The sequence below is a fragment of the Triticum aestivum genome, chromosome 7B (genome assembly GCF_018294505.1).
Source record: "Triticum aestivum cultivar Chinese Spring chromosome 7B, IWGSC CS RefSeq v2.1, whole genome shotgun sequence".
Classification (NCBI taxonomy): Eukaryota; Viridiplantae; Streptophyta; class Magnoliopsida; order Poales; family Poaceae; genus Triticum; species Triticum aestivum.
This window is the reverse complement of record NC_057813.1, coordinates 612,937,423-613,081,601: the sequence shown is the minus strand read 5'-3', so window position 1 is coordinate 613,081,601 and position 144,179 is coordinate 612,937,423. Positions and strand designations below refer to the sequence as shown.

The 144,179-nt window shown below is 45.2% G+C and overlaps 2 protein-coding genes and 2 long non-coding RNA genes across 7 annotated transcripts; 1 reads left to right on the top strand and 3 right to left on the bottom strand.

Annotated features, from left to right (window-relative positions):
* Nucleotides 1-53,660: 53,660 nt before the first annotated feature.
* Nucleotides 53,661-59,385, bottom strand: LOC123163151 (putative disease resistance RPP13-like protein 3). The gene is made up of 4 exons (XM_044580911.1): nucleotides 59,067-59,385; nucleotides 58,177-58,392; nucleotides 54,972-56,439; nucleotides 53,661-54,720 (listed from the first exon to the last, which is right to left on the bottom strand). The coding sequence occupies exons 1-4, from the start codon at nucleotides 59,330-59,332 to the stop codon at nucleotides 53,827-53,829; spliced, it is 2,844 nt and encodes a 947-aa protein (XP_044436846.1). The 5' UTR covers nucleotides 59,333-59,385; the 3' UTR covers nucleotides 53,661-53,826.
* Nucleotides 59,386-79,366: 19,981 nt separating this feature from the next.
* LOC123161331 (protein HEAT-STRESS-ASSOCIATED 32) lies at nucleotides 79,367-81,945 on the bottom strand. Its single transcript, XM_044579168.1, has 5 exons — nucleotides 81,695-81,945; nucleotides 80,664-80,855; nucleotides 80,364-80,574; nucleotides 79,893-80,116; nucleotides 79,367-79,782 (listed from the first exon to the last, which is right to left on the bottom strand). The coding sequence occupies exons 1-5, from the start codon at nucleotides 81,839-81,841 to the stop codon at nucleotides 79,672-79,674; spliced, it is 885 nt and encodes a 294-aa protein (XP_044435103.1). The 5' UTR covers nucleotides 81,842-81,945; the 3' UTR covers nucleotides 79,367-79,671.
* A 6,642-nt stretch (nucleotides 81,946-88,587) lies between these two features.
* LOC123161512 (uncharacterized) lies at nucleotides 88,588-90,862 on the bottom strand. The gene is made up of 3 exons (XR_006480733.1): nucleotides 89,817-90,862; nucleotides 89,598-89,732; nucleotides 88,588-89,489 (listed from the first exon to the last, which is right to left on the bottom strand). It is a non-coding gene; the product is annotated as an uncharacterized lncRNA (long non-coding RNA).
* A 1,023-nt stretch (nucleotides 90,863-91,885) lies between these two features.
* Nucleotides 91,886-95,222, top strand: LOC123159019 (uncharacterized). 4 transcript variants are annotated; one of them, XR_006479453.1, is made up of 5 exons: nucleotides 91,886-92,211; nucleotides 93,106-93,195; nucleotides 93,477-93,640; nucleotides 94,454-94,554; nucleotides 94,661-95,222. It is a non-coding gene; the product is annotated as an uncharacterized lncRNA (long non-coding RNA). The 4 variants fall into 4 exon arrangements; XR_006479452.1 differs by having other exon boundaries at nucleotides 92,493-93,195; XR_006479451.1 differs by lacking the exon at nucleotides 91,886-92,211 and having other exon boundaries at nucleotides 92,427-93,195; nucleotides 94,661-94,862; nucleotides 94,959-95,222.
* The last annotated feature ends 48,957 nt before the right edge of the window (nucleotides 95,223-144,179 follow it).

Genomic DNA, 144,179 nt, shown 5'->3' with positions numbered 1-144,179 from the left:
GAGAGAAGCCATTCCGAGTGGTGTGTTCTTGGAGCATATACACACTCCGTCAGTCAAAGAAGATCCTTTCACCGAAGAAGCTCCACAGCCCAAGAGTGCCACAGATCCGACTGAGGTTGAAGTCCCAGCAGTGGTCGACTTGGTCATGGAGATCTTGGTGGTCATTCCCGATTGGACAGTTCCATATATCGCGTATATCCTGAGAAAAGAGCTCCCGGAGGATGAGGAAGAGGCTCGACAGATCGTCCGCCGATCTAAGGCCTTTACCGTAATCAAAGGACAGTTATACAGAGAAAGCGCGACTGGAGTCGGTCAGAAGTGCATAACGCCGGAAGAAGGTCGAATCATCCTTAATGATATTCACTCGGGGACCTGTGGTCATCACGCGTCCTCTCGGACCATCGTGGCCAAAGCATACCGAGCCGGATTTTACTGGCCAAAGGCGAATGAGATGGCAAAGGAGATAGTGGATAAGTGCGAGGGATGTCAGTTTTACTCGAATATGTCGCACAAGCCTGCATCAGCCCTGAAGACCATTCCACTCGTCTGGCCTTTCGCAGTATGGGGGTTGGACATGGTCGGTCCTTTGAGAACAGGGCGAAGTGGCTTCACGCATGTACTGGTGGCAGTCGACAAGTTCACCAAGTGGATTGAGGCTAAACCAATCAAGAACCTTGACGCCGGTACTGCTGTTAGCTTCATCAGGGAACTAATATTCAGATATGGAGTCCCGCACAGCATCATTACGGATAATGGGTCGAACTTTGACTCGGAGGAATTCAGAGATTTCTGTAACTCTCAAGGCACACGGGTCGACTACGCTTCAGTCGCCCATCCGCAGTCGAATGGACAAGCAGAGCGAGCCAATGGCCTGATTCTCAAGGGATTGAAACCCCGACTGATGCGTGATCTCAAGCATGCAGCTGGAGCTTGGGTCGACGAACTTCCCTCAGTGCTTTGGGGACTGCGGACCACACCTAATCGGTCGACCGGAAGAACTCCATTCTTCTTGGTCTACGGAGCTGAAGCAGTCTTGCCGAGTGATCTTCTCCACAATGCTCCTCGAGTTGAAATCTACAACGAAGCAGAAGCTGAACAAGCGCGGCAGGACGCAGTCGACCTTTTAGAGGAAGAAAGGGAGATGGCTCTGATCCGGTCGACCATCTACCAACAAGATTTGCGTCGTTTCCACGCCAGAAATGTGAGAGGTCGAGCCTTCCAGGAAGGAGATTTGGTTCTCCGAGTGGATCAGCACAAACCACACAAGCTTGCTCCTTCTTGGGAAGGTCCCTTCATCGTCACCAAGGTTCTCCACAACGGGGCGTACCGTCTTTACAACGTCGAGCATAATATCGACGAGCCCCGAGCTTGGAACGCGGAACTACTCCGCCCATTTTACACTTAAGGTTTATCACTCGGATGAGTTGCAATAAAGTACTTCTGTAGTTCATGGACCTCAAAATAATAGTGTCATAGTTCCTCCATAATTTTTGTCACTTTTTATTTTGTCCAATAAAATTCCCCCTCAGTGGGTGACTTAGCCGCGAATCCGTTCCGCCTAAGTTTGTAAAAAATCCTACCGAGTGGTGAGCCAGACTCCCACTCGGAGGCTTAGCTGCGAATCCGTTTCGCCTAAGTTATCTAAAATCCTACCGAGTGGTAAGCCGGACTTCCACTCGGGGGCTTAGCTGCAGTCCAAGTACTCGCCTAAGTTATCAAAAATCCTACCGAGTGAAGAGCAAACCTCTCACTCGGGGCTTAGCTGCAGTCCAAGTACTCGCCTAAGTTATCAAAATCCTACCGAGTGAAGCCGGAACTCTCACTCGGGGGCTTAGCTGCAGTCCAAGTACTCGCCTAAGTTATCAAAAATCCTACCGAGTGAAGAGCAAACCTCTCACTCGGGGCTTAGCTGCAGTCCAAGTACTCGCCTAAGTTATCAAAAATCCTACCGAGTGAAGAGCAAACCTCTCACTCGGGGGCTTAGCTGCAGTCCAAGTACTCGCCTAAGTTATCGAAATCCTACCGAGTGAAGAGCAAACCTCTCACTCGGGGGCTTAGCTGCAGCCCAATGCTCGCCTAAGATATAAAAATCCTACCGAGTGGTAAGCCAGACTTCCACTCGGGAGGCTTAGCTGCAGTCCAAGTACTCGCCTAAGTTATCAAAATCCTACCGAGTGAAGAGCAAACTTCTCACTCGGGGGCTTAGCTGCAGCCCAGTGCTCGCCTAATATATAAAATCCTACCGAGTGAAGAGCAAACCTCTCACTCGGGGGCTTAGCTGGCAGCCCAGTGCTCGCCTAAGATATAAAAATCCTACCGAGTGGTAAGCCAGACTTCCACTCGGAGGCTTAGCTGCAGTCCAAGTACTCGCCTAAGTTATCGAAATCCTACCGAGTGAAGAGCAAACCTCTCACTCGGGGGCTTAGCTGCAGCCCAGTGCTCGCCTAAGATATAAAAATCCTACCGAGTGGTAAGCCGGACTTCCACTCGGAGGCTTAGCTGCAGTCCAAGTACTCGCCTAAGTTATCGAAATCCTACCGAGTGAAGAGCAAACTTCTCACTCGGGGGCTTAGCTGCAGCCCAGTGCTCGCCTAAGATATAAAAATCCTACCGAGTGGTAAGCCAGACTTCCACTCGGAGGCTTAGCTGCAGCTCAGTGCTCGCCTAAGATATAAAACCCTACCGAGTGAAGAGCAAACCTCTCACTCGGAGGCTTAGCTGCAGCCCAGTGCTCGCCTAAGTTATCAGAAATCCTACCGAGTGAAAAGTAAACCTCTCACTCGGGGGCTTAGCTGTAGCCCAGCGCTCACCCAAGTGGACTATGGAATAAGTCGATTGCAGTAAGTGCCCTGCTTTGAACCTGCAAAAGACATTTCGAGCCAAAAGCAATCACATTCAAACGACAAATTCAAGTTCGGATAGATACCTAAAGGGACCGAAAGTGCTCGGGCGCTAAGCCCGTTAAGGTTTATCGGTTACAACTCCACTCGGCATACCGAGGCAAATTTAAAGCGTCGAGCTTAGAAGAAGTTTTTTACCCCTCCTGCGGAGGGCTGGAAGGTGCAACAAACTCATCAAGATCAATTCCGTCTGCGATCCGAGTGGCAGCCGCAAGGAAAGTTTCCATAAAGGACCTGAAGTCGTGTTTCTTGGTGTTGGCCACCCGGAGGGCCGCCAGCTTCTCTTCTCGCGCATCTTTGCAGTGGACTCGGGCCAGACACAGAGCAACATCTGCACCGCACCGAGCCGAGGACTTCTTCCACTCCTGCACTCGACCAGGGATCGTGTTCAAGCGAGCCATCAGCGACTCAAGGTCATTCTGAAGTGTCTCCCCGGGCCAGAGCGTCGAGTCGATGCGAGATGTGGCGACCTTCAGCCTTGCAAGATAGTCCACGGCAGCTGCAACACGGGACTCCAGTCGGAAAACATTCATGGCAACTTCGTCGTTCACCGGAGAATTGACGGGGTCGAGGTTTGGTTCCAGCCGGCTAGTTTCTTCTTCAAAGTTTTGACAAAATTCTGCAAGGACGATCACCGAGTCAAGGTGATGGTCGAATGGAAAAACCACGATTGGAAATAATTGCCTAGCATAGAGGTTTACCTTCAAGCATAAGAAACAGCTTCTTGGCAAGACCACTCAGGAAGGCCTCCAGATCATTTTTCTTCCCAGTCAACTTACTGACTTGGTCGGTCAGGGCAGCTTTATCAGTTTTCAGTCGACTGACCTCCTTGTTGGCGATCCCAAGAGCAGCTTTCAGATTGGTATTGTCTTGTTCAAGCTTGGTGACTGAAGCTAACTTCTCGTCAGCAAGCTTGATCTTCTCAGCTAGTTCAAGGTCTTTCTTCTGTTGGGCCTCCCTTACCTTACCTGCAAGTTACAGCAAGATCAGATTTTGAAACAAACAAAGGGAAAAGCAGTCGTCAAGGTCTCACCAAACATACCTTCGGTCTCCTCCTTTGCCTTCGTCAGTTTCTCCTGAACCAGCTTCAAGTTCAGCTCGAGCTGAGTGTGCTTGTTTTCCAGCTCAGAGTAGCGAGCCACAAGATCACAGGAGTTCTGCGAAGAACCAATCGACTAAATGTCAAATATAATTCACTTCCGAGTGAAAAAGGAAAAATCACACGTTTCTAAGACTACAGCCGAATACAAGCATTCGACCGTAGTCTCGGGGACTACACCCAGTGGGTGCACTCAGCGTGCCCCCACTAATCCTATTGAAGATAGAGTCGACCAGTCGACCTCAAAAAAAAGAAGAGAGAGAATGTATTCTTTAAGACTGTAATCGACTGCAAGCAGTCGACCACAGTCTCGGGGACTACACCCAGTGGGTGCACTCAGCGTGCCCCCACCGGTTTGCGAAATCCATTCGACATAGTCGAATGACGAAAGACTGAAATTATAAAGCCTAAGGCCGACTGCCAGCAGTCGACCTTAGCCTTGGGGACTACACCCAGTGGGTGCACTCAGCGTGCCCCCACTAATCCTATTGAAGACAGAGTCGACCAGTCGACCCGTTTTGCGATATCCAGTCGCCATAGTCGAATGACGCAAAGACTGAAATTATAAAGCCTAAGGCCGACTGCCAGCAGTCGACCTTAGCCTTGGGGACTACACCCAGCGGGTGCACTCAGCGTGCCCCCGCTAACACGGAGTCTGAATCGACACACCCAGTGGGTGACTACTATAAATTCTAGAAAGAAAAGTTTTTGATAGCATATCCTAACAGAACAGGCGGTGGTCGACTGACCTGAACATTGCTTTGAAGGGCGGAACTGGCGTCGTAAGCTGCCTGGCTCGCATCCCGGATGGTCCTTAACTGCTCCATCATGATCCCTGCCTGGCGTATCGCCTCCTTCGCGGCGCCAGCTTGGTCCTCTGGGACGTGGTGCGTCGTGAAGAGGGAGGGCTGCTGAGCACTCGTCAGTGGATCTGCGAAGGACACAGTGTGTCGAGTGGTGTTCTCTTCCTCCGCAATCAGAGTCTCAGGCGCCGTCACATCCTGGGGCACCCTGCTGGCGGACGCTTTCCTACTCCTTCTGCGCTTCAGCGGTTCCTCATCCTCATCATCATCAGGGAGAGTGATAACAACATTGGGTGGAGCTACAGAGAAGAATCAGGATTAGAGATCATGAGTCAGTCGACTAAAAACGGCGTTAAGAATATAGTACCTGGTTTTGAGGTTGCTGCGTCCTCCATCTCATGGTCATCAGCCCGGGCTGAGGTCTCAGAAGTAGCAGCACTGCAACTCCAAAGAATCAGTCGACTAACTTCAGCGTCAACCAGAGACAAAGTTCACACAAAATAAGAAGACTTAAGCAGCATGATTACCCTGATATGGTGGGGATGGACACCTTCATCTTCGGCAGGAGCTTGGTCGGCTTCGACGGAGCCGCCCGGGGCTGCTTCGGCGCCTTTTCAGTCGGCGCCGGAGAGGTGGTCCGAGGGCGCTTGGTCGACTGTGCAACGGTCGCAACCCCCTTGCCACGTTCAGTCGAAGGGTCGTGGACAAGCTTCGACCGCCTTTCTGAGCGCGGTGGTACGACCTCCTCCTCCTCTTCTTCCTCGTCTTCAGCGTCATCTTCATCACCGTCATCGTCGTCATCGTCATCATCATCCTCAGCAACGTCCGAGTCCCATTCCTCCTCCTCCTGGCTCTCGCCCCCACTCGCCTCACCCTCCTCAGTCGGAGCCTGTGCTCCATTGGGCATCGAGTACAGCTCGGTGAGGGCCTGATAGACATCAAGACAAGGATCAATCGACCAATTGGCAGAATAAACAGAAATGAATATGACAAGAACACAGTGGAGAGCAGAGCAGGCATACCTTGTTTGGATCACTGTTGTGGTCGAGTGGAGGAATCCTTCTGGCTCCGCGTGGGTTATCCTTGTTTCCGGTAACGGCGGCCATCCATCTTTCCAGAGTGACATCGTCGACTGCTTCTGGATGGACTCGAGTCTCGTCTTCAGTCCCACAGTACAACCACATGCAGTGGCTCCGGAACTGAAGGGGCTGGATACGACGCCTAAGGAAAACCTCCAGGAGATCCATGCCCGTCACTCCCTCCCGAACCAACTGTACCACGCGCTCCATCAACATCTTCACGTCAGCTTTCTCCTCCGGAATCAACTTCAGAGAGGAGGGCTTGTTCACTCGGTCCATGGTAAACTGAGGGAGTCCACTCGACTGCCCCGGCGTCGACTGATCCTGGCAGTAGAACCAGGTCGACTGCCAGCCTCTGACTGACTCGGGAAAAGTCATGGCTGGGAAGGTGCTCTTATTCCTCACCTGGATCCCCAGGCCCCCACACATTTGGACGACTCGGGTTCTTTCGTCGCCTGGGCTCGCCTTCTTCACGGTCTGAGAGCGACACGTGAATATATGCTTGAACAAGCCCCAGTGCGGTCGACAGCCCAGAAAACCCTCACACATGGACACGAACGCGGCAAGATAGGTGATAGAATTTGGGGTAAAGTGGTGGAGCTGCGCTCCAAAGAAGTTCAAGAAACCACGGAAGAAAATACTCGGCGGCAAAGAAAATCCACGATCGACATGGGTGGCCAGGAGCACGCACTCACCCTCTTCGGGCTGGGGCTGCCACTCCTTCCCCGGAAGCCTCGCAGCTCCATGGGGGATCAGGCCCTCGTTGGCCATGTCGAGGAGATCTTTCTCCATGATGGTCGACTGGATCCAATCTCATTGGACCCAGCCCTTCGGCAAGCGGGATCTAGACGAAGACCCGCCGCGGCTGGTGGATCTCCCCTTCGCCTTCTCCGTCGCCGACGCCTTCTTCGCGCGTTCCAGCACCGTCGTCTTCTCCTTGGCCATGGTTGCCGGCGAGACGCGCGAGGAGAGGTTGGGCGGAGGCGAGAGCGAGCGCGTCGGGCGGAGAAGAAGGGAGCAGAGAAAGAGAATGCTGAGGCACTGTACAAAAAACCCTCGCCGGGCGCATTTATAAGGTCCCTTCCGAGTGGATGACAGGTGGGCCCGGTCGATCTAATCATATCCAGGAACAGTTATGCAGGCGGGATACGTGGCGAAGAAAGCGGCGCGGGGATCGAGGCGTCTATATCCCGTCCCATCCGAACGCCGCGGTCCGCTCCGTTTCGCGCGCTTCCCCAAATTTCGCATCCCGCGGAATCCGCGAACGGCAGACCGGTCTGTCAGACGCGGGATTTCCTGCGATCCGTCGCTCGGAAATCGTCAAAGCCCGAAAGATCACTCGACGAAAGAAGAGAATGGATCGAGTCGACTGAAGACAAGTTGGTCACTATCAACGAAGAGATTCTTTGGTCCAGAACAACGCACGACCAGTGTGCAAAAGTTAATCGGAAATAACATCAACTCCTTCCTCACTCGAAGCCTCAATCCATTCGGGGGCTAATGATGGGGTCATGTACCTAGGGTAGGGTCACAGACCTGATCTAAGTACCCTGCCCAAGGACACCCTTAGAAGAGGTCACCTTCCAGTCGACCAACGAGGGACTCACTCGACTGACTTGAAGGACTCGACCACGAAGACTCACTCGACCACCAAGAAGGTCAAGAGGCACTCTGCACTGCAACGGCCTGTAATTAAGTAGACTTTATGATAGTAAAGACACTTTATGTGGGGCGTTACCAGTAACGCCCCGGACTTAACTCACCTTAAACCCTCTCCTACGTGGGCTGGCTGGGGTCCTGGCGCACTCTATATAAGCCACCCCCCTCCACAGGTAGAGGGTTCGGCACCTTGTAACTCATATACACATAATCCACTCGACCGCCTGTGGGCTCCGAGACGTAGGGCTTTTACTTCCTCCGAGAAGGGCCTGAACTCGTACATCCCTTGTGTTTACAACCTCTCCATAGCTAGGACCTTGCCTCTCCATACCTACCCCCCACTCTACTGTCAGGCTTAGAACCACGACACGGGGCATGACCAGGCGAACCTCTCCTCCATCCAGGGGTCGCTCTCGCCGGCAGTTGCCGGACTTGTTGTCTTCGCGAAGACGTCTCATGAGGCCTGGACCATCCTTGAGCGAACCTTTGCAGCGCAGTCCCAGGCTCGTGTCTCTGCACTCCGTCGTCAGCTTGGAGAGTGTCAGAAGCTTGACTCCACTGCCACTGAGTTCTACAACAAGGTCAAGGGCCTCGCCGACACATTGGCCTCCATTGGACAGCCCCTCACCGACTCCGAGTTCAACTCGTTTATTGTCAATGGTCTTGATGAGGAGTATGATGCCTTAGTCGAGATCATCAACGAGCGGGGAAACTCGACACCCATGCTGGCACACGAGGTTTTCTCTCGGCTCCTTCTCACTGAGCAACGGGTCGAGACACGCCGCTCCAGGGGCACTGGCTCCCTCTCGGCCAACGCCGCCACCAAGGGTGGCCGCTCTTCTTCATCACCCCGGTCTCCCTTGGGGCTGCCACCGTCGCCCGCCTCGGCCCCCCACCTACTGCGACCTTACCGGGGGCTGGCGGTCCACGTGTGTGCCAGCTTTGTGGCCGCGATGGGCACTGGGCCTCCAAGTGTCATAAGCGCTTCCAGCGAAGCTTCCTTGGTCTTGGCAATGACGGCAAAGATACACGCAACAATGCCCGTCAGGTCGCCATGGCTGATCGTCCCGCACCGCAGAAGCAACAGGGACACACTCAGTCCTACTCCATCGATCCACACTGGTACATGGACTCTGGGGCGACAGAGCATCTGACCAGCGAGATGGGGAAGCTTCACACTCGTGAACCCTATCATGGCTCCGACAAGATCCACACCGCCAATGGAGCAGGTATGCACATCTCTCATATTGGTCAAGCATCTCTTCTCACTAGACATGCCAATAGGAGTCTTCAGCTTCGCAATATTCTTCGAGTTCCATCTGTGACCCGTAATCTTCTTTCAGTTCCTAAACTCACACGTGATAATAATGTGCTTTGTGAATTTCACCCTTTTGATCTTTTTATTAAGGATCGGGGCACGAGGGACATTCTTCTTAGTGGGCGGTTGTGCCAGGGCCTCTACCGTCTGGAGCATCCTGGCGTCGCCCGTGTTTTCAGTGGAGTTCGGGTCTCTCCGTCACAGTGGCATGCTCGTCTTGGTCACCCGGCCACACCTATTGTCCATCATATTTTGCGTCGTCATGAGCTTCCTAGTTTGTCTAGTAATAAAGATGTAGCAGTGTGTGATGCTTGTCAGCAAGGGAAGAGTCATCAACTTCCTTTTTCAGAGTCCAGTCGTGAGGTGAAACATCCTTTAGAACTTGTGTTTTCAGATGTATGGGGTCCTGCTCAGACTTCTGTCAGTGGTCATAATTACTATATCAGTTTCGTTGATGCTTATAGTCGCTTTACCTAGCTTTACCTTATTAAACGCAAATCTGATGTGTTTGATATTTTTGTTCAGTTTCAAAAACATGTTGAACGTCTTCTCAAGCACAAAATTGTTCATGTCCAGTCGGACTGGTGGGGCGAGTATCGCAACCTCAACTCCTTCTTTCAGTCGCTTGGGATAGCTCATCGTTTAGCATGTCCACATACACATCAGCAGAATGGTTCAGTCGAACGTAAGCATCGTCATATTGTTGAAGCTGGTCTTACTCTTTTGGACCATGCATCTGTTCCGTTTCGGTTTTGGAGTGATGCTTTCACCACTGCATGCTTTCTCATCAACCGTACTCCCACTCGTGTTTTAAACATGAAGACTCCCATTGAGGTTCTCCTTAATGAACAACCTGATTATACCTTTTTCAAGGTATTTGGGTGTGCTTGCTGGTCGCATCTTCGTCCATATAATAAGTGCAAGCTTGAGTTTCGTTCTAAGAAGTGTGTTTTTCTTGGATATAGCTCTCTTCATAAAGGTTACAAATGTCTTCATGTTCCCACTAATCGTGTCTATATATCTCGGGACGTCGTGTTTGATGAGCATGTTTTTCCCTTTGCCAAACTTCCTGTGTCCACTGTCGAACCACCATCTCTGCATTCATCCTCTGTTGCTTCTGACCAATTTGATGATGTTGCATACTCTCCTTTGCTGTTACCTAACCATGGTGCAGGAACCGGACGTGGGGCTCGTTTGGAGCTGTTGGAGGATTCACCATCATCATCGCCGCCTTCTGATGGGCACGTCGATCGCCCTATGTTGCATGGCATCGATTCGCGTGCCCATGCATGGTCACCCGAAGAGCCCGTCGCGCCGAGCATCTCCACGGCTCGGCCCTCTTCGCCAACGGCCGCCGAGTCTTCAGCGGCTCAGCCTGTCACGCCGTCTTCGCCCACGGCTCGACCCATCACGCCGCCTTCGCCTGCAGCTCGGGTCCGCGACGCCGTCCTCACGTCGCCTTCATCCGCGGATCGGCCCGCGACACCGGCCGCGCCACGGCCCACTATGTCGGGCTCGCCATCGGCCCGGTCTGTGACGCCGGCGTCGCCAGCTACTTCGTCTGCTCTGCCGGTTTCGCCGGTGGGCCGACCTTCTTCGCCGACCGAGCCCGAGGCTACTGTGTCTGGCTCCTCGTCACCGGCTGACTCGTCAACGTCGCCGTCCTCCAGCCCGTTGCAGGCTGCTCCGTCGACCTCGGTGGTTCCTGTGTCCCGACCACATACACGCAGTCGCAGTGGCATTTTCAAACCTAAGGAACGTAAGGATGGTACAGTTGCTTGGTTGGCTGCTTGTTTGGCTGCTGCTGTTGCAGATCCATCTTCTGAGCCTCGCTCATATCAGGCTGCCCTGCGCATTCCACATTGGCGAGAGGCTATGGAGCAGGAGTTTCATGCTCTCCTTCGTAACAAGACATGGACTCTCGTTCCTCCACCACCACGGGTAAATGTTATTGACTCAAAATGGGTATTCAAAGTGAAGAAGCATTCGGATGGATCTATTGAGCGTTACAAAGCGCGACTTGTTGCTCGCGGTTTTCGACAGCGCCATGGTCTTGACTATGAGGACACCTTCAGTCCTGTCGTCAAGCCTACCACTATTCGGCTTCTTCTCTCCATTGTTGTTTCTCGTGGTTGGTCACTTCGTCAACTTGATGTGCAGAATGCTTTTCTACATGGATTTTTGGAGGAAGAGGTTTATATGAAACAGCCACCTGGTTTCTCTGATCCTGATCGTCCTGACTATATCTGTCGTCTCTCCAAAGCACTATATGGTTTGAAGCAAGCTCCTCGTGCCTGGCATGCCCGCCTTGCCTCTGCCCTTCGTGCTCATGGGTTTGTGCCGTCCACTGCTGACACTTCATTATTTCTTCTACAGAAGCCAGAAGTCACTATGTATCTTTTGGTATATGTCGATGATATTATCCTTGTCATCTCTTCTCAGTATGCTGCTGATGCTCTTGTCTGCTCTCTTGGTGCTGATTTTGCGGTCAAAGATCTTGGGAAGCTTCACTACTTTCTTGGAGTTGAGGTCACTTCTCGTGCTACTGGTCTTGTCCTTACGCAGAAGAAGTACTCCTTGGAGTTGTTACAAAGAGCGGGCATGCTGAAGTGCAAACCGACCACCACACCCATGTCGTCTACCGACAAGATAACAGCTGTTGATGGTGAGCTTTTGTCTCCTGCGGATGCCACAGAGTACAGGAGCATTGTTGGCGGACTTCAGTACTTGACGATCACGAGACCAGATATCTCTTATGTTGTTAACAGGGTTTGTCAGTATCTTCAGGCTCCCAGAGATACTCATTGGGCTGCTGTTAAACGCATTCTTCGTTATGTTCAGTTCACCCTGACATTTGGTATGCATATTCGGCCGACTTCCTCTCGGGTCCTTTCGGCCTTCTCTGATGCAGATTGGACTGGTAGCCCAGATGACAGGCGATCCACGGGGGGTTATGCAGTATTCTTTGGCCCTAATTTGATCGTCTGGAGTGCTCGGAAACAGGCTACTGTGTCACGTAGCATTACTGAAGTTGAGTACAAGGCTGTGGCTAATGCTACTGCAGAGATTATTTGGGTGCAGTCTTTGCTTCAGGAGTTGGGTTTGTCTCAACCACAGCCTCCTATTCTTTGGTGTGATAACATCGGTGCTACATACCTTTCTGCAAATCCAGTATTTCATGCCCGAACGAAACACATTGAAGTTGACTATCACTTTGTACGGGAACGTGTATCACAGAAGCAACTCCAGATCAAGTTTATCTCATCTAAGGATCAACTTGCAGACATCTTCACTAAGCCTTTACCTCTGCCACAGTTTGAGGCTTGTAGGCGCAATCTTACCCTTCTCAGTTCTTTAGAAAGTGGCTAAGATTGAGGGAGGGTGTTAGACTATGTATAGCTTCTGTACTTATGTACGTATATTGTACGTATTGTAACACATCCATTATATATAATGAGATAAGCCACCCCTAGAGGGTTGTGCTGGTTCCCCCAAAACTTATTGTCTTACATGTACGTGCGTGAGTTGCCTCTCCGGCCGTGCCTCCGTGAGCCCTGCGAATGGCCTTGTGCCTCTGTATTTATAGGGAAGGGAGATAGGCAGAGCGCGAGCGTTTGTTCCGATATTCGTGGGAAGATAGAGATCAAATCCCGTCTACGAGCTCCGTTGGTGCTTATCTTCTCTCTTTCTTAGCGCGTACGCCTGCACAAGGAAAACAAAACCAAACTCGCACGTACCTGAGCTACACAGCTGACCGGTGGGCCTGGTTCATTCGATTGCCATCTTCATCTTATCTCCGGGGTTTGCTGGTTGAAACAACCTCAGGTATTCAAGTACGTATACACGTGCTCGCCGACTGGTATATCGGGTATTAAAGAAATACGCATACGGTATGTTATCTTGTGGGCGTGTCGTAGATGTGGACTCAGCCTTCTGATTGTAACCTGCATGTGTGTATAAGTCTATGCCACGGAGCATCAAGTGCAAGTATAAATTGGCTAGTCTGTGAGCAAACTCAAAATGCATGCATGCATGTACCATTGCATCATCGAGGATCGCCTAATGCGTGTGTGTACGTATACACCCAATATAAAACATAGATGTGTATAACTTGCAATTAAAAAATACATTTATACTTATATCTTCTGAAAATGGTAATCACAAAAATACGTCGAACAATGGCGGCGCCCCGGACCAGATCTGGTGCTGCACCTCCAGCCCGCGGATCCAGAACTCGATCGCCATGGCTGCGCCGCGGGCTAGGGTTTCGGGCGCTTGGGAAAGAAGGGAAAGGTGGGGGGCGCTGGCGTTGGTGGGGTGGAGGAGAGGGTGGGGGTCTCCGGCGGTCTCGGAGGAGGTGAGGGGCGCGCGCGGGCGGCAGAGGGGAGGGAAGAGAGGAAGGAGAAGAGAGCGAGGGGAGAAAGAAAGGAGGCGGGGGGGGGGGGGGATGGAAAATGTCCACGAGGACTAGGGTTTCGGCTTAGGTGGGCTTGGGGTGAGGACTGCCGTTGGATCCGCGAGCATCCGACGGTGTTCGATCCACGATCCGCGTGAAACACCCACAGACCAATCAAAATGCAGCACACGGGTACGATGTCATGACCATTTAAATTGGTCGTAGTTGACTAAAAAATTGGTCATGGTTGATTAAAAATTCATTTTCCTTTTTTCAAGTGCCGAAAATGATTTTTTTGTGAAGGACCTACAATATATTTGTTGCAAAGTTAGACCAAATCAATTTTATAAAATATTAGAACATACTTAATGTATAATTGATCAAATACTTGGGTGTCAAAAGTTTTGATTCACCTCTCATGAAAAGGATAAATTTCCACCGATCCAGCTGGAAACGGGTCAAATTTGAACTGCAGCAACCTTACAGTTTGTTATTTATTTTGTTTCAAAAATCATTTTTTGGTACATAAGTATCTATTTAATCAGAAAAATATCAAAAAAAAAATCAAAGATTCAACTACTAGCTAGGAACGGTCATTCCCGCCGTTTTGCCTGCATTTTGAAACGGGCATAAAATTTTCAAAAAAATCAAAAAATTGGAAAACCTTCGCATTGTGTCATTATATGTGACCAAGTTACCAGGAAAAGTAATAAACTTGTAATATGGCAATTATTTTAAAAAAGTGTTCTCAGAAATGAGCTATTATGTGTGAAGATTCATGGATTTCAAGTCAAATGATCAATCTTATGGCCACATTCATGGCATAGTTTGTTCAAATGATCTCATATTGTGCACAAGGGTGCATATTGGAATGGAAAACAATGTTGTCTAAGGAAGTTTTCATTTTCTTTGGACGAAAAAACCATTTTCCATTTTTTGAGTGCCCAAAAGGAGGTTTTTTTTGTGAAGGAACTCCCAAATATTTGTTGCAAAATTGGACCAAATAAATTTTATAAAATATTAGAACATATTTAATGCACAATTGACAAAATGGTTGGGTGTAAAAAATTTTGATCCACCTCTGGTGAAAAAGACAAATTTCAGCTGATTCAGTTGGAAGCGGGTCAAATTTGAACTGCAGCTGGCTCATAGTTTGCTATTTATTTTTTCCAAAAATCATTTCTTGGTACATAAGTATCAATTTAATCATAGAAACACCAAAAATTTCAAAGATTCAACCACTAGCTAGGAACGGTCAAGCCCGCCATTTTGACCGCATTTTGAAACGGGCATAAAAATTCAAAAAAATCAAAAAATTGGAAAACCTTTGCATTGTGTCATTATATGTGACCAAGTTTCCAGGAAAAATAACAAACTTGTAATACGGCAATTATTTTAAAAAAGTGTTCTCAAAAACGAGCTATCACGTGTGGAGATCAATGGCTTTCAAGCCAAATGATCAATCTTATGGCCACATTCATGGCATAGTTTGTTTGAATGATCTCATATTGTGCACAAGGGTGCATATTGGAATGGCAAACAATGTTGCCTAAGGAAGTTTTTATTTTCTTTGGATGAAAAAACCATTTTCCATTTTTTGAGTGCCCAAAAGGAGGTTTTTTTGTGAAGGACCTCCCAAATAATTGTTGCAAAATTGGACCAAATCAATTTTCTAAAATACTAGGACATATTTAATGCACAATTGACAAAATGGTTGGGTGTAAAAAGTTTTGATCGACCTCTCATGAAAAAGACAAATTTCTGCCGATTCAGCTGGAAGCGGGTCAAATTTGAACTGCAGCTGCCTCATAGTTTGCTATTTATTTTTTTCCAAAAATCATTTCTAGTTACATAAGTACATATTTAATCATAAATACATGGTTTGGTGGCGATACGTCGAGGTTTGGGCAGTGGCCAAGGGCCCCAACTCTAGAGCACGTGAACTCGCGTGCCTGGTGCGTGGTCACTGCGTGACCTTGGCGTTGACATGCGTTCTGGGAGGCCTAGGCATGTCTAGTGGGTTGGGCACTCCCCAGGTAGGTTCTAGGAAGAAAATTACAACATAAGATTCTCACAAGGAGACCGATCGATGCTCAAACATGAATTAGCAGCCAAGTGTTTGATTGGCGGTACGGGAAATGTACATGGCTAATGGGCGTGAGTTTTGGCTGAGGATGATCAGTTACTAAGAAGAATTTGTTCGCAAATTTTTAGCTCAAAAGGAGGAGCCTAGGTGGTACTTGCTTTGCAAAGTACCACACTGGACATAAATACGAATGTTGAAGCTGGGCTCAAAATAATAAATGGATTGAGCTGACATTTGGTGTAGGATGGTTATTTGGGCATAGGAAAGCACTGTAGAAAATGGCTACTATTTGGACATGCCAAAGTGGTACTTTCTTCACAAAGTGCTGCTCTGAACAGAATAGGAAAATGAATATTGTTGAATTATTTTTAAACTAGGCAAGGAAGGTTTTTGACATATTTGATGAAGATATGATCCAAAAAATTTATGAGAATTTTTTTGGGAATTTTTGGAATAAAAGAAATATAGGTTGCTTCACAACCTAGGGCAAAAATTGACACATGGACATGACACATAGGCAAAACTGATGAGATGTCGCCTAGTCATCGCAACCCACCACAATTTACAAGGCTATGACCATCTATATTGGTCGTTAACAACTAGAAATAAGGCAGCGGACTAGCGTTGTTTGCTTTATGACCATTTCGTGTAAGGAAATTACGACCTTTCTGACCAAAATAGTTGCAATGGTTTAGGGTTTGGAGCCCCCCGAACAGCTTTTGACCAATTGGTCTCAAATGGTCATAGATCTATGACCAATTCTTCCAGGGTCACTAACAGAAGGTCACTAGTTGACATATTTCTTGTAGTGCACATACAAACTTCCCTTATAACCCTAGCATCATCGAACCTTAAGTGTGTAGACCCTACAGGTTCGGGAATCATGCAGACATGACCGAGACAACTCTCTCGACAATAACCAACAACGGGATCTGGATACCCATGTTGGCTCCCACATGTTCCACGATGATCTCATCGAATGAACCACGATGTCGGGGATTCAATCAATCCCGTATACAATTCCCTTTGTCAATCGGTATGTTACTTGCCCAAGATTCGATCGTCCGTATCCCAATACCTTGTTCAATCTCGTTACCGGCAAGTCACTTTACTCGTTCTGTAATGCATGATCTCGTGACTAACTACTTAGTCACATTGAGCTCATTATGATGATGCATTATCGAGTGGGCCCAGAGATACCTCTCCGTCATACGGAGTGACAAATCCCAGTCTCGATTCGTGCCAACCCAACAGACACTTTTGGAGATACCTGTAGTGCACCTTTATAGCCACCCAGTTACGTTGTGACGTTTGGTACACCCAAAGCATTCCTACGGTATCCGGGAGTTGCACAATCTTATGGTCTAAGGAAATGATACTTGACATTAGAAAAGCTTTAGCAAACGAACTACATGATCTTGTGCTATGCTTAGGATTGGGTCTTGTCCATCACATCATTCTCCTAATGATCTGATCCCGTTATCAATGACATCCAATGTCCATGGTCAGGAAACCATAACCATCTATTGATCAACGAGCTAGTCAACTAGAGTCTCACTAGGTACATGTTGTGGTCTATGTATTCACACATTTATTACGGTTTCCAGTTAATACAATTATAGCATGAACAATAGACAATTATCATGAACAAGGAAATATAATAATAACCATTTCATTATTGCCTCTAGGGCATATTTCCAACAGTCTCCCACTTGCACTAGAGTCAATAATCTAGTTCACATCACTATGTGATTGTAATGAATCCAACACCCATGGTGTTTGATCATATCTCGCTTGTGAGAGAGGTTATTAGTTAACGGGTCTGAACCTTTTAGATCCGTGTGTGCTTTACAAATCTCTATGTCATCTTGTAGATGCAGCTACCACGCTCTATTTGGAGCTATTCCAAATGACTATTCTACTATACGAATCCGGTTTACTACTAAGAATCATCCGGATTAGTGTCAAAGTTTGCATTGACGTAACCCTTTACGACGAACTCTTTTACCACCTCCATAATCGAGAAAATTCCTTAGTCCACTAGTTACTAAGTATAACTTTGACTGTTGTCCTGTGATCCATTCCTAGATCACTCTCATACCCCTTGACTGACTCATGGCAAGGCACACTTCAGGTGCGGTACACAACATAGCATACTGTAGAGCCTACGTCTAAAGTATAGGGGACGACCTTCATCCTTTATCTCTCTTCTGCCGTGGTCAGGTCTTGAGTCTTACTCAATACTCACACCTTATGACACAGCCAAGAACTCCTTCTTTGCCGATCTATTTTGAACTCCTTCAAAATCTTGTCACGATATGTATTCATTTGAAAGTACTATTAAGCGTTTTTGATCTATCCTTATAGATCTTGATGCTCAATGTTCAAGTAGCTTAATCCAGGTTTTTATTGAAAAACACCTTTCAAACAACCCTATATGCTTTCCAGAAATTCTACATCATTTCCAATCAACAATATGTCAACAACATGTATTCATCAAAAATTCTATAGTGCTCCCACTCACTTCTTTGGAAATACAAGTTTCTCATAAACTTTGTATAAACCCAAAATCTTTGATCATCTCATCAAAGCGTATATTCCAACTCCGAGATGCTTACTCCAGTCCTTAGAAGGATTGCTGGAGCTTTGCATACTTGTTAGCATATTATAGGATTGACAAAACCTTCTAGTTGTATCATATACAACCTTTCCTCAAGAAAATTGTCGAGGAAACAATGTTTTGACATCCCATCTGCAAGATTTCATAAATAATGCAGTAGGTGCTAATATAATTTCAACAGACTCTGAGCACCGCTACGAGTGAGATAGTCTCATCGCAGTCAACTCCTTGAACTTGTCGGAAAACATCTTAGCGACAAGTCGAGCTTTCTTAATGGTGACACTTACCATCATTGTCCGTCTTCCTTTTAAAATCCATCTGTACCCAATAGCCTTACGACCATCAAGTAGTTCTTCCAAAGTATATACTTTGTTTTCATACATGGATCTTTTCTCAGATTTTATGGCCTCGAGCCATTCGTCGGAATCCGGGCCCACCATTGCTTCTCCATAGCTCGTAGGTTCATTGTTGTCTAGCAACATGACCTTCAAGGCAGGATTACTGTACCACTCTGAAGTAGTACGCATCCTTGTCACCCTACGAGGTTTGGTAGTAACTTGATCCGAAGCTTCATGATCACTATCATAAGCTTCTACTTCAATTGGTGTAGGCGCCACAAGAACAACTTCCTGTGCCCTGCTACACACTAGTTGAAGTGATGGTTCAATAACCTTATCAAGTCTTCACCATCCTCCCACTCAATTATTTCGAGAGAAACTTTTCCTCGAGAAAGGACCCGTTTCTAGAAACAATTACTTTTGCTTCTGGATCTGAATTAGGAGGTATACCCAACTTCTTGGGTTTCCTATGAAGATGCATTTATCCACTTGGGGATTAAGCTTATCAGCATGAAACTTTTTCACATAAGCATCGCAGCCCAAACTTTTAAGAAACGACAACTTAGGTTTCTCTAAACCATAGTTCACACGGTGTCATCTCAACGGAATTACATGGTGCCCTATTAAAGTGAATGTGGTTGTCTCTAATGCCTAACCCATAAGCGATAGTGGTAATTCGATAAGAGACATCATGGTATGCCCCATATCCAATAGGGTGCATCTATGATGTTCGGAATCACCATCACACTATGGTGTTCCAGGTGGTATTAGTTATGAAACAATTTCCATAAGGTCTTAATTGTGTACCAAACTCGCAACTCACATATTCATCTCTATGATCATATCACAGACATTTTATCCTCTTATCACGAAGATCTTCAACTTCACTCTGAAATTACTTGAACCTTTCAATAATCCAGACTTGTGTTTCATCAAGTAAATATACTTAGCATCTACTCAAATCATCTGTGAAGTAAGAACATAACGATATCCACTGCGTGCCTCAGCACTCATTGTACTGCACACATCAAAATGTATTACTTCCAACAAGTTGCTTTCTTGTTCCATCTTACTGAAAACGAGGCTTTTCAGTCATCTTGCCCATGTGGTATGATTTTCATGTCTCAAGTGATTCAAAATCAAGTGAGTCCAAACGATCCATCTGTATGGAGTTTCTTCATGCATATGTATCAATATGACTCAAACAGCAGTGCCACAAGTATGTGGTACTATCATTACTATCTTATATCTTTTGGCATGAACATGTGTATCACTATGATCGAGATTCAATAAACCATCCATTTTAGGTGCAATACCATTGAAGGTATTATTCAAATAAACAGAGCAACCATTATTCTCCTTAAATGAATAACGTATTGTGATAAACATAATCCAATCATGTCTATGCTCAACGCAAACACCAAATAACAATTATTTAGGTTTAACACCAATCTCGATGGTAGAGGGAGCATGCGATGCTTGATCAACCTTGGAAACACTTCCAACACACATCGTCATCTCACCTTTAGCTAGTATCCGTCTACACTAGTAGAAAAGGGGGCAATGGTCCAGGCCGGGTCAGCCCATTAGTCTCGGTTCAATCCAGAACGGGGACCAATGGGGGCATTGGACCCGGTTCGTGAGCCCCGGGGGTCGGCCGGGCCACGTGGGCCATTGGTCCCGGTTTGACTGGACCTATTGGTCCCAGTTGGTGGGACGAACCGGGACCAATGGGCCTCGCTCCTGGCCCACCACCATTGGTCCCGGTTGGTGGCGTGAACCGGGACCAAAGGCTGCCCTTTAGTCCCGGTTCGTGGCACGAACCGGGACCAATTAGTTGCCTATATATACCCCTCGTCCGTGAGCAGAGCACTCCCAGTGCTCTGTTTTTCGTGGCCGGCAAGGGGAGAGCTTTGTGGTGCTCTAGCTCACGTCCTATGCACACGAGGTGTTCGATGGAATGCCCGAGCCACACTACTTAAACTTTCTCCTCTCCAAGCTCGACCTCCAAGCTCCATTTTCCTCAATATTTGTCTAAGTTTAGCGGTCCGTCACGTCCCGTCCCCGTCTTCACCGCCGTCGATCGCCCGCGCCGATCTCGTCGCCGGCACCACCGTGGTGAGCCTCTTGTTCTTATCTTCTTTCTGAAAGGAAAAAAATCTTACTTGTATGTTTATATAGATACTTGTATAATTTTCTTACTTTTAATATTGCATCTTATATAGTGCGATGGTTTTGGTATCCGCCCCCGTCGGCCCTCGTCCTGTCTATGATTCGGATGTGGTATATATTATCTTTTCATAACTATTGGTTCATTTATTGTTTATGACAATTATGCCGACCAATGTGACATAGATTTTATTTATCTAGGAGGTTGTTGAACCGGAAATTCCAACCGACCCTATTGTCGAGAGGTTAAATTTAGTTGAAGAAGAAAACAATTTGTTGAAGGAAAAAATTAGAAAAATTGAGGAGGAGAAGATGATATTGGAGTTCCATGTTGCGGATGTCGTCGATGATCACAAGATCAAGATGGATGCAATGCGCTTGAAGATTAGAAAGATTAGAAAATATGTCATTCATACTGAGGCTTGGTATCATTATGCCGTTGGATCAGTTGTTACATTGGTTGCGATTATGATCGCATTTGTTTTCGCATTGAAATGTTTTACATAGTTTCAGTGTATGGTTTAATTAATTTAGATGCTCTGCAGAGCTTTATGTTGTTAGATGAGAACTATGTATGTACTTTGGTTTTAATGTGATGATGAACTTCTATTAATTTGGTCACTTAATTATCTATTCATGATGTTCTATAATGATTTTTGACACACTTAATTATATATAATGCACGCAGATGAACCGGCAATGGATGTACGGTTCAAGACACACCTCCGAGTACATTAAGGGCGTGCATGATTTTATCGAAGTGGCTGAGGCAAACAAGCAGAATGGTTTTATGTGTTGTCCATGCCCTATATGTGGGAATACGAAGTCTTACTCTGACCGGAAAAGCCTCCACACCCACCTGCTTTACAAGGGTTTCATGCCACACTATAATGTTTGGACGAGGCACGGAGAAATAGGGGTTATGATGGAAGACGCGACGAAGAAGAGTACGATGACAACTATGTGCCCCCTGAATACGGTGATGCTACTGAACATCAAGAGGAACCAGATGATGTGCACGATGATGCTGCAACGGGCGAAGCTGCTGAAGATCAAGAGGAACCAGACGATGTGCCCAATGATGATGATCTCCGCCGGGTCATTGTCGATGCAAGGACGCAATGCAAAAGTCAAAAGGAGAAGCTGAGTTTGATCGCATGTTAGAGGACCACAAAAAAGGGTTGTACCCCAATTGAGAAGATGGCAACACAAAGCTCGGTACCGTACTGGAATTGCTACAGTGGAAGGCAGAGAATGATGTGCCTGACAAAGGATTTGAGAAGCTACTGAAAATATTGAAGAAGAAGCTTCCAAAGGATAACGAATTGCCCGACAGTACATACGCAGCAAAGAAGGTTGTATGCCCTCTAGGATTGGAGGTGCAGAAGATACATGCATGCCCTAATGACTGCATCCTCTTCCGCGGTGCATACAAGGATCTGAACGCATGCCCGGTATGCGTTGCATTACGGTATAAGATCAGACGAGATGACCCTAGTGATGTTGACGGCGAGCCCCCCAGGAAGAGGTTCCTGCAAAGGTGATGTGGTATGCTCCTATAATACCACGGTTGAAACGTCTGTTCAGAAACGGAGAGCATGCCAAGTTGATGCGATGGCACAGTGAGGACCGTAAGAAAGACGGGAAGTTGAGAGCACCCGCTGACGGGTCGCAGTGGAGAAAAATCGAGAGAAAGTACTGGGATGAGTTTGCAAGTGAGCCAAGGAACGTATGGTTTGCTTTAAGCGCGGATGGCATTAATCCTTTCGGGGAGCAGAGCAGCAATCAGAGCACCTGGCCCGTGACTCTATGTATGTATAACGTTCCTCCTTGGATGTGCATGAAGCGGAAGTTCATTATGATGCCAGTTCTCATCCAAGGCCCTAAGCAACCCGGCAACGACATTGATGTGTACCTAAGGCCATTAGTGAAGAACTTTTACAGCTGTGGAATGGAAACGGTGTACGTACGTGGGATGAGCACAAACAGAAGGAATTTAACCTAAAGGCGTTGCTGTTCGTGACCATCAACAATTGGCCCGCTCTCAATAACCTTTCAGGACAGACAAACAAGGGATACCACGCATGCACGCACTGTTTACTTGACACCGATAGTATATACCTGGCAAGCTGCAGGAAGAATGTGTACCTGCGCCATCGTCGATTTCTTCCGACCAACCATCAATGTCGAAAGAAAGACAAGCATTTCAAAGGCGAGGCAGATCACCGGAAGAAGCCCGCCATGCGTACCAGTGATCACGTACTTGCTATGGTCAATGATTTACACGTAATCTTTGGAAAGGGTCCCGTCGGACTAGCTGTTCCGAGTGACGCTGGGGGACACGCACCCATGTGGAAGAAGAAATCTATATTTTGGGACCTACCCTACTGGAAAGACCTAGAGGTCCACTCTTTGATCGACGTGATGCACGTGACAAAGAACCTTTGCGTGAACCTGCTAGGCTTCTTGGGCGTGTATGGGAAGATAAAAGATACAGCTGAGGCACGAGAGGACCTACAACGTTTGCACGAAAAAGACGGCATGCCTCCAAAGCAGTATGAAGGTCCTGCCAGCTATGCTCTTACCAAAGAAGAGAAGGAAATCTTCTTTGAATGCCTGCTTAGTATGAAGGTCCCGACTGGCTTCTCGTCGAATATAAAAGGAATAATAAATATGGCAGAGAAAAAGTTTCAGAACCTAAAGTCTCATGACCGCCACGTGATTATGACGCAACTGCTTCCGGTTGCATTGAGGGGGCTTCTACCAGAAAACGTCCGATTAGCCATTGTGAAGCTATGTGCATTCCTCAATGCAATCTCTCAGAAGGTGATTGATCCAGAAATCATACCAAGGCTAAGGAGTGATGTGGTGCAATGTCTTGTCAGTTTCGAGCTGGTGTTACCACCATCCTTCTTCAATATCATGAGGCACGTCCTAGTTCATCTAGTTGACGAGATTGTCATTCTGGGCCCCGTATTTCTACATAATATGTACCCCTTTGAGAGGTTCATGGGAGTCCTAAAGAAATATGTCCGTAACCGTGCTAGGCCAGAAGGAAGCATCTCCATGGGCCATCAAACAGAGGATGTCATCGGGTTTTGTGTTGACTTCATTCCTGGCCTTAAGAAGATAGGTCTCCCTAAATCGCGGTATGAGGGGAGACTAACTGGAAAAGGCACGCTTGGAAGGGACTCAATAATATGCAGGGATGGATATTCTTGGTCTCAAGCACACTACACAGTTCTACAGAACTCTACCTTGGTGACCCCGTATGTCGATGAACACAATAACAGTCTGCGCTCCAAACACCCGGAGCAGTGCGACGACTGCATTACATGTGAACACATCAGGACTTTCAGTAGTTGGTTGGAAGCACGTATCAGAGGTGACAACACAGTTTGTGATGAGCTGTACTTGTTGTCCATGGGACCATCTTTGACTGTATTGATTTGGAAAGGATACGAGATAAACGGGAATACATTTTACACGATTGACCAAGATCAAAAGAGCACCAACCAAAACAGCGGTGTCCGCTTTGATGCAACAACCGAGAGGGGAAAGGACACATATTATGGTTACATAGTGGACATATGGGAACTTGACTACGGACATGATTTTAAGGTCCCTTTGTTTAAGTGCAAATGGGTCAATCTGTCAGGAGGCGGGGTACAGGTAGACCCACAGTACGGAATGACAATAGTGGATCTGAAAAATCTTGGGTACACTGACGAACCGTTCGTCCTAGCCAATGATGTGGCACAGGTTATCTATGTGAAGGACATGTCTACCAGACCGAGAAAGAGAAAAGATAAGGAAGCGAATACATCATACGATGAGCCAAAGCGCCACCGTAGTTCTTTCAGGAAAAAGGGACATCGTGGGAGTGGAGGACAAGACAGACATGTCTGAAGATTATGAAAAGTTTCATGAAATTCCTCCCTTCAAAGTCAAGGCTGACCCCAGCATCCTGATAAACGATGAAGATTATCCATGGTTACGGCGCAATAAGCAAATGACACAAGCGAAGGAAAAGTGAAGACTTTCTCCCGCAACTATTATGATGATACCATGCCAACTTTGTAACTGACGAGTATGATACCATTGTCTGTTTTGTACATGCACATGCTATGTGGGTCAATTTATGATACCATGCCCACTTTCAAATTTTTCAGAGTTCATTTGAAATGCTTTAATGTCTTATGGTTCGGCCCTCGTAATAATTAAAAATAGCAACAATAAGTATTTTGTTGTAAGTAGAAACAAAATAAAATAAATAAAGCAAGAAAGAAAACAAAAAAACAAAAAAAGTGTTTTCAAATTTGAAAACTAATGGCACTAACCGAAAGTTTATAATTTTCCTAAAACTAAAAGCAAAAAGAATTGAAAAATAAAGCAAAAAACAAAAGAAAATAAATAATGCAGAAAACAAAACAAAAAAACAACAATAAGTATTTTGTTGTAAATAGAAACAAAATAAAATAAATAAAGCAAGAAAGAAAACAAAAAAACAAAAAAAATGTTTTCAGATTTGAAAACTAATGGCACTAACAGAAAGTTTATAATTTTCCTAAAACTAAAAGCAAAAAGAATTGAAAAATAAAGCAAAAAACAAAAGAAAATAAATAATGCAGAAAACAAAACAAAAAACAACAATAAGTATTTTGTTGTAAGTAGAAACAAAATAAAATAAATAAAGCAAGAAAGAAAAGAAAAAAACAAAAAAAGTGTTTTCAAATTTGAAAACTAATGGCACTAACAGAAAGTTTATAATTTTCCTAAAACTAAAAGCAAAAAAGAATTGAAAAATAAAGCAAAAAACAAAAGAAAATAAATAATGCAGAAAACAAAACAAAAAAACTGAAAATAAAATAAAAAATAGCAACAATAAGTAAAGAAAACAAAAAAACAAAAAAATGCCTCCTACTGGGCCCCCACGGCCTGAATACGACATGAAACCCTACTGTGGGCCAGGATTCAGGCCCGTAGTAGGCCCAGAAGGCCCATCAGGCAAAGCAATAGCAAGTAGGCCCGAAAGCCTGCGGTGGAAAGGAGATCAAGAGGGGTGCGGCAGTGGGGCTTATAAACCACTGTGCGCCCCTCTCAAATAGCGAGGTGAGACTAAACTTTGGCCCTGAGGCGGGCAGCACAGGGGCCTTTGGTCCCGGTTGGTGGCACCAACCGGGACTAAAGGGGGAGGCATTGGTCCCGATTGGTGGCACCAACCGGTACCAAAGGCTGCCGGTTCCCGCCCTTTGGGCTGCCGAAAAAGAGGCCTTTGGTCCCGGTTGGTGGCACCAACCGGGACTAAAGAATGCATTAGTCCCAGTTGGTGCCACCAACCGGGACTAAAGGGTTTGCTATATAAGCAACACTTAGCAGTTTCCGGCCAAATCGCCCACTTCTCCCCCGACCCCCCTGCTCCTCCTCGTCGTCGTCGCCGCCCGACGCCCCTGCTCCACCTTGCCGTCGCCGCCGCCACCGACGCCGTCAGGCTGCTCGCCTGAGCCGTCGCCGCCGCCCCCTGTGAGCACAGCCTGCTCCCGCGCCCCTACGCGACCACCGCGCGCCCCTGTCCCGGCGCGGCCGCCGCGCGCCGCCCCGCCGCCCCTGCAATTTCCATAGCATTTTTTTGCATTTTTTTGTGTATATGTGTTTGTATGTGTATATATATATATGTGTACATGTTCATAGTATTTTTTTAATGAGTGTATTTTTTTTGTTCATTGCATTTTTTTCATATATATAATGTATATATGTATGTGGTAGCTATATATATGATGAATGGATGTGGCTATATATGTATGTATGAATATAATGTTCATAGCATTTTTTTTGTTTATATATGTTTTTTCATATATGTATTAATTTTTTATTTAGGTTGTTAGTAGATATCGATTTTAGGTTAGTGCATTTTAGGTTAGTGTAGAGGAGAAAGTAAAATAAGGAAATGGAAGAAAAGAGGAAGAAGGAAGAAGGAAGAAGAAGAAAAAAATGAGAGGAAAAAGGAAAATAAGAAGAGGAAGAAGAGGAGAGGAAGAAGAGGAGAAATAAATAAGAAGAGGAAAAAAGAAGAAAAAGTAGAGGAGAAGAAGAAAGGAATAGAGGAGAAGAAGAAAGGAATAGAGGAGAAGAAGAAGAAATAGATTTCTATTTCTATTTCTTCTTCTTCTCCTCTATTCCTTTCTTCTTCTCCTCTTTTTTTCTTCTTCTTCTTCCTTCTTCCTTCTTCCTCTTTTCTTCCTTTTCCTTAATTATTTTCCTTCCTCGTCATTGTCGCATCGTTGTCGATATAACCCCCTCGAGATAACTTAGACATGAGGGGCGGTCGATATATATACTCCCTCTCGACCGTGATAACTTATACAACGGCAGCACCCCCCCTCGGCCCTCTCGCTTGACCAAAACTCTCGAGGACACCCAAACCCTAGAGAGAAAACGATGTTGGTCTCCTACCCCCTCCCGCCGCGCCCCTACCCGACAAATTAACTCTCTCGAGGCCACCCAAATTTACCAAGTTAAAAGAGTGTTGCCGTCGAGGCGACCCCAAACCCTTGAAGCATTGTGTCGAGGCGACTCCAAACCCTAGAGAAGCAGCGTCGAGGCCACTAACATGATTCCTTATTGTGATTAGCTAGCTAGTTCTACGTTTGCCACTAATATATATATATCCATCTGTACCATGTTTGAATAATAATTGACATGTTGTAAATATTTGCAGAAACTATGAAGCACTCCCGAGACGAAGAAACAGAAGCGATGTTGGGGGACATAATCGCAAATGGAAGTGATGAAGTTGCGTCATTTCTCCTCGACACCAATGGTCAGCTGGAAGAACTTTGTGAAGAAGAGGGCTATGTTCATGATGACTTCGGCCCATTAATGCCGGTACAAGAAGAGGACTATGTTCATGATGGCTCGGGTGACACAATGGAGGTACAAGAAGGAGACCGTGCTGACTGCTCCGGTGACCGAACCGAGTCCGGCCAGGTATATATATATATATTAGTTAAGCCCGTGCTGACTAGTTAATTGATGCTTCCATTGTTTTGGTATATGTACACATATTAATTACTCTCGTCTTTCTTCCTTATATTTTCTAGCCCTCCGGATTGAGCACAACTTCGGTAACGAGACGAGGCCCGAAGAAAAAGTTGAGCTCAGATGAAAAGTTTGAGATCATAGAAATCGCGCCCGACGGAGAACCGATTGAACCCATCCAGACAAGGAAGGCATTTTCTGCTCAGTGCGGGGTTATTGTTAGGGACAAGATCCCGATCAGCATCCAACAATGGTATAAGCCTAAGGAGGAAGACCCTGAGGTGTCTTATGTTAATGATATGCAGAAAGAAGATCTTTGGACTGAGCTGAAGGCAAATTTCACCCTACCGCCAGAGGAGGATCCGGAGAAGCCAGTTAAAGAGCCATTAATCAAGTCTTGTGCTCTTAAGAAGATGGCAACCCTAATGAGGAGGTGGAGGAAAGAGCTGAACCAGTTTGTCGAAAAAAAAGACACCAGAATTCATCGGCAAATATGAGAAGATCAAAGATCACTGGCCCGCATTTGTGGCCCACAAGACACCGGAAAAGAGTAAGAAGATGTCAGCGACAAACAAGAAAAATTCTGCAAAGAAGAAGCTTCACCATTGCACGGGGTCAGGTGGCTACCTCAAGCCTAAGTGGTCCAAGGCTGAGCATGATCTGCTTGAAAAAGGGATCGAAACAGAGACAATGTACTGGCCAGACCATTGCCGGACTTGGTTCTTCGGGGCTGGCGGAACCTTGGACCCTGTAACACGGAAGTGCTAGTGGACGGACGAGCAACTGCAAATACCAGTCAAGAACCTTCAACACTATATCGATGCAGCGCAGCGAGGGACGTTCCTTCCAAACAGGGAGAAGGACGAGCTCACAATGGCCCTTGGGAATCCTGAGCACCCTGGACGGACACGAGGCACGCCAGGCTCCATTCCGTGGAAGGTTGGTTTTCCGGACGAAGGGGGTTACAAAACCCACGAGAGGAGGAAGAAACTGGAGCAGGACCAACTGCAGGCGCTGCACGAAAGGGTAATGGGGCTAGAGGAACGAGATGAGGAACGAGAAGCAGCAGATCGCAGCAAACGAGCTGCCGAAGCTTCCCTCGAAGCTACCCCGCCATCTCAGCGGAGAAGCAGCGTGGCTTCCACCGAGCTGCTTCAGCCGGAGCATGTCTTGACGGCTCCTGCTAGCTATCCCGTGGATGGTATCACGGAGTCTCAACATTGCCACATTATGGCGCGATGGATGAATTTGAAGGTCAAGGCGGTTGTTGGCCAAGTTTATCCTAGTGGACCCGGCACAACTTATCACTGCCAGCCGATTCCAGAAGGATATGCTAAGGTGATGGTGGATGAAATAACAGAGGGATTTGAGGACCTCCTGCTTGAGCACCCTATCGGTGAAGGGGAGACTAGGCTGGGTTCTGCTCTGAAGACTCCATGCCTATGGCGGAAGGAGCTCATCAACCTTCCGAACTGGACGCCTCCGCCTCCTCCTCCTCCTCCGGCGAGTCAGGGCACTCCGCCTCCTCCACCGCCTCCTCCTCCGGCGAGTGACGATCAGGGCACGCGTGGTGGCACTCCGCCTCCTTCTCCGGCGCGTGGCGGCACTCCGCCTCCTTCTCCGCCTGCACCGGCGCTCCCGAGCAGCCAGCAGCCTCCTCCTTCTCCGCCTCGCCACCAAGGGCGGAAGAGACCCGCCGCCGCCCCGGCTGCTCCGGCGCGTCGTACTCCTTATCCTCCGTCTCGTAAGCAAGCACGAAAGAAGACAGACGCCACGGCCGCTCTGTCTGCTCCGGCGTCTAGCAGCACAACCAGAGGCGGGAGGCAATACAAATACGGTCCATCTCTCAAGCCTCTAGAGAAGTTACCGTACGAGAGGTCCGAGGAGGAAAACGATACGATTGTGCGGACCCACGTGAAGGAGTTCTTTGAAGGGGTGAAAGCAAAGAGACATCCACCTCCGGAGGAGAAGGTAGATCCGGTGAAAGCAAAGTGCGCTATCGATGCCCTGAGGAAACCACCAAAGTCTCCGCCGAGAACCAACTATGAGCGCATTACTGAACAGACATATCTCCAAGCCCAGCGGTCGGGAACTACTATCAGTGATAAAAGGTTAAAAGAACGAGCAAAGGGGAAAAAATTGCCCAGCTCGGCAAACAAGCACAGCAATCGTGCCCCCCGCTCAATGTGTCTAATGCTCCGGGGACGGTGGCCGGTTATGGCAATCTTGAAGATTACCTGCCTGACGATGCACTTCCTGATTTCATGGCGGTGGATGAACACAGATACGAGTACGGGAAGCCTCTCGTCAAAGATGAAAAATCTCTGACAACAATGATGCGAAGGTTCTATAGTTGGTACATGAAAACCTGCAGAGAGTCTGAGGGGACGAACAATTTGTATCTGAACATTAAAGAGGAGCACGACCTTATTTCAAATGATCTGTTGTGTATTTGATGAGTTCTTCGCGTTCTTCAATCAAAAGGCCCTCGATAAATTAATGGTATTTTGCTACTGCCTGTAAGTACTATTTCTGTCATTAAGTCTCTATATATAGCTCGGCTCTTTCATTGCATGTATTTATAATTAATTATCCTCAATATACTATGCAGATTGAAGATCATCGAGTGCAAAAAACAAGAAATTTATGATATTGGGTTCATTAACACAAATATCATAGATGTATTTCTAGTTGAAAAGAACGTCAAAGAGGCTGAGGACAACTTGCTACGATCGTTAATCAAAAATCAAAACAAAGATACCATACTCTTTCCTTACAACGGCAAGTGAGTGTTACTGTCGTGTGCATATTCGGTTTCCCTTATTACTCAAGCGAGGTTATAGTAATGTAATTGATGAGTTATGGATGCGTGCGCAGGTACCACTATATTCTTCTGGAGATTAAGCTTGAGCGGGGACTAGTAACCGTCTTAGACTCGAGATGGAAAGATCCCGAAACCTATGCGGACATGACTGAAATGCTCAACAAGTAAGTTCAATCGATCATTATCGCACCATATCGACAACTTTTTGTTCATTTCCTGATATCTCAAGTAATAATAATTATTTTCTTTGTCTTGCAGGATTTGGAAACAGTTCACCGCAGAAGCTCCGGGACTGCCGAAGGAGCTGCGATATACATACCCGAAAGTAAGTACTGCTGGGCTAGCTAGTTGCGCGCATCTCCCGTTGGTTTTATAGCTATACTTTCATCAATGCCATTTATAATGCTTCATTATCAGTTTGATTGACCTCTGTTTCTCGTAAAGTGCTTGTGGCAGGAGGAAGGGAATGATTTCTATGGATACTACGTGTGCGAGTTCATCCACACCGCGACTTTGAAAAACAAGCGGGGCTACTCTAAAAGACAATATGAAGTGCGTAAGCAATAATATTCACAATTTCATTTTATTACACCATCATTTCTGCTGAGTTTCATTCATATATATGTATTAATTAACCCCCTTCTTCAAATTAGACGTGGCAGATGCGGAATGAACTCCTAGAACCAGATCGCATGAAAGCAATTCAAGAGGAATTGGCGGGATTCTTTCTTGACCACGTCATCAGTAAAGCCGGAGAATGCCATGTGGAAATTGATTTCAAATGCTAGGGGTTTGTAATGAAGAGATCTTATACATATTGTACATGTATGTAGCCAGTAGCGTCGGATACATGATACGAAAACTTGTTGTTCGACCAATCTCTCGGAGAAGGAGAGGTCGATCGATCACTTCTCTCGGTATGCATGACAAACTTCTGTACTGAATGGTTCTCTCGATCACTTATGTATATATAGTACGTAGCGTCGACCAAGCACGGACATAAGAGAGGACACTTCTCTCTATTAATTAGCTAGCTAACACAATATATGAAACACCTAAATTAACCCCCCCAAAACCCCCAACCCCCCTCCTTTCAAAAAAACCCCAGCCACTGGAATGCTGACGCGTGGATGCCTTTTGGTCCCGATTGGAGCCACCAACCGGGACCAAAGGACCCCTGACTGGGCTCGGCGCACAGGGCCACGTGGAGGCACATTGGTCCTTGTTCGTGTTTGAACCGGGACTAATGGGTGGAGGTATTAGTAACGACCCATTAGTCCCGGTTCATGAACCGGGACTAAAGGCCCTTACGAACCGGGACTATTAGGTGTTTTTCTACTAGTGCTATTGCGTAGCCATTTATTTCGAGTTACTAACACTTAGCAACCGAACCGATATCTATTACCTTGGTGCTACCAGGAGTACTACTAAAGTACACATTAATATAATGTATATCCAATATACTTCTGTCGACCTTGCCAGCCTTCTCATCTACCAAGTATCTAGGGTAGTTCTGCTTCAGTGACCGTTCCTCTCATTTCAGAAGCACTTAGTCTCGGGTTTGGGTTCAACCTTGGGTTCCTTTACTAAAGCAGCAACTGATTTTCTGTTTCATGAAGTATCCCTTCTTTCCCTTGCCCTTCTTGAAACTAGTGGTTTCACTAACCATTAACAATTGATGCTCCTTCTTGATTTCTACTTTCGCGGTGTCAAACATCGCGAATATTTCAAGGATCATCATATCTATCCCTGATATGTTATAGTTCATCACGAAGCTCTAGCAGCTTGGTGGCAATGACTTTGGAGAAACATCACTATCTCATCTGGAAGATTAATTCCCACTCAATTCAAGTGATTGTTGTACCCAGACAATCTGAGTACAAGCTCAACGATTGAGCTTCTATCCCTTAGTTTGTAGGCTAAGAAACTCGTCGGAGGTCTTATACCTCTTGACGTGGGCACGAGCCTGAAATCCCAATTTCAACCCTCAGAACATCTCATATGTTCCACGACGTTTCAAAAACGTCTTCGGTGCCTCAATTATAAACCGTTTAACATTACTAAACTATCACGTAGTCATCAAAACGTGTATGTCAGATGTTCGCATAATCCACAGACAACGTTTGAGGTTCAGCACACCGAGCAGTGCATTAAGAACATAAGCCTTCTGCGCAGCAATGAGGCAATCCTCAGTTTACGGACCCAGTCCGCATAATTGCTACTATCAACTTTCAACAAAATTTTCTCTAGGAACATATCTAAAATAGTAGAACTAAAACGCGAGCTACAACATAATTTGCAAAGACCTTTTGACTATGTTCAGGATAATTAAGTTCATCTAATCAAATTATTTGATGAACTCCCACTCAGATAGACATCCCTCTAGTCATCTAAGTGATACATGATCCGAGTTAACTAGGCCGTGTCCGATCATCACGTGAGACGGACTAGTCATCATCGGTGAACATCTTCATGTTGATCATATCTACTATACGACTCATGCTCGACCTTTCGGTCTCTTGTGTTCCGAGGCCATGTCTGTACATGCTAGGCTCGTCAAGTCAACCTAAGTGTTTCGCGTGTGTAAATCTGGCTTACACCCGTTGTATGCGAACGTTAGAATCTATCACACCCGATCATCACGTGGTGCTTCGAAACAACGAACCTTCGCAACGGTGCACAGTTAGGGGGAACACTTGCTTGAAATTTTAGTGAGGGATCATCTTATTTACTACCGTCATTCTAAGCAAATAATATGCAAAAACATGATAAACATCACATGCAATCAAATAGTGACATGATATGGCCAATATCATTTTGCTCGTTTTGATCTCCATCTTCGGGGCGCCATGATCATCATCGTCACCGGCATGACACCATGATCTCCATCATCATGATCTCCATCATCGTGTCTCCATGAAGTTGTCTCGCCAACTATTACTTCTACTACTTATGGCTAACGATTTAGCAATGAAGTAAAGTAATTACATGGTGTTATTCAGTGACGCACAGGTCATACAATAAATAAAGACAACTCCTATGGCTCCTGCCGGTTGTCATACTCATCGACATGCAAGCCGTGATTCCTATTACGAGAACATGATCTATCTCATACATCACATATATTTCATTCATCACATCCTTTTTGGCCATATCACATCACACGGCATATGCTGCAAAAACAAGTTAGACGTCCTCTAATTGTTGTTGCAAGTTTTTACGTGGCTGCTATAGGTTTCTAGTAAGAACGTTTCTTACCTACGCCAAAACCACAACGTGATATGCCAATTGCTATTTACCCTTCATAAGGACCCTTTTCATCGAATCCGATCCGACTAAAGTGGGAGAGACTGGCACCCTCTAGCCACCTTATGTAACAAGTGCATGTCAGTCGGTGGAACCTGTCTCAAAGTGTACGTGTAAGGTCGGTCCGGGCCGCTTCATCCCACAATACCGTCGAAACAAGATAGGACTAGTAACGGTAAGCACATTGATCAAAATCAACGCCCACAACTACTTGTGTTCAATCGTGCATAGAATCTACGCAATAGGCCTAGCTCATGATGCCACTATGGGGAAATGTAGAAGAAATTAAAAATTTTCTACGCATCACCAAGATCAATCTATGGAGATTCTAGCAACAAGAGAGAGGGTAGTGTATCTTCATACCCTTGAAGATCGCGATGCGGAAGCGTTGCAGGAACACGGTTGGTGGAGTCATTCACGAAGCAATTCAGATCGCGGCCGAATCTGATCTAAGCACCGAACAACGGTGTCTCCGCGTTTAACACACGTGCAGCCCGGTGATGTCTCCCACGCCTTGATCTAGCAAGGAGAGAGGGAGAGGTTGGGGAAGACTCCGTCCAGCAGCAGCACAACGGCATGGTGGTGATAGAGGAGCGTGGCACTCCAGCAGGGCTTCACCAAGCACTGCGAGAGACGAGGAGCGAGAAGGGTAGGGCTGCGCCAGGAGAGAGGAAAACTCATGTTCTTGGCAGCCCCAAAACCTCCACTATATATAGGGGAAGGGGAGAGGGGCCGCCCCCTCCAGATCCCATCTAGAGGGAAGGGGCGACGGCCAGGAGGGGAGGCTTGCCCCCCAAGCAAGGTGGAGGCGCCCCCTCCCCTAGGGTTTTCAACCCTAGGCGCCTTGGGCCCTTGGGGAGGGGCGCACCAGCCCACTAGAGGCTGGTTCCCTCCCATATTCAGCCCATCAAGCCCCCGGGGCAGGTGGCCCCACCCGGTGGACCTTCGGACACCTTTCGGTGGTCCCAGTACAATACCGATAACCCCCTAAACTATTCCGGTGACTGAAATTGGACTTCCCATATATAAATCTTTACCTCCGGACCTTTCCGGAACTCCTCGTGACATTTGGGATCTCATCCGGGACTCCGAACAACATTCAGTAACACATACAAACTTCCCTTATAACCCTAGCGTCATCGAACCTTTTTTTTTTAGGGAAAGCGTCATCGAACCTTAAGTGTGTAGACCCTACGGGTTCGGGAATCATGCGGACATGACCGAGACAACTCTCTGGCCAATAACCAACAGCGGGCCCACATGTTCCACGATGATCTCATCGGATGAACCACGATGTCGGGGATTCAATCAATCCCGTATACAATTCCCTTTGTTAATCGGTATGTTACTTGCCCGAGATTCGATCGTCGGTATCCCAATACCTCGTTCAATCTCGTTACCGGCAAGTCACTTTACTCGTTCCGTAATGCATGATCCCGTGACTAACTACTTAGTCACATTGAGCTCATTATGATGATGCATTACCGAGTGGGCCCAGAGATACCTCTCCGTCATACGGAGTGACAAATCCCAGTCTCGATTCGTGCCAACCCAACAGACACTTTCGGAGATACCTGTAGTGCACCTTTATAGCCATCTAGTTACGTTGTGACGTTTGGTACACCCAAAGCATTCCTACGGTATCCGGGAGTTGCACAATCTCATGGTCTAAGGAAATGATACTTGACATTAGAAAAGCTTTAGCAAACGAACTACACGATCTTGTGCTATGCTTAGGATTGAGTCTTGTCCATCACATCATTCTCCTAATGATGTGATCCCATTATCAATGACATCCAATGTCCATGGTCAGGAAACCATAACCATCTATTGATCAACGAGCTAGTCAACTAGAGGCTCACTAGGAACATGTTGTGGTCTATGTATTCACACATGTATTACGGTTTCCAGTTAATACAATTATAGCATGAACAATAGACAATTATCATGAACAAGGAAATATAATAATAACCATTTTATTATTGCCTCTAGGGCATATTTCCAACACGACTTGTGTGGCAACGACGATGGTGGTGTGCGGAGCTGGGTCGCGGCTTGTCCTTCTGATGTCGACGGTCCGTTTCACCAATGGGTGCACCTACGTTTGGTTCTCGCTGTGACAGAGAAGTCGGAGCTGTGCGTGGTGGGGCCCCTTCGGCAACGATGACTTCTTGAGGGCGGTTTCAACGGGCGGTGCTCTCCGGAGGTTGCGTTGGACTAGGTCGATGCGAGGCTTGCAACTTTCTCCTGTGATGCGCATTAGCAAAATCGGAGCTGCCGGTCCTCGACGTCTGCAGTCGATTGTTTGGCTTCTTTGGCTGGCCAGGTCGTCCGCGTTTGCCCCATGTGGGGTTTGTAATCTAGGTTTTCGCCCGGTTTTCCTCTAATTAACATGGCAACTCTCTTCTTCTTAATCAATGAAAATGGCAAATCTTTTGCCTCATTTCAAAAAAAAAGGGGATGTTTTGGAATAGGGCCATCTCAACGCATGTAGGGGCGAAACACAAACATATTATTTTTCGATGATCCACAACTGAATCAAAGAAAGAAAAAAGTGTGGAGCAGCCTAGCTCGACACACATGTCGGAGAAACAGAAACGTTGCGGGGTCCATTGGGAGATAGATGATGGATGAAACTAAAATTGGAGGGAAGAATCATTCCTTCCTATAATATTGATATATAATAATTAGTATATAATATTGATATATAATAATTAGTATGTAATATTGATATATAATAATTAATATCTATGAAGATTTGGAATCAGCGAACATTTTTTGAATTGATGATTTTTTTTTCGTAATTCACGATTATTTTCTGTTTTGGTGAACATTGTTTTAAAAATTCATGAACATGTTTTGATTTTGTGAAATATTTGTTCAAATTCACGAAAATTTTACTAATTTTGAAACGTTTTTAAAGGTTCACATTTTCTTTTGAAATTTGAAACTTTTCTGAAATCCCAAATTATTTTCAAGAAGAAAAAAACAATAAAAAGCAACAAAAGAAAACTGGTGTCGTCCCTCCCCACTCGTGGGCCAGCCCAACAGGGCGCATGTTTTTCTGAAACTTTTTTCAAAATTCACATTTCCTTTTGAAAATTTGAAAATATTCTAAAATCCCAAATTATTTTAAATAAGATAAAAATAATCAAAATGAAATAAGAAAACAGGGGCTCCCCGCTAATGGGCCGGCCCAATAGGGCGCGCGGTAGGAAAGGATATAAATAGAAGGCTGCCTACCTTTTGTGAAGTAGTACGTTTGCTAGGTGGACTGGCTGGTGTTGTGTGGCTAAAACTAAACGGGCAGGTTTGAGTCTGATATATAGCAAAAAAAAATCAATCACTGACGGACGAAAAACGTAAAACGTACTACGAATATCTGATGGACCAAAAAAAGTGAAGAAGCAATACATACTTTAATATTAGGTAAAGATATGCGAGGACCTGTAAAGAAATCAGGATATGTTGTTTTACGAGATCTATTCGGTGTGTTTTTTTCAAACAAAACTGCAAATTTAAGGGTTTGATCACTTTTACGGGATCTGCTTAAGATGTTCTAAGCAAGTTCAAAGGCAAGTGCTTCAGATGCCTTAGCAAGCTTCACCACCTGTACACTGTAGGGATCCCTCCACTGCATTATCTATAAGCAGGCTGGCCATTATGGTAGAGAGTGCCTCTAAATTTCAAAAACCTGCACAAAAGGCGGCTCAACAAAGGAGGGGCTTTGGTCGGTGTATCCGCCCGGGCCGGTTTGTGACCATCTCAGCTTCACCGCGCCTCTGTCGCCCCCTGCACTGCCACTCCCCGTCGACAAGGACGACAAGGATGTGCGTCAGCCACAAGGTCATCCTCGACGCCGGAGGTTTGAGCATATTGGTGGCCGGCGTCGCCCCCTAGTAATTAGTTTTGTACCATTTGCTTTCAAATAGTATTTGCTATCGGAGAAGTTTCTTGTGTCCCCATCGATGACAACTGGTGCCCGATTATGAGCTGGAACGTCAGAGAGCTCAACACACCAGCGAGCGCGCCACCATTAGTGAGGAGTCGACGTGCTTTGCCTAGTGATCCTTTTTCTACAAGAAACTAAGATAGAGGTCTAGTCTGCAGTGATGGTTAGAGAGGTTGGTGGGCAATGCCTCACCTATTGCATGGTTCTTTCGGCGGCTTACATGCGTGGGGAAGCGGCGATCTTCTGGAACAAGGACATCGTGACCCTCTCCACCCACGATGTCTACCGTTTCTCCATCACCGCCAAGGTCCATCCGTTGTGCATAAAAACCTCCTTCTGGTTAACCATCGTGTATGGACAGGTACATGATGCCCTGAAGGATGATTTCCTCGCTGAGCTCGCATCCATCATGCCTCCTAGTGGTGAACTGTTGTTGCTCAACGGCAATTTCGATGTCATTTATGAGGCTAGGAATTATAACAATTTAAACTTAAATAGGAGAATTAGGGTAGATTCAGGGCCAACATCAACTCTGCAGAGCTTCGCCGGATTAAGTGCAAGAATAGGAGATTTACGTGGAGCAACAAGAGATAATCCTCTACCCTAGTTAGCATAGACAAGTTTTTGGTACAACACGAGCTGGGATCTCCTCTTCCCTTCCTACATGTTCATGGCTGCCTCGACCACCTGCTCGGATCATTGTCCGCTGCTGCTAGCTAGTGTTGCCCCACCCCATCGCACTACACGTTTTTGTTTTGAAACATCATCGGCTCAGAGTAGAGAAAACTACACCGCCTGTATATAGCTAGAAAAGAATATTCTCTGCTTTACAAAGCTGGAAGAGCAGAAAGGCGGATAACCTTTATAGATCAAGATAATGTTTCACTCCCTAGGTTCCCTAACTCCCAAGAAACTGTCTCCAAGGCCTTGCAACACCCTGTCTCGCACGGCTACGCTTCCGGTCGACTTATAATGAAGATGCAACGGGTAGCCACTGACCTGAAAATCTGGAGCAGGTCTATCTTTAGTGACTCCAAGGTGCAATTCCACATTGCAAGTGAGATAATCTTCCATCTAGATATTTCCCAATAGAAGAGAAGGCTAACCATGGCAAAGTTTGATAACCCACAAGTATAGGGGATCGCAACAGTTTTTGAGGATAGAGTATTCAACCCAAATTTATAGATTCGACACAAGGGGGGCCAAAGAATATTTGCAGGTATTAGCAGCTGAGTTGTCAATTCAACCACACCTGGAGATTAATTATCTGTAGCAAAGTGATCAGTAGCAAAGTAGTATGATAGTTTTGATAGTAGTAGCAACAGCAATGTAATGGTAACAATGACAGCAGTAGTTTTGTAGCAAGTGCAATAATAACAATAGCAGTAGTACCTTAGCAAGATTAATATGTAAGAAAATCGTAGGCATTGGATCGGTGATTCTTTGGATGATATTCATCATGAGACAGTCATAACCTAGGGCGATACGGCACTTGCTCCAGTTCATAAATATAATGTAGGCATGTATTTCGTAAATAGTCATACGTGCTTATGGAAAGAGCTTGCATGACATATTTTGTCCTACCTTCCCGTGGCAGCGGGTCCTATTGGAAATGAAGGGATATTAAGGCCTCCTTTTAATAGGGAACCAGAACAAAGTATTAGCAGACGGTGAATACATGACTCCTCAAACTACGGTCATCACCGGGAGTGGTCCTGACTATTGTCACTCCGGGATTGCCAGATCATAACACGTAGTAGGTGACTATAACTTGCAAGATCGGATCTAGAACATAGATATAATGGTGATAACATAAACGGTTCAGATCTGAAATCATGGCACCCGGGCCCAAAGTTACAAGCATTAAGCATGGCAAAGTCATAGCACCATCAATCTTGTAACATAATGGATACTAGGGATCAGGCCTAACAAAACTAACTCGATTACATGATGAATCTCATCCAACTCCTCATCGACCAGCGAGCCTACGAAGGAATTACTCACTCCCGGTGGGGAGCATCATGGAATTGGCGATGGAGAAGGGTTGGTGATGACGAAGAACGAAGATCCCCCTCTCTGGAGCCCTAAACGGACTCCAGATCTGGCCTCCCGATGAAGAACAGGAGACGGCGGCGGCTCCATCTCGTGAAACGTGATAATTCTTTCTCCCTGATTTTTCTGAAAAAATAGGATTTTATAGCATTGGTTGCAGGGTCTGCATGGCCACCAGGTGGGGACAACCCACTTGGGCGCGCCTGGAGGGGGTGGCGCGCCCTGGTGGGTTGTGCCCACCCAGATGCCCTCCCCCTCAGGTGGTTCTTAGCTCCAGAAATTCTCTTTCATTGTATAAAAAATCCTTGAAAAGTTCCGTTCCATTCTGAGAACTTTTATTTCTGCACAAAAACAACACCATGGTAGTTCTGCTGAAAACAGCATCAGTCCGAGTTAGTTTCATTCAAATCAGTCAAATTAGAGTCCAAAACAAGAGGAAAAGCGTTAGGAAAAGTAGACACGACGAAGACGTATCAGAGTTCAACCTTCGTAGGCAGCTCAAGCTTATGGTCATTGGCCTTTAGAAGGCGCGAAAGCATTAGTGCTTGAGGGTTTTGTGGTTGCGCATCGGGGGCATAAACACGACATTCACACACACTAAGGCTTCCTCACAACAGTGGAAGAACTTCATCCACTCCATGGATGACACCAACCACACAGTTTTAGGCCACGGAGACAATGCCATGATCATCCAGAATAGTTCATCCACGTGCTTGGAACCAGGGAACACGCCGCCTTACTGTCAACTGGGAGGAGCTTGATCTTCGGGCCAACCATGGGAGGGCTGGACAACCCTTTCACCGAATAGGTTATCCTACCGGCTATCTTGGCCTCCCCAAGTAGACAAGGATCTTGGGCTAGATGGGTCCAGTGGCACCTTTTTTAGAGTCTGTTGGGGAACAATCAAGGGAGACATGTTGAAGGTTTTTGAGCAATTTCACTCATTTGTTAGGGGAGGTATGGAGGCGATCAAGATGACAATGTTTGCCCTTCAGCCAAAATAGGTTGGAGGCACCAGGGTCAACGACTTTTGCCCGATCAGTTTGATCCACTCCATGTCAAATTGATCGCAAAAGTGCTCTCCCTTAGGTTGTCCAAGGTCATCGACAAGATCATCTCGCTGGCCCAGTCCGCTTTCCTCAAGACCAAGTGCATCCATGATAGTTTTCTCTATGTTAAAAACATCATTCAAGCTCTACGCCGAAGAAAAAAATTGGCTCTTTTATTAAAGTTGTTCATTGCTAGGACTTTTGACTTCGTCTCCTAGGAATATTTTCTCGAACTATTGCAGCAATTGGGGTTTCACCGGCTTCTCCTATAGCATGAAGTTTCAAGGATCAACATCGACAATCTTCAAACCTGTCTTCTAGACAGCTCGGGCTCCAGGAAAACTGAAATTTTTTAGCTGGGTGCTTCACCAGGATCACTTATGGACTATGGTGCAATGTCATGCTACAACAGATAGGGTGGAGTAACAAGTATTTTTTGCCCTCTTTGCATGAGAAATCTTCAATTCTCGTTGCACCTCTTCTGGGGATGTTGGTTCTCTTGTGGCATCTGGACGAGGCTGGCTTCATGGAAGGATTGTGGCACACTCAATTCGGCTTCTTGGGGTTCTCCACAGACAACCACTGAGCTTACTCAACACATCATCCAAGGGGCGGAGGCATGCAACAGGAAGGTGATCAAGTTCATCATCATCTTGGCAATATGGGAGATTTGGCAGGACGCAACAATTGCATTTTAAGAGGGAAATCACCATCCCAACAGAACACCATGGCAGCAACCCGATGCGCTCTGCCGGAGCGACGTGCCTTGAGCACCCCTTTGGGGATTTGTTGCGAGAGTTCATCCTATAAATGTCTCGCCTTTTTATGTTTCCCCCTTTTTAAGACCTTGATCTCTAGATCACCACTTTGTTTTCCATGCTTCCCCTGCTTATTATCAATGAAGCCAGCAATGCTGGGTCTTTAAAAAAAGTATTTCTGGATTGAGAAGGGGTCATTTTTCAATCTGGTCTGGTTGTGATGATGGATGGGCCTTCGGGGCTGCCCAAGTGCGGCCTGCAGCAATACAACAACTTATATATCTTCATTATGGGCTCTCAAAAAACATCTCCATTATGGTGCCATCGGTTCATTTTTCATTCTTGGTGCCACTGTTAATTGGAAAAGAACGATTGTTGTTGCCATGCTTGTTTGATATGCAAGATATCATGTTATTTTGGGTCGCATCTACACTACTATTAAAAGGGCAAACATGATTTGTACACAAGTAAACCAGCACCATTGTATCTAACCCACTTAATTGTATCTAAGAGCCCGTATTACTTCGGTGGTCTGCCATGGAAACGAATGGACAAGATTGAATGTTCTGCCAGTGTGCCACCAACGTACAGTCTCCACGCATCTCCACTAATCCGCTGACGACCTCTTTCTTTGGACTTTGATAATTTGCCACCAGCTACTTTGTAATTGATCTAGTGACACTCTTTTGTTTGGACATTGATCTTTTGGCACTTATCAACACAAAAACAAACTTTTTAAATAATAGACAACATAAGTGAACAAAATAGAGGATTATTATGCCCATGTACCTGTTTGACCCAAACATAACACACACGAAGGATGAACTCATGCTCCACTCCTCTCTCCTGCACGTTTGTACTGCTCCTCGCCGACCCTTGCCTCGCTGCTGCTCGCAGGCCCTTGCTGCTCCTTGTCGAACTTGCTACCCTGCTGCCGCTGCCCCCTCCTGCACCTCATACCCTGCTACCACTGCCCCAACTAGTACAGCCTCTCCTTCCCTTCTTGTTCGTCATCAAATTTTGGTTAAAAACTGCTCAGACTAGTTGAAATGACTAGAACCATTGAACCATAGATCCGACTTGGATGAAACTTTCCCAGATTAGTCACGCATATAGGAATAATTTTCTGTAATTTTTTGAAATTATTCTGACAACTTTCAAATTTCGGTCAAAATTTGGTCAAACTAGTTAAACTGTAATTGCAATGCATGGAACCGTTGATCCTAATTCGATGAAACTTTATCAGATTAGGCGAACTTATATGTTTGTTTTTATGGAAAATTTTCATTTTTTTCTGGGTGGTTCAAAAAAAAGTCAAAATTTTGGCAGCAACCTGGCTCAATTTGGATATCATTTTGACTGTTTTTTTGGCTTTTCAACAAATTTATGCACATAATATCCAAATTCAAACATATAATTCCAGATGGATATATTCATATACCATGACACAATATGAAGAGAACATAGCAAGATAAAGCATTTAACATGTCCATATATCATATCCATATCTCATCTACCACAAGGCAATAGTTGCTGCCACGATTACAACCAAAAGCATAAGCCAATAGTTGCTGCCATGTTACAACCAAAAGCATAAGGCAATAGTTGCTGCCATACATATTACAACCAAAAAGCATAGAGAAGATCAAACACAACACTAGTACTTCCTTCTCTTCGGGGTCAACTTTCTAGCTTTTGAGCTTGAGAGCATGTCATATGCAATCATGGTGTCCTCCACGGTTGAGGTAGGTTGCTGCGACGCCTCATCAGCCAATGCCATAGCCAACATCCTTCTTGTCACAGGATTGGTACTGCCTTGAAGACTATGTGTCATAGTGATCATGTGCCTATTGGGAGTGACAACAACTTCAAGTTGTGGTGCTACATATGTTGCCTCATCAGCCTACGCCGTAGCCAAGATCCTGCATGTATTGAGAAATGTAAAAATTGCAAGGAAAATTAGATCTTACTATAGTATGTGGATATGTTACCTTCTTGTCACTGGAATGGGGCTAGCCCCTCCTGCCTTTCCCTCTCATGGAAGAATGGAAAGGGGAGCCATCCTCCCCTGCCTTTCCCCCGCACCTATATAAGGCCGGGGGCGGCTTGGGAGGGACCCCAAGTAGGATTCCTCCTACTTGGGCGTCTCCTTTGGATGATCCTCTCTCCCTCCCACCTATATATATGTGGGAGGGGCGCCTAGCATAGAGAAGACAATTGCTTAGCCGTGTGCGGCGCCCCCCTCCACCGTTTTCATCCCCGATCATATTTTCGTAGTGCTTAGGCGAAGCCCTGCAAAGATAGCTTCACCATCACCATCATCATGTCGTCGTGCTATCGGAACTCATCCACCACCTTGCCGTCTTGTTGGATCAAGAAGGCGCGGACGTCATCGAGCTGAACGTGTGCTGGACGTGGAGGTGTCGTACGTTCGGTTGGATCGCAAAGATAGTTCAACTACATCAACCGCGTTGTGAAACGCTTCCTCTTACGCTCTACGAGGGTATGTAAACATACTCTCCCCCTCATTGCTATGCATCTCCATGGATAGATCATTGCATGTGCGTAGAATTTTTTTCATTTCCATGCGACGTTTCCCAACAGTTATCTAGTAAATATAAAACAACGGCCCGTATCTATTTTTCACCAAGAGAAATACATATAGAGAAGGGAGAGAAACACGTGGGAAAATAGAAAATACATTGAGCTGAGGTGTGGACGGCGATCATGGCATCTCCCGCTGAAAAGGCCCCTGGCCCCGATGGCTTTTCGGGGACCTTTTTCAGAGTTTGCTGGAACGTGATCAAAGACGACATTATGGCTATTTTCCATCACTTCTACAGCCTTGCAGATGGAAGCTTCTCCGATCTTAACACAACTATGATTGTTCTCATCCCGAAGAAGGATGGGGCCTCTACCATGGGGGATTTCAGGCCCATCAGCTTGGTTCACTCGATCGGGAAGCTCATCACCAAAGTTCTATCAATGCGCCTGTCAACGGTGATTAACAGAATCATCTCGCCGGCACAATCTGCCTTCCAAAAAAAGAAGTGCATCCACGACAGCTACCTCTTCGTGCAAAACAGAGTCAGAGCCCTGCACCGTAGCAAAACCCCAGCCATCCTGCTGAAACTCGACATTGCTAGAGCTTTTGACAGTGTTTCCTGGGAATACGTTCTCGAACTGATGAGTAAAATGGGCTTCCCTCCACGCTGGCGCGACTGGACTGCACCGCTGTTGTCCTCCTCGACATCGACTTGCCTGTTAAACAGCGTCCTTGGGTACTACATCGACCACCTCCGAGGCCTCTGGCAGGGAGACCCCCTGTCTACCCTGCTCTTCATCCTCTGCATCGACCCCTTGCATCGCCTTCTAGAGGCTGCTACGCGTCAGGGTATTGTATCGCCACTCCCGGGTCCGGCAACCAGGATGAGAACCAGCCTTTATGCAGATGACGCCGTAATCTTCATCAACCTTGATCGCCAGGAAGTAGATAGGCTACTGCAAATCCTTGATAGCTTTGGTAACGCTACTGGTCTTCGGGTCAACCTAGCGAAATCATCTGATGTGCCCATTAGCTGCGACGACATCGACCTGGCCGACGTCTTGCTAAATTTTGGAGGGGCTATGGTTCAGTTCCCTATCAAATACTTAGGTCTGCCGATCACAACGGGTAGAATAAGATTAGTCCATCTTCAATTCATTCTAGACAGGATCAGAGCCAGGCTTGCTGGCTGGAAGGGCAAGCTGCTGCCGCTCGCCGGGCGCCGGGTCCTCGTGCGATGCGTGCTCTCCGCCATGCCAACCTTCGCCATCATGGTGTTGCGAGTCTCCAAGAAGTTCTTCAAGGAGATAGACAAGACCAGAAGGCGTTTTCTTTGGGCAAAAGATGAGGAGATCAGTGGGGGAAAATGCAAGGTTGCTTGGAAGATGGTGACCAGGCCGGAGGACCGCGGCGGGCTGGGCATCCACGACCTCTCGACGTTTGCCCGTGCCCTTCGCCTCCGGTGGCTTTGTCTCAGCTGGACAGACCCCAACAGGCCATGGGTTGGCACGGGCACCCCCTGCGACGCCAAGGACAGATGCCTCTTCGCCGCGGCCACGGTGGTGCCATCGGGGACGGGGCCACGGCCTCCTTCTGGGCTTGCTCATGGCTGGGTGGACGGCCACTCAAGCAAGCTTTCCCGGCGATCTTTGCACACTCGAGGCCAAAGAACAGATGTGTTCGAGACACCCTGGAAGATGGCAGATGGATCCAAGACCTAAACCACGGCAACTTCAACAGCATCCTGCCGCAGATTGTGCAGCTAGCCAGAGAGATCAGAAGAGCTGGAATCACCACGCTTGAGGGGAGGCCGGACACCATCTGCTGGACCCTGAGCAACTCCGGGCAGTACACAGCAAAGACGGCATACAATGCTCAGTTCGGCAACGGAAGTACGTGCCAGTTCTGCGCACTGATCTGGAAGATCTGGGCCCCGAGGAAGATCAAAATGTTCCTCTGGCTATTGCACCACGATCGCCTCTGGTGCAACGATCGACTCCAAAGGAAAGGATGGGAGAACTGCTACTTCTGTCCGCTTTGCCAAAGAAGCTTGGAATCGTCTGTCCACCTCTTCTGGGAGTGCCCGACCTCGCTGCAGGCCTGGCGCACCGCCGTGGGCTGGCATGGATGCGGCGCCCTGGATCACAGCACCTGGCCGGCGTCATCAAACACAATAGAGCACGTTCAGTCCATCGTCGACCATGCGGCCCAGGGGGATAAGAGGGGCACCAAGACGATGATCGCCATGCTCACTTGGCACATCTGGTTGGAACGAAACGAGGCCATCTTCAGGGGCAAGAACCCTAGCACAAGGAACATTGTCGCCGCTTGTCGACGAGACCTAGAGCTATGGAGATTAGCTGGAGCAAAATGCATAGAGCACCCATTCGGGGAACTAACGTGAGATAAAAACCTAAACGCTTTAGGGTGCCTGAGCCAGACCCAAACGTGGCTGCATGTATTCTTAGCTGCCTCCTGATCACTTGATCAAACCTTGTAAACCTCTCTCCCTGCTAAATCTATGAAACCAGCAAGTGCTGGATATTTCAAAAAAAACATTGTTCTTTGCTGCCATTGGGATCGATGATCTCCCGGTCGGTTTTTTATAAGTGAGAAAAAGATAGACTACTAGAGGCAGAGAAAAGTGTGTGCCTCCGAACGATAAAATGGTGGGGGTCTATTATGATAACATCCCTTAAGAGTCTTATTCTGCTAACACTGGGTATTATTCTGCTAACACTTTCAGACTGCTTCCTACCCGAAAATAAACCACGCCCGACCACCCACCCGCCCACGATATCATCCACCCCCCCCCCCCCGCACCAACCCCATGTCCAACACCCCAGGGCGGCCAACACCTCGCGTAGATCGCCCCGGCCAGCGCCACTCCAGCCACCACTGCGTGCTACCCCGCCCCGGCCAGCACTGCCCGCCGCCCAACCACGACCAGCACCACGCGCTGCCCCGCCCCAGCCAGCACCACCCACCGCCCGCCACGTCCACCACCATGCGCGACCCCGTCCCGGCCACCACCACGCGCTGCCCCGTGCCGCCTTCTCCACTTGGCCCGCAGCTGCTCCATCGCCTGTCCCATCCCGGTTCCGGCGTGGATCCACCGTCGCCATCAGTGGCTACTCTGGACCTGGCGAGTCCCGCCACCGCCCGGTGCGGGTGGAGCGCGGCGCCACCGGATGCCCCTGCCTCCTACTCCGATGACCCGTTGCTCCGCAGAGCCCCGACGCACCAACCACCCCGTCTCCATGATCCACCGGATCCGGGCTCCTCTGCGGCCCCCAGCCCGCAAACCCTTCCTCCCCCCAAGCTTCCACTGGGAGCCGATTTGTTGCATCTCGACGTCGGCGAGAGAGAGGAAATTCACTTCGATGCCGATGAGGTTCATTTTGGATTTGTAGGAGATTGGGTTGCTCCTCCCATGCAGTCCACCCACCACTGCTAGGGAAAACCTTATACACAGAAACGTACCAGTAGCGCGTGTCAAAAAGAATCGCTACTACTACTTACCACTAGCGCACGAAAAATAAACGTGTTGTAGCTAAGATTATAGCAGTAGGGTGCCTGGCGAAAGAAGCGCTACTACTATAATTTCGACACTGTTCTCCGCAGGCTAGGAATAGTAGCAGCAAGCTCACGGAAAGCGCGCTGCTGCTAAGATGGTTGTAGCAGCATGTTTTGCGCAGAAAGCGCTACTGGTAATGAAAATAAAATAAAATAAAAAACATATACAAAAGTAAATGAAAATGAAAGAAATAGAAAAAGGGGAAAGGAAAAAAAGAAAATGTGAAGGAAAATAAAAGAAAATAAAAAGGAGAAAGGCGTAGCAGCAGTGTGCTTTCAGTATAAGCGCTATAGCTAACGTATCAGTAGTGCGTTCTGTTGGCCCGCGCTATAGCTATGTTAGCTATAGCTAATGTAGCAGTACCGCTTTTCCGCGAACGCGCTACTGTTGTTTTTGTCTTAACCGCATGGTTCTTCTCCCCCCCCCCCCTAGCCATTTCCCCCAAATCCTACCTCGAACTGCTGTCGCCGCCATTGTTGCCCTGCATCGCCGTCGACCTCCACGCGCTCTCCCGTCGTCCTCCACACGCCCTCTGCTGCCCTCGACCCCGACCTAGACCTCGACGCCGACCCCGACCCCGGCCCCGACCTCGACCTCGACACCGACCCCGACCCCGACCTCGACGCCGCGTGCCCCAACCTCGGCCGCTCCCTAACTCCGCCGGCGCCCGAGGTGAGCACGCCTACACCTCCTCCTCCTCCTCCTCCCCTACCTCTGCCTAGCTAGAGTTCTTAGGGTTCATCAAATTTTAGGGTTCATCTAATTAGTTAGGGTTCATCAAATTAGCTACTACTTGTAGATGCTTAAGTAGTTATATAGTTATTGTGCACCCAATGTAGTTAAGTAAATATAATTGTAAACTAGATGTTAATTAGGGCAGTAGTTGTAGATGCTTAAGTAGTTTTTAGGATAAATTCCTAGGGTTCATCAATGGTGCTTAAGTAGTTGTAGATGGTTAAGTACCTAGCTAGGGTTCAATAGTTAGTACTTGTAGATGCTTAAGAACTAGGTCAGTAGGGTTTAACTAGATGTTAATTAGGGCAGTAGTGTTTAGTTTAGAGAAAAAATCAATATAGTTTTTTTTACTTTTTTTAGTAAGTGTTTAATAGAATTAGTAAGAAAATTAATAGAACTAGTTGAACTAGTTTATTTTTAGTAAGAACTAGTTGAATTAATAGAAGTAGTTTATTTTTAAGAAAATTAATAGAACTAGTTGACCTAGTTTATTTTTAGTAAGAACTAGTTGAAATAGAACTAGTTTTGTTTAGTAAGAAAATTATAGAACTAGTTGAACTAGTTTATTTTTAGTAAGAACTAGTTTATTTTTATTTATAGTAAGTGCTTAGTTGAACTAGTTGAATTAATACAACTATTTTATTTTTAGTATGAAAATTAATAGAACTAGTTTATTTTCTAGTTAAAGCAATTATTCCCACATCGATGCCGATGATGCCTATCCTGCATTCTCGTCGTCGACTCGCCGGAGGAGGGCTGCTTGATCAAAGGGGCCATGTCCGGGCCTGGGCTCCGTGGGGCTGGTACTGGGATGTGCTACCTTCCGGGAGGCGCAGCTTGGTGAGGAGCCCGCCCGTCGATGACCTGAACCTTCTTTGGTGGCGGTCGCGTGGGCCAGTGACGATGTGGAGGCTTGAGGACCCCGTGGAGGTGGTACGTCACCGTGTCAGCGAGGAGGACGAGCACGTCCATCGCTAAATGGTTGCGTTGGAGGGAAGGTTCTCCAATACCTGGTAGGTTCTTCAGGGATCTCACTGGAGCTATGATCCTATGATGATTCCTTCTCTTTGGGTGTCCACCGCCCGGGCCAATACCCATCGTTTGCTAGGGTTTTAGCTGTATTAGTGAGGTTATATGTATGATACTATTCAAGATGTATTAGTGATAATATTCGACGATGTATGGACGCAAGAGATGATTTAGTTTTGCTTATTGAATGCTCAAATTGGAGAACTACTCCTATTTTGAATGCTCAAATTGGAGAGCACTATGCAAGGCATACGCATTTGATTGGTTGATAGCTTATAGTGTTTCACTAAGTCGTAAGATGAGGATAATAATGTTTTTATTTATATTTTGTTTTTGCAGCCAAATCTCCATGCCGTCTCCGCCGTCGTCCCCGTCACAAACCCCCTCCGACCTCGAGGTGAGGCCAGCCAAATCTCCATGTCAACATGAGTCCTATAGGATATTTTGAAATGTTTTTGTTCATATTTTCAACCATTGAAATGCAATGACCATCAAGTTTGAATGCAATGACCATCAAGTTTGAATGCAAATAGGATCTGTGCTTGCCCAAGTGGCCATGTTTGCAGGTAACACCTCCGAGTGGCCTATGTTTTGCCAGAGTGTTGATTAATTTCCGTTCCGGTAAATTTCAGACGCTCGATATGTCCTTTTTTTAGCAAAGGTCATGCCGGATTTTTCCATGAATTTTGGCATGACTTGTGCTAGAATATGTAGGAAATATGGAGTGGCCTCGATTTTCTAGAAAGATAATTAAACGACATTTCAGGTTGACTTTAAGTCTATCGAGGCTCCATACTTGACAATCAAAAAATGAGTGAGGGAGAAAGTCTGCACCATATATGAGAGAGAGAAAGAATCCCGATTGTTGTCGTGGGGGTCGTTTCTCCTTCTCCTTGTGCTAGACCTTTGTTATGCACTAGGGAAGGAGTAACAGCCATCACCGACGGTCGAAAAATCAGTGAGGGAGCGTGTCCACCATATATGAGAGAAGAAGATTGTCGATTGTTGTCGTGGGGGTCGCTTCTCCTTCGTTCCCATGTGCTAGACATTTAGGTTTAATGCACTCGAGGACGAAGAGAGCAGCAACCATCACCAACGGTCGAATATATACACCACGTGAGCTGAGAGTTTTCAAGAAAAGACTCGACGGGCCGATAGTCAACCCGTGTTGAATACTAATGATCTAATTTAGTTTTTGTAGTACATATATTGTATTTTAGAAGTTTAATCTTTGAATTATGAACATGGGAAATGTCGTCGGATGAAAGTCTCGCGGAGTGCTCCTGGTGTGGCAACAACCGGGGTTTCTGCGACATGCCTCACTTGTTAGAAGGTCGGCGCTTCAGCATTAAGCTCCAGGAGACCCTCGATGTTGAAACGGTACGCTACGACGCAAAGTGTTTTTTCGTAATTAAGATCGACTTCTACTACTTCAACGTCTAATTTTCGTCTTTTACAATTCGACAAGCTTATCCCATGCCATGCAAGACTCTATGTCTTGGAGAGGATGGATTTTGAAAATCATGAAAGTATGGAAACAAAGAAAATTCACCGAAGGACCCATCATGTTATGGATTTTGAGGTAAATCTATACAATTATGAGAGCATATCCCATTTTGGTTGCCCGAATTGGGAAGCACTTTGCAAGATGTATGATTTTCATGAGGGTATGCTTGTCACCATGGATCTTGGTGATCTTGACATCGCCAAGGACAATTTGTACATTTGGGTCCTTGTTGATACGCTTCCAATTCTACCGCTATGTGAGTTTCTCAAACATAGTTATTAAGTAATTTATATTGTTATTTCAAAATAGTTGACAGCTTATTTCCATTGATAGCTTATTTTCATTCTTCAAAGAATGTGCGGAAGATGATAGACAAAACCTACTACACCGATGGCTCAGAATTAACTTATCAGGAGAAAAATCATCTGATCGCATTTATTACTGATCTTGTGAATTACAATATGTATTATCAAACTCCTCCACATTATGGTCAATACATGTCACTAGTGCACGTGTTAAACTATGGTAACATCCATGGAGATGTCATGGTAAGATTTTTTAGTATTACAACATATATGCATCTTTTGCATAAATTCTTCTAAAACTGAACTATATTGCTAACTACAAAGTTATTACTATGTTTTTCAACAGATAATCCCGCAGGAGTGTGTGCCTCATCTGATGTTTCAGAAAAGTCGCCTTGATGTTTTGAATATACGGCCATGTCATCCTACGAATCACTCCTGTTCATATCGTATTTCTAAATTAATGAAGACATGACAATCAAAGATTGGAAAAATGTATGGTCACTCGTAGGGAGCTACTTGGAAGCAACATTGTGCGAAGGGCAAGAACTGGAGATAGGATAATCTCCATTCTCCATAATGGAGAGTAAGAGACTATCTTGTTTTATGTTGTTTTATCTAAGAGAAGGTAGTAGGTCCTATGAGAGAGAAGTAGGTCCTAGGTATAATGTGTTATTATGTGGTACAATGTGTTAGAGTTGATGATGATGAGGAGGAGTTGTGATTATGACTAGTGACCAACTTGCTATATGATGTTTCATTGATGAAAATGATGATCATGAGGAGGTGTTATATGACAATGATGTATTATGATGATAAGTTGTTAATGATATGATGATGATATTTATTATATCATTGGGTGAAAGAACCGCAGATTAGTTTCAAGTGGTGAAACTAGTCCACGGTTCTTTCACGTAGTGATGTAATAACTCATTATGATGTAAAAACAATCTCTAAATTGCTACTGTATGAAAACTTGTATAAAGGTGTATGAATACAACATGAAATAAAAAAGAAATAGAATATGGAATAATAGTAGTAGCGCGGGCTGCCAGAAGCGCTAATAGTAACTACCAGTAGCGTTGTTCCCAGGAAGCGCTACTACTAAGTGGATATAGCAGTAGCGTGGGTGGACACACGCTACTGGTAATTTTTAGCTGTAGCGCCGTATCAGTAACGCGCTTACCTGCGCTACTGATAGGCCAAAAACATGTGCTACTGCTAGGATTTTCCCTAGTAGTGCACCCTCGCGCTTGCAGTCCTTTCCCTCTGCTAAGCTTTTCCCTAGTAGTGCACCCTCGCGCTCGCAGTCCTTCCCCTCCCCTACTGTCAGTGCTCACACTCATTTCCCCCTACTGCCAATGTCAACTGGGAAAGAAGACTACCACCCCTGTCCTTCACTCGATCAGGTGCCCACCGACGACCATGATGTGCAGATCAGCGAACCCCTCGCATGCAGCTCTCTCGTCACCAACATGTAGTTCCTTGACGCCTCCATCCATGCTGCAGGTACAAAAAAAATGCCCAGATCAAATTCTTCAATGTGTGTTCTTCACTAACGCGAGCAGTGCAGGTTGCTCTTCCATTGCAGGGCACTTGGGTCGGCGGTTCAGTACCCAAAAACCAGTGAACTACGCCCGTGCATCCGTGCACTGCCTGCAGCTCATTTGGTTCAAGTTTCACGTGTGCGTGGCCATGGATGTGTAATACGGCAGTGCACACCATGCAGCTCGCCCTCCGCGCAGTCCACACAAAAAAGGCTCGGGCACCAATTTGCTTGGCTGGCTAACGCATCGCTGTGAGCGACCGGTTCACTTATTTTTAATGGGATGGGAGGCGCATTTCACTTATATGTTGCATGCAACTCGGCCCAGGGCGGCATGTGGCTCTATCGACGGCAGCTTGCAGTTCTGACCACGAGCACATGCAGTACGCCGACGCACTCCGTGTTCCTCATCTCCACTTGCAGTTCAGTCATTGGATGCGTGAAGAACGTTTCTTCAATCCACGAAGTCCTCTCCGCCACACATCACCGATGAGCGCCGTCGTGCCTTTTTTGCACATTGTTTTGCAGCCCACTTCGGCGACTATGCAGTTTGTGTTGTACATGGGTGCAGTTGATCCACGGGTTGAGTTCTTTTTTCTCAATTTTTTTATGATGATGAAGTTCCAAAAAGACTCCCTCAGGGTCTTCTTTCATAAGTTTCAAATGCCCACTTTAAGTCCTTCTAAATCTCTCTTGTTTGGTTTAGATGGGACTAAAAGGGACTTTTTTAAGTCCCTACATCAATAAGTCCCTGTAAACAAATACCCCTTAGTGTCGTTTGCGCCAGCCAACGCCAGTACTATTTACACCCGCTAGGATCCACGGACTACTGTCGTTTGTCGTGAAGTGCATGCCTGGAATGTGCTCATGTTGCAGCCTAGCATATATCAACTGATTGACAAAATGGATTGGAATTAAGGATAACCAGACTGAGGAAATGGATTGGAATGATCCAATTATTATTGATAGATGAACAATTTACACACACACACACACACACACACACAAATAAACAATCTGACATAACATGTAAGATTCACACATGCACACACGCACACGATCACACAAGGAACACTCTCAATCTTAGTAATTAACTAGCACAAACAGGAATATGTATATTCATCAAATTAATTAATCTAAGGTTTTGTTTGAATACGGCTCGCAATCGGACGAGCCCCGCCGGTGGCCGCCATTAGATGATTCAGTAGGGCCTGGAGAGCACCGTTGGGCACCTCAGGCGCGGGATCCGCCATACCTCGGATGTATTTATCGTCGATCTTGATCTTGTCCTTGATGTCGGGTTTCTGAGAGATATCAACAAGGATTTCAGGGGAGTAGGTGACGATCTCCACCTGCACGAGGTTATGGCCAAATGCGGGGCTCTGGATCTCGACCCGCAACAGCTCCACGTCCAGCGTCACGTACTTGATGCTGTGGAACCCGGTGCTGAAGACGATGCTCTCCGATTCACAGGCGCCTTCTAGCAGGACGAGCACGGAGAGGAGTGGCAGGCCAATTCCCAGCTGGTTGATGAAGGACTGCGGCACCATCGTGTTCTTCAGGAACAACTGCGTCAGGGTCGGGAGTGTAAAGTTGCGGCCCGACAATGTCGGGGATTGCTCCATCTTCCCGGCCAGCCGCATCATCTGGAGGCGTGGGAGGTTGGATCTAGTGAACAGATCTGAGGGGATCACCGCCTGATCTCCAGAAGCGAGGTTGAGGATCACGAGGTACTTGAGCTTGTAGATGGCCTCCACATTGCTTGCGGAGATCCCGTCGACGTGCAGCATGTTGAGGCGTACCATCCTGGAGAAGGTTTTCTCGTCCCAGGCACCGTTGTTGCCATGGTTTACAGTCGTCAGGTTCCGTAGCTGCTCCAGGTTGCCGACTCGCCTGGGCAAGAGGATGGACCCGAACACGTGCCGCAACGTCCTTATTTTCCAGAACCCCATCGGGAGCGCGTTGACGCCGGTGCCTCGGACGTCCAGCGTCTGGAGCCGGGTCAGCTTTCCAATTGACGGTGGTATTACCTGGACAATAGTTTTTCATTCGAATGTTTTTTAAACAAGAAATTGCACTCTTTTCGATTTTTTCTAAACTAAAAAAACGTGACTAGATCCAGTCGGCTACTCAAAAGTCAACATGCATTCGAGTTGGCTTTTTAAATGCCGACACTATGCCCCTGTCGGCTTTTGACAATCCATGAGGTTAGTATTTTAGAATATTTTAATTTTAGTCTAATATAGACTTCAAATTTTGAAAAAGAAAACAGCTCAATTACCTTGAGGGAGCAGGAGGTGATGGCGAGATGCTGCAGGTGCACCACGCTCCCGATTTCATGGGGTAACTCGATGCCAATGTCGAGGCCATCTAGACTGATGACACGGAGGAACTTGGAATTGCACAGGAGCCTCTGTATGATCGTCTTCGGGTCCGTGTAGGCGCTACCGGGGCTCCGAAGAAGATGGGGGAAGACCCGAGCAATGGTGGTGTTTGTACCTTTCTTGTTCCGGTCACCTGCAGCATGAGCCGCCGCCGTCGCCGTCCCCATCCCCGTGTCTTCTTTTTCAAAGCTTGAGAAGATGGACCGCAGCTTGGGCAGAGGGGTGGCGAGGGCAGCATACTTATCGCTGTGATTCTGCAGCGCGAGGCGGCGAGTGGTGGTTAGCATCGGGACATCGTCGCCGCCGTGGACCTCCTGCGCCTCATGCAGCAGGAAGTCGTGGACCCTGGACTGCACAGTGACGCTCTCGAACCCAGGATCGGCGTACTCCACGGGCGGGATGTTGATGAGGTGCCTCTGGGCCAGCTCGTTCAGGAAATGGCTGCCCACCTTCTCCATCGTCATGCCCCCCCTGGGGCTCAGGAAACCCTCCGCCATCCACATGCACACCATGGTGCGCGCCTTGACCAGCATGTTCACTGGGAAGCATGCCAGGTAGAGGAAGCACGATTTCAGGTCGTGCGGGAGGTCGTCGAAGCACATGGAGAGTATGATGTCGTCCCGTTTGGACTTGCCGGACTTGTCCGTGAGGTGCTCGAACACGCGAGTCCATTCCCCGGGGAACTCCTTGGTCTGCAGGAGGCCCGCCAGCAGCACGACAGACAACGGGAGACCGCCGGTGACGTCGTGGATGGAATCCAGGTGCTTCTTCATCTCTAGGTCGTCGGCTGAGATCCTGTTATACTTCTCACCACCCCTGCCCCAGAGGAGCGCCTTGCGGAACAGCTCCACGGACGTGCCCTTGTCCAAGTGCGTAAGGAGGATATTCCTATCCACGAAGTTGGAGGACTGTGCCACCGGGTCCGTCCGTGTGATCCTCACCACTCTGCTCTTGGCGCTGCTCGTCCTCCCGAGGATGGACAGGATGCCGTTCCACTCCGTGCTGCTCACCTCACCGTCGAGGACCAGCAGGTAGATCTTGGCTCGCAGCGCCGCTTGTAGCCTTACCCCGGGATCATCGTCGCCGTCGTAGCTGCTCTTGGTCGGTTTCAGCGCCAGGCGCAGGAGGACCAGCTTGAGGATCTGCGAGGCGCTGAGGCCTGGCGCGAAGCTCACCCACACGCGCACCCTGAAATGCTCCTTGGTTACGGGATCCTCGTAGATCGCCTTCGTCAACTTTGTCTTGCCCAGGCCGCTCTCCCCTGCCAACGTGATCACCATGGGGTGCTTGGATTCCTCGTTGAGCACCTTCCTCATTTCCTCTTGCTTCTCGTCTCGTCCCACCAATGGTAGCGTGAAACGACCCCTATGCATGTCCAACTTTTAAGTGTTATTAGGGTTTCTATATACACATTTATTACATGACAATAAGTTTAGGTGGACACCAGGGTATATATAAACTCTATTTTATTCATTAAGTTTGGAATAATAGAATAAAATATGTTACAACTTCTATTACATGACATTGAATGCAACTCTGCTTTATATATTAAATTCGGAATAAAAATATAAGAAATTGCTTTTTTTAGCTGGATAATGAATACAACTTTGTTTTATTTGTTAAATTTGAATAATAATAATGTAGACACAACTTTTATTAGGTGACTAGTCAATGTGTACGTGCAATGCACGTTAATTTGGAAGTATGTTAAGTGCATGCGGATATTAGGTATGATATTATTTGCGTGTTATTATATGATTAGCAGTATATTTGGCATGAAATTAACTGCATGCTAAGCGTCTTGAGCGCTCGATATTGTCTAGGTCGTTGAATTGACATGATTCGATGGCCGAGATTAATTGGATCTGCCCCTTTGAGTCTTTTTATATTGGTATAGATAATGTAGAATACTCACTCCGTTCCAAATTATTTGAAGTTTTAGATTTTGAATAGAAGGGGAGGCCTGGCACAGCGGTAAAGCTATTGCCATGTGACCATGAGGTCACGGGTTAGAGTCCTGAAAACAAACTTTTGCAGAAATGTAGGGAAAGACTGCGTACTATAGACCCAAAATGGTTGGACCCTTCATCGGACCTTACGCATGTGAGAGCTATATGGACCGGGCTGCCCCTTTGAGATTTTGAATAGACGATTCTATGTACCTAGCTACTTTGGATATATATCTCTAAATTCATTAACATTCATATAAGCCTGTATGGAGGAAAATAGATCCAACACTTCACATAATTTGTAAGGGAAGGAGTACAACTCTATTTTATTCATTAAATTCGGAATAATAAAATATAAATGTATTACAACTCCTATTACATGACAATGAATAGAACTCTAGTTTATATACTAAATTTGGAATAAAATATAAAAAGCATGTTTTATTAGTTAGATTTCTGTACAACTCTATTTTATTTAGTAAATTCGGGAATAAAGAAATATCAACGTATTACAAATCATATTTAAAAAACAATCAATAAAACTATGACTTATTTGTTAGATCATGCTTGACAGGACGATGGCACTTATTTAATTAATTCTAATATTTCAGATAATAATTTTTATTTTCGTACAAATTTTATTAAAAAATCCAGAAATATCTAAATTTGTAATAAATTGTGTATGATAGTTAAGAGTATATTTGATTTAAATTTATTTTCATAATAATTTTTATTATCGTACAAATTCTATACAAAATCCAGAAATATCTAAATTTAAAGTAATTATGGAGTCATTAGAAAATTATAATACCAATGTAAATTCTATAGAAAATATAGCAGTGGAAAAAAGATATATATGTACGAGTAAAAGAGAAAATTCATATACATAACTTGTTTATTTTGTTTGAAGTAGCTCGAGATTGCACTTTATCTTTATTTGTTAGACATCAATGTTTGAATAAATTTTTCCATATTTTAATGATATATGTAAACTATTATAGTGGTGAACTGAATTAAATACTAGTTGGTGAACAAGTAAAATAATAAAAGATCATATTAATGTGAATTGAATAATGAAATCTAGTTGCGGAAAAACATGGACCAACTCGCTAGTTTTAGAATGAAAAAGAAAAACATTGATTCGACAGCTCACAGATTTTCGATAGCAGCACTGATGTCAGTGGACGGCCTCCATGTGGTGACTGATGAGGAATCCTGGTTGTCGATCTTGTACTTATCCTTGTTCTCGATGATTCTCTCGAGCCTCTTGTTGATGGATCCGACTCTCCTTGAAAGGTCCCTCCGCACGCGGACCTGCGTGGTCAATCCGATGAAGAATTGGACGACGGCTTGGCTCCAGCCTGGGTACCTTCGGAGTTCAACAATAGTATAAATAATTTAGCTCTATTAGCCCTATAATATATATGTGCGGTTCAATCAACGTGCAGCTCATCACCAATTGGCGATTTCGGAGCCACTTTGGTTCCTGGAGTTATATAATACAGACATATCTTAGTCGACTGGGAGTTTTTAAGCCTCAGACGGATATATATTTTATGAAATTTAATTTTTTTAAATTTTATTAATTTTAGATTTTAAATTACTAAAGTTGTATTCTTTTGTAATTTTAGTACTTCAAAATGTGATACTAGTTACATATTTTGAAGTATTAAAATTGCATATTGACTAAGTCGTAAGGACAAATCGGTTAGCTGGGCATTAGCAAAACCATTATAAAATGGGATCTATTGAAATCTCAGTTGCCTGAGATTTTTTCTGTGTCTAAGTCGATTTATTTTTTGTATAAATTTAGTACTTTAGAATGCACAACTTCACTGTCTGCGCATTTTAAACAAGTAAAATTCTACTTTTTTGTAACCTTAGTATTTTATAGTTTAATAATTATAGAGACATAAAAAAAATCTTTGTCAACTAAGAACCATTTTACATTTTAAAATAATAAAGTTGTATAAACAATTGAAATATAAAAAATATCTCTCTGACGGCTAAAAATTAGCAAAGCCAGGGACATCAGAATCCTACTTGGAGAGGTCGATCTTGAGGAAGTAGCGGTCAACTGCGTCCTCGGCGTCAAAGACGGCGCCACGTATCTGGTGGAGGCAGACCCTGGTGAGCTCATCGTTCCTGGCGCGCCGCCGGGGCTCGGCATCGCGGAGGAAGGCCTGCAGCCACATGAGCTTGTCCCGGAGGTTCCGCACGTCGTCGTCCACCGCCGCCATCGCTTGCGCCTCCTTCATCACCAGCTCCTGCAGCGCCCCCAGCAGCGGCCCCATCACCGCCTCCGCCATGATCGACCTCTCTCTCTTGTGCTGGATGAAGAGCGATTGGTTAAAGAATTGCTTCTTTTGCTGCCTGGTCATATAGTTTATATCTCTCAATTTATAGTATGGGCCTGGCTGGCATTGATTCCATGCTTCGACGATGGATTACAAATGATGAAAGTAAAGTTGGGTAGCCAGATCCAGGGGAAAAGAAGAGGATGCCATGCGTGCGTGCGTGATTGACCGATCCAACACATTTTGCTAGGGTGTGGCACACTTTACTTGGGCTGGGTTATTTTTCCTTTTTCTTTTCTCTATCTGATATATGGGCTGAGCCGGACCTACAGTATTCGGCGACTACTTAATTTAGAACCCACATTGACTCGTAACTGTATATCGGTAGTAGAAACTAAAGAGATCGAGAATGACAAGCCAAACGTCTGTACTCATACATGATAAATGGTTGCCAAGCATGACTTGCAGTAGTTCGGCCGAACTCAACATGCATGGTACTAATTTGCACCATAAGAACTCAACATGCATGGCTATACGAAATCGAATGATGTTGAGCTCTACACATGATAAAATTCGTCGCGTGGCCTGGTGTACATATCGGTCCGGAGAGCGACTATTCAGCCATGAATACATCATACTTCCTCTCCAGATCACTATGTCGGTGGAAAAGAACAATTCACGATACTTTTTTTCTCTCCAATACGCATGGAAGCGAATCAATACATTGATAGGTAGGGAGAGTTAAGGAGGGGGGGGGGGGGGGGGGCGCTTCTGAACGAGAGGTCCACAGGAGCAGACAAGGGGTTGCTCAGCCCCAAAGCAAGAAAATTACATTACATCAAGCAATGACGATCCTTTTCTTGCCCTACCAAAAAGGAAAAGAATATAAAGACAAGGGGTTGCTCAGCCCCAAAGCAATTAAATTACATTACATTACATCATGCATCTTTCCACCTTGGCAGACTTCCATGGACCCACATTGTCAATTCCTTGCTTAACCCATCACAAGGCGAGACAGGGGAGAGTCGAGAAGAGCCGCTCCCCTAGGGTTCCCTGCACCGCCGTCGGCTCCCCGAGCGAGGCGGCCGGGGGCTTCATCCCTGATTCCCCTCCAGCGCTCCCCTACGGTCCTCCCTCCCCCCGCTGCCGTCAGCGGACGCCGTCGGGCCGTGCCACGTGGTGTTGGCGGCGGCTAGACTGCCTTTCCCCTCTGCGGCCTCCCCTGCTCGGGCGGTGGTGGCTGGCGGCGGTGCTCTTTGGCCGGCGTTGGTGTGGCCCGGCGGTGGTGATGTTGCGTGCCACGGTAGCTCTCGACGCGACGGTGCGGCCATTGGCCATCGAGCGGCACGGTGGCGCTGGTGGCTGGCGGCGCTCGCCCAGCCCAGATCTGGGCCCATTTGGACCTCATCTGGGTTGGGGCGGGCCGGTGGCTCGACGTTCGGCGGCGGTGCTTCCTGGTGGTGGAGAGGTGGCGGCGGACTGCGGGCAGTGAGGACTTTGTCGGTCGGCGAGTTGTGGCGTGGTGGCAGGACTGTCCGGATCCACGTGGGCCCGGCGGGGCCGTCGGGGCCTGGCAAGTCCTCATCGCCGCGTTTGTAGATGGATTGCTGGAGCTTGCATACCTTTTTAGCATCCTTGGGATCCACAAAACCTTCAGGTTGCATTATATACAACTCCTCCTTAAGGAAAGCGGTTTTCACATCCATTTGCCAGATTTCATAATTGAAAAATGCATCAATTTCTAACATAATTCTAACAGACTTAAACATCTCTACGGGTGAGAATTTCTCATCGTAGTCATCCCCTTGAACTTGTAGGAAACCTTTTGCGACAAGTCGAGCTTTATAAACGGTGACATTACCATCAATGTCTGTCTTCTTCTTAAAGATCCATTTATTCTCAATGGCTTGCCGATCATCGGGCAAATCCACCAAAGTCCATACTTTGTTCTCATACATGGATGCTATCTCGGATTTCATGGTCTCAAGCCATTTGTTGGAATCTAGGCTCATCATAGCTTCTTCATTGTTCGTAGGTCCGCCGTTGTCTAACAACATGACTTCTAGGACCGAATTACCGTACCACTTTGGTGCGGAACGTACCCTGGTCGACCTACGAAGTTCAGTAGCAACTTGATTCGAAGTTTCATGATCATCATCATTAGCTTCCTCTTCAGTTGGTGTAGGCATCACGAGAACTACTTTCTGTGATGTGCTACTTTTCAATTCGAGAGAAGGTGCAATTACCTCATCAAGTTCTACTTTTCTCTCACTCACTTTTTTCGAGAGAAACTCCTTCTCTAGAAAGGATCCGTTCTTGGCAACAAAGATCTTGTCCTTGGATATGTGGTAGAAGGTATACCCAGTGGTCCCTTTAGGGTATCCTATGAAGATGCACTTCTTCGCTTTGGGTTTGACCTTATCAGGTTAAAGCCTCTTGACATAAGCGTCGCATGCCCAAACTTTAAGAAACGACAGATTGGGTTTCTTGCCAAACCACAGCTCAAACGGTGTTGTCTCAACGGATTTAGACGATGCCCTATCTAAAGTGAATGCGGCTGTCTCTAATGCATAACCCCAAAATGAAAGTGGCAAATCCGTAAGAGGCATCATAGAACGCACCATATCCAATAGAGTATGATTATGACGTTTGAACACACCATTACACTATGGTGTTCCAGGTGGTGTGAGCTGTGAAATAATTCCACATTGTCTTAAATGCATACCAAACTCGTAACTCAAATATTTACCTTACCGATCAGATCATAGAAATATTCACCTCATTGGTCCGTGGCGTTCACACATTCACAGAGGAGCAGACACACCTGTCCAACAGGGGTTGGGGAAGGGGCCAGACTGACGGCATCGCCTTCAACACCATGTAGCTCTTGTCGGGCCGGGGGCATTCATGGTGGAGGGCGACGGCTTAGCGGCAGAATCGCCTTTGTTGCCACGTGATTCTTCACCGGCGGTGGTGATGGCGGAGGGCGACGGGGGAGTCCGTCGGATCGGACGCTACTAGATAGCTACCCTAGGCTTGACGAGACGGAGGCCTTGAGGAGAGCACGCTATGGGTGTGATGGACGGAGGAGGATGTAAGAAAGGTGGCGGAGGAGGCCGCCATTCACCGGACTGAGAGGATTCTGTGACGAAGACCTGGGCTCTGACTTGGGCTTGCTGGGCCAGACGCAGCCGCAAAGACATTTGTTTTGTCGTTTACTTTATTTTGGACGTTTTCTCTGGGAGCCCCTATGTGCCGCATTCTGCGGCAAAAGAGGTGGTCTATCGCACAGGCCGCGCCCAGACTGGGCCGACACATTATGGTGCCCTGGACTATTTTCTCAAGACCGCTCGCTGCTAGCCACTGCAATTAAAGAGGACTCGTGAAAAAATGTTATCGTGAGAATTTAAAACCAAATAGCGGTAGCAGACTTAAAACTATTTGAAAGAATCCCAAACAACATTCCAAAATTTGATTTATTTTCTGAAATTACAAAACATTTTTGACAAATCCAAACAAAATTTGAAATTTCATAACTTGTTTCGTAAAAGTGAACATTTTCTGAATTTTTGAACAAAATTTCAAAATGGGAACTTTTTTTAAATCATGAACGTATTTTGAATTTTTAGAACAAATTTCCAAATAGAGAACAATTTTCAAAATCCCAAACAAATTTGAAACACGAATAATTTTTTAATACGTGAATGAAAATTACAAAACGAGAACATTTTTTGAAATTTGTGAACAATTTTTGGAAACAGGAACATTTTTTCAAATCCCGGTCACTATTTAAAATTCTGTAAAAATGAAAAAAAAACATTCCGAACAATTTTTGGAAAACATTTTTTAATATGAACAACTTTTGAAAACACGACCATTTTTAAAGAAATTGGTTTTTTTAAAGCACAAAGTTTTTAAGTTTTCAAACAATTTTTGAAACATGAACATTAAAAAATAAATTGAAATTGAAATATTAAAAAGAAACGAAAAAAAGAAACAGAAAAGGAAAAGAAAAGAAAAAAGAAACAAAGAAAAACGGAAAAAATAAGAAACCAGAAAACCGATTCAGGGAACCTGCTAGAAGGTTCCTAAAACCAGAAAAAACCGGAAAAGATGGAACACATTATCGGGCTGGCCCAGGTTACCACTCGCTCGCTCTGTGCGAAACCTCGACTTTTCGACGCAAAATGCGCGAATAGGATATTCCTGATTCTTTTGTATCGCTAATCACGGAGATGGGGATTAACGCCAGAACCTTGGAGCGAACTAGGCCTTGAATGGGTTTTCCTATGGGCTTTTCACAATTTTTTCATAGTTTACCTGTCTCCGCCACTGTCGGCAATACCCGGCATCTTGTTCTGATCAATGAGGAGGGGCAGTTGGTGGAAAGCCGTGCAGAGAGGCAATGGTAGAAGACGTCGGCCGCACAATGGCATCACATACAATGGCTCAGGAGGAAAAGATCCACCGGCCGACGCGTAACACATCCCTATGTATTTTCCTTCATGTACCATCTTCACCTATTTTTCTTTTGCAGTTTCACAATAAATTATTCCTTATTTATGGTGCTTCGGACCTAGGATCGTAGAGACAATTATGGACTATGGATTCAGAAAGGAAGCGGATTGGCCACATAAAATCTTCATCAATGAGCCATGTTGTCGGCAACAAATTTCAAGCTTCAGTTTCATACTTGCTGATTGAAATAGTTGATGATTTGCATACCATTGTATTCCAAGGGTTTGTAGCACTAGTAGAAAAAGGGTCATTTGTCCTGGTTCATAAGGGCATTTAGTCCCGGTTCTGGAACCGGGACTAAAGGGTCGTTACTAAAGCCTCCCCCTTTAGTCCCGGTTCTTACACGAACCGGGACTAAAGGCCGTCCACGTGGCCGATGTCTAGAGCTCCACCTTTAGTACCGGTTGGTAACACCAACCGGGACTAAAAGTATTTTTACGAAAAAAAATTGAATTTTTTTTAAATTTATTTTTTGAATTTGCAAATTTCTGAATTATTTTCCAATTTAATCTCTAATCACCCCTCATCACGGCTCAACTTAACCTCTAATCTCTAATCACCCATCATCTAACTTCCCGGGCGGTCACCCATCCTCTCACTACTCCAGCCTGAGCACGCTTAACTTTTGGGTTCTATTCCCCCTCGTTTCCAAGTTTGCACTTGTTGTTTTCCTAACAATAGTAAGATGTCAATCCTATTAACCCTCAGGAGTTTAGCTTGAGCATAAAGTCACACGTTTCACTGTTCGAGTTTGAAACTATTATTCTAAAAAACAATAATTATTAAGTAACACTAATATTTCTTCAATAATAGTTTGACCATAGTTTGACCACAGTTTGACCAGATTTGACCATAGTTCAAAAAATTGAAATAATTATTTAGTAACACTAATATTCTTGAATAATTATGTAGTAACACTAATATTTCTTGAATAAGTAGTTTGACCATACTTTGACCACAGTTTGACCAGATTTGACCAAAATTCAAAAAATTGAAATAATTATTTAGTAACACTAATATTCTTGAATAATTGTGTAGTAACACTAATATTTCTTGAATAAGTAGTTTGACCATAGTTTGACCAAATTTGACCATAGTTTGACCAGATTTGACCAAAATTCAAAAAAAATGAAATTTGAGCATAACTTTTTTTCCTTTTAGAATTTGAGGATTCTAACAAATTGCAAACGGGCCGTAGGCGGTCAAAATCGGATGCGGATTTTCGTGCTAAACAATTTGATATATTATAAGTTTTTTCTGACATCGTATGCAAAAGTTATAGCCGTTTTACATTTTCCCTACACTTTTTGCAAAGCATGTCCAAATTTAAGTTTTTACATTTTCCTAACTAGTACATGTAGTAACATAATTACATCCGGAAGGATTTTAATTTTCGAAGTTTTTATCATTTTCTTTTGCTTTTTACAAAACTGAAAAGGCGATCCACATGCGGGGGAGGGGGGGGGAGGGGGTAGAGTTTGAAAATGGGACCTTTAGTACCGGTTCGTGCCACGAACCGGTACTAATGCCTCAAACCCCATTAGTACCGGTTGGTGGCTTGAACCGGGACTAAAGGTCTAACCTTTAGTACCGGTTGGTGCCACGAACCGGTATTAATGGGCATCGCACCCTTTAGTCCCGGTTCGTGGCACCAACCGGGACTAAAGGTCCCAGTTGAACCGGAACTAATGCATGTACTGTGCCCTAGCCGCTCGAACCGGAACTAATGCTCACATTAGTCCCGATTCGTAATGCAACCGGGATTAATGCTCTTTTCTGGCCGAACCAAAGCCCTGCTTTCTACTAGTGTAGAATTATTATTCACCATCCTGTTATCTTATGTAGAGCTACGATAATGCATGTTCGTGTACATTGATGCTATAGTTTTTGCCAATTTTTCCAATGTGATGTTGTACACTGGGGGCTAAGTACTGTTGTTTTTGCTGAATGTGTCACCGTGATACCATGGTGAATATGACGTAGTTGGATGCAAAATAAGCACACTTGGTGGACTCCCTTTTACTGGGGATTTGATTATTTGCCACCACTTTCTTTGGACTTTGACAATTTGCCACTAGTTAGATTGTAATTGATCTGATGACACTCTTTTCTTTGCACTTTGATCTTTTGCCACTTTTACTCATGAAAAAAATACTAGCAAATGATTGACATAATACATACACAAAACAGTGGACAGGTTTACCCTTTGTAACTGTTTGACTAAACAGAGCTCAATGATTCCCCAAATCGGGATGAATCCAGCGGCGGCCGCCGCTCTCTCCAGCTTCCTGGCGCCTCATGCTCGCCTCTCTTGTCCCCGCCTCCACGTGCTGCTCCACGCATGTTGCCTCGTCCGATGTTCTCTCCTCCAGTATCTATGGACGCTTGCACACAACGACGAGCAGCAGTGAGGGAAGAACGTAGGGAGTTGATTAATTATTGTCCAAATGATGTTCTGAACTTAGAATCACTCGATGATGTTCGTACAGATGCATCCATCCATGGACCAAGATGCAGGCTCTGAGAACGTCAAAAAAATAAAAGGAAAGAAAGTTGCAGGCTCTGGCTGCATGGTGCTGTTAATCCACGGTGCAGGGTAGACGACGCGTCGCATAGCAGGACGATAATGCCCAAGTGCAGGGAATTATCGTAGCAATTCCCAACGATGGAAGTGATAAGTATGGAGTGTGAACCCACAAGGAGTTAAAGGTAAGATCAAATATTCTCTCAAGTCCAATGGAGTGTGAACCCACAAGGAGCCACTAATACGACTCTACGTGCACCGAATGGTTGCTTCCAACTAGAAACGAGAAATAAAACTACGTTATGGGTATGAATAGGATAACTTTGCATGGTATCGGAGAGCTAAAATATAAAATTAGGTTATGTTAGCATAAAGTTAGAATATATTACTAAATATTATAAATAGCGAGTGTGGAATGATGATGGGTCGGTGCGCGGAATTATTCTAGGCAATCGTTAACAAGACCGGTAGTCGTCATTGCAATTTCATATGAGGGAGAGGCATAAACTAACATACTTTCTCTTCTTGGATCATATGCACTTATGATTGGAACTCTAGCAAGTATCCACAACTACTAAAGATCATTAAGGTAAAACCCAACCATAGCATTAACATATCAAGTCCCCTTTATTCCCATACGTCGTGACCCACTTATCCGTGTTTATGCTTCTGCCACTCGAGCAACGCAGACAATAAGTAAATCATGGACATATTTAACACCCTACAGCGGGAATCCCTCACGCTTGCGCAACACAGAGGGCACAATAGGACAACACCAAAATAAATCATGCAACTCATACCAATCTAGATCATCAATCAACCCAAAGACAAAGGATATCTACTCAAAACATCATAAGATGGCAACACATCATTGGATCATAATATGTGGCATAAAGCACCATGTTCAAGTAGGGATTACAGCGGGGTGTGGGAGAGTGGACCGCGTAAAAAAGATGAGGATGGTGATGATGATGGTGATGTTGATGAAGACGATCACCGTGGTGATGATTCCCCTCCCGATGGCACTCCGGCGCCACCGAGAGAGAGGAGAAGTTCTCCCCCTTGTGCTTCCTCCTCCATGGCCTCCCCCCTGGATGGGGAGAGGTTCCCCCTCTGGTCCTTGGCCTTCATGGCAACGATGGCCCCTCTTAGATCCTTCCCCATGGCCTCCGGTGATCATGGCCCCCTCTGGCAGGGTGCCAGAGAGGGCCCAGATTGATTTCTCGTGGCTACAGAGGCTTGCGGCGGAGGAACTTTTGATCTAGGTTATTTTCTAGAGGTTTGGGTATTTATAGAAGAGGTTGGCGTCGAGGACAAGTCAAGGGGCCCCACAGGGAGTCCACGAGGCACAGGAGCGCGCCCTACGGGGGTGGGCGCGCCCCCACCCTCGTGGAGCCCACGGGACTCCCCTCCGGTAGATTTTTGTTCTAGTATTTTTTTTTATTTTCACAAAAAATCTCCGTTGATTTTCAGCACATTCCGAGAACTTTTATTTCTGCACAAAAACAACACAACGGTAGTTCTGCTGAAAACAGTGTTAGTCCGGGTTAGTTCTAATCAAATCATACCAAAATCATATAAAACTATTATAAAGATGGCATGAATACTTCATAAATTATAGATATGTTGAAGACGTATCAGCATCCCCAAGCTTAATTCCTGCTCATCCTCGAGTAGATAAATGATAAAAGAAATAATTTATGAAGTGTGAATGCTAGAAAGCGCTTAAGTTTGATCAATGATAGTTTCAATCAATTTTTCTAGCATCATTATATATCATAACAGTGGCGCAACTCATAAAACTTTTAATGATCAAGTAACAAGCTATTCACAAGTTAAAGTATAGATCATAAACTTTCTTGAAAACTAACAAACCATGCTCTTAGTCATCAAACAATTGCAATTCATCTTATTTTTGGGAAGGATCTATGCAAGAGCTTTGGTTCAGCAAACTCCACATACTCAACAATCATTTAATCTTTCACCATTGCTAACACTCATGTGATATTTATGGTTTCAAAGTTTCAATCGGATATAGAGAAAGATAGGGGCTTATAGTTTCGCCTCCCAACCTTTTACGTCAAGGGTAATGTCAATAATAATAATTTATGAAAACCTACATCCAAGTGGATATATATATCCGGATCGCTCCAACACAAAGTGCTTGCCAAAGGAAAAAGTGTAAAAAGGAAAGGTGATGATCACCATGACTCTTGTATAAAGGTAGAAGATAAAAGTAAAAGATAGGCCCTTCGCAGAGGGAAGCATAGGTTGTCATGTGCTTTTATGGTTGGATGCACAAAATCTTAATGCAAAATAACATCACTTTATATTGCTGCTTGTGATAAAGACCTTTATTATGCAGTCTGTCGCTTTTATTTCTTCCCTATCACAAGTTCGTATAAAGCTTATTTTCTTCGCACTAATAGATCATACATATTTAAGAAGCACTTTTCATTGCATGCACGATGAAAACTTACTTGAAGGATCTTACTCAATCCATAGGTAGGTATGGTGGACTCTCATGGAAAAACTGGTTTAAGGGATGTTTGGAAGCACAAGTAGTATCTCTACTTGATGCAAAGAATTTGGCTAGCATGAGAGGGAAAGGCAAGCTCAACATGTTGGATGATCCAAGACAATATAACATTTAGGATATAGGAAAACATAACCCATTAAGGTGTCTTCCTTGTCCAACATCAACCTTTTAGCATGTCATATTTTAATGAGTGCTCACAATTACAAAATATGTCCAAGATAGTATATTTATATGTGAAATCTCTCTTCCTTTAATATTTTTTCATGAATTGTTCAAGTGACCAATGCTGTGTTTGCTAACTTTCAATAAGTTTACTACCTATACTTATTATGTGTGAAGTCATTACTCCCCATGTTATAAGCATATGAAACATATATAAATTTAGATTTATGATATTCAATTCATTCAATCATTTACTCATAGGATATATGTGAAGCACGTGAGTAAATGGCAAACAACTCCAAAAAGATATAAGTGAAGAACACTGAGTAGTCAAATAATTAACTAGCCATGGGAGGATTCTTTTTCATTCAAGATTTCAGATCCAATGATTTATTCAAACAGCAAGTAAAATGAAAATACGCTCCAAAAAAACACATATCATGTGACGAATAAAAATATAGCTCCGGGTAAGGTATACCGATGGTTTTGAAGAGGAAACAGGGGATGCCTTCCGGGGCATCCCCAAGCTTAGGCGCTTGAGTCTTTCTTGAATATTACCTTGGGGTTCCTTGGGAATCACCAAGCTTAGAGCCTTTCCAGTCCTTATTCTCCTCATAACGATATTTCACTCAAAACTTGAAAACTTCAATCACACAAAACTTAACGGAACTTCGTGAGATGGGTTAGTATGATAAAGAGTAAATCATTCACTTTGGTACTGTCAAAGACAAGCTTTATAATTGTTCTCACACAATTCCTATTGTACGGTATCATTTCTATAATTTATATTGAGCAATATAATCCATAGAAACTAGAAAACAAGCAAACTATGCATTAAAAACAAAATCTGCCAGAAACAGAACAGTCTGTAATGATCTGAACAACAACCATACTTCTGCTACTCCAAAAATTCTGAAATAAATTTATGGACGTGAGGAATTTGTCTATTAATCTTATGCAAAAAGAATCAACTCAAAATCACTCTTCTGTAAAATATGACAGCTAATCTCGTGAGTGCAAAGTTTCTGTTTTTTACAGCAAGATCACATTAACTTTCACCCAAGTCTTCCCAAAGGTATTACTTGGCACTTTATTGAAACAAAAGCTATAAAACATGATTAATAAAGTATCTTAATCATGTGGACACACAAAAACAGTAAAGGTAAATATTGGATTGTCTCCCAACAAGCGCTTTTCTTTAATGCCTTTTAGCTAGGCATGATGATTTTAATGATGCTCACATAAAAGATAAGAATTGAAACATAAAGAGAGCATCATGAAGAATATAACTAGAAAATTTGAACCTAACCCACTTCCTGTGCCTAGAAATTTTGTGAGCCCACAATTTAAGGGAACAAGAATTAACTACCATAGGAAGGCAAAACAAGTATAACTTCGAAACTTTAAGCACATAGAGAAGAAACTTGATATTATTGCAACTCCTACAAGCATATATTCCTCCCTCATAATAATTTTCAGTAGCATCATGAATGAGTTTAACAATACAATTATCACATAAAGCATTCTTTTCATGATCTACAGGCATAGAAATTTTACTACTCTCCACATAAGCAAAAATTCTTCTCATTCGGAATAGTGGGAGCAAACTCAACAAAGTAACCGTCATGTGAGGCATAATCCAATTGAAAATAAAAATCATGATGACAAGTTTCATGGTAAACATTATTCTTTATAGCATACATGTCATCACATTGAAGGGGAGCCTTGGCGCAGTGGTAAAGCTGCTACCTTGTGACCATGAGGTCATGAGTTCAAGTCGTGGAAACAGCCTCTTACAGAAATGTAGGGAAAGGCTGCGTACTATAGACCCAAAGTGGTCGGACCCTTCCCTGGACCCTGCGCAAGCGGGAGCTACATGCACCAGGTTGCCCTTTTTTTTATATACATGTCATCACATTAATCATCATAGATAGCAACTTTGTTCTCATAATCAGTTGGAACCTCTTCCGAAATAGTGGAATCATTACTAACTAAAGTTGACACTCTTCCAAATCCACTTTCATAAATATCACACTAAGATTCAACACCCTCCAAAATAGTGGGATCACTAATTCCTAAAGTTGACAATCTTCCAAACACACTTTAGATGATAGTATTATTCATACTCCAAAAGATATAAGTGAAGATCATGGAGCATTCTACAATTAATATAGACTAACCAATATCCAAGCTCAAAATATATAAGTGAAGCACACGAAGCATTCTGTAAAACCATACTCAAAAGATATAAGTGAAGCACATGAAGCATTCTACAAATCGATGAAGGGTTATCTCATACAGCATGGTTGCTAAATAAAAAAAAAACACAAGGGACACAAATCGTGTGAACAAAACAAAAACTGATGTATACCGATAATTCTTGAAGAAGAAAGATGGGATGCCAACCGGGGCATCCCCAAGCTTAGATGCTTGAGTATCCTTGAAGTATTTACTTGGGGTGCCTTGGGCATCCCCAAGCTTGAACTCTTGCCTCTCTTTATTCTTCTCACATTGGTAACTCCTCGTTCTTCGAACACTTCATCCACACAAAACTTAACAAAATTTTTGTGAGATCCGTTAGCATAATAAAGCAAGTCACTACCTTTAGGTACTGTTGCAAACTCATTTCAATTTAATATTAGCACTTTGTCTACTGTATCCCAACTTCACCATGGTTCATACCCGCCGATACTACCCATGAATTCATCAAAATAAGCGAACAACACATAGAAAACAGAATCTGTCAAAAACAGGACAGTCTGTAGTAATCTGGAAATTTAGTAAACTTATGTAACTCCAAAAATTCTAAATAAAATATGATTTTTAAAAAAAAAATACATAAGTAATGTGCAAAAAGTTTCAGACCCATTTGACTTTCCAGTAAAAAATGTAAATTCACGTGCTACAGCCAAAGTTTCTGTTTTTGTACAGCACATAGTAAACAAGCAATCTAATCATCCTAAAACCAAAGCTTGGCACATTATTTTTATAATAGAAAGGATATATACAAGGGGATAATTATTTACAGAGAAACTTCCATGAAAAATTCTACATTGTTTCCATGAGCATGAACACAAGTGCTCAAGGTCGACCCTCACTTCTCCAATGCATAACTTTCCAATCACTTCTCTTCTTGAAAATCTTTTTAGGCATATCAAGCAAGTGCATCTTTTTGTATTTTCATTTTTTGATTTTTGTGTGTATGTTTCACCCACAACTAAGCAAATAAAAAGGGAAAACGAAAATTACTTAGTGAAGATTCTTCAAACAAGCACACACGAGAATATCAACCCCACGCTATTGCTCCCCGGCAACGGCGCCAGAAAAGAGCTTGATAATCCCCAAGTGCAGGGAATCATCGGAGACATTATCAAAGGTGAAAGTCATAAGTATGGAGTGTCGAACCCACAAGGAGCTAAAGGTAATATCAAATATTCTCTCAAGTCCTATCTGCCACTAATACGACTCTACGTACACCGAACGTTTGCTTCCAACTAGAAATGAGAAATAAAACTACGTTCTGGGTATGAAGAGGATAACTTTGCATGGTATCGGAGAGCTAAAATATAAAAGTAGGTGCTGTTATCATAAAGTTAGAATATATTACTCAATATTATAAATAGTGAGTGTGGAATAATGATGGGTCGGTGCCCGGAATTATCCTAGGCAATCGTTAACAAGACCGGCATCATTGCAATTTCATATGAGCTTGGATCATATGCACTTATGATTGGAACTCTAGCAAGCATCTGCAACTACTAAAGATCATTAAGATAAAACCCAACCATCGCATTAACATATCAAGTCCCCTTTATTCCCATACGCCGTGACACACTTATCCGTGTTTATGCTTCTGTCACTCAAGCAACGCAGACAATAAGTAAACCATGAACATATTGCAACACCCTACAACGGGAATCCCTCACGCTTGCGCGACACGGAGGGCACAATAGGGCAGCACCATACAACTCATACCAATCTAGATCATCAATCAACCCAAAGACAAAGGATATCTACTCAAAACATCATAAGATGGCAACACATCATTGGATCATAATATGTGGCATAAAGCACCATGTTCAAGTAGGGATTACAGCGGGGTGCAGGAGAGTGGATCGCGTAAAAGAGATGAGGATGGTGATGTTGATGAAGACGATCACCGCGGCGATGATTCCCCTCTGATGGCACTCCGACGCCACCGAGAGAGAGGAGGAGAAGTTCTTCCCCTTGTGCTTCCTCCTCCATGGCCTCCCCCCTGGATGGGGAGAGATTCCCCCTCTGATCCTTAGCCTTCATGGCGATGATGGCCCCTCCGAGATCCTTCCCCATGGCCTCCGGTGATGATGGCCCCCTCCGACACGGTGTCAGAGAGGGCCTAGATTGATTTCTAATGGCTACAGAGGCTTGCGGTGGTGGAACTTCCGATCTAGGTTATTTTCTGGAGGTTTGGGTATTTATAGAAGAGGTTGGCGTCGAGGACAAGTCAAGGGGCTCCGCAGGGAGTCCACGAGGCATAGAGGCGCGCCCCAGGGGGTGGGCGCGCCACCCACCCTAGTGTAGCCCACATGACTCCACTCCGGTAGATTTTTGTTCCAGTATTTTTTATATTTTCCCAAAAAAAATCTCCGTTGAATTTCAGCGCATTCTGAGAACTTTTATTTCTGCACAAAAATAACACCACGGTAGTTCTGCTGAAAACATCGTCAATCCGGGTTAGTTCTAATCAAATCATACCAAAATCATATAAAACTAGTGTAAACATGGCATGAATACTTCATAAATTATAGATACGTTGGAGACGTATCACAGGAGCAATATGAGGCCGGCGGCCCTTGCTGCCAGAGACCTGCATGGAGTCAGCGGCCATGCTGCTCGGGGACAGCGCGAGACGACCTGCAAAAGCACCATGGACGAGCCGTTGTTGTCCGAGGCAGCAAAGGGAAGGGTCGGTCCGTCCGTGCCGACGCGTCCCTGCAGTCGTGGTCACCGGAGCCGCAGCGGCAACGCATATCACGTCAACGTGGTGGTTGGCTCCAGAGCACAAGCAACAGTCGTAAGCACACATCACGGAATCACGAGGGCCGACAGCAGAGCACAGCCCCAGATGTAACCGCCGCGGGACATGGAGCTGGACAGAGATGACTCACCTCGCTGGGAGGTAGTCGCCGCGGACGACAAGGGCCATCGGCCGTCGAGGACCACCGAGCGTGACTCACCACCGAGTAGCCGCCGCGGTCTCCTGGTGTTGCTGTCGGCGAGAGGAAGGGGATGAGCCGAGCGACCGAGAGCTCCTCTCCCATTCCTGGTCAATTCGGGAGCATCGCTATTTTGGTCATTATATGCGGGACCCATTTGACAGAGGGCAAAAAATCAAAGTCCAATGTAAAGAGTGGCAATAGATCAATTGCAATGTATGCAGTGGCAAATTGTCAAAGCGCAAAGTAAGAGCATCTCCAACGCGCGGCGTGCTAAAATCTGGTTTGCGGCGTGCCCATCGCCAGGTTTGGCGCGTCGCGCAGCGCTTGCTCCAGCAGTAGCGCTAAATGGAGCGCGCGCGCAGCTCCAGCACTGCGCTAAAATGCAGAGCGCGCGAGCAGCCGACGCGCACATTTGTTCACATTTTGGGCACAAATTTCACACATCAACACAAAACACATGACATATATTGAATCACAAACATCATTCCAACCAAGTTCTTGCCCAAAAGTTCATGCCCACAACATAATTAACCCAAGTTCAACATGCAAACCAAGTTATGATGACACAAACGAAAATCACAAGAATCAAGCCTCGTCCTCATCTTCGTCTTCATCCTCATCTTCCTCCAATTCATTCGACTCCTTCAAAAAGACGATTCTTCCTCCTCCTCTTCATTGTTGCGCGCCATACCCTCATCACGTGAAGCTCGGAAGGTGTTGCCAAGATTTTCAACGGCATCTTCATGCGAAGGTGGCACACCGGCGCCCGGAGGTGCACCCATGCCCCCAATGAGAGACGCAAAACTTATGCCACCCATGCCACCCATGCCGTCCAAGCCGCCCGGAGGTGCTCCAAAGCCACCCATGCCTCCCATGGTCTCCATGGTAGCTCCAAAGCCACCCATGGAACCCATGCCGCCCATGGTAGCTCCAAAGCCACCCATGGCACCAATGCCACCCATGCCGCCAAGGCCACCGCCACCCATGCCGCCAAGGCCACCGCCACCCATTGTGCGAATCATGGCTCTTTTTTGGATCAAGACTTCTTCACGGGCAAGGTTGACATACTCCTTTTGCGCATCATTGAACAAAGATGTGTCCAAGAAGAACAAGTGCTTCTCCCATTCCAACAACTTAGCTCGCTCCTCCATGCCCACTTTCTCTCCTCCAATGCCACTTTCCTCTCCTCGGCAGCCACCCTCCTCTCCTCGGCCGTGGCATCTTGGTTCCTTGCCATTTTCCTCACCTCGTTGGCTTCTTTTCTTGCATTGACAATTGCTTCCATAGCATTTATGATCTCATCATCTCCTTTCCTCTTCTTCTTTTCTTTTCCGTCTTTCTTCGTGCCATCCGGTCATTTTGGCTTCAAGTATGAAACCGAGTTTGTGGTGGGGATTCTCTTGCCATCTTCACTTGATGCATCATCCTCATCATCATCTTCCAAATCAATTGTTTGGTTGCGTTTTTTTCTCAAATCCAAATCATCAATATCCTCACACTTCTTCCATTTCTCATCATCCTTCAATACTTCATAGCAATGAGGCAACATAAATGGCCTTCCTTTCTTGATATTCCCCTTCTTGGTCCTCTTCTCCTCTCCTTTGAACAAGTTTTGTGCAATATTCAACTACATGAAAACAAAACAAGTTAGCACAAGAAACACCAATAACAAGCATGATGTGAACATGAGGAATGATGAAATGACACTTACCCTACCATCATCATTGGTGCCACTTGGGTTCAACTTGTCAACCGCTTTTTGTGCAGCCGCCCATTGTTGACAATCCCTATTGATGGTCGACCACCGGGAGCAAAGTGATCGTGTGGAGCGGTCAATTCCACTCATGTTGCGAAGATCAAAGTGTTCTTTCATCCGGAGCCAACAAGCATCTCTACTTTGATCACCTCCAACGGATGGATCCCTCGACACGTCCAACCAAGTTTTGCATAGCACAACGTCTTCGTCGTTGGTGTAGTTGCCTCCTCTTCCTTTCGATGTGTCGACAATGCCCTCACCATCCTCGTCCACCTCGAACTCATGGTCTTCAAAATGCATGTCATTGGTTTGAGAACAATGCGAATTGTTCGAGCCAACACCCATAGTTGACATGTATGCATCCCCGTTCACACTACAAAGTATATAGAACAATGCAATAAGCTATCTATATGTATGCATTCAAAAAATAAAGAAGGAAAAAAAGTTCGGAAAACTTTTTACCTTTGGGGCATATCGTCGAACAAATGGTGCGCGTCGACCGCCAGCTCAACAAGTGAGCTCGCCGGCGCTTCGGTAGTCGCCGTGCTCGTCACATGCCCTGCAAGCTTCTTCCTCGGCGCCTTCGAGGTGCCGGAGCCGTCCGCCGCCTTGTTCTTCTTCGCGGATGTCTTGCCCTTCTTCGGCCGCACCGCATTTGGGAGCTTTGAGGGGGGTGCACGTGGTTTCATCACGGCGGGCGCCGGCGCAATGCCACCAGCCGCCGACCTCGGCGGCATGAAGAGGCCGCGTGTGAGGCCGATGCTTGGAGGATCTCCGACGAAGGCGTGGCCAACGCTCTCAGCGCTAGAGTTTGCGGCGGCGGTGGCAGCGGCGGCGGCGGCGGCGGCGCTGGAGGGTTCGCGGCTGTAGGATGGGGTGAGGGGGGTGCTGGCGCGTGCGTCCATCGGGTCAGCTTGCCGGCGCCGGCGCGTGCGGGGCGAAGGTGACGCGGGGGAGAGAGTGCGGCGGGAGCGCTCTTGTGTTCCGCGCGCGGAAGCGGGCGCCCCAAATACGCAGCGCGCGATAGCGATTCGGACCGCGCGCCCAACTCTATATGCCGCGCGTGCGGTTATTGCGCGCCCGCAGGAGACACACTAGCGATTGCGCGCGCGCTAAAATGGGTACATTTGCGGCGCGGCGCTTGTTTAGCCCCCCCCCCCCCCCCCCCCCACACACACACACACACAAAAACCAACATCCCCTTCCTCTCTCTCAAAGTGCACAGACATTGCTTCTGTATACACTACTAATGATTCAAGGATTATATTTCCTAAGGATCTAATTTTTCATGGTCACGGCAACCGTGATCAGCTTTGCAAAAAGCCAAGGTTAGTTAAAATTGTCTTTTATTTCCTCAAAGGTGTGTGCATGTGTGTTGAATATCATCTTTCACTTTTTAGTTGAAAGTATTGCATTCAGTAACAAGGTTCTTTTGTACTTATGTCCAGGTGTTAGGTACAGATCAACTTAATGTTTATATTTGAACAAATACGGAATTGTGCTTGATCTTCAAATAGAGGCACCGATTGGGAGGTAACTCACACTACTCTTAACACCTTATGTTTATGGTGTAGCCATAACACATTTTGCGATCACAGTTTTCTTGATTCTTACCACACGCATAACAGGAAACCTTGGTTTGTATGATGGGGACCCTGGAACATAAGGTGGACAAATACAGTAGGTTATGTCCATACAGTTTTCTCAATGGATTCATATAAAGGCCCGGGCCTATCTGAATGCCCAACATATTCTCTGGGTGCAACTGTACGTCAGGGGGAGTTACAGTTATCTCAAAGCTAATGGCAGGCCAATTTTTAGAGTTTTTGCATCTCTTGGTCATATAAATATTAAAGTTTCTACCAATGAAGTCCCATAAATTAATAATCTGATCATTTATCATAGTATTTCATAAATTAATAATCTGATCCTTTATCATAGTATTTCATAAATTAATAATCTGATCCTTTATCATAGTATTTCATAAATTAATAATTTGATCCTTTATCATAGTACTATCAACATTTATTCCATGAAATTATAAGCTTTACTGTCCTTCCATGTAGTTATAAATCGGTAATTATAGTCTGTTTAAGCTCGAGATGATAACAATTCTTGAAATTACGAGTTCATTGTCGTTTGTAGGTTTTCATTGTTTTTTCTCAGTCTTATACGTGAAGGAGTTTTGTGGTCATGTTAGCTACTATTGGATTTTGTTGTTTCTCACTTCTTAAGAGCCATTCGACTTATAATTTCTATTGTTTGTTATTTGCAAGTGATTAAAAACCTGGTATGTGATGTATTTCGAAAGTTCACAAGAGAAGCATGCTATTTGAAATAACAGGTTCAAATACCTTCGTTGCTCTGAACCTTGCCATGGAAGGATGAACACTAAATGACCAAAAATGAACTACATTGGTCATGACCTCCAGATTATGAGTATGCGTGGTTCTACCTTCAGTTGTTTGCCCATCTGCTTTTGCTCGTCAGCGAGTTCTTTGGCTGGTTTCATGTGTACCTGACATTACTTGAAAAGCCGCAGGGATGTCATATTGATGCTGCTTGATTGTTTGCTTCTGTATGAACTAGCAATGTGTGTGTGTGTGTGTGTGTGAACTAGCAATCATCATCTTAGTGTATAATGATGACTAAGTTCTGAATAATAGGTGAATTATGTAAGTTGTACATTTTAAGAGGTCATGACTGCGATATATGACAAACAATTATGTCAGCGATAGGACGAAGACCTATATGGTACTGTGATTGCCGGCGAGGTGTATTTTTTAACAAAGTATAATCAATGTCGCTCACATACATGTATATACACACACCCCTATGAACAAACTCACATAAACTCTACCCCTATGAGCACCTTCAAGAGACTGGGCTGGTAAGGTGTTGCGGTGGCGTTGGTTGTCGAGATGAACACACTAGGGAGAATTAGTTAATGATCTTTGTTAGTTTCTAAGCAATGGCCGTGGGCTGTTGATTCATAAAGCAATGTATTTTTAGTCATTTGTATGACTTGGGAATTACGTATCATATTCTGTTTGTATGAGATTTAAGTTTTTCAAGTACGTTTATGTTATGATAGAGTTATTATCAACATATTTTAGAACAATATCATGGGTTAAGATGGTAGAACATATTTTAGTCGAGAGCATGATTACTAGTTAAGCAATGCAAGTGAAACCGTTGACCTGGTCTGGTCTGGTCTGCTTTGTCCGGAACCACGTACGGGAAGCAACAGAAATGTGGTGCAGAAGCACGATGCATGACCTCAAGGCGCGTATTCGTTTCCGTGTCTTCAGGAACCCGGGCACACCTTCTCTTGTGTTCATCTCAGCAATTCAGGCACACAGTACTAAACAAGTTGTACTAGTTTCTCCCGGTACAATTTACTCCCACATCAAACACACACACACACACACACACACACACACACACACACACACACACACACACACACACACACACACAGTAGTTGCTACCAACACGCGGCCTCGGCTCCACAACTCACGACTCCATCGACAGTGCTTAGGTTCTCAGTCTCAGTACAGTTCGCACAACTCACATCAGTAGCCAGCAGGAACTCAACTCCATCAACGCTTCGCTTAGGTCTCAGCCGAGGCTCTGAGCTCAGGAAGGCCGTCATCACATCAGGAAGAACGGCGAAGGGAGCAGGGGGCGGACGCTCCTGCGCACGTCCAAGCCCCGGAGGCGCTCCAGGTTCATCACCTCGGAGTGGTCGGCGAAGAGGTTCACCTGCGCCGGCGGCGAATCAGTTCTCCATGGATCAGACCATGAAAAGAAAAAGGCAGCATGCAAAACGTTCTGCGGTTTCAAGGAGGGATTGAGTGAGGGAAGTGCCGTACTCGTGGGCCGTATCGTTTGACGAACCACTCGGAGGTGTTGGCACCGGATGTCTCGAACATGGTTCTCTCGAGCCCGAGCCGGCCGACGATCTTCGCGATGACGTCCGCCCTGAGAGAGTCAGCGCGCTGGCACACGTCATCGGTGTCGATCATGATCATGTCCGCACCTGCCTCCAGGCATCTCTCGGCCCTCCTGATCAGCAGGTCAATGTCTTCGACTCTTTCTGCAAACGAACAACACAAAATGCAGGCCCGTCTTATAGATACAAGGGAGTGCAATGTAGTCATCTTATGAAAGGAAACAAGTTATGTTCACAGCCTCACAGAGGAACATAATACCGACAGTATTTTTTCAAGAACAGAGAATAAGACACCGACAATTGAGAATGACTAAGTTCTGACTTATACAACTGGAGAAATAGCACTGCATGTATATGAGTACAGTGGAACGGTAGTGCTTCTAGTTATTACCTGAGCTCTGCTTCACTGGAGCTATGTAAGCCCCAAACGCCCTATCACCGGCTGCAGGGATATCAGAGCTGTCGAACTTCACTGAAAACAGGGGCTTGGCTCGCAAACCGTTGTTCTTTATGAGGCGTACTAGTCTCAGGATAGCCTCTTCAGGGAGCTTGAGAGATCCGGCGTTGAGCTCAATGGTGTCGAATCCTAACTCCTTGCATTCCTGCAACAATACATTTTATGTCACATACAGGCTTCAGACACGTTTGTGCGCGTATAACATACAACCAGGACAGCAAGACATCTACATACCTCTACATATTGCTTGAACGAAGAGGGTCCCTGGCGCAGGAGATGCTCTGCCCAGTCACCAGTGCTCACATACATGTCATGCTTGTGTGCTAAATCGGTGATCTCTCTGATCAGTTCTTTTCCCATCAAACTATGAGATCCACCGGAAAACTTCAGACCGTCAACAAAAGGGCCGATATTATCCAATATTTCCTGGAATAAAATATGGCTGGCTTGAGAATCTGCTATCAGGAATGTCTAGATATTGGAAAAGAAGCATCATTATCATTAACCAGCACAGAAATTTAGTAAAGTGGGAACCCAGTAAGGAGCTATGTGTCTTTGTTCTGATAATTATCTCTGTATCTTGAGAGTTTCCTCTAAATTCAGTATGGTTCATCTTTCAGTCTAAGAATGTGTGCGGCATTTCTTCCTTCAAAAGGGGTGGTACAGCAGGGAGTCTGAAGGAAATTCCACCTGCACAAAGAGGTGTTGATGGAGACACGAGGAAATTGTGCACAAAACACTACAACCACATTTCCTCATTTCACCATCAGATATCCACATCCCCTCTGCAGACTGCAGGTGGAATTTGTCTGATCCATCTTCATAGCGATTCCCTTGCATGCCAATCACACTCGCACCCAACAAACCTAGACGCTGGCAAATCTGAGTTGTAGCATACACCCTATCAAAAGTACCAATCAGAAACAATGGTCGTCCAACCAATTTGAACAGACTGAACCCCCTAAAAATTGATCTGTAAATCGAACCCGTGACCGTCATACGCTCCAACTTCTCGGCACGCCTCAGCTAATCCTACGCACCGGAGAACTAGTCGCGCGGCTAAATCAGACCCGAACGGGCTTCGATTTGAATTTGGTAGCAGTAAGCTGCTGGTTTCGAAAAAGATTCAAGCAAACAGAGCCCAGTGCAATCGAGCTTACGCGGAACTCAAACTCGCGCATCGCGACCCAGGCAGCGGCGACGGACAAATGCGTGTGGCGCTGGTATGAGATGCGGGGGTGAGCGCGGTGGGCGGGCGGACGTACCTGGAGCGCGTGGTGGGCGGGGCGGAAGGAGTAGCAGGGGCTCCTCATCTCCGTGACCCCGTAGCGGCGCGGCTTCTCCGGCCGGTCGTCGCCGGGGCCGTGCGCCTCCAGCGACAGCGCCACCACCTCCTCTCTCCAACCCCTCATCGTTGTCCTCGTCTCGTCCTCCCTCTCTCTCTTTCTTCTGCTGATCGGTGGACCGATAAAGAGTAGGATGGACGGGAGAAGAGAGGAGAAGGAGGTGGAAGCTTGCCGCTGCTTCTAGAGACACGGATGGGACCGGGCGGTGGGCCTCCAAGCTGCCTCCCGACTGATCGCTCATGTTCGAATGGGCCATTTTTTTTTTTTTGAGAAAGACAATACTTCATAGATTAAGGAACATCAGAATACAGTTCGTCCCGGATGCAATCCGGAGCCACACCACGGTAAAAGCAGTTTACAGCTAGCTCACAGCTCCGTGCTAGTTTATGTGCCGCTACATTCAGTCCACGCTTGACATGTGAGAAAGTACAGTGGGTAAAACTAACCAGAGACTTGATGTCGGAGACAACGGCGCCCACACTCGAACGATCTTGGCCAGGAGACCTGATCTTGTTCACCATAGAGAGGCAATCTGACACTAGACTGATATGCATGAAGCCTTCAGCTTGGCAGATGTTCAAGGCGTGCCGAATGGCAAGAGCCTCAGCAAGCTCTGGTTCAGGAATACCAGGAAACACTTTGTTGCAAGCAACAAGTAGGTCCCCACTGTGATTTCGAACGACGACACCAATACCCATCCGTCGAGTCGAGGGGAACAAGGCGGCATCAACATTGACAGCAACCGTGCCCGCAAGTGGCGGAGTCCACCGGAGAGTTGAAGAAGAGGACTCACGCCTAGCAACAGGCCCGGGTTTTATGCAGTGTTGTCTCACCATTTCCACATAAGCTCGAATTTTAGCAGCAACTCTCCTAGGCTGCAAAAAAATACCATTGTTACGAGCATCATTCCTCGCTTCCCAGATGTGCCAAAGGGTAATAGCCATAACTGTAGCATGAAGCTGGGATTCACGGGTGAGGAAATCAAACAGCCATTGACGGGCATTCCGAAGGTCTTTTCTACACAGCCGGAGTCCAAAGCTTTCTTTAACACAGCTCCAGATTGAACAAGCAAAAGGGCACATCAGAAAGAGGTGCTCCACATGCTCAGTTCGGTTGCAGAAAATACAACCGTCATCGGCTGGGATGTGGCGATGCACTAGCTGGTGCCCGGTAGGTAGACAATCATGCGCGACGCGCCACAGAACAATCTTCATTTTGTTTGGGCAAATGACAGCCCAAAGGGCCTTCCAGTTTTTCTCTTGCAACTGTAGGTTGGAAGCCAGCCCCTGGTCCTTTCCACTTTTAGAGGAGAAGAAGATCTCACTTCGAGCCAGATTGTACCCAGATTTGACCGTGAAGATGCCGAGTTTATGATGTGGCCAAGATAAAAAATCCTCTCCACCATGTTGGCTGATCGGGACTTGCGGGATTTGGTCAGCAACAACGTCCGAAAAGAAACTCCGCACGGTCTCCTCATCCCACGCCATCAAGGAGTCCGTCATAAGGAACTGAACTGTAGTAGTAGCAGTTAAAGGGAGTTTGCTGCTGAAAGTTCCAGAGGGGAAGCCCGAAATCCAGTTGTCTACCATGATCTTGATCCTGGCTCCATTGCCGACACCCCATCGAACCCCTTTCCGAATTAGCTCTCTCCCAAACAGAAGGCTCCGCCATGTGAAAGAGGAAGACCTTGGCTTGGTGGCTTCCCAGAACTCACCACCAGGGAAATAACGCCCCTTCAACACCCTTGAGCACAGAGATCCAGGTTCGGTGAGAAGACGCCAACACTGACGAGCTAACATCGCCTGGTTGAATAACACCAAGTCACGGAAGCCCATACCATCGAGGAACTTCGGAGTTGAGATCCAATCCCACGAACGCCAATGCATCTTCTTATGGTCGTCTTCGACACCCCACCAATGGTTGGCGATGCTGGTCTTCATTTGCTCACAAATGGAGACAGGGAGTTGGAAACAAGTCATAACATAGGTTGGAATAGCTTGAGCAACGGATTTCAGCAAAATTTCCTTTCCAGCACGCGACATCGGTCTATCATTGCAGCCATTGATCCTCTTCCAGACCCGGTCAGGCAAGAAACTGAAAGAGTTGGTGGCTGCCCGACCAATCTCAGTGGGCATACCGAGGTATGAGTCATGCAGAATTTCATTGTCAACCCCAAGGTTCCCCTTCACAGTTCCCTTGACACCATCAGGGCAATGCTTCCCAAAGAAAATTGAAGACTTCTGCAAATTGATCTTTTGCCCAGAAGCATCACAATATTGCTGGAGAGCAGATTTGAGAGCTTCCACACTTCTATTATCACTGCGTGCAAAGAAGATGCTGTCATCTGCAAAAAGCAAGTGGGAAATAGGGGGCCTTGCATACCATTTCGGATCCCTTGTAGCTCGCCAAGGCTCTCCCTCTTTTGCAGTAAACTAGACAAACCTTCAGTACACAGTAAGAACAGATATTGACTGATGGGGTCTCCTTGACGGATCCCCCGGGACGGCACCACCGCAGATGTAAGCTCTCCGTTGATCTTCACCGCGTATCTTGCCGAGGTAATGCAGCGCATCACAGTTTGTATCCAAACAGGAGCAAAACCCAACTTTTGCAGACACCCATGGAGGTATGACCACTCAATGCGATCGTACCCCTTCATCATATCCACTTTGAGAGCAAAGAAGGGCCTCTTGGCATGTTGCTTTCGAACCGTATGCAAACATTCATACGCCACTAGAACATTGTCCATGATCAAGCGGCCTGGCACAAATGCACTCTGAAACTCCGAGACAATATCAGTCAAAAAAACCTTCAGCCTATTGGCAAAAACCTTCAGTCGAATGGGCCATTTATGTGCTCGGAAATAGCCCAGCTCGAAGCTCAGAAAAAAAAAGTGCTCGGAAGTAGCCCACCCTAGCCAAGCTTGAAGCTTCAACTCAAAAAAAAAAGATCGAAGATGCTTAAAAAACGGAAATGTTAACGCCCACACGTGTGGGCTTTGACTATCTCGACCACACGCATTCATCATCGTTCAGTACTATATACACGAATCTTGGCACAATCTGGCTGATTTTCTGTGCCACGTAGGACAAGGCGCGTGTGTGGTGTGTGACATAGTTCGCCCACACATCCGTTTTACCACACGGAGGGGCCGGTGTGTGGGCGTTCAGCAGTTCGCGCCACACGCCACTTTGCACGCACACACAAGGGCTAGTGTGTGGGCATTTGTCATCTCGCCCACACGCCCGTCTCCTCTCCCACACTCAAGCTGCTAGTTTCCATGTGTTTTCGCAGCGCACATGGCAACTGCCCCTAGTGTGCTTTATAAGCAGATGGCAACTCTCTTTTTTCACCCGAGTTGCCATGTGTTTTTGCAGGGTACACGGCAACTGCCTAGTGTGCACGTAAGCAGATGGCAACTCTCTTTTACCGAGTTGACATGTGTTTTTGCATGGTACATGGCAGCTGCCCCAACGTGCACGTACATGGCAACTGCCCTAACGTGCACGTAAGCAGATGGCAACTCTTCCTTTTTACATGGCAACTACCCTAGTATGCTTGTAAGCACATGGCAACTCTCTCAACTGCCTAATGTTAGTATATGGCAACTTCTAAAGTTATGAAATCATGGCAACTATATTAGATCAGACCATACATGGCAACTGCAGTTGAGCAACCATGGCAACTGCAGTTGCCCGACATGGCAACCGTAGTTTAGCGACATGGCAACTGCAGATAAACGAACATGGACGAGGGTCTGGACCATGGCAACTGCGGGCACGCGATGGGCGTCACGCGTCGCGTGCGGGACCAGGAGGGTACGAGGCCTGACATACGGGCGTGTGGGCGTTATCAACTTCGCCCACACGCACGCGTGTAAGAGGGTTCGGGAGGGAAAAAATGTGTGTGGGCATTAGTTGTTTTGCCCACACGTAGGTGTGTGGGCTGGTTGCTGTCCATGCCACACGAGGCGTGTGGCACAACTACCGGTACACCACACGTGTGACAGTTATCGGGACCCAAAAAAAATAAAAGTCAAGCATGAAGTGTTTCTCAAAAATAAAAAAAATCGAAGTAATTTTTTTACAGGAGAAGGCCACAAGAAACGAGCTCGAGGTGCATTTCCAGCTTCCTTTTCTGAATTTTCTCAAAAAATAAAAGGCTTCCTTTTCTGAATTTTTCCCCCTTATCGGTTTTAAAGGTTTTTGTGTCGGTAGGCAAAGGTTGCGCGGAATAGAAATCACAAGGCTCACCATAGTTTCAACCTTGACAACGTTGAGCCTTTCAAAAAAAAAAAACCTTGACACTAGAGAGCCTGTGGTGTTTTGGTCCCGAGCATTGTCGGTTTCCGACCCTGCGGGTTGTGTACTGCGCTTCTGCCAAACTTAGGGTGCACGCAATGTTTTTTTTTTTTGCGAGAAAATTTTCGATCTATTCATCTTCAATCATGGCAGTACAACGAATACCAGAGATAATAAAAATTACATCTAGATCCATAGACCACCTAGCGACGACTACCAGCACTGAAGCGAGCCGAAGGCGCGCCGCCGTCATCGCCCCTCCATCGCCGGAGTTGGGCACAACTTGTTGTAGTAGACAGTCGGAAAGTCGTCGTGCTAAGGCCCCGTAGGACCAGCGCACCAGAACAGCAACCGCCGCAGATGAAGAATAACGTAGATCAGAAAGATCCAATCCGAAGACACGCGAATGTAGACGAACAACGACGAGATCCGAGCAAATCCACCAAAGATAGATCCGCCGGAGACACACCTCCACACGCCCACCAACGGTGCTAGACGCGCCGCCGGAACGGGGACTAGGCGGGGAGACCTTTATTCCATCTTCAGGGAGCCGCCGCCGTCTCGTCTTCCTGAGCAGGACACAAACCCTAGCAAAACTGAAAGAAACGACTAAAAACGGAGCCCTCCCGCCGGCCCTTGCCGAGATCCACCGCGCCCCCATGGCCCTAGGGCCACCGGAGAGGAGGCGGACCTGCGGCGGTGACAGCGGGAGGCAGAAACCCTAACTTTTTTGTGGAAGAAGGAAGAAGCGGCAGCACAAGAAGTATTTTAGGGTGCACGCAATGTTGGGCAAAATAAAAGCCTAACACAAGATTATTATTTTCCCTATATATATATTTGTGCTCCAAAAACACCATAGCTCCACAATAGGCCACAAGGCTTCCTGCAAGTTCTTTCAGCCTGTGAAAAATACGCATGTCCATCAACAAAATCCAAGTCAATGCCATTGAGACAGTATTTTCAAGAATCAAAGCCTCAGGTATCGTTTACTTGAGAAAAGAAATAGGCTAGCACATGCGCGGTGTTAGCGACCCAGCGACAGCCTAGTGTAGCGACAATAAAACTATAAAGAAAACTAAATCTCTGTCAAGCAATGCAGAAAAAAAAATTCTTTCTTCTTTCCTTTTCTTTTCTTTTGGCAAACATCAATGCCAAAAAACGAGTTGGTGGGCCTCAGACAGTAGCTATTTTTTAAAAAAATAATACATTTTTTTATTAATTTTCATAAATATTACGCTGGATAATAAAATTTCAAAAATAATACACTGTCGGCCCGCTGCAGGCCGACTGGGCCTAGTCGGCCCACAATAGGCCGATTAGATTCCAGTCGGCCTACAGCTGGCCGACTGGCCCTGTCGGCCCACTGTGGGCTGATTGGGTCCTGTCGGTCCATTGTGGGCCGACTGGAGCTAATTGGCTCGATGTGGACTAATTGTTTTTGCAAAAAAAGTAGGCATAAAAAATATATGTTTAAAAAAATGTTAATCATGTAATTAAAAAATGTTAAACATATATTAAAAATATTCCTGATGTATACAAAAAATGTACAATATATATGCAAAAAAGTTGACATAAAAATATGTTTGAAAAAGTGTTAAGCATGTATTTAAAAATTGTTAAATGTGTGTATAAAAAATGTTCCTTATTTATACAAAAAATATAGAATGTGTATGAAAAAAAGTTGACACCAAAAAATATAAGGAGCATTTTTATACACACATTTAACAATTTTTAAATACATGATTAGCACTTTTTAAAACATTTTTAGTCAATTTTTTTGCATACATATTGTACATTTTTCATATACATCAAGAACATTTTTTTATACACGTTTAACATTTTTTAATTACATGATTAACATTTTTTTAAACATATATTTTTTATGCCTATTTTTTGCAAAAAACAATTAGCCCACAGCGAGCCAATTAGCTCCAGTCAGGACAGGGGCCAGTTGGCCAGCTGTAGGCCGATTGGAATCCAATCGGCCTGCTGTGGGCCGACTAGGCCCAGTCGGCCTGCAACAGGCCGACGGTGTATTATTTTTAAAAAAAAATTACCCAGCGAAATATTTATGAAAATTAATTAAAAAAATGTATTATTTTAAAAAAATTAGCCAGACAGTACACACAAGGATCCCTGCCAAAGCCGGCATTATGTTCAGGTCCTTGAGCAAAATTCAATGATGGTTCTTGCAACAGGAAAGGGTAAAATTACTTTGTAAATTTGTACAAGATGGCAATCAAATTCACTTCAGTAAACTCAAACTTATAAATACGACTAGATCATCGCATGTTCCAGCTGGAGAGAGATGATGACTATTGCAGCATTCAGACCCGGGCTCCCCACCGGGGCTGCTGAGGATCATTAGCAAAACTTGAGCCTGATAGCGTAACTTGAAAATTGTAGAGAACTCTCCTAACTAGAAAAGCATAAAGGGCCTATCCTACAGGTTGCCCTTCCTAGCATCTAAGAATGCTCACACACACACACACACACACACACACAAATCAGCAATCAAACATCGTGTGCTTCTTTATATAATAATAACTAAAAGGACAAATTCTTTATGCAAAAGCAAGCAAATGATATATGCACACACACAATAAAAAAACAGATCAGCAATCAAACATCTCCTGCTTTTGCATGTACTAACTGAAAAGACAATTAAGTTTTCAATACAAGGATGTGTTCCTAGCACGGCTTAGGCAGAGCGAAGCCACGAACGATTGCACAGGTTAAGACCATAGCCCGTAGGAGTTTTGGCAGATGGGATTACCACTTACCAGCTGTCACCAGTTACAACTGTCAGCAGTGATGTTTTTGCATCCCTCTCCATCAGAAATTTTCCACACTGTTTTTGCATCCAAAAGAATCTCTTGCAGTGTTAACAGTGGCAACTTCATAAGTTACTTGAATGGCAGAGGAACCTTAGGCTAGAAAATAGGGCAGGTCTATGTGGAACATGATGTGATCTTAAGGAATGAATATCGTCTACAAAACAAGCACAGGACACTAAGAACAGTGCAATCTTCAGGCATCAACCCTGCCTATGGCTGTTCGAAGGGGTCAGCCACTGACAAATCATGGATATGCTTTTGGAGATGCTTCACAGTATATCGATTTCTATTCATGAATTCAAATTGAGCATCTCGAGAAGCTCTGTCTTCCACTCGTAGCAGCCTGTGTTGATAAGCCAGCGATACACTGTTGTAGGCACCATACATTCCATCAAATTCAATTTTGTTTAGCACTTTTGCATTCAAAACAAAAAACTTGGCAAACTCAAGCTGTTTATCATGGCCCACGAATGTTTCAAACACCACTGTTTTGAGATTGGTTTGAAGGCATTCAATTGGATATAGTCGGTCACATTGAGGCTCGATTTTCGTATCCGTCTCGTTGTGTTTGTGAAACTGCAAAATGGATATTAAGAATCTGTCAAGCGTCTCTGTACTAAAGCTGTTACAAACAAGTTGTCAATAAAATCAGAAGTTATAAAGCAAGCAAAGATGAGCACTCACAATGATATAGAGCTTCTCGAGACAGGGGAACCTCCTAAGGATATTAAGAACTCCATCCAATTCATACCCGGAACACCTAAGAGCCAAAATCTTCACCGTGTGCATCGAGTTTGCCAAGTCGGCTGAACTTACTCCCTGAAAAAAAAACAATGAACATGACAAAAAAATAATTATCTCCGTGTAGGAATGCCAAATGCAAGGATGCTGCTGCTGCTATACCTGGGAGGCTAGGAGCTTGGAGACGACAGGTAACAAAGCCCAACTCCAGTTTAGGCGCACAAATTACACGGATAGTACCACAATCATCTCGGCAACCAAAAGGCATTAGTAACCTCACAAGGCGAGGCGCATCCTCGATGACCAGCTCTACTTTACCAGAGGTGTCACGGAAGCAGATACTCCTAAGAGTCGGCGAGCGAACATGGTGGCAACGAGCACCACGAAGTTCGGACATGTGTAAGCTCTCCAACGCACGGCAAGCAGAGAGCAGTCCGCAGAAGACGTCCGCTGAGATGGAAACAGAGATCAAGGAGAGATGCTCGAGGAGGTCAAAGCCCATGGACGGCACCATCTCTCGGGGCAAATCACAGTAGCCGATCTTGGCAACGAGGAGGGTAGATGCAGAGCGAGGCGGATGGCGGCAGGGAAATTCTCGCCACAATAAGTTCTTGTAAATCGTTTTCACCGTAGATCTTGTAGCCGACATCGAGCTCCTCAAGGTTGGCGAGGGCTCGGGAGCGGAACCAGCTCTCCGCCTGGTCGTGGAGGTCGCCGGGGCGGAGGCCGTGGAAGCAGAATCGGCGGGCGGGACCAGGATGCTGCGAGATTACCTTGGGGACGACATCGGGGGCGACGGAGGAGGTGCGGACGCCGCGGCCGGGGTATGGGCGGACCTCGAGGTTGAGAGGGGCGGAGCGCCACAGGGGGCGCCATCGGCGGGAGAAGACCTGCGTGCGGCCGCCGTCCTTGGTGGGGAGGAGGGAGATGATGGTGCAGAGGACGGCGTCGGGGACCCTGCTGATGAAATCGGCGGCGCTCTCATCGCAGTCGCCCCTCCGTGCCGCCTTCGATGCGTTCCAATGGGAACCCCCCTGGTCGGGGACGGGTGCCGCTGGCGCTGCGGCGGCCTCCATGGCCGGCGGCTAGCGGGGCGGCAGATTTGGCCGCAATGCTCCACCCGCCGCTCCTGGCCGCCGGCGCACTCGCACGGATGGGGAAATGGGGAATGGGGTGGGTAGGTCGGGACTCGGGAGTGAATTGGGATGGACAGAACAGCTAGGGTTTGCGTGGGAGAAAACTTTCAAATCTTGATGAAAATTCACGAAATTTATGAATTTCTGGGAGACGGGAATGGTAATCTCAGTAAAAAAAACTTTGAAAAATTATACTCTCTTCGTGCCATAATATAAAAGCATTTTTGCACCCGTCAGCAGGAGTACTTATCTTTACCTACTAATAAACCACGCATTGCTTCTGGTGGTACGTCGCCGGCATTTTTGCACAAAAGTCCATGCACTTTTAATAATTAGACCCGCAGTCCTCGTCATAAGTCAACCCCGAACCGGTACAGAGGAGAGAAAATAAGAAAGAAAATCCCAGCGCCCCGCACGACCCTGCCTCTTCGATCCCATCTCCACCTCCATCCCGCCGACACCTCCTGCCCCGCGCCGCCCGCCCCACACCGCGTCGACCGAGACCGCGTCCCTCCCTAAACGGCGGCGATGATGGAGGGCGCCGCTCACCTCCTGACCGACGGATTCGCCGGCTTCCCGCTCCTCAGGGCCAACCCCTCCCCTGTGCCGGGTCTAGCATCGGCTTGGAGCCCCCAAGGGGCTGCCGCCGGTGTGGGAGTCCCACGCGGCCGTGGGGCTGGGGCGGTGGAGGCTCCGCTGAGCCGCCGGCAGGCAGGGAGACGGGCTCCTGTTGAGGCGGCGGGGCTTGGTGCGGGCTGGTCTTCCGGATCGAGCCCTTCCTCATCTTCATCTCGTTCGCTTGGCTCCTTCCCTCACAATTGGTGCCCAGGCGTCGCCATTGCCATGGATGTGCTGCAGAACGCGGACGCCTTCTTCTCCCCCGGGAGGGCCATGTTGCCTCAGGTGCACCCGAGGGGAGGGGGAGGCGGGTGGAGCGCCTGCATCAGCGTGTCGTGAAACCCCTGCATGATTCTGAACATCTCAGGCAAAAGAAGATGATTGGGTTTCCGTGGTTAGGGCTGCTGTCGTCATGCTTCATCAGCGTCGTCATTGCAGGATTCATTTTCTACAAGTACTATCTTGGGAGTAAGGAAACAGAGATACCTCTTCAATCCCAAAACTTATATTGTTCCGGGAATTACCATGAGAAGCAAGCACTGAATCTTTCTTGGCTATCAATAAAATCTGTTGCGGCAGTACATGGCTTCTGAAGTGACGAGTAACAGTAATCATGCCAGGTTAATCCAAGCTCAGTCCGTTGGTATGCCCCATGGCTGGATTTGCTTGCTTTGCTGTGTACTGGAGGTGCTCAATGAAATCCGTCAGTTTGCTCTTGGTCTTGGAGGATTACGGAAGAGGATAAGTAGATCCTTCCAATCCCTAGCAATGTACTAGAAGTTATAAATGGTGGTCAGTATCAGGTATCATTTTTTTTCTGAATCTAGGCAATCGAATATATCCTCTTGTATATATCCAATAAAATTGATAGAGGAAGGCTTAGCTGCTAACCGTTAGGTTAAGTAAGGTTTGTTTCCTATCTTATGTGGTTTGTCGAAAAGAAAGGGCTTTCACCACCATGAGTGTTCCACAAAAATCAGACTTCATGCTTGGTAATACATGAAGGTGCAGTCTTTATAGATATCCTTTACAGATCAAGGATATACATTATCATCTGCATTCATCTGGTGTTTTTTTATGACAGATGGTTGTGGCTGAAACCAGACATCTTCACTGAGATTTAGATGGACAGGATAAGAGTGTCGAGAAAGCATTGGAATTCAGATCATAAGCCTTTTTCTACAATAATGGACTAACAAAAAACAAAGAAAAACATGGACCTGAATGTCTAGACATGAAGTAATCAAATAATTCTATACCATGTCTTACTGATGCAAATATGTTGTCTACTAGGTAGTTATGCAAACATCTGTTCCACCTAGGTTCTTACTTATACACACTTGTACTTTCTGTTGTTGTAGTTAATTAAAAATGTTTGTTATTTAATTTGGTTTCTGAAGATGCTATCATTGTAGTGTTAATTAGTCTCAATCTTTTAATGTAAAATACTCTTAACTAATGGTTTGCCATATAGCCATGGAATGTATATAGTTTGGTTCGGGCACCCTGAAATAAATTAAATGTTTCCTTTGTTTGTTTTTTTCTTCCATAGCAAGGATTGAATCATTAGAACCCAAAAGGGAGTTTCATGGAATGTATATTCTATTTGCTGGGCGGGCGGCCTCACTGAATTGGTTGTCTCTGTTTTTCTGTGCCCTCCTGTGCCATTGGATTGGATGGCGTCATTGTCGCCGCAGCCACTACATGTCAGAGCTGTTGCGGGAGCACCAGAAGCTTGTCCTGTTTCACGCAGGTGCTACCAATCTACATCAAGCTGTTGGGCCACGGTGAGAGCCTCGATTCGCTCCCTCGCCGCCGCCGCCCCGTCTACCATTATTGGCCTAGATGGGAATTTGTCCTTGCTGATTTGCCATGGCCTGATTGCTTATGTTTCTCTCTTGTTGATGCAAACATGCTCTGCTTGACTCTGTTTTGGCCTCAAGGTGCAGGCTGTGTGTGTGTGTGTACCTTGATTCATATGATTCTTCGGTGACAGAAAGTTTTTCATGGAGCACCTTTTCGTGCTAATGTTGGCTTCTAATGTTTGTTGTTGTACTTATGCTACCAGAGATAATGCGGGTGTCCTCCTTGCTTAAGCAACATCATGGTGGGGACCTTCAGAGGTTGCCGTCAGTGGCGAGTCCAAACCAGATGCATCATCATCTGCCGCCACCAATGCCTAATTTCTGTGGAAATGGTTTTGGCCCGTGGAACCACGGTGCGCATCTAGAGGTAATTACGTTACTTATCTGACATGAGGGCGGCATATTCACCCATCCATCATATCTGATCGCATCCGCTGGTAATTAATCTTTAAAAGAACAGAGAATGATACACAAGATCCTCTCTTGGTGGTTTCAAGGTTGCATTGTACTTTTTGCATAACTTAATGGTAGAATAAATCAGGTAAAATAAATCCTGGTATTGTTTTTCTTCTTACATAACTTATCTTATCTCCCAACAGATTTGTTGGATTGGTGTGGTTGTTAGTCTTAGTTTTAGCCATGGCTATGAAATTTTGTTGAGAAGTAGGCAAACATAGAAGTTGTTGTTTGTTGAATGAATTTGCTTATGCATCTCTTTTATTCCTAAAACAGTTGGTCAGAAAGATGTTTCACACTGGTGTGATACTATTATTTCTACCCAAGCTCTAATATTTTTAGTGCCAAGAAAAATTGATGCACCCGAACTATGACACATCTCTCTATACTGAAATTGTGGTTGATGTTTGTCATCTGAAAACCACACTCAAGTATACATTATGGGACATAATGCCCAGAAAATAATCACCAGGCATGGATATCACTGTTGACCTACATAGTACAACATTGCATAATTTTCTGGTTTTCTGAAGGTACAACTCAGTATTATTTTTTATCATACATAGATAGAACAAAGGCCACAAGAGCTGATTTTGTGCACCTTGCTGCATGGGCACCCACTTGATTAAGATATTCTAAGTGTGAGCTTTTAGATTTCAAAATAACAAATTAGATTCTAATTATTAACCTGTGTTCAAATTGTAATGTTATCTAACTCTGACAGATTGTCTTTGAGAATAATTTGATGAACCACCATGTCGCTCTTCAATCTGGTTCCATGGGAAAGTAAATTACATCGCTCGAGCGGGTCAACATAGCCTACAGGTTAAGTGGATGCTATCACTTTATGACATCTTTTATTTATTCCCATTCATTCTACCATTGCTTAACTTTGTTTCATAAACTGTTGTTGCTATGTATGCAAATGCAGGATACATTTCTAGAGCTGAAATTTCAGGGCATCAAGAAGTAATTAACTATGCTTCAAGCAAGGAAGTTATTTGGTATAACTTTTTTGAGGACTAATTTACTAGCTTAATGTTTGGAAGTTAATGAGCTGCAGATATGGCATGTGCGTACACGAAGACCTGATGCATCAAAGCTCGGTGTGGACACCTCTTCTTACATGACATGTTTGTCGACAACTTATCCGAGCTTCAATTTCCAGAATAAAACACATGTTTTTATTTATTATGGTTTCTTCTCTTAGATGACCAAACATTTTGCAGATGTTGATTTTTCATTTCCTTCCAACGCCATTAAATCCCAGTGTTTTCTAATTTGAAATGGCTCCCCTCAGTATCACTCCCCTCAGTTTTTGGAGGAACATGGTGCTATTTGGTGTTTTTGGTTGTGGAAAAAATGTCATTAGTCAGGCACTTTCTAAGGTGGTCAGCTGACTGCTCTGTTGTCATGGATGTGGGAAAATCTTTGTCTATATTTTTTTGGGTACCATCTCTATACCGTCTATTGAGTTTGAAAATGTCCGCGGTACTCCAATTCATAAGCTATGGTTTATGTGGGATGTGGGGAAAGAGGAAATGAGATGTCTGATGTTCTCATATATGGATTTTCCCCAATTGACAATGACATTGCCTGACATGATGTGAACAATGGAGCCGCTTAAATTCCATGGCAAGCTCATCATGGTCGCTTTCTTACTCCAGATGGGTGGGAGGGGACATGGAGGAAGAGGGAGCCGCCCAAGGACATGATGGTGCGGCCACTGGAAGCGCTATTCTTCCTGCCCTCGTCCTCCGAGAACGACGGGGACAACGGAGGTGGCGTCGGCACTATCCTAATAGGGGGGGGGGGGGAGAAGAATGGGAAACGGGAAGAAAGATCGCGTTCATGCGTGTTGTCCGTGTGTGTGTCGGTCAAGTTTTTAATGGGCCAAGCCCAAAAAATAGTGCAAAACAAATTACAAATGAAATATTATATTGCAAAAAAATGTTCGTCACCATAAAAATGATTCCATTTTAAAAAATATTGTTGAAATTAATAAAAAAACACCTTCTCAAAACAAAAGAAATATTCATGTTTTTCCGAACAACAAAACATAAAATTGATTGAAAGACTATTTCATACAAAAAGAAATACTTGGTGTAACCTTATTTCTGACGTTTGCAATAATTGGGTTAAAAATGTGTTTCACAATTGCATGTGGAGCAAGTTATATTTAATATTTCGCCCGGTGCAACGCACGGGCGTTTGTACTAGTGAAGATCTAAAGTCCTCTTGTCAACGAGCATTTTTTGGATGTATCGTTTCATACGTGGAGTCCGTGTTTGAAAAGAGAATCCGGTCTAACCAAGCTTGAAATATGCTTTCTGTTTTGGTTTCATGTCCTTGAAGACGTCTTTCATTGTCGTAAATGTTGTGTGGGTAAAAAAACACATGAGTATATCTCGGTGAAAACAGAGTTCAGCTTTCTAAAAAAGACATTGTATTAGCATTAAATTTGGTTGTGTGTTTTTCACGAACATTTACACACACGGAAAGAACATGAACATGTAGACGTCTATTTTTTCTTTTGACCTTTAAAAATTACAATACAACTACAACTTAGAACCTTCTGATATCTTTGCATCTTTTTAAGTTCATAATTTTTGTAATAGTCTATTAATGTGCCCTTTCAAGGACGCGTCTAGCCAGCGCCCAGCCGTTCAATATAGTTAGCAAGCGGTCGGTTATTTAAGGAATTTTTTATCCCCTTTTCTAATCAGAAAATCTTTCTCATCTAATCCATTTATATAGCAACACAGCCATACCTTTTGGTCCATGCACTTTCTTCTTCTATGCATTTATGTGTGGTTTCAGAATTTTAAAAAGGCATAACTTTTAATCCGCACATAGGAATTGCGATCTGTTTTCACCATTGGAATCTCTGCGGCATGCTCTTCAAAACTAGATCCCACATGGATATGTTTCGACGAACTAGTCTTCCTGCCAACTAAACATCAATATGTGTGCAACTAGACTATGTGCCGCGCCAACTGAGCATATATGTGTGACAATAGTCTTTCTGTCAACTAAACATCAATGTGTGTGCAACTAGACTACATTATAAGCCAACTAAACATCAATGTGTACACCTAGACAAAATTACAAGCCAACTAATTTTAAAAAAAGTTGCACAATGTAGTACTAAAGTTGCACAATGCAGTACTTTAGTTGCACCATATAGCACCAAAGTTAGCATAAAAAAATTCGTCGAAACATATCCATGCGGGATCTAGTTTCAAAGATTTCGTCGCGATGAATCAAACGGTGAAAACGGAACTGAATTCCGACGTGTGGTTTAAAAAATACGGCTTTAAAAGAATTTGAAATCCCGAAATAAAAGTACATGGATCTGTTTTCTCTAACTGATGGGACTAGTGCGAACACATTTAATGCCAACACCAACATGCGCTACGAGATAAAAATAAATACACATTCATGTGTGTGACAGAGCGGCCGCTCGGGAACACCAAATAGTGCGTACGCACTTTTTAGATTTTAGAAACTTTCAAATCTTGATGAAAATTCACGAAATCTATGAATTTCTGGGAGATGGGAATGGTAATCTCAGTAAAAAAAACTTTGAAAAATTATACTCTCTCCATGCCATAATATAAAAGCATTTTTGCACTCGTCAGCGGGAGTACTTATGAAGATCTAAAGTCCTCTCGTCAACGAGCTTTTTTTGGATGTATCATTTCACATGTGGAGTCCGTGTTTGAAAAGAGAATCCGGCCTAACCAAGCTTGAAATTTGCTTTCTGTTTCGGTTTTGTGTCCTTGGAGACGTCTTTCGTTGTCGTAAATGTTGTGTGGGTAAAAAAATCACATGAGTATATCACTGTTGTAGTGTAGGTTTCATATTCGACATCACATAACCTATGACGGTTCAAGCCCATGTTGTTGGTTTTCGATCGCATGGATTGTTGGTCGTGCTTCCACATGACTTGATGGTAGAAGCGATATAGAATCTATCAACAAGGCTGGAGATGCCAGGAGTCCTGAACCTCGGGGTCCATTCCTGGACCGTTGGGGTGTTGGCCCAGTGGAGCGGCAGCCGAAGGCGCAAAAGTTGTGGCGATTACCAGGTCTGAAGCCGGTGGCACTGTCCGCGGGTGGAATCATGTGTGTTGCCCGCAGCCTTAGTGGTGAGTTTGGCGAGTGGGGTCGTGCCTGACGCCGAAGAGATATTCTTTGGAGGGCCAGATGGTGTTGTCATCAAGACCTGCTCTAAAGTGGTATCTTGTGGGACGACCTTGTCGTTAGTTGTTGGTGCCACGGTTGCCTAGCTATCTCCGGTCTCGGTGATGGAGATGACGTCGGCCTCCTCGTCTTCTGTTTTTGAGATGGAGATGATGCATAGGCTAGCAACGCTGAGGCTGCAATCCGGGGTGTGCCCATCTAGGATGAAAAACTATTTGTAAGTGCATCTAGTGCCACCCCTAGTTGGTTTTGGAGTATTTACGGCAAACTTGGTTGAGGGACTAACGTGTTTGTGAGAATTGCAGGATAACACAGGTAGTAGTCCCTCATTGATTCGGTTTACCTACCAGAGATGACCCCTAAAAATGTATAAAGACAATGGTGGTTCGTGAAGACATGCACGATGAAGAGTATGACATGTGAAGACATTCACTTGAAGACTATGGAGTGCGAAGACATAGTTGTTTCGTAGTTTCCTTTTCTTCTTTATTGAGTCATAGGAACCAGCTTACTGTTAAGTGTGGTCCAAGCGAACAAAGTCAGATGACTGAAGTGATGCTCAACCAAAATCCTATGTCTTCGAGTGAAGACAATGAGAGCAAATCTTATCGAGAGTTGGATGAGTCAGCTTTGCTTGTATCCCAAGCCAAGCTGCCGCGTATGTTTGAAATCCGACCGTTGGACACGTGTCGGTTCCTTAGTGATCCAGGGTCATTTCAGACATATCACGTCGGGTTGCCTCCTGGCTATAAATAGCCCACCACCTACACCATAATTTGGTGGCTCCTCAGAGTTAATGCACGACTTTTGTCGTTTGAGAGCAACCCACCTCCGAAGCCTTTGAGAGAGAGATCCTTGCGAGGACAAAGCCCAAAACACCCAGAGACAAAGAGTGTTAGGCATCACTGAAGTATTTCTGTCCGCATGATCTGAAGACTTGTTACACTTGAGGAATGTGAATACTCCAGCCGGTTAGGCGTCGCGTTCTGAGCATCCAAGAGTCATTGTGGATCGCCGGTGAACGAAGTCTGTGAAGGTTTGAAAGTCTACCTTGAAGACTTACCAGAGTGATTGGGCGAGGAAGCTCAAGGGGAATAAGGTGAAGACGCGGTCTTCTGAGTTCAATCTCGGCCTCCCTAACAAGACGTACAGTTGTCACAACAACTGGAACTGGTTTACCAAATCGTTGTCTTCACCAAGCTACTGGTTCTATCCCTTACTTACTTTACATTTCAATTTGTTTTCATGAAGTCATTGCCTGCTTGATTGATCTGTTTGACTTCAGTGTGTGAAGACTATTACCTATTTGGCTTCATACTGTCTTCCATTCTGATTCATACTACCTAGCTGATGTTAGTCTTCGTACTTTCACTATATTGTTACTTGACTATGGCTTGTCTAGTGTAGTTCATCTTCCACTGCATATCATATAGGCTCATTCCAACAGTTTGTCTTCAAAGGTCTCGAGTTTTGAAGACTTTCATAAAAATCGCCTATTCAACCCCCCCTCTAGTCGATAACTAGCACTTTAAATTGGTATAAGAGCAAGGCGCTCCCTTATTTTGTGTGATTCGGTTTAACCACCTAGAGTTTTAGCTATGTCGACTGCAAGGATAATCAAAGTCTCCGCTGCGTGCCCAGTCTTCGATGGCACTAATTACCCCTACTGGAAGAATAAGATGCGCATGCATCTTGAAGCCATTGACATTGACCTCTGGTATGTCATCAAGACAGGCGTTCCCAGGTTGATGAAGGTCTCACCACTGCTGATGTCAAGAGGTTCGCGCAACTGGACTCAACCGCCAAGAACATCATATGTGGTCATCTGACCAAAGGACGGTATGGTCGTGTGAGTGCACTGGAAACTGCGAAGCTAGTCTGGGACTGGCTGTCCAAGGTCAATGAGGGCGTCTCAACTCAGAGAGACTCAAGGATTGATGATCTTCGCAATCTCTTCAACCGCTTCAAGAGAAATGACAATGAAAATGTCCATCTCACGTTCGATCGCCTCACTGATATCACTAATGAGCTTTGCGCTCTTGGCGCCACTAAGATCACCAAGCATGAAATAGTGAAGAAGCTTCTGAGATCACTTGACAGCTCATTTGACACCTTGGCCCTGGTGATACAAGAACGTCCTGACTTCAGAGATCTCGATCCATCTGATATACTTGAGAGGCTCAACACACATGAGTTCCAGCTATCTGAGAAGAGATACATCTATGGCCCCAACTATGGCCAAGGCCTGCTTTGAAGGCAAAGGTCGTTTCCTCATCTGAAGACGAATCTGACTGCAGTTCTGAGGATCCTGAAGACATTGGAAAAGAGCTAGCAATGCTCGTGAAGAAGTTTAAGAAGTTCTCCAAAAAGAATCGCTTCGGAAAGTCTTCAAGATTCAGCTCAAGAAAAGACGAGGCTTCCTCTCGTGACCACAAGAAGAAAACATGCCACAAATGCAAAAAACCAGGCCACTACATCTCTGAGTGTCAACAATGGGACATGAAAACTAAGAAGAAGAAGAAGAAGAAGAAGAAGAAGAAGAAGAAGAAGAAGAGCAAGGAATATGATTCTAACGACAAGAAGAAGAAGAAATCTTCAAAGTCTTCATCAAAGTCATCATCTCACAAGAAGAGTTCATCTGGCAAGGCTCGTGCGTTCATTGGCAAAGAGATGGATTCAAAGGAGGAGTCTGCTTCTGCGTAGGCGGAGGTGGAGTCTGAGGAGGAGTCTGATCCAGGTGTGGCAAGTGTCGTGGAATTAACACGTCAGATGTCCTAATGATAGGACTTAGTCATGGAGCCATCGCAATAGATTAGCTTAAAGGGGTTAAACCGGACAAAGGACACGGGGAGTTTATACTGGTTCGGCCCCTTGCGGTGAAGGTAAAAGCTTACGATCCAGTTGTGGTGGAATTGATGGGGTCTCGATGAGCAGGGAGCGAATCCGCTTTTACCTATCTCTCGAGTTGTTGTTTCTTGTCCCTGAACCGCCGCTGGGTCGTCCCTTTATATCCACAGGTTGACGCCCGACGGTTTACAAAATACCAGGCCCGGCTCATACACGTGTCCGGCTCGGTTTCTACCTTTCCCTAACTTACAACTCAAGTTACATAACTCATGGCGGTTTATGTCTATGGGCCTTAATCCGCCCTTGGGCTCCAGGCCTCTAAGCTTCAATAGTAAAGCTCCATATTCCTTATCTTCGTGGGCTTCAATACGGATGAGCATAACCCGGCCCCTCCTGGGCGGTTTATGCTCAGTAGTTATATCCCCAACATTAGGCCCCAGATTGATTTGAACCTGTTCATGTCAATCTTCAATCCTTAGAAAAACTCCTTGATCTTCAAAGAATCTTGTAAACCGCCATGACATCATTTCCATATGCACTTGGTAAACCGCCATGACATCATCTTTTAAGATTGTAGTGAATCGTCATGACATCATCTCCATATAAAAACCTATAAATGCTTTTTTCTTATTAATAACCCTCCGAAAATCAAGGCGACAGCTGTGTCAGATATCCATTTTTTGGGTTCCTCGATTCCCGCGTCTGTCACTTATCCCTTCGCTTTATAAATAGGTCCAAGGGTCATTCTTTCCTTTCCCCTTTGTGCCCCTTCGCCTCATCGTCTTCCTCGCGTCGCCTCAGAGCTCGAGCGCAGCCGCCGCTGTCGACCTTTGCTTCTTCACCACCAACGGCCGGTGCATCAACCTGATCTGACCAAAGAAACGTGATGCCTCTCCCCCTCTCTTGCAACCTCTGTAAGCTTTCTTCCTCTTCTCCTCAGATCCACCATTAGGGTTTCGTTAGTTCTTCGGTGTTCTTCAGTACTCATCCATACCCATTGTTGTCAGACGGATCTTTTAATAAGAATACGACCTTTGTTTCTGTGTGGCCATAACTAGATATCATTTTTCTTCATCATAACATCTCTATTATCAGTAAACAGATCCCATCTGGCCTTTAGCTATTTCGTTGATACCGCCTAGGGTTTTGAATTTTTCCTTCTTTTTAAGACTACGGTAGATCCAAAACTATAGCCACAACTTGCAAAACCTGTTTCTACAAGTACTTAGAGATTTTTCAGATCTGTAACTTCCGCACCAGTGTATGCAGTTTAACTTTTACAAGATGATAACCTGCCAGGCACCATTAGCCCTCTCTTAAACCGCCAACTTATCATGCGCATATGTTTCAATTTGTTTTTCATGTCTTTAACCCGGATTATCTGCATCAATCAAAACTTTAAACCGGCCTTGATCCTCTTTTCCAGCTTCCTGTTCAAATGGCCAAATCGTTTTATGCTTGCAATTGGGTCCCTTCCCGATTTACTGAAGAGCAACTGACTGGGTATGTTGTGACTGGCGCTTTAGCGAGCAAGGAAACCATCCACTGGAGAGTCCCCGGTTTAGAAAATCCTCCTGAGCCTCAGAATGGAGAAGTGACTTTTTTTATTGATCATCTGAATCGAGGGTTCAGCCCTCCCGGATCAAAGTTCTTTCATGATGTTCTTGCTAGCTTCCAGATCCACCCTCAAGATATTGGAGCGAACTCTGTGTCCTATATATGCAATTTTCAAGTATTTTGCGAAGTCTATCTGCAAGAGGAACCCACTGTGGAACTATTCCGGGACTTCTTTTACTTAAATCGCCGTACTGAATTTATGGACGGGCCCAACACTGAACTCGGGGGCATTTCAATACAGAAGAGAAAGGATGTCGACTTCCCTCACGCCAAACATCATAGCCACCCCAAGGACTGGAATGAGACTTGGTTTTACTGCTGTAATACAATTCCAGACAACGAAAATCCTCTGCCGGGTTATCGTGCATACTGGCTTACCAAAACTCATTCAGTTCCTCAGTGACTCATTGCCAAGGAAAGATCAAAATATGCCCCTCAACTAGCAAAACTCAGGGCATTTGTTGCCAATGACCTGACATGCATTGATTTTGTCCGCTGCTGGGTGTCTTGGAGTATTTTACCTTTAAGCCAGCGCCCCGGTTTAATGTGTGAATATACAGGGGATCTAAAAGACCCTCAGCATCATGTTGACATCCAGCTCACAGATGATGAAGTCACCGAAGCCGTCAAGAAAATGCTTGATGAACCGATGGCTGCCTGTAGCAGAGTAGGGCTTAGTCCCTTCTATGCATCTAACAAACCGCCAACTATAAGAGTTATCTTATTTTTGCTTTAATCCATTTCTCCTTAATTATTTCTTTATAACTTGTTGTCCATCTGCGCAGAGCGATGATTCGTTCTAGAAAAGGAAATCGCAGGATAAACCAGCGAGGGCACCCCACATCAAGACCAGGGTTACCAAGAGGCCAGCAAAGAAGAAAACCACCGAGCTACTGATCTGCCCAATGATGAAGAGCTTGATGATCCGGAGTCAGAGGTAGAACTTGATTCTCTTGGTTCTTTTTTCATACACCTCATTGACAATGATTGTTATCAGGATGATGCGGAAGCTAGCCACGCTGCTGATGTAGAGGTAATTGTTCTATCCTCTGACTCAAATCATGTGCCAGTACCAAAACTTCGTTGAGCAGTCTGGAAAGTAAAACGTTCACACCCTCTTGCTTATTTGGACCCACACTTTTCTTTGAAGACACAACAGCATGAAACTTGCCGCACCACTCGGCATAGCAGTCAACAAGTTACATCCTCCGGTTTACCATATTCTCCGGTTCACAAACGTCGACAAGAGGTCTCTTGTTCTTTTAATACACTTTATCCCAAGGCGGGTTACTTCCGATATCCTCTTAATCCCTCTGATTCGAATTATCAGGGAACCTCCCATTCATCCTCTGGCGATTCATCAACCACACAGATGCCTCCAGTCAAGACCGTTCCTGGGTAAGCATGATAAACTTATTTTTTACGCCTTGCACCGGTTTATTGTACTAACCTCTGCATTTGTTCTTTTTAGTGCCAAAGCCGGACTTAGCAAAAAAGCCAAGCTGACTACACCAACTGATGATAATCTGGCCACTGAACCAGACAGGACCTCAGAGGCTTTTGATCAAAATGCTGACGTTGCTCTGGATGACCCGGTACCTCAGGGTCAGGATACTTTTGTTGATCCGTAAGAAATAAATCCAACAAGCCAGCCTGCTGATCTGCTAAGCCCAGCTGCCGATCCACCAAGCCCAGCAAGAACGTCTGCTAAACCGCCAAGCCCAGATAAGACTGCTGAAGGCACGACAAATGATGTTGTGATTACTAGCTTTGGCCATACTGCTCCTGGCAATCCTGTCGCTTTATCAAAGCATAGTGCAAAAGAAGAATTTTCCGCTATGGACAAGGGCAAGTGGAAAACAGATTTGTCAAGCTATGCCCACCTCTCTGCTCAGGACATTCACTCTGGATATTTAAACCATCTGTATACAAGCCACGACTATGAAGCCGGTTTAGTAAGCCTAATGAAAGAGCGATATGAGGTAAATACTCTTTCCTTTGCACAAGTTCCTTTTCCTTAGAACCAGTTTCAATTATCAACTCCAGTAGCCCCCAAGGCTCGGTTCATCAATGTGGATGTGAACCGGAACTTGTAGTGGAAAGATATTGGCTTTTGCTGTGTAACCCCTGTAGACCGGTTTATACCTTTAAGATAAACCGGCATATCTTATGTAATGTAGTTTTCAATATTCCTTTCAATCATCAATATAATCCGGTTTGCTGACAAATTTGATAACCTTGAATTGATCCGATATGCATTAGCCCCCAAGTGCCAAGCATATAACTTGTTGTATGCTTGGGACTTAAAATATCAGTTGAGAAAAAGCAATCCGCATTAGCCCCCAAGTACCAAGTGTGTAATGTGTTATGTGCTTGGGACTTTGAAAAAAGTATTACCAACTTATTGTCTGTCTTTTGCAGGCTGACTTGACCAATGAAGATTCTCAAATCGCCGATCTCCAGGAAAACATCAAGTCCCAGCAAGCCAAAACTTCAAAGGCCAAAGAACAGCTGAAGGGCGCTTTAACAGCCATGGAGCAATTGAAGGATGGCGTCAAAGGCGAGCGAGCAGATTGGGAGGCTGAAAAAGCCACTTTGCTAAAGTGGGCGGAGGATGCTGAAGCAGCACTTAAACCGGTGGCGAAAGAGCTGACTGGCTTAAAGCGTCAAATCAACGCTATGACTTCTGCCATCTTTGGTAAGTAGCCTTGTCATGAACCGTACTTAATCATCCTTGAAACCGCCGGTTTAATAATATGGTAACCATTGCAGGTAGCCGTGTTACCCATCTTGGTTGATAGAGCAGTTATATACCGGCGCTCAACGGGTCATCTGCACAGCCTCATACAATAAACCGCCGCCAACGTTAATCAAGAACACATTGGCCAAGCTATCCATGACACCTGCCCAGCTAGAAGAGGTGAAGAGATCTGCTGCAAGGGCCGGCGCACTGTCTGCACTGACTCGGGCTAAAGCTTGGATAACTGATCTTGATCCAGAAGACATTGGGAATGGCTATCCTAGCCAAAAAGAAGATGGGTCCGAATTTGACAATGATGCCCTTAAAGCTTTGACAAAAGAAATGAGCTTGCTTGCAAGTAAACTGGCCGAAGAGACTGACTTGTCTTTCCACCGGTCCATCTATGACGCAGACAACAAACGGATTGATGTGTTGGTTTATGAAGCACAAAATCTAATCCCGTCATTCCGTAAGCATACTTATGCCCCTGATGTTGAACCGTCAGATCTTATAAGCGATGAAGCTGTCTTCCGAGATTTGTCGGGAATTGACTGGGCAACCATTGACTTCCAGCCACTGGGTGGGGAGGCGGAGGGTGAACCGGCTCAGGATGACCCGCAACCTTCACATCAAGCTGAAGAAGAATCATAACCCGGAAGCCGGTTTATTGTCTGCGCACTGTCCTCTTTAGGAGAAACAATTATCTTTTTGGGCAGCTAAAACGCCTTGTAATAGGCTAGCTTAAACACTTGGTCTGCTATGCCATCGTGCATAGCTACTTTGCCTGATACTGTCAATCTGTCATGATATGCAATGTCTGCTTATGATCTTTAACAGTTTTATGCAATCCTGTTTTCTGCATGTGATAAACTTAAAATTGCCCTGGCGGTTTACCGCCAGACGGGTTATGATACCCAATATAAAGCCAGAGTTTATAACAAAGGTTGTAAAGATAATGAAATATGAAATACATCATACCTATGATATTGAATCACATCGTTGGTTTACCAACGTTCTTGTAGTAAGGGTGATGACTCAAATCTTTGAGTGCTGACAACTCCCACCATGCTGTGCTGGTTTAAAATAAGTCATGTCGGGTTATGATAAACACCGGATGATCATCCTGGTGACCTATAGTCAAATGCCAGACCGGGTTAACAAACACCGGTTTATAATCGGTTGTGCAATAACAACTGATAGTTGAAAGCCACGCCGGGTTAACAAACATCGGAATATATTGGTGACTTTTAGTCAGGCCGGGTCAATAGACGCCGGTTTACCTCAAAACCTTATCAAAGGAGAAAAACTTTGACAAATAAAAGCAAATGAAAAAACTTGTAGTCGAGGCTTTTCAAGGGCTGCCAGGACCAAATTCGAGGCTTTTCATGGGCTGCCAGGCCACTGAGTTAAACCATTTTACAAAGCCTTTTAAGATAGGCCTCACATTAAACAATCGTCCTTTTAACTTTGACAAGTTCAGGGTCTGTATAAGATTGACTTGTCAAACGTTCGGCGAGTCATACCAGGATTACCTGGACAGAGTGGCTTACTTGATGAGGGAAGGTTAACCCGGGGTTTTAGGTGAATACACCTAGCTTCCAAGCCTGGCTTGATAGCCTATTACAAGGGTCCTTTAAAACTCTTTGTTGCTGTGCACAAAGAGCCCCCAGGTAACATCGTGAGATGTGCTCAGTGGGTACCTATGTTTGAGCTATGCGTGGCAACAGACTCTCTTTGGTCCCTTGGGTGTGAAGCTCCCAAGCTTTTTTTCTTATGGCTTTATAAGCCGGTTTATTGGTAATTAGAACTCCGCTTTATAAGCAGAAGCCCCCATGTAACCAAGAAGACATATAAGATGAAACGGCAGAGGCCCCGCTTTAGCAAGGATGCAAATTTATTTATTGATCATAATATGTACATTGTCAAAAATATATACATAATAAGAGCCTGTGGCTCAGGTGTAGTAAGGCCGAAGATGAGCTATATTCCACGGCCGGCGGGTCTCCTCCTCCGATTTGCGCGAGTCTTTGTGCTCTCGAACATCGATAAGGTAGTATGACCCATTGTTCAGATTCTTGCTGACCACAAAGGGCCCTTCCCAAGGTGGGGATAACTTGTGCATATCCGTCTGATCCTGGATAAGCCGGAGCACTAAGTCGCCTTCCTGAAAAGCTTTGGTTTTAACCCGGTGGCTGTGATAACGCTGCAGGTCTTGCTGATAAATCACCGAACGAGCTGCCGCAATATCTCGTTGTTCATCTGACAGGTCCAATGCATCTTGGCGTGCTCTTTCATTGTCTGCTTCAACATAAGTTGCCACTCGGGGCGAGTCATGGCGAATATCACTTGGGATAACTGCTTCCGCTCCATAAACCATGAAGAAGGGTGTGTAACCCGTAGATCTATTGGGGGTGGTGTTAATGCTCCATAAAACGGAAGGCAACTCTTCCACCCAACAACCCGGCGTCCTCTGTAAAGGGACCATACACCAGGGCTTGATACCCTTCAGGATTTCTTGATTAGCTCTCTCCGCTTGACCATTAGACTGGGGGTGAGCCACTGACGACACATCAAGACAGATGTGCTCACGTTGACATAACTATTCCATAGCACCCTTGGAGAGATTCGTGCCATTATCTGTTATAATGCTGTGTGGAAAACCAAAATGGAAGATCACCTTTTTCATGAATTGAACCGCCGTGGCCGCATCACACTTGCTCACTGGCTCTGCCTCCACCCATTTGGTGAATTTATCAACCACCACTAGAAGGTGGGTCTTCTCATCCTTGGACCTCTTAAAAGGCCCAACCATATCCAGCCCCCAAGTTGCAAACGGCAAGGTGATTGGAATCATTCTTAATTCCTGGGCCAGAACATGAGCTCAGCGTGAAAACTTCTGACAGCCACCACACTTTCTGACCAGATCCTCCGCATCAGCCTGAGCCGTTAACCAATAAAAACCATGCCGGAAAGCCTTAGCCACCAAGGATTTTGAACCAACATGATGACTGCAATCTCCTTCGTGGATTTCACGCAAGATCTCACCGCCTTCTTCAGGAGAAACACAACACCGAAACGCCCCTAAAACACTTCAATGATGTAACTCGCCATTGACAATTGTCATGGACTTGGATCACCGGATTATCTGTCTGGCCAGAACTTCATCCTCAGGTAACTCGCCCCCGGTCATATACGCCAGGTATGGCACTGTCCAATCAGGGATAGCATGAAGAACCGCCACCAATTGAACCTCCGGGTCAGGAATAGCCAGATCCTCCTCCGTTGGTATCTTGACCGATGAATTATGGAGAACATCAAGAAAAACATTAGGCGACACCGTCTTACGCTGGGATCCTAGCCGGCTTAAAGCGTCCACCGCTTCATTCTTGTGTCAATCAATGTGCTCGACCTGGTAACCCTTGAAGTGACCGGCAATGATATCCACCTCACGCCGATAAGCCACCATAAGTGGATCCTTAGAGTCCCACGTACCAGATACTTGCTGAGCCACTAAATCGGAGTCGCCAAAGCAACATACCCAGATTAAGTTCATCTCCTTAGCCATCCGAAGACCGTGGAGCAAGGCCTCATACTCAGTTGCATTGTTAGTACAGGGAAACATTAAGCGGAGAACATAACAAAATTTGTCACCTCGAGGAGAAGTAAGAACTACTCCAGCCCCCGAGCCCTCCAATTGTCTGGATCCATCAAAGTGAATAGTCCAGTATGTGTTATTCGGTTTATCCTCTGGTGCTTGTAACTCTGTCCAGTCGTTGATGAAATCCATGAGCGATTGGGACGTGATAGCAGTGCGAGGCATATATTTTAACCCATGAGGTCCAAGCTTAATAGCCCACTTAGCAACCCGGCCAGTCGCCTCCCTGTTCTGAATGATATCTCCTAATGGAGCGGAATTGAGCACAGTGATGGGATGGCCTTGAAAGTATTGCTTAAGCTTCCGGCTCACCATAAACACTCCATACAGCAGCTTCTGCCAATGGGGATATCTCTGTTTGGACTCGATAAGTACCTCACTGATGTAATAAACCGGCCGTTGAACCGGATACTCCTTACCAGCCTCTTTGCGCTCCACCACAATAGCCACGCTGACAGCTCGGGCGTTAGCAGCCACGATAACAGCAATGGTTCCTTATCAATGGGGGCAGCAAGGACTGGCGGTTCGTCCAACTGTTTCTTCAAATCCTCAAACGCCTCATTAGCAGCATCACTCCAGACAAAATTGTCTGTTTTCTTCATCATCTGATATAGAGGGATCGCCTTCTCCCCCAACCGGCTGATAAACCGGCTTAGAGCTGTAATACGACCCGCCAGTTGTTGAATGTCATTGATACACGCTAGTTTAGCCAAGGACGTAATAGCCTTGATCTTTTCCGGATTAGCTTCAATACCCTTGTTAGACACCAGAAAACCCAAGAGATTGCCAGCCGGTACACCAAAAACACACTTGGCCGGATTAAGCATCATCTTATAAACCCTCAGATTATCAAAAGTTTCCTGCAAGTCAACTATTAGTGTTTCTACTTTCTTGGACTTCACCATGATATCGTCCACATAAGCATGAACATTGCGCCTAATCTGATTATGAAGACAATTCTGCACACACCGCTGATAAGTCGCCTGGGCACTTTTGTGTTGGAAATATGCCCTAGAGGCAATAATAAAAGTATTATTATTATATTTCTTTGTTCATGATAATAGTCCTTTATTCATGCTATAACTGTGTTATCCGGAAATCGTAATACACGTGTGAATAAATAGACCACAATATGTCCCTAGTGAGCCTCTAGTTGACTAGCTCGTTGTGATCAACAGATAGTCATGTTTTCCTGGCTATGGACATTGGATGTCGTTGATAACAGGATCACATCATTAGGAGAATGATGTGATGGACAAGACCCAATCCTAAGCATAGCACAAAGGTCGGTTAGTTCGTTTGCTAGAGCTTTTCCAATGTAAAGTATCTCTTCCTTCGACCATGAGATCGTGTAACTCCCGGATACCGTAGGAGTGCTTTGGGTGTACCAAACGTCACAACGTAACTGGGTGACTATAAAGGTGCATTACAGGTATCTCCGAAAGTGTCTGTTGGGTTGACACGGATCGAGACTGGGATTTGTCACTCCGTATGACGGAGAGGTATCTCTGGGCCCACTCGGTAATGCATCATCATAATGAGCTCAAGGTGACCAAGTGTTTGGTCACGGGATCATGCATTACGGTACGAGTAAAGTGACTTGCCGGTAACGAGACTGAACAAGGTATTGGGATACCGACGATCGGGTCTCGGGCAAGTAACGTACCGATTGACAAAGGGAATTGTATACGGGGTTTGATCGAATCCTCGACATCGTGGTTCATCCGATGACATCATCGAGGAGCATGTGGGAGCCAACATGGGTATCCAGATCCCGCTGTTGGTTATTGACCGGAGAGTCTCGGTCATGTCTGCATGTCTCCCGAACCCGTAGGGTCTACACACTTAAGGTTCGGTGACGCTAGGGTTATCAGGAAGACAAGTATGTGATTACCGAATGTTGTTCGGAGTCCCGGATGAGATCCCGGATGTCACGAGGAGTCCCGGAATGGTCCGGAGGTAAAGTTTTATATATGGGAAGTTGTTAAACGGGCACCGGAAAGTTTCGGGGTCATACCAGTATTGTACCGGGACCACCGGAAAGGTTCCGGGGGTCCACCGGGAGGGACCACCCCTCCCGGGGGGCCACTTGGGCTGCGTAGGGATAGCAGCCAGCCCCTAGTGGGCTTGGCGCGCCCCCCCTTGGGCCCATGCGCCTAGGGTTGGGGAGGAAACCCTAAAGGGGGCGCACCCCCCTTGCTTGGGGGGCAAGCCCCCCACCCTTTGGCCGCCGCCCCCCTCTAGGGTTTCCCCTAGAGGGTCGGCCCCCTTGCGCCTCTCCTCCTATATATAGAGGGGTGAGGGGAGGGCTGCTACACACCACAACTCAAGGCGCAGCCCCTCCCCTCCCCAACACCTCTCCTCCTCCGTACGTGCTCGGCGAAGCTCTGTCGGAATACTGCTGCACCAACTACACCACGCCGTCGTGCTGCCCTTGGAGCTGCCTTCCTCAACCTCTCCTTCCTCCTTGCTGGATCAAGACAGAGGAGATGTCGACTGTCCCGTACGTGTGTTGAACGCGGAGGTGATGTCCGTTTAGCACTTGGTCATCGGTGATCCGAATCACGACGAGTACGACTCCATCATCACCATCCCCTTGAACGCTTCCGCACTCGATCTACAAGTGGTATGTAGATGCAAAATCTTCCCCTTGACTCATTGCTTAGATGAACTCATAGATGGATCTTGGTGAAACCGTAGGAAAATTTTTAATTTTCTGCAACGTTCCCCAACAGTGGCATCATGAGCTAGGTCTATGCGTAGTTCTCTTTGCACGAGTAGAACACAATTTTGTTGTGGGCGTGGATCTTGTCAACTTACTTGCCACTATTAGTTATTTTCTTGCTTCAACGGCATTGTGGGATGAAGCGGCCCGGACCAACCTTACACGTACGCTTACGTGAGACCGGTTCCACCGATTGACATGCACTAGTTGCATAAGGTGGCTGGCGGGTGTCTGTCTCTCCCACTTTAGTTGGAGCGGATTCGATGAAAAGGGTCCTTATGAAGGGTAAATAGAAGTTGACAAAATCACGTTGTGGTTATTCGTAGGTAAGAAAACGTTCTTGCTAGAACCCAATTGCAGCCACGTAAAAGATGCAACAACAATTAGAGGACGTCTAACTTGTTTTTGCAGCGATTGATCATGTGATGTGATATGGCCAGAAGTTGTGATGAATGATGAATTGTGATGTATGAGATCATGTTCTTTGTAATAGGATTCACGACTTGCATGTCGATGAGTATGACAACTGGCAGGAGCCATAGGAGTTGTCTTTATTTTTGTATGACCTGCGTGTCATTGAAGAACGCCATGTAAACTACTTTACTTTATTGCTAAACGCGTTAGTCATAGAAGTAGAAGTAGTCGTTGGCGTGACAACTTCATGAAGACACGATGATGGAGATCATGGTGTCATGCCGGTGACAAGATGATCATGGAGCCCCGAAGATGAAGATCAAAGGAGCTACATGATATTGGCCATATCATGTCACTACTTTATATAATTGCATGTGATGTTTATTATGTTTTATGCATCTTGTTTACTTAGGACGACGGTAGTAAATAAGATGATCCCTTACAACAATTTCAAGAAGTGTTCTCCCCTAACTGTGCACCGTTGCTAAAGTTCGTCGCTTCTAAGCACCACGTGATGATCGGGTGTGATGGATTCTTACGTTCACATACAACGGGTGTAAGACAGTTTTACACAGCAAAAACACTTAGGGTTAACTTGACGAGCCTAGCATGTGTAGACATGGCCTCGGAACACGGAGACCGAAAGGTCGAACACGAGTTGTATGGAAGATACGATCAACATGAGAATGTTCACCGATGATGACTAGTCCGTCTCACGTGATGATCGGACACGGGCTAGTCGACTCGGATCGTGTAACACTTAGATGACTAGAGGGATGTCTAATCTGAGTGGGAGTTCATAATTTGATTAGAACTTAATTATCATGAACTTAGTCTAAAAACCTTTGCAAATATGTCTTGTAGATCAAATGGCCAACGCTCATGTCAACATGAACTTCAACGCGTTCCTAGAGAAAACCAAGCTGAAAGATGATGGCAGCAACTATTCGGACTGGGTCCGGAACCTGAGGATCATCCTCATAGCTGCCAGGAAACAATATGTCCTAGAAGGACCGCTAGGTGACGCTCCCGTCCCAGAGAACCAAGACATTATGAATGCTTGGCAGTCTCGTGCTGATGATTACTCCCTCGTTCAGTGTGGCATGCTTTACAGCTTAGAACCGGGGCTCCAAAAGCGTTTTGAGCATCATGGAGCATATGAGATGTTCGAGGAGCTGAAACTAGTTTTCCAAGCTCACGCCCGGGTCGAGAGATATGACATCTCCGACAAGTTCTATAGTTGTAAGATGGAGGAAAATAGTTCTGTCAGTGAGCACATACTCAAGATGTCTGGGTTGCACAACCGTATGACCCAGCTGAATATTAACCTCCCTGATGAGGCAGTCATTGACAGAATCCTTCAGTCGCTCCCACCAAGCTACAAGAGCTTTGTGATGAACTACAATATGCAGGGGATGGTAAAGACCATTCCTGAAGTATTTTCTATGCTAAGTCAGCAGAGGTTGAAATCAAGAAAGAACATCAAGTGTTGATGGTCAATAAGACCACTAAGTTCAAGAAGGGCAAGGGTAAGAAGAACTTCAAGAAGGACGGCAAAGAGGTTGCCGCGCCCGGTAAGCCAGTTGCCGGGAAGAAGTCAAAGAATGGACCCAAGCCTGAGACTGAGTGCTTTTATTGCAAGGGGAAGGGTCACTGGAAGCGGAACTGCCCCAAATACTTAGCGGATAAGAAGGCCGGCAACACGAAAGGTATATTCGATATACATGTAATTGATGTGTACCTTACCAGTACTCGTAGTAACTCCTGGGTATTTGATACTGGTGCCGTTGCTCATATTTGTAACTCACAGCAGGAGCTACGGAATAAGCGGAGACTGGCGAAGGACGAGGTGACGATGCGCGTCGGGAATGGTTCCAGAGTCGATGTGATCGCCGTCGGCACGCTACCTCTACATTTACCTACGGGATTAGTTTTGAACCTTAATAATTGTTATTTGGTGCCAAGTTTGAGCATGAACATTGTATCTGGATCTCGTTTAATACGAGATGGCTACTCATTTAAGTCTGAGAATAATGGTTGTTCGATTTATATGAGAGATATGTTTTATGGTCATGCTCTGATGGTCAATGGTTTATTCTTAATGAATCTCGATCGTAGTGTTACACATATTCATAGCGTGAATACCAAAAGATGTAAAGTTGATAACGATAGTCCCACATACTTGTGGCACTGCCGCCTTGGTCACATTGGTGTCAAGCGCATGAAGAAGCTCCATGCTGATGGACTTTTAGAGTCTCTTGATTATGAATCATTTGACACATGCGAACCATGCCTCATGGGCAAGATGACCAAGACTCCATTCTCCGGAACAATGGAGCGAGCAACCAACTTGTTGGAAATCATACATACCGATGTGTGCGGTCCAATGAGCGTTGAGGCTCGCGGAGAATATCGTTATGTTCTCACTCTCACTGATGACTTAAGTAGATATGGGTATGTCTACTTAATGAAACACAAGTCTGAGACCTTTGAAAAGTTCAAGGAATTTCAGAATGAGGTAGAGAATCAACGTGACCGAAAGATAAAATTCCTACGATCAGATCGTGGAGGAGAATACTTAAGTCACGAATTTGGTACACACTTAAGGAAATGTGGAATCGTTTCACAACTCACGCCGCCTGGAACACCTCAGCGTAACGGTGTGTCCGAACGTCGTAATCGCACTCTATTAGATATGGTGCGGTCTATGATGTCTCTTACCGATTTACCGCTATCATTTTGGGGATACGCTCTAGAGACAGCTACATTCACTTTAAATAGGGCACCGTCTAAATCCGTTGAGACGACACCGTATGAATTATGGTTTGGGAAGAAACCTAAGCTGTCGTTTCTGAAAGTTTGGGGATGCGATGCTTATGTCAAGAAACTTCAACCTGAGAAGCTCGAACCCAAGTCGGAAAAATGCGTCTTCATAGGATACCCTAAGGAAACCATTGGGTATACCTTCTACTTAAGATCCGAGGGCAAGATCTTTGTCGCTAAGAACGGATCCTTTCTGGAAAAAGAGTTTCTCTCGAAAGAAGTAAGTGGGAGGAAAGTAGAACTCGATGAAGTACTACCTCTTGAGCGGGACAGTAGTGCAGCTCAGGAAGATGTTCCTGTGACGCCTACACCAACTGAAGAGGAAAATAATGATAATGATCAAGGTACTTCCGGATCAAGTTGCTACTGAACTTCGTAGGTCCACAAGGACACGTTCCGCACCAGAGTGGTACGGCAACCCTGTCCTAGAAATCATGTTGTTAGACAACGATGAACCTTCGAACTATGAAGAAGCGATGGCGGGCCCAGATTCCAACAAATGGCTAGAAGCCATGAAATCCGAGATAGAATCCATGTATGAAACAAAGTATGGACTTTGACTGACTTGCCCGATGATCGGCGAGCGATAGAAAACAAATGGATCTTTAAGAAGAAGACGGACGCGGATGGAAATGTCACCATCTATAAAGCTCGACTTGTCGCTAAGGGTTATCGACAAGTTCAAGGGATTGACTACGATGAGACTTTCTCTCCCGTAGCGAAGCTTAAGTCCGTCCGAATCATGTTAGCAATTGCCGCATACTATGATTATGAGATATGGCAGATGGACGTCAAAACGGCATTCCTTAACGGGCATCTTAAGGAAGAGCTGTATATGATACAACCGGAAGGTTTTGTCGATCCTAAGAACGCTAACAAAGTATGCAAGCTCCAGCGATCCATTTATGGGCTGGTGCAAGCATCTCGGAGTTGGAATATTCGCTTTGATGAGATGATCAAAGCGTTTGGGTTTATGCAGACTTATGGAGAAGCCTGCGTTTACAAGAAAGTGAGTGGGAGCTCTGTAGCATTTCTCATATTATATGTAGATGACATACTCTTGATGGGAAATGATATAGAATTTCTGGACAGCATTAAGGCCTACTTGAATAAGTGTTTTTCAATGAAGGACCTTGGAGAAGCTGCTTATATATTAGGCATCAAGATCTATAGAAATAGATCGAGACGCCTCATAGGTCTTTCACAAAGCACATACCTTGATAAGATTTTGAAGAAGTTCAAAATGGATCAGTCTAAGAAGGGGTTCTTGCCTGTATTGCAAGGTGTGAGATTGAGCTCGGCTCAATGCCCGACCACGGCAAAAGATAAAGAAGAGATGAGTGTCATCCCCTATGCTTCAGCCATAGGATCTATTATGTATGCCATGCTGTGTACCAGACCTGATGTAAACCTTGCCGTAAGTTTGGTAGGAAGATACCAAAATAATCCCGGCAAGGAACACTGGACAGCGGTCAAGAATATCCTGAAGTACCTGAAAAGGATAAAGGACATGTTTCTCGTTTATGGAGGAGACGAAGAGCTCGTCGTAAAGGGTTACGTGGACGCTAGCTTCGACTCAGATCCGGATGACTCTAAGTCACAAACCGGATACATGTATATGTTGGATGGTGGAGCAGTAAGCTGGTGCAGCTGCAAGCAGAGCGTCGTGGCGGGATCTACATGTGAAGCGGAGTACATGGCAGCCTCGGAGGCAGCGCATGAAGCTATTTGGGTGAAGGAGTTCATCACCGACCTAGGAGTCATACCCAATGCGTCGGGGCCGATCAAACTTTTCTGTGACAATACTGGAGCTATTGCCCTTGCGAAGGAGCCCAGATTTCACAAGAAGACCAGGCATATCAAGCGTCGTTTCAACTCCATCCGTGAAAATGTTCAAGATGGAGACATAGAAATTTGCAAAGTACATACGGATCTGAATGTCGCAGATCCGTTGACTAAACCTCTCTCGCGAGCGAAACATGATCAACACCAGAACTCTATGGGTGTTCGATTCATCACAATGTAACTAGATTATTGACTCTAGTGCAAGTGGGAGACTGTTGGAAATATGCCCTAGAGGCAATAATAAAAGTATTATTATTATATTTCTTTGTTCATGATAATAGTCTTTTATTCATGCTATAACTGTATTATCCGGAAATCGTAATACACGTGTGAATACATAGACCACAATATGTCCCTAGTGAGCCTCTAGTTGACTAGCTCGTTGTGATCAACAGATAGTCATGGTTTCCTGGCTATGGACATTGGATGTCGTTGATAACGGGATCACATCATTAGGAGAATGATGTGATGGACAAGACCCAATCCTAAGCATAGCACAAAGGTCGGTTAGTTCGTTTGCTAGAGCTTTTCCAATGTCAAGTATCTCTTCCTTCGACCATGAGATCGTGTAACTCCCGCATACCGTAGGAGTGATTTGGGTGTACCAAAATTCACAACGTAACTGGGTGACTATAAAGGTGCATTACAGGTATCTCCGAAAGTGTCTGTTGGGTTGACACGGATCGAGACTGGGATTTGTCACTCCGTATGACGGAGAGGTATCTCTGGGCCCACTCGGTAATGCATCATCATAATGAGCTCAAGGTGACCAAGTGTTTGGTCACGGGATCATGCATTACGTACGAGTAAAGTGACTTGCCGGTAACGAGACTGAACAAGGTATTGGGATACCGACGATCGGGTCTCGGGCAAGTAACGTACCGATTGACAAAGGGAATTGTATACGGGGTTTGATCGAATCCTCGACATCGTGGTTCATCCGATGACATCATTGAGGAGCATGTGGGAGCCAACATGGGTATCCAGATCCCGCTGTTGGTTATTGACCGGAGAGTCTCGGTCATGTCTGCATGTCTCCCGAACCCGTAGGGTCTACACACTTAAGGTTCGGTGACGCTAGGGTTATCAGGAAGACAAGTATGTGATTACCGAATGTTGTTCGGAGTCCCGGATGAGATCTCGGACGTCACGAGGAGTCCCGGAATGGTCCGGAGGTAAAGTTTTATATATGGGAAGTTGTTAAACGGGCACCGAAAAGTTTCGGGGTCATACCGGTATTGTACCGGGACCACCGGAAAGGTTCCGGGGGTCCACCGGGAGGGACCACCCCTCCCGGGGGGCCACTTGGGCTGCGTAGGGATAACAGCCAGCCCCTAGTGGGCTTGGCGCCCCCCCCCTTGGGCCCATGCGCCTAGGGTTGGGGGGGGGGAACCCTAAAGGGGGCGCACCCCCTTGCTTGGGGGGCAAGCCCCCCACCCTTTGGCCGCCGCCCCCCTCTAGGGTTTCCCCTGGAGGGTCGGCCCCCTTGCCCCTCTCCTCCTATATATAGAGGGGTGAGGGGAGGGCTGCTACACACCACAACTCAAGGCGCAGCCCCTCCCCTCCCCAACACCTCTCCTCCTTCGTACGTGCTCGGCGAAGCTCTGTCGGAATACTGCTGCACCAACTGCACCACGCCGTCGTGCTGCCCTTGGAGCTGCCTTCCTCAACCTCTCCTTCCTCCTTGCTGGATCAAGACGGAGGAGACGTCGACTGTCCCATATGTGTGTTGAACGCGGAGGTGCTGTCTGTTCAGCACTTGGTCATCGGTGATCCGAATCACGACGAGTACGACTCCATCATCACCATCCCCTTGAACGCTTCCGCACTCGATCTACAAGTGGTATGTAGATGCAAACTCTTCCCCTTGACTCGTTGCTTAGATGAACTCATAGATGGATCTTGGTGAAACCGTAGGAAAAATTTTAATTTTCTGCAACGTTCCCCAACATTTTGAGCCCAAAAGGCATAGATACATAGCAGAAGGCTCCAAAGGGAGTTATAAAAGCTGTATTCTCCTTGTCCTTAACTGCCATTTTGATCTGATGATAACCGGAATAAGCATCCAGAAAGCTCAACTGCTCACAACCCGATGTAGCATCAATAATCTGATCAATACGGGGGAGGGCAAAGGGATCAGCTGGACAAGCCTTGTTCAAATCTGTGTAGTCCACACACATACGCCAAGTGCCATTCTTCTTAAGTACCAGCACCGGGTTAGACAACCACTCAGGGTGAAAGACCTCCACAATAAGCCCTGCTGCTAAGAGCCGGGCTACCTCCTCACCAATGGCCTTGCGTCTCTCTTCGTTGAAACGGCGAAGAAACTGCTCGACCGGTTTAAACTTGGGATCAATATTGAGAGTGTGCTCAGCGAGTTCCCTCGGTACACCTGGCATGTCAGAAGGTTTCCATGCAAAGATGTCCCGGTTCTCACGGATGAACTCGATGAGCGCGCTTTCCTATTTTGGATCCAAGTTAACGCTGATGCTAAACTACTTGGATGAATCGCCAGGAACAAAATCAACAAACTTAGTTTCATTAGCCGATTTAAACTTCAAAGCTGGATCATGCTCTGTAGTGGGTTTCTTCAGAGAAGTCATATCCGCCGGATCAACATTGTCTTTATAGAATTTTAACTCCTCTGTTGCACAAACTGACTCAGCATAAGCCGCATCACCTTCCTAGCACTCCAAAGCAATCTTGCGGCTGCCATGAACCGTGATGGTCCCCTTATGGCCCGGCATGTTGAGCTGCAGATAAACATAACACGGCCTTGCCATGAACTTAGCATAGACCGGCCGTCCAAACAGGGCATGGTACGGACTTCTAATTTTTACCACTTCGAAGGTCAATGTCTCTGACCTTGAATCATGATCATCTCCGAAAACTACCTCCAGAGCTATCTTACCGACCGGGTAGGCCGATTTACCAGGCACACCGTGAAAAACGGTGTTCGGCGGTTTAAGGTTCTTATCCGTTAACCTCATACGCCGGAAGGTTTCATAATACAAGATGTTGATACTGCTCCCTCCATCCATGAGCACCTTGGTGAACTTATAACCTCCAACCTGTGGTGCGACCACCAACTCCAGATGACCCAGATTATCAACCCGGGGCGGATGATCTTCTCGACTCCACACAATAGGCTGTTCAGACCAGCGCAAATAATGGGGCACTGCCAGTTCAACGGAGTTCACTGCCCTCTTATGAAGCTTCTGATCGCGCTTGCATAGACTAGTAGTGAAGACATGATACTGTCCACCATTTAACTGCTTCGGGTTACTCTGATAGCCCGACTACTACTGTTGTTGATTCCACTGTTGATTATAACCACCTTGGTTACCCTGATTGCCTTGATTGCCCTGTCCACCTTGGTTACCTTGAAAACCTGAACCGGAGTTACCTCCACCATAACCCGGCCCGTGAAACCCGGGTCCTGAACCGCCAGATGGTCCATGATCATACCAGAAGAGATCTGAGTTTTTGAACTCTCACATAATAAAGCAATCCTTCCATAGGTGCGTAGCTGGCTTCTCTTGCGTCTCGTACTTCGGGCAGGGCTGGTTCAACAAACGCTCCAGATTCGTACCTGATCATCCGCCCCGTGGGGGCAGTTTACCCTTACGACGCTGATTATTACCCTGTACGTTGGTGTTAGCCACAAAATCAGAGTTATTGTCCGCCTTGCACTTACCGTCATTCCCATGGCTCGCCTGGCTATGATGCTGCCCTTTTGCACCGACATTCTTCTTTCCCTCCTCCGGCTTCTCTTCATCAGACTCGGGGTCCTTGGTACTATCAGAATCGGCATACTTAACCAAAGCTGCCATAAGTGTTCCCATGTCATTGCAGTGATGCTTGAGCCGTCCCAACTTCAACTTCAACGGCTTAAACCGGCAATTGCCCTCCAATGTTATGATTGCTGAATCAGCATTGATGCGGTCCGACGAATACAGGATTTCTGAAACCCGGCGCACCCAATGAGTTGTTGATTCGCCTTCTCCTTGGACACAAGCGGCCAGATCCGCGATTGAGATGGGTTGCTTGCATGTGTCTTTGAAGTTTTCTATAAACTGGGCCTTCAACTCGTCCCATGAACCGACAGAATTAACGGGCAGACTTTTTAACCAAGTGTGAGCCGTTCCGTCCAACATCATGGTAAATTACTTCGCACACGCCGCTTCGTCCACATCCAGCATCTCCATTGCCATGTCATAACTTTGAACCCATGACTCGGGGGGTAAATCGGCGGTGTAATTAGGTACCTTACGCGGGCCCTTGAAATCCTTGGGTAACCGCACATTGCGTAGAGCCGGTGTGAGACACGACACCCCCCAAGAGCTGAAAGCAAGTCCTCGTTCCACTGACATCATCGGTCGGACCAGAGTAAGTTGATGATTCGCATACTGCGCTGCCAACTACGCTACTAACTCTGCCTCCCGATGCGCTCTACCATTATTCACCACATCCTGAGCATTCACACCACTGCGCGTTGGATTAGGCCATCGAGGGGCGTCATGGTTCCGCGCACTGCTTGACATAGCCGGTTCATCAATGTGCCTGCTGTAACTCTTTCTCGGGCGAGGGGTTGAATGGATTCTGTCTCGGCTATATGAATATGCCTGCTGCTGTACCATGGCAGTTTGAAGGATATCCCTAGCCCGCCGCGTCTCAACTGCCGCCGGAGACTCGCCCTCCATTGGAATAGCTGTCAATCGAGACGCCGCAGCAATCATGTTATCCAAAGGGGTGGAGAAGTGACCCGGCAGGGTCGGCATGTATTGCGGCGGGTTATCCGTTCATCGAGGCGGGTCTGTCACCCGTGGCTGATCCGACGCTCCTGTCTCAGGTGCTTCGGTCCAGTTTACCGCTGCCGGATTACTGGGTCTTGCTCCTAGCGTGTTGAAGAGATTCATTGCTTCATAAACCGGCGGTAGACGAGACTGATGCCTCCTCCTCAACACCTCGTTCGAAGCGTTCTAATCCAGCATGAGCTGGTAATTCTCTGCCTGAATCCGCTGTGACTTGGCATCTAAAGCGGCCCGTTCATCAACCATCCTGGTTTCCTTAGCTGCCAACTCCTCCTTGGCCTGAGTTATCTGATCCCACAGCTTTGTGACCTCCGCGTTGTGCCGATCTTGAGTCTCCGGGGTAACTGCTGTGGTCAACAATGTCGTCCAGGCGTCCAATAAACTGGAAAGAACTTGAGGCGGCCGGTGCACGGGGCCTCCTGCCCCGGCTGCCGATCCGGAAGTCATTGCTGCTACAGTTGAAGATTGCAATGTGGGCTGCATACCGGCCATGAAGATCGCAACCCGGTTTGGCAGTTCAAGGGGGTCCGGAATACTGTCGCCATTGGAACAAGCCCCAAATCGACCATCTTGTAGCTGGTACAGTGACTCGGTCTCGCCAGTGGATGATTCTCCATCAGAGTAAACGACTGTCTCACCATCGAACACCAGTTTGGATTCCACACCATGGATGAATCCCACGAACACATGCTTCATGGCAGGCCGAACCCGGGCAGGGCTCGCACGCTGAGCCATCTCGACGAGGTCCGTGCAGATGTCCGGTGATACGTCTCCGTCGTATCTATAATTTTTGATTGTTCCATGCCAATATTCTTCAACTTTCATATACTTTTGGCAACTTTTTATACTATTTTTGCGACTAACATATTGATCCAGTGCCCAGTGTCAGTTCCTGTTTGTTGCATGTTTTATGTTTCGCAGAAAACCAATATCAAACGGAGTCCAAACGGAATAAAAACGGACGGAGAATTATTTTGGAATATTTGGGATTCTCTGGAGGAAGAATCAACGCGAAACGATGTCCGAGGTGGCCACGAGACAGGGGACACGCCCACCCCCTAGGCGCGCCTGACCCTCTCGTGGGCCACCCGTAAGGCGGTTGATGCCCTTCTTTTGCCACAAGAAAGCTAATTTTATGATTAAAATTTGGGCGAAAGATTCACCCCAATCGGAGTTACGGATCTCCGGATATTTAAGAAACGGTGAAGGGGTAGAATCTGAGAATGCAGAAACAGAGAGATAGATCCATTCTCGGAGGGGCTCTCGCCCTTCCCACGCCATGGGAGCCAAGGACCAGAGGGGAAACCCTTCTCCCATCTAGGGAGGAGGTCAAGGAAGAAGAAGAAGAAGGGGGCCTCTCTCCCCCTTGCTTCCGGTGGTGCCGGATCGCTGCCGGGGGCCATCATCATCACCGCGATCTTCACCAACACCGCCATCATCTTCACCAACATCTCCGTCACCTTCCCCCTTCTATATTCAGCGGTCCACTCTCGCATCCCGCTGTACCCTCTACCTGAACATGGTGCTTTATGCTTCATATTATTATCCAATGATGTGTTGCCATCCTATGATGTCTGAGTAGATTTTTGTTGTCCTATCAGTGATTGATGAATTGCTATGATTGGTTTGAGTTGCATGTTTTATTATTGGTGCTGTCCTATGGTGCCCTCCGTGTCGCGCAAGCCTGAGGGATTCCCGCTGTAGGGTGTTGCAATGCGTTCATGATTCTCTTATAGTGGGTTGCGTGATTGACTGAAACACAAACCCAGTAAGGGGATTGTTGCGTATGGGATAAAGGGGACTTGATACTTTAATGCTATGGTTGGGTTTTACCTTAATGAATCTTTAGTAGTTGTGGATGCTTGCTAGAGTTCCAATCATAAGTGCATATGGTCCAAGTAGAGAAAGTATGTTAGCTTATGCCTCTGCCACAAATAGAATTGCAATAGTGATTACCAGTCTAGTAACATAGTCAATTGCTTAGGGACAATTCCACAACTCCTATCACCACTTTTCCACACTCGCTATATTTACTTTATTACTTCTTTATCTAAAATGCCCCTAGCTTTTATTTACGTGCTCTTTATTATCTTGCAAACCTATCCAACAACACCTACAAAGTACTTCTTGTTTCATACTTGTTCTAGGTAAAGCGAACGTCAAGCATGCGTAGAGTTGTATCGGTGGTCGATAGAACTTGAGGGAATATTTATTCTACCTTTATCTCCTCATTGGGTTCGACACTCTTACTTATCAAAAACTGTTGCGATCCCCTACACTTGTGGGTTATCAAGACCTTTTTCTGGCGCCGTTGCCGGAGAGTCATAGCGTGGGGTGAATATTCTCGTGTGTGCTTGTTTTCTTTATCACTCAGTAATTTTTATTTGCTGTCCTTAGTTGTTCTCTATCTTTAGTTATGGATATGGAACACGAGATACCAAAAAAATTAGGTGTAGTTGCTACTCATGGAGATGGGGAACCTCCTAAAACCCACGATGCTAGTTATGTGAAAGAAATTATGTATTACTTTGATAATCCTGAGAAAACCCCATTCAATTATGTTATGGGAGACATGTTGGATCAACGTGAATACTTTAGGGATTATCACTTGACACAAAAAGGGAAATTGTAATGGGATCAAATTTATATGTTGTATTGGTATGCTAGGCAACTATGCTTGAGATATGATATTACTTGTTGCTCTAGGATGAAGGCTCCACACCTTCCCTTTTCATGCGAATTTAATGATAATAAAACCTTGGCTTCTTATGCTAATGGTATCTATGATTACTATGATGTGGAACAAATAGAAGAATTTGTTGCTTTTAAGGGTGCTTATGAAATTGAATCTTTGTTTGAAAAGTATGAAGCTTTAGATGATGATGTTTATAGGCCTGAAAATTTTGCTATATTGAAATATTGCTATGAAAATTATGAATACAATTACAATATTAATGCATTTATTGAGAAAGTCTCTGCTGTCCAAGAAGAGACTAATATTTTGCAGGAAGCTATGGAAGAAGAAATTGATGAAACTGTGAGCTCATTGGATGAAAAAGATGATGAGGAGAGCGAAGAACAAAAGGAGGAAGAGCGTATTAGCTACCCATGCCCACCTTATAATGAGAGTAACTCTTCAACTCATACATTGTTTAATTTCCCTTCGTGCTTACCGAAGGATGATTGCTATGATGATTACTATGATGATTGCTATGATGATAATTATGATCCCGTTGATTCTATTGAAATATCCCCTTTTGATGATGCTTATTATTCTTGCGGCCAAGATGCCAATATGAATTATGCTTATGGAGATGAACTTGCTATAGTTCCTTATGTTAAACATGAAATTGTTGCTATTGCACCCTCGCATGATAGTCCTATTATCTTTTTGAATTCTCCAAACTACACTATATCGGAGAAGTTTGTGCTTATTAAGGATTATATTGATGGGTTGCCTTTTACCATTGCACATAATGATTTTGATAGATATAATATGCATGTGCTTGCTGCTCCTGCTTGCAATTATTATGAGATAGGAACTACATCTCCGCCTCTTTATGTTTCGAACACGATGGAATTGCAAGAAACTACTTATACTATGCATTGGCCTTTACTTGGTGTGCATGAATCGTTCTTTTATGACATGCCGATGCATAGGAAAAGAGTTAGGCTTCGTTATTGCATGATATATGTTACTTTGTGCTCACTACTAAATAACAAATCATTGTTAACTAAAATTGGATTTGATATACCTTGGGATCCGGGTGGATCCATTACTTGAGCACTATATGCCTAGCTTAATGGCTTTAAAGAAAGTGCTGCCAGGGAGACAACCCGGAAGTTTTAGAGAGTCATTTATTTCTGTTAAGTGCTTTTATATAGTTTAAAAACAAAATAAAAATAAAGAGGGGAACCCTAAAACTTTTCAAAAAGGAAAGTGAGAGTGAGAAAGACAAGCATTGTTGAAGTGGGAGCTAGCCTTGAACTTTGTTCATGCTCACGGAAACTTTGTGAATCTTGATTACAGAAACTTTTCATAAAAAATAATTATCCCCTTGTACAATTACATTGTATTATAAAAATAATGTGCCAAGGTTTGCCTTTAGGATGTTTACAATCCTTGTTGGTTTGTACGGTGCAGGACAGAAACTTTGGCTGTAGTGCGTGATTTTACATTTTTTAACTGGAACGTCAAACGGTTCTGATTCTTTTTGCACTGTCTTGCTATACAACTTTTTTATTTTTCCAAATTTTGGTAGAATATTTGGTGTACCAGAAGTATGGTGAATGTTCAGATTGCTACAGACTGTTCTATTTTTGACAGATTCTGTTTTTGATGCATAGTTTGCTTGTTTTGATGAATCTATCAATTTATATTAGTGGATTACGCCATAAAAAAGTTATATTACAGTAGACACAATGCAAATACAAGGCATGAATTGGTTTGCTACAGTACTTAGAGTAGTGATTTGCTTTTTTATACTAACGGATCTTAACGAGTTTTCTGTTGAAGTTTTGTGTGGATGAAGTATCTAATCGAGGATGTCTCGATATGAGGAAAAGGAAGAGAGGCAAGAGCTCAAGCTTGGGGATGCCCGAGGCACCCAAGTAAATATTCAAGGAGACTCAAGCGTCTAAGCTTGGGGATGACTAGGAAGGCATCCCCTCTTTCTTCAACAAGTATCAGTATGTTTTCGGATTCGTTTCGTTCATGCATTATGTGCAAGTCTTGGAGCGTCTTTTGCATTTAGTTTTCACTTTTCCTTTATGCACCATGCTGGTATGAGATAGTCCTTGGTTGATTTATAGAATGCTCATTGCACTTCATTTAAATCTTTTGAGTATGGCTTTATAGAATGCTTCATGTGCTTCACGTATATCGTTTGAAGTTTGGATTGCCTGTTTCTCTTCACATAGAAAACCGCCATTTGTAGAATGCTGTTTTGCTTCATTTATATCTGTTAGAGCGTGGGCATATCTTTTGTAGAAAGAATTAAACTCTCTTGCTTCATTTATATCTATTTGGAGAGATGACAGGAATTGGTCATTCACATGGTTAGTCATAAAATCCTACATAAACTTGTAGATCGCTGAATATGATATGTTTGATTCCTTGCAATAGTTTTGCGATATAAAGATGGTGATATTAGAGTTATGCTAGTGGGTAGTTGGGGATTGTAGAGACACTTGTGTTGAGGTTTGCAAGTCCCGTAGCATGCACGTATGGTAACCGTTGTGTGAAAATTTTGAAGCATGGGGTGTTTCTTTGATTGTCTTCCTTATGAGTGGCAGTCGGGGACGAGCGATGGTCTTTTCCTACCAATCTATCCCCCTAGGGGCATGTGTAGTAGTACTTTCCTTCGAGGGCTAATAAACTTTTGCAATAAGTATATGAGTTCTTTATGACTACTGTGAGTCCATGGATTATACGCACTTTTACCGATCCATATTTGCTAGCCTCTTCGGTACCGTGCATTGCCCTTTCTCACCTCGAGAGTCAGTGCAAACTTCGCCGGTGCATCCAAACCCCGTGATATGATACGCTCTATGACACATAAGCCTCATCACATCTTCCACAAAACATCCACCATACCTACCTATCATGGCATTTCCATAGCCATTCCGAGATATATTGCCATGCAACTTCCATCATCATCATATTCATGACTTGAGCATTCATTGTCATATTACTTTGCATGATCGCAAGATAGCTAGCATGATGTTTTCATGGCTTGTCCATTTTTTGATGTCATTGCTACGCTAGATCATTGCACATCCCGGTACACCGCCGAAAGCATTCATATAGTCATATCTTTGTTCTAGTATCGAGTTGTAAGTAAATAAAAGTGTGATGATCATCATTATAGAGCATTGCCCCATAAAAAAAGGCCAAAGAAGCCTAAATAAAAAAAGGGGGGCCAAAGAAGCCCACCCAAAAAGAAAAAAAAAGAAAAAAAGAAAAAAAAGAAAAAGAAAAGGGGCAATGTTACTATCCTTTTTCCACACTTGTGCTTCAAAGTAGCACCATGTTCTTCATATAGATTGTCTCCTATGTTGTCACTTTCATATACTAGTGGGAATTTTCATTATAGAACTTGGCTTGTATATTCCAATGATGGGCTTCCTCAAATGCCCTAGGTCTTCATGAGCAAGCAAGTTGGATGCACACCCACTTAGTTTTCAGTTTGTGCTTTCATACACTTATAGCTCTAGTGCATCCGTTGCATGGCAATCCCTACTCCTCACATTGACATCAATTGATGGGCATCTCCATAGCCCGTTGATTAGCCGTGTCGATGTGAGACTTTCTCTTTTTTGTCTTCTCCACATAACCTCCATCATTATATTCTATTCCACCTATAGTGCTTTATCCATGGCTTGCGCTCATGTATTGCGTGAGGGTTGAAAAAGCTGAAGCGCGTTAAAAAGTATGAACCAATTGCTCGACTCTTCATCGGGGTTGTGCATGATGGGAGCATTTTGTGTGACGAAGATGAATCATGGCCAAACTGTATGATTTTTTAGGGATAAGCTTGCTTTGGCCTTGTTGTTTTGAAAAGACATGATTGCTTTATTAGTAAGCTCTAAGTATTATTATTTTTATGTCAAATGATAGACTATTGCTTTGAATCACTCGTGTCTTAATATTCATGCCATGATTAGATATTTGATCAAGATTATGCTAGGTAGCATTCCACATAAAAAATTATCTTTTTTATCATTTTCCTACTCGAGGATGAGCATGAATTAAGCTTGGGGATGCTGATACGTATCCATCGTATCTATAATTTTTGATTGTTCCATGCCAATATTCTTCAACTTTCATATACTTTTGGCAACTTTTTATACTATTTTGTGGACTAACATATTGATCCAGTGCCCAGTGCCAGTTCCTGTTTGTTGCATGTTTTATGTTTCGCGGAAAACCAATATCAAACGGAGTCCAAACGGGATAAAAACGGACGGAGAATTATTTTGGAATATTTGGGATTTTCCGGAGTAAGAATCAACGTGAAACGATGTCCGAGGTGGCCACAAGATAGGGGGGCGCGCCCACCCCCTGGGCGCGCCTGACCCTCTCATGGGCCACCCGTAAGGCGGTTGATGCCCTTCTTTTGCCGCAAGAAAGCTAACTTTATGAGAAAAATCTGGGCAAAAGATTCACCCCAATCGGAGTTATGGATCTCCGGATATTTAAGAAATGGTGAAGGGGTAGAATCTGAGAACGCAGAAACAGAGAGATAGATCCAATCTCGGAGGGGCTCTCGCCCCTCCCACGCCATGGGAGCCAAGTACCAGAGGGGAAAGCCTTCTCCCATCTAGGGAGGAGGTCAAGGAAGAAGAAGAAGAAGGGGGCCTCTCTCCCCTTGCTTCCGGTGGCGCCGGAGCGCTGCCGGGGGCCATCATCATCACCGCGATCTTGACCAACACTGCCTTCATCTTCACCAACATCTCCATCACCTTCCCCCTTCTATATTCAGCGGTCCACTCTCCCGCATCCCGCTGTACCATCTACTTGAACATGGTGCTTTATGCTTCATATTATTATCCAATGATGTGTTGCCATCCTATGATGTCTGAGTAGATTTTCGTTGTCCTATCGGTGATTGATGAATTGCTATGATTGGTTTGAGTTGCATGTTTTGTTATTGGTGCTGTCCTATGGTGCCCTCCGTGTTGTGCAAGCGTGAGGGATTCTCGCTATAGGGTGTGGCAACGCGTTCATGATTCGCTTATAGTGGGTTGCGTGATTGACTGAAACACAAACCCAGTAAGGGGATTGTTGCGTATGGGATAAAGGGGACTTGATACTTTAATGCTATGGTTGGGTTTTACCTTAATGAATCTTTACTAGTTGCGGATGCTTGCTAGAGTTCCAATCATAAGTGCATATGATCCAAGTAGAGAAAGTATGTTAGCTTATGCCTCTGCCACAAATAGAATTGCAATAGTGATTACCAGTCTAGTAACATAGTCAATTGCTTAGGGACAATTCCACAACTCCTATCACCACTTTTCCACACTCGCTATATTTACTTTATTACTTCTTTATCTAAACAGCCCCTAGCTTTTATTTATGTGCTCTTTATTATCTTGCAAACCTATCCAACAACACCTACAAAGCACTTCTAGTTTCATACTTGTTCTAGGTAATGCGAACGTCAAGCGTGCGCAGAGTTGTATCGGTGGTCGATAGAACTTGAGGGAATATTTATTCTACCTTTAGCTCCTCGTTGGGTTCGACACTCTTACTTATCAAAAACTGTTGCGATCCCCTACACTTGTGGGTTATCATCCGGCTCAAGGCCCGGTTCTGATCTTGCCGATGAAAACGTGAATTCCGCCAAAGGGGACCCGGTACCCATACTCGATTGAGTCGGCCTCGAGGCCCCAGCCTACGTTGTCGATGTAGAGCTTGCCACGACGACTCTTGGTCAGCCAGCCAACCGCGTATCCCTTGAGTCCTTCAAAGTTGCCCTTCAAGAACTCAAAACCATCATGTGATATCCTCACGGTGGGCGCCAACTGTCGTGGAATTAACACGTCAGATGTCCTAATGATAGGACTTAGTCATGGAGCCATCACAACAGATTAGCTTAAAGGGGTTAAACCGGAAAAAGGACACAGGGAGTTTATACTAGTTCGGCCCCTTGCGGTGGAGGTAAAAGCCTACGATCCGGTTGTGGTGGAATTGATGGGGTCTTGATGAGCAGGGAGCGAATCCGCTTTACCTATCTCTCGAGTTGTTGTTTCTTGTCCCTGAACCGCCGTCGGGTCGTCCCTTTATATCCACAGGTTGACGCTCGGCGGTTTACAAAATACCAGCCCGGCTCATACATGTGTCCGACTCGGTTTCTACCTTTCCCTAACTTACAACTCAAGTTACATAACTCATGGCGGTTTATGTCTATGGGCCTTAATCCTCCCTTGGGCTCCAGGCCTCTAAGCTTCAATAGTAAAGCTCCATATTCCTTATCTTCATGGGCTTCAATACGGATGAGCATAACTCGGCCCCTCCTAGGCGGTTTATGCTCAGTAGTTATATCCCCAATAGCAAGCCTAGCTCTAGCCTTGGCATTCGTCGCCAAGTCCATCTTCAACACTGAAGACAATGGTCACATCACCGACATTGAAGCCGATGATGAGGACGACTCTGCTCCGACCTACTGCTTCATGGCACGAGGTGCCAAGGTAAACTCATGCGATGCTTATTTTCAAACATCCAGTGAACATGACTCTGAGTGTGAATCCAAACCTAGCTATAAGACTCTTGCTAAAATTGCAACCGAACAACAAACTGCTATGGAACATATTCAAAAGTTGCTAGAAAAAAGTGATGACCTGTTGGATGAGGAAATGAATCGAACTCAGTCCTTAATCGAAGACATTAAAAATCTTCGTGTGAAGTACGAGGAACTTGAAAGTCATCATGAAACACTCTCAGCTACTCATGAGAAGCTTTCCTACGATTATCTTCAAAGGAAGCAAGATCTAGAGAAACTGAGAGTGTCTCATGAAGATCTTCAAAAGGAGAATGATTCACTACTCGCTCAACAGATCAGTTCTTCTCAGGAAGAGTTTGTGCCAGCATGTTTGAAATGTCTTGAGCATGATAATGTTATCTCTGTTGCTGAATGCTCCACTACCTCTGATGTTGCAATATCTTCAACTGCTGATGTGGTAACTAACCCCTCTACTGAGGATACCACTACTATTGCTGATGAGAATGCCAGGTTGAAGACATTGATTGAAACAGGCATGTACAAAAGCCTCGAAGGGCATCAGACACTATGTGATGTCCTCAAGAAACAGATTCTGAACTGAAACCCTAGGAAAGAGGGTGTTGGGTTTGAGAAGAAAATGAATGTTGATGGTTCTTACTGGAAGCCTGAGTAGTACCCCAAAACCACATGGGTTGCTGCAAAGGGCCCTTCAGTGGACCCATCCACCTTATCTGGCTTCACTTATGCCAACCCCATTATCATTGATGAATCCTTTGACGCCAACTATAAGTTTTTTAAGAATCAAAATGGTGAAGTGTTTGCCAAGTTTATTGGTACTAACTGCAGGAATGGACCACCTTTGAAGAAGATCTGGGTGCCCAAAAGTTGTCTTGAGAAGCTTCCCGTGAATGTCATCATGACACCACCTGGGAAGAAGACAAACCCCAGACCTAAGGCTTCATATGGTCCAAAGGCTTCATACAAATTGAGGACCTCACAAGGTCACCCTAACGCCAATGTTTTGCAGGGAAACAATACTCAGATTCATGAATATGAGCGTGTTTCTTCAAACCGCTATGTTCATAAAAAAAACTTTTTTGCATATTCTTATGAGTATTATTCACCTCCTGCAAGGCTATTTGCTAGGGCTCCAAAGCCAAAATTGTCAGATGCTGCACTTAGACTCATTGCTTCTAAGCCACCCCTGAAGATGTGGGTGGTTAAGAAGAATTAACTTTCTTTTGCAGGGAAAGGTCTCCAGCCGGAAATCAAAGGCTTCTGGCGCTAATGCTGGGGACCTAAAACATCTTGTGGGACGCAAGATAAAGTGCCAAAATGGTCTTACCATGTATTTCGTCCCAGGGTTTCTTGACAAGCATCCTATCTTACCAAACAAGAATCTTAACTTTGATAATATTCTTGTTCGTTACATGTTTGTGCTTCACAATACTCTTGGTGAAGCCTATCCCGCTAACTTCACTGTAGGGTACGGCTTCTAAGGCTACTGAGTGGATTATGGACAGTGGATGCACTAACCACATGACCGATGATCGAAGTCTCCTTATGGATTCAACCCTGTGTCCGTCTAGCAAAAGTCACATCACGTTTGCTGACATTGGTAAAAGCAAGGTATTGGGCCTAGGTAGAGTTGCAATCTCAAAGGATCAACACATGGATAAAGTGATGCTTGTTGAATCCCTTGGATTCAACTTAATGTTGATCTCAATGCTTTGTGATCTGAACATGATTGTGATATTTGGAAAATATCATTGCCTTGTGCTTATGGAATCTGACAAATCTCTAGTCTTCGAAGGGTATCGAAGAGACAATCTGTATATGGTAGATTTCTTCGCAGGACCACAACTTGCCGTATATCTTCTAGCAAAAGCTTCAGAGTGTTGGCTCTGGCATCAGAGTCTAGGACATGCGGGCATGAGAAACTTGCACACTCTCGTGAAGAAGAAGCATATCATTGGCATCGAGGGAGTCAAGTTGAAGAAGGATAATCTATGTGGTTGTGAAGCTGGGAAGATGACAAGGGCCAAGCATCCCTCGAAGATAATCATGACTACATCATGCCCCTTCGAGCTGCTACACATGGAATTATTTGGCCCTACTCATTACTCTACCCTTACTATCACTGCACATCTTTATGGCTTCGTTATTGTTGATGATTATTCAAGATACACATGGGTGCACATAGTTCTCTACAAGATATAAGTTCAGGATGTCTTCAGACGTTTCGCCAATTGTGCCATGACTAATTATGGCATCAAGATCAAACACATCAGAAGTGAAAATGACACAGAATTCAAGAACACCGGCCTCGACACTTATCTTGATACATTGGGCATCATGCATGAGTTCTCTGCTCCATACACACCTCAACAAAATGGCATCGTGGACCGCAAGAACAGAACCCTCATTGAGATGGCACATACGATGCTTGATGAGTACAAGACTCCAAGAAAGTTCTGGCCTGAAGCCATTGATACTGATTGCCACATCATCAATAGAGCTTATCTTCATAAGTTCTTCAAGAAGACATCCTATGAGCTTCTGACTGGTAAGAAGCCAAATGTTAGTTATTTCAAAGTCTTTGGTGCTAGGTGCTGGATCAAGGATCCACATCACACTTAAAAATTTGCACCGAAAGCACATGAAGGTTTTATGCTTGGTTACAGAAAGGATTCGCACACCTACAGAGTCTTCAACCTCTTTCACTATAAAGTGGTTGAAACTGTAGATGTGCGGTTTGATGGGACTAACGACTCGCAGAGAGAGCACCTGCCAAATGTGCTAGATGAAGCTACACCTAGTGAATCTATCAAGCTAATGGGTACTGGAGAGATCATACCCACCGTGGAACAGGCTGAAGAGGAAATCATCATTTCTGCACGTAACTAGCATGAAGACAGTGCTCAGCCTGAAGCCAATGCTGAAGATGAAAACAATGACCAGCAAGGGCAAAATCTTCGTCCATTGCATCCTCGAGTTGCAAATGAAGTCCAGTTTGAGAAGATAATTGATAGTATAAATGCACCTGGTCCACTCACTCGTTCAAGAGCAACATAGCTAGCAAACTTCTATGGGCACTTTGCATTTGTCTCTATATCTGAACCCAAAGTTGATGAAGCCTTCATAGAACCTGGATGGATTCAAGCTATGCAAGAAGAGCTTCAATAGTTTGAGCTGAATAATGTATGTGAGCTTGTCAAACATCCGGATCCTCGCAAGTACAACATCATTGGCACCAAATGGATCTATCGCAACAAACAAGATGAGCATGGTCAAGTTGTCAGAAACAAGGCTCATCTTGTTGCCCAAGGTTACACACAAGTGGAGGGAATTGACTTTGACGAAACCTTTGCTCCTGTGGCTAGGCTGGAAGCCATTCGCATAATGTTAGCCTATGCCAATCACAACAACATTCTTCTGTACCAAATGGATGTAAAGAGTGCCTTCCTCAATGGCAAAATTGAAGAAGAAGTGTAAGTTGCACAATCACCTGGTTTTGAAGATCCAGAGCGTCCTGACATGGTGTAGAAGCTCAACAATGCACTGTATGGCCTCAAACAAGCACCTCATGCTTGGTATGACACACTCAAAGACTTCCTAAAGAGCAAAGGATTCAAACCCGGTTCTCTAGATCCCACTCTCTTCACGAAGACATATCATGGTGAACTGTTCATATGCCAAATCTATGTGGATGACATTATCTTCGGCTACACTGATAAGAGATACAGTGATGAGTTTGAACATATGATGCAAGAGCAATATCAGATGTCCATGATGGGTGAGCTGAAGTTCTTCCTTGGTCTTCAAATCTGTCAGCAAAGAAATGGCATCTTCATATCACAAGAGGAATACCTCAAAGATTGCCTAGAGAAGTTTGGTATGGAAGACTGCAATGGGTACACAACGCCAATGCCAACCAAAGGCCAATTGGGCCCCGACGACAGTGGTAAAGAGTTCGATCAAAAGGTATACCGCTCCATGATTGGTTCTTTACTGTACTTATGTGCATCTAGGCCTGATATAATTCTTAGTGTTTGCATGTGTGCCCGGATCCAAGCGGCACCAAAGGAATCACATCACCTAGCACTGAAGCAAATTCTTTGATATTTGGCTCACATCCCAACACTGGGATTATGGTATCCAAAGGGCTCAGAGTTTGATCTAGTTGGATTCCAAGATGTTGATTATGCCGGTGACAAGGTTGATCACAGGTCCACATCAGGCACATGTCACTTTCTCAGATGACCTCTTGTTTGTTGGTCTTCAAAGAAGCAGAACTGTGTATTACTCTCCACTGCAGAATCTGAATACATTGCCGCGTTGAGGTTCTCTAGATGAAGCAAACTCTCAAGGGCTATGGCATCAACATGAAGCATGTGCCACTCTACTACGACAATGAAAGCGCCATCAAGATTGCTCACAATTCAGTTTAGCACTCGAAGACAAAGCACATTAAAATCCGTCATCATTTTCTCAGGGATCATGTGTTAAAGGAAGACATTGATATCATTGACGTCAATGCTGAAGAGCAACTGGCAGATATCTTCACAAAGCCCTTGGATGAGAAAAGGTTTTGCAAGCTGCGGTGTGATCTAAATATCTTAGAATCCTCGAATGTCCTATGAATAGACACACATCCTAACGCTTATGCATGTTGATGACTTAGATGTGCAACACACGAAGTCACGTATATCTTCAATTCATGAAAACTTACCCTCTAAGTGTGAACACATTAATGTGGAATTTGACTTCAGAGCGCCATGATAATTGTGTGTCGTGTCTGGGTATAATATTTCCTATACAATGGGTAACGCCACCACCAACTTTCTTGAAGATTTTCGATTGGCGCCATAATTGCATTATCTTCATATTTGGTTTGTCTTCAACATTGATTTGACTTCAAAGATTATCTTCACAATGTTTATTTGGTCTTCACACACACACACACACACACACATATCTGTGTTTGTCCTCTACAACATTCACTTATAGCTATATCTTCAAATTTGCTACTTTATGAACTAATTAAATGTGATCGGACCCTAACCTCTTCTATGCTTATCCCTCAAATTCTCTCGTCTCTTCATATGCATTATGTTGACATGTGTCGAATGTCTTAAATGTGTCCTTGTCAGCTGAAGATACAGAGGCACACATTTAAAATGCTTTTAATGCACTTATCCTTTTTGCCTGAATACCGGAGAAGCCGGAATGACTACCCGACAAACCAGACGCGCGTGGGAACATGGCTCAACTCTCAGTGAGTTGCATAGGTGCCACGTGTTCACCAGATATGAACCATCAGAAGCACCTGCATAATTGCACTGCGCAACCCCTTCACCTTCTCGCGCTGTCGGGGGGATGAACCTAGGTAGGCAACGGAACCCAGATCCTTTTCAAAAACAACGGGGCCAACATCGCCCCTCAATCCGGCCCACGCTTTGCCAGGTCGCTCAACCCGGACAAGCCCCTTGACCCGACCGAACTCTCCAACCCGGCCAAGGTCCTCGACTCGGCCCCAACAACCAGCTCAAGGTAGCCGAGCCCGGCACACCAAGGTTTCCCCAACAAGCCTGCTCCACCCTTGGCATGTTCCTCAACCTAGCCACGGGTCAGCTCCCGTCCCACCCAGGCCGTACTATGGGACAAGTCCCCATCTACCGATGACCAAGGCAACAATACCCCACCCGTGCCTCTGGTCGGCCGGGGCGTGGCAACATGGCCCCTAACCTACCCGCTGACCAGGGCCGGCATGGCAATAGTGCCCCCGTCATCACCACTGACGCCAGCAAGCGGCGGCCTGACGGAGCGCCACTCTACCCGACTCAACCCGGCCACTCCCTGACAATCGACAAGACGGTGCACAGTGCCCCTGGCAAGTGGGGCCCACGCCTAGGGGAACCCGGCGAATCACCTGGCACCCGGCGGGTCCTAGCTCCAGGTTCCTAGACGCCGACAACCCGACCCTACGGCCTTGTAACATTACCATTGTACCCCTGGGGGGTTGGCCTATAAAACCCCCCAGGATCCCTCATGCATACGGGCAAGTGATACGTCTCCATCGTATCTATAATTTTTGATTGTTCCATGCAAATATTCTTTAACTTTCATATACTTTTGGCAACTTTTTATACTATTTTTGGGACTAACATATTGATCCAGTGCCCAGTGCCAGTTCCTATTTGTTGCATGTTTTATGTTTTGCAGAAAACCAATATTAAACGGAATCCAAACGGGATAAAAACAGACGGAGAATTATTTTGGAATATTTGGGATTTTCTGGAGGAAGAATCAACGCGAAACGGTGTCCGAGGTGGCCACGAGATAGGGGGCGCGCCTGGCACTCTCGTGGGCCACCCGTAAGGCAGTTGATGCCCTTCTTTTGCCGCAAGAAAGCTAATTTTATGAGAAAAATCTGGGCAAAAGATTCACCCCAATCGGAGTTACGGATCTCTGGATATTTAAGAAATGGTGAAGGGGTAGAATCAGGGAACGCAGAAACAGAGAGATAGATCCAATCTTGGAGGGGCTCTCGCCCCTCCCAAGCTATGGGAGCCAAGGACCAGAGGGGAAATCCTTCTCCCATCTAGGGAGGAGGTTAAGGAAGAAGAAGAAGAAGAAGGGGGCCTCTCCCCCCCTTGCTTCCGATGGCGCCGGAGCGCTGCCGGGGGCCATCATCATCACCGCGATCTTCACCAACACCTCCGCCATCTTCACCAACATCTCCATCACCTTCCCCCATCTATATCCAGCGGTCCACTCTCCCGCAACCCGCTGTACCATCTACTTGAACATGGTGCTTTATGCTTCATATTATTATCCAATGATGTGTTGCCATCCTATGATGTCTGAGTAGATTTTCGTTGTCCTATCGGTGATTAATGAATTGATATGATTGGTTTGAGTTACATGTTTTATTATTGGTGCTGTCCTATTGTGCCCTCCGTGTCGCGCAAGCGTGAGGGATTCCCACTGTAGGGTTTGCAATATGTTTATGATTTGCTTATGGTGGGTGGCATGAGTGACAGAAGCATAGACCCGAGTAAGTAGGTTGTTTGCGTATGGGATAAAGGGGACTTGATGCTTTAATGCTATGGTTGGGTTTTACCTTAATGAATCTTTAGTAGTTGTGGATGCTTTCTAGAGTTCCAATCATAAGTGCATATGATCCAAGTAGAGAAAGTATGTTAGCTTACGCCTCTCCCTCAAATAGAATTGCAATAGTGATTACCGGTCTAGTAACATAGTCAATTGCTTAGGGGAAATTTCACAACTCCTACCACCACTTTTCCACACTCGCTATATTTACTTTATTGTTTATTTATCTAAACAGCCCCTACTTTTCATTTACGTGTTCTTTATTATCTTGCAAACTTATCCAACAACACCTACAAAGTACTTCTAGTTTCATACTTGTTCTAGGTAAAGCAAACGTCAAGTTTGCGTAGAGTTGTATTGGTGGTTGATAGAACTTGAGGGAATATTTATTCTACCTTTAGCTCCTCGTTGGGTTCGATAATCTTACTTATCGAAAACTATTGCGATCCCCTACACTTGTGGGTTATCAAGACCTTTTTCTGGCGCCGTTGCCGGGGAGTCATAGCGTGGGGTGATTATTCTCGTGTGTGCTTGTTTGCTTTATCACTAAGTAATTTTTATTTGCTATTCTAAGTTGTTCTCTATCTTTAGTTATGGATATGGAACACAAAATACCAAAAAAATTAGGTGTACTTGCTACTCATGTAGATGGGGTAACTCCTAAAAACCCCGATTCTCATTATGTGAAAGATATTATGTACTACTTTGATAATCCTGAGAAAACCCCATTCAACTTTATAATGGGAGACACGTTGGATCAACGTGAATACTTTAGGGATTATCGCTCGACACAAAAACGGGAACTATTATGGGATCAATTTATTATGTTGCGTTGGTATGCTCGTCAACTATGCTTGAGATATGATTATACTTGTTGCTCTAGGATGAAGGCTCCACACCTTCCCTTTTCATGCAAATTTAATGATAATGAAACCTTAGCTTCTTATGCTAATGGTAGATATGATTACTATGATGTGGAACAAATAGAAGAATTTGTTGCTTTTATGGGTGCTTATGAGATTGAATCTATGTTTAAAGCATTTGAGATTTTGATGATTCAGTTTATAGACCAGAAAATCTTGCTACACTTAGATATTGCTATGAAAATTATGAATACAATTACTATATTAATGCATTTATTGAGAAAGTCTCCGCTGTCCAAGAAGAGACTAATATTTTGCAGGAAGCTATGGAAGAAGAAATTGATGAAGCTGTGAGCTCATTGGATGAAAAAGATGACGAGGAGAGCGAAGAACAAAAGGAGGAAGAGCGGATTGATCACCCGTGCCCACCTTCTAATGAGAGTAACTCTTCAACTCATACATTGTTTAATTCCCCTTCGTGCTTACCGAAGGATGATTGCTATGATGATTGCTATGATCCCTTTAATTCTCTTGAAAAATCCCTTTTTGATGATGTTTGCTATGTTTGTGGCCAAGATGCCAATATGAATTATGCTTATGGAGATGAACTTGCTATAGTTCCTTATGTTAAACATGAAATTGTTGCTATTGCACCCACACATGATAGTCCTATTATCTTTTTGAATTCTCCCAACTACACTATATCGGAGAAGTTTGTGCTTGCTAAGGATTATATTGATGGGTTGCCTTTTACCATTGCACATGATGATTCTGATGAATGTAATATGCATGTGCTTGCTGCTCCTACTTGCAATTATTATGAGAGAGGAACTATATCTCCGCCTCTTTATGTTTCCAACACGATAGAATTGCAAGAAACTGCTTATACTATGCATTGGCCTTTACTTGGTGTGCATGAATTGTTCTTTTATGACATGCCGATGCATAGGAAGAGAGTTAGACTTCGTTGTTGCTTTATATATGTTACTTTGTGCTCACTACTAAATTAAAAATCATCGTTAATTAAAATTGTCTTTGATATACCTTGGGATCCGGGTGGATTCATTACTTGAGCACTATATGCCTAGCTTAATGGCTTTAAAGAAAGCGCTGCCAGGGAGACAACCCGGAAGTTTTAGAGAGTCATGTATTTCTGTTGAGTGCTTTTATATAGTTTAAAAGCAAAAAAATAAATAAAGAGGGGAACCTAAAAACTTTTCAAAAAGGAAAGTGAAAGTGACAGAGACAAGCGTTGGTGAAGTGGGAGAGCTCCTTGAACTTTGTTCATGCTCACGGAAACTTTGTGAATCTTGATTACGGAAACTTTTCATCAAAAATAATTATCCCCTTGTACAATTCCATTGTATTATAAAAATAATGTGCCAAGGTTTGCCTTTAGGATGTTTATGATGCTTGTTGGTTTGTACGGTGCAGGAAAGAAACTTTGGCTGTAGTGCGCGATTTTACATTTTTAACTGGAACGTCAAATGGTTCTGATTGTTTTTTCATTGTGTTGATGTACAACTTGTTTATTGTTCCTAATTTTGGTATAATTTTTGGGTTACCACAAGTATGGTGGATGTTCAGATTTCTACAGACTTTTCTGTTTTTTGACAGATTCTGATTTTTGATGCATAGTTTGCTTGTTTTGATGAATCTATCAATTTTTGTCAGTGGATTAAGCCATGAAAAACTTATATTACAGTAGACACAATGCGAAAACAAAATATGAATTGGTTTGCAACAGTACTTAGAGTGGTGATTTGCTTTATTATACTAACGGATCTTACCGAGTTTTCCATTGAAGTTTTGTGTGGATGAAGTGTCTAAGCGAGGAGGTCTCGATATGAGGAAAAGGAAGAGAGGCAAGAGCTCAAGCTTGGGGATGCCCAAGGCAACCCAATTAAATATTCAAGGATACTCAAGCGTCTAAGCTTGGGGATGCCCCGGAAGGCATCCCCTCTTTCTTCAACAAGTATCGGTATGTTTTCAGGTTCGTTTCGTTCATGCATTATGTGCAAGTCTTGGAGCGACTTTTCCATTTAGTTTTCACTTTTCTTTTATACACCATGCTGGTATGAGATAGTCCTTGGTTGATTTATAGAATTATCATTGCACTTCATTTAGATCTTTTGAGTATGGCTTTATAGAATGCTTCATGTGCTTCACGTATATCGTTTGAAGTTTGGATTGCCTGTTTCTCTTCACATAGAAAAACCGCCATTTGTAGAATACTCTTTCGCTTCATTTATATTTGTTAGAGCATGGGCATGTATTTTGTAGAAAGAATTAAACTCTCTTGCCTCACTTATATCTATTTAGAGAGATGATAGGAATTGGTCAATCACATGGTTAGTCATAAAATCCTACATAAACTTGTAGATCGCTGAATATGATATGTTTGATTCCTTGCAATAGTTTTGCGATATAAAGATGGTGATATTAGAGTCATGCTAGTGGGTGGTTGTGGATTGTAGAGACACTTGTGTTGAGGTTTGCAAGTCCCGTAGCATGCACGTATGGTAACTGTTGTGTGAAAAATTTGAAGCATGGGGTGTTTCTTTGATTGTCTTCCTTATGAGTGGCAGTCGGGGACGAGCGATGGTCTTTTCCTACCAATCTATCGCCCTAGGGGCATGCGTAGTAGTACTTTGCTTTGAGGGCTAATAAACTTTTGCAATAAGTATATGAGTTCTTTATGACTAATGTGATTCCATGGATTATACGCACTTTTACCTTTCCATCATTGCTAGCCTCTTCGGTACCGTGCATTGCCCTTTCTCACCTCGAGAGTTGGTGCAAACTTCACTAGTGCATCGAAACCCCGTGATACGATACGCTCTATCGCACATAAGCCTCATTATATCTTCCTCAAAACAGCCACCATACCTACCTATCATGGCATTTCCATAGCCATTCCAAGATATATTGCCATGCAACTTCCATCATCATTATATACATGACTTGAGCATTTATTGTCATATTGCTTTGCATGATCGTAAGATAGCTAGCATGATGTTTTCATGGCTTGTCCGTTTTTTATGTCATTGCTACGCTAGATCATTGCACATCCCGGTACACCGCCGGAAGCATTCATATAGAGTCATATCTTTGTTCTAGTATCGAGTTGTAATATAGAGTTGTAAGTAAATAAAAGTGTGATGATGATCATTATAGAGCATTGCCCCATAAAAAAAGAAAAAAAAAGAAAAAAAGGAAAGGCCAAAGAAGCCTAAATAAAAAAGGGGGCCAAAGAAGCCCACCCAAAAAGAAAAAAAAAGAAAAAAAGAAAAAAAAGAAAAAGAAAAGGGGCAATGTTACTATCCTTTTTCCACACTTGTGCTTCCAAGTAGCACCATGTTCTTCATATAGAGAGTCTCTTATGTTGTCACTTTCATATACTAGTGGGAATTTTTCATTATAGAACTTGGCTTGTATATTCCAACGACGGGCTTCCTCAAATGCCCTAGGTCTTCATGAGCAAGCAAGTTGGATGCACACCCACTTAGTTTTCAGTTTGTGCTTTCATACACTTATAGCTCTAGTGCATCTATTTCATGGCAATACCTACTCCTCGCATTGACATCACACTACTAGGGAAAAGGCTAGCAGCAGCGTGGGTTTTAGGTGTATCAGTAGCGCGGGTAGCGGCGCTACTAATAAGGCGCTACAGCTAACACATAGCAAGTAGCACGGGCTCACCGGCACTACTGCTACACAAGTGTAGCAGCAGCACGGTTAGCGGAAGCTCGCTACAGCTAGTAGCTCTAGTGTGCTTTCCCTGGACGCGCTACTGCTATCGCGGCGCTGCCGCTAACTTTTATACACTCGCTACTGCTAATTTAAGTAGTTTTTTGTTTTTTTTCGGCATATTTGTTTTGTATTTGAACAGGCTTTATAGAAGAATCTTTAGCACATAGAAATGTCATCATGATACACATACAAATGCCTGCAAGACCACAAATGTAATCGTAGCATATAGATACAAATAGTCTCATCATAATCATCATCCAACACAAAGTGGTATCTTGTCATCATCTCGAAAATAGCGATACATGCAAGTCTCAAATACTTGCAACTACAACAACATCATCCATCTAAACAAAGGTATACGCAAGAAGAGCTATCACTATGAGTGACAGCGGAACTATGCAGTACATGAGGTGGCTGCTACGAGTCCTCTCTCATGCTAGCGTGAACCTCAAGTAACTAGCTTCTCCTTCTTGTCTGCTTTTGAAGCCTTTATGGCTGGCGCCCGTGAACCCATTCACTTGCGCCTGACACTCATGCCACTCATTGTACACCCCTGGAACCTTCCCTTTGTACACGACATAGCAATTCCATCTCGCCATCAAGAAACTAGGTACCTGTTAGAGATGCATGTTCATGAAGAGGATGTACAATCATATATATGCAACAAAATATACTAGAGCAACACCGAAAAAGAAAGGGTTAGCAACTAGATGCAACATACAATACGCAAATTAATTAACTAGAGGTACGCAGGTCATCGTACGCAAACTAACAAAGTAGCTTACGCAAGTTCGGCAGGGACCGTGGACATCACAAAGTTTCATCGCTACAAAAAGTATACAAGTTCAACCGACACATATCATCATCATCGGCATCATAAATCACTAGAAGTTCCATCCTTCCATATCATCGAGGATGAACCCTAGCTTCTTGAATGGCGTGAGGTCTAGACGTTGCATGCCTATGTGAGTTCGGACGTCAGCTCGCGATATAGGGCCGTGGTGGAACATCCCCTTCTCATCGACGACTTCTTTCATGATGATCGTCGCAATGTTGCTTTGGATGCGAAAGAAGTCATCTCTAAGTTCATAATCCGCTTCTCCATGAGATTCTAGCCACTTGTGGATATGATCATCATTTCTGCTTCTCATGCGAAGCTTTTGGTGATCCGTGTTGAACTGAATCATGAGATGGACGATGTAGAATCCATCCTTCTTGATTTGTTTTGGGACATGGATGCAGGAGAAGTTAGTTTTATGCGCGAAACCCATCTTCTTGTTCCTTTGTTTCCTGATCTGCACGTGGCCACCTCTAAAGCTGAAGCCTTGGAGAGCATCATCTAGAATATTCATTATGTGGGTGTAGTCTTTTATCTCGTAGTCTCTGGAAGGGTCAAAATACACGACGTGGGAGACTTGCGGGTAAAGAACGATAAGGACGGCGCGCCTGTTGCTGCGGGGAAAAGACACCTCAAATTATTCCCCATATGAGAGAGAAGGAATGATTGAAATGGACGAAAGGGTTGTCCGGAACTGACTTACTTTGGATGATAAGGCACGAGGACAATTTCCCGGTCCTTATTCTGTACCATGAAGTTTTGGAGGTACTCCCTAGCAATTTCACGCTCAAAGTCGCCGAGACTCAAGAAAGACTCGTGCATGTAGTACGGATCCGCCACACAGATTTGCGAGACTTCTTCACTCTTCATGGCGGAGCTCATATGTAGCGCAAAAAGGCGGACAATTGTAAAATCAAGCCGCCTTGTTAGAAACATCTCAAAGATATGGTCAAACCGCAGGAAGAACA

Coding starts and splice junctions, on each gene's coding strand:
- LOC123161331 (XM_044579168.1), bottom strand. CDS start 81,841: ATGAGGGGTTGGAGAGAGGAGGTGGTGGCGCTGTCGCTGGAGGCGCAC. Junction 80,117..80,363: donor TCCAGTGAAGCAGAGCTCAG/GTAATAACTAGA, acceptor GTTCGTTTGCAG/AAAGAGTCGAAGACATTGAC. Junction 79,783..79,892: donor TCAAACGATACGGCCCACGA/GTACGGCACTTC, acceptor CCGCCGGCGCAG/GTGAACCTCTTCGCCGACCA.
- LOC123163151 (XM_044580911.1), bottom strand. CDS start 59,332: ATGGCGGAGGCGGTGATGGGGCCGCTGCTGGGGGCGCTGCAGGAGCTG. Junction 56,440..58,176: donor AGTGCTGCTATCGAAAATCT/GTGAGCTGTCGA, acceptor GGACATGCATAG/GGGTCGTTTCACGCTACCAT. Junction 54,721..54,971: donor TCACCTCCTGCTCCCTCAAG/GTAATTGAGCTG, acceptor ACTATTGTCCAG/GTAATACCACCGTCAATTGG.